Source organism: Pipra filicauda, unplaced genomic scaffold (genome assembly GCF_003945595.2).
Source record: "Pipra filicauda isolate LSUMZ 115617 unplaced genomic scaffold, ASM394559v2 scaffold609_size223957_pilon, whole genome shotgun sequence".
Taxonomy (NCBI): Eukaryota; Metazoa; Chordata; class Aves; order Passeriformes; family Pipridae; genus Pipra; species Pipra filicauda.
Genome location: NW_024104764.1, coordinates 79154 through 220109, shown reverse-complemented (window position 1 = coordinate 220109; position 140956 = coordinate 79154). Strand labels below are relative to the sequence as shown.

At 52.5% G+C, this 140956-nt stretch overlaps 4 protein-coding genes across 9 annotated transcripts; all 4 read right to left on the bottom strand.

Annotated features, from left to right (window-relative positions):
- Positions 1–32936: 32936 nt before the first annotated feature.
- On the bottom strand, positions 32937–40177 carry TOR4A (torsin family 4 member A). The gene is made up of 2 exons (XM_027739446.2): positions 40004–40177; positions 32937–35784 (listed from the first exon to the last, which is right to left on the bottom strand). Exons 1-2 carry the CDS (start codon positions 40175–40177, stop codon positions 34159–34161), a joined length of 1800 nt encoding a protein of 599 aa, XP_027595247.1. The 3' UTR covers positions 32937–34158.
- A 7277-nt stretch (positions 40178–47454) lies between these two features.
- Positions 47455–57978, bottom strand: ANAPC2 (anaphase promoting complex subunit 2). Its single transcript, XM_027739445.2, has 13 exons — positions 57565–57978; positions 56147–56769; positions 55442–55574; positions 53177–53351; positions 52908–53027; positions 52312–52429; positions 52041–52222; positions 51759–51900; positions 50924–50999; positions 50143–50346; positions 49815–49944; positions 49267–49502; positions 47455–47951 (listed from the first exon to the last, which is right to left on the bottom strand). Exons 1-13 carry the CDS (start codon positions 57961–57963, stop codon positions 47739–47741), a joined length of 2751 nt encoding a protein of 916 aa, XP_027595246.2. The 5' UTR covers positions 57964–57978; the 3' UTR covers positions 47455–47738.
- Positions 57979–60299: 2321 nt separating this feature from the next.
- Positions 60300–79645, bottom strand: TPRN (taperin). Its single transcript, XM_027739458.2, has 4 exons — positions 77433–79645; positions 64139–64319; positions 63806–63933; positions 60300–63028 (listed from the first exon to the last, which is right to left on the bottom strand). The coding sequence occupies exons 1-4, from the start codon at positions 79623–79625 to the stop codon at positions 62966–62968; spliced, it is 2565 nt and encodes an 854-aa protein (XP_027595259.1). The 5' UTR covers positions 79626–79645; the 3' UTR covers positions 60300–62965.
- A 3439-nt stretch (positions 79646–83084) lies between these two features.
- Positions 83085–134900, bottom strand: NSMF (NMDA receptor synaptonuclear signaling and neuronal migration factor). 6 transcript variants are annotated; one of them, XM_027739450.2, is made up of 16 exons: positions 134654–134900; positions 126109–126170; positions 114247–114723; positions 108888–108963; positions 107197–107202; positions 106601–106669; positions 102467–102519; positions 100329–100418; positions 98618–98739; positions 97091–97174; positions 96015–96048; positions 95412–95482; positions 94191–94270; positions 92556–92658; positions 92399–92474; positions 83085–90594 (listed from the first exon to the last, which is right to left on the bottom strand). In XM_027739450.2, the coding sequence occupies exons 1-16, from the start codon at positions 134764–134766 to the stop codon at positions 90497–90499; spliced, it is 1614 nt and encodes a 537-aa protein (XP_027595251.1). In that variant the 5' UTR covers positions 134767–134900; the 3' UTR covers positions 83085–90496. The 6 variants fall into 6 exon arrangements, with proteins under 6 accessions (XP_027595251.1, XP_027595254.1, XP_027595252.1 ...); XM_027739453.2 differs by lacking the exon at positions 100329–100418; XM_027739451.2 differs by lacking the exon at positions 106601–106669.
- Between the last annotated feature and the right edge of the window lie 6056 nt (positions 134901–140956).

Below are 140956 nucleotides of genomic sequence, written 5' to 3'. Positions count from 1 at the left end.
CTTCCTGCATAGTCACACTCCCATGTTTTGGGCTAAATGGGAGTCTGAGAAAGTTTGGTAGTGCCCAAAATTGCAGTAGGTGCTTCAGGAGGGGACAGGGTCTGCCTCTCCTCGGGAGAAGAGGGAACACAGGCAACGTGCAGCCACAAAACTCATCTGGGGCAAGAGCTGCTGGGGCTCAGGGGCAGGAGCTCATCTCCTCCAACTCCCCACTGTCCACAAGCAACTCGCTGCCAGCCCCAGTTCTTGCACATCTGTCTCAGCCTTAGCCCTGAAACATCGCAGGCACCTCAGAGATCAAACACCTGAAACATGTCAGGCACCTCTGAGAGATCAAACACTGTGCACTTTCCCAGGACAGCCCCAGAAACCACTTCTGGCCAGAACCCCACCAGCCCCCTTCACATTTCTGCCCACAGGAGACCCTGCAGGTCCCCGAGGTCCCCAGGCACACATCCCCGAGGGAAAACCCATGACTTGTGAGCCCTCCCACAGCTGCAGGAGGGAAAACAGGGAGCAAAGAGCCACTACCTCCCTGCCAACCCAGGGAGAAAAGCCTTCACCTCCCAGCACCGCCACCTCCACAACCCCCCCCACTTCCAACAAGTCTCCACAGGCGTTTGTGCTTTATCCCAGGACAGAAACTGAGGGAGGAGAGCTGATCACAAGCTGAGAGCCAGGTTAAGCTGGAAGGACCATACCTGCCTCTCCTGGGGCCTGCTGAGCACAGGGAACAGCTGCCATGTCTCTTTTGAGCTCCACAGGTTGAGCCAGGCTGTAGTTTCGACATTCCTTGCAACTTTCCACCAGCACACATGATATGTTCAAACTTGAGTAACTCCTCCCTCCTCCCTCCCTCCGCACACACAGACAGGCCCAGGAGATGGCCCTGCCTCTATCATCCCAGTTCCTATAGCAACTCCTGACCCAGCAGATGGAAACAGAGCTGTTTTCTAGGCAAATCTGCCTTCTTGGATTCCTCTGCTCTTCCCTGCTGTTGGCCCCTCCTTGCTCCAGTGCTCTCCCTGGGGGCTGCTCCGCTGGCACTTGGCCCAGACTTTGCCTGGAGGAAGGCCAAGCTTTGAATTCATTTAGTAAAACCACAACATAAAGCAGCTCTCCTGCTCAGGAAGCAGGGCCCGTGTAGTCCCAGGGGCAGGCCAGGCACCGCAGAGCCAGCCTGCACCTTCTTGCCCAACACGGCCCTGTGCTCCCAGGGAGGATCCCAGCAGGAACATCTCCATCCTCACCTTCACCCTCCACCAGCCTGGGCTGTCCACGGGGGGAAGGTGAAAAGCAAAGACAGAACTAGTCATTTATTAAGCAAGTCCAGCAGACAGAATTATTGTAACCCTGGGCACTTCTCAGATGTTTGGACTTCTGCCTCCAGAGCCTTTCCTGGAAGAGGGAGAGTCCAGCAGTGACACCAGGGCTCACTGCCTGCTCAGCACAACAGATCAGCCCTATTGCTGCCCTCAGGTCGGGGTCCCACAGGAGTGAAGGTCACCAAGGCAGCTGTCAGACAGCTGTGTGACACCACATTCCCTTCCCTTCCTCCTAAAAATACAGAAAGAGAGGGAAAGTACAGAACTCAATACCAGGCTGTGGCACTTTGGGGGGAACCTCAGGCGCAGGTGGCACTGCTGGGGCTCCATGGTGGCAGGACAAGCAGGACCACAGCAGATGGAGGCACTGAGCTGGGCAGGGGGGGCCAGCAAGCTGTGGCACCCTGGGAGACCCCCCACGCCTGCCACAGGGGCTACAAAACTGCTGCAAAGCCATTCCACCCCCAGCACCAGCTGCTGCCCCTGCCCACACGGGCTCCACTGCAGAGCCACTGCCCCTGGAGAGCCCCAGAGCACACACAAGGCTGGGGCCACGCTCACCTGGGCGACAAGGTCACTGGGATTTGAGAGGAACACCCTCTGAGGGCACTGGTTTGCACCCCCAGCTGGGGCACCAGCAGCAGGGACCACGGCAGCAGAGGGAGACTGAAGAGCAGATGGATTTTGCTGACTTGCCTATTGGGAAATGCAGGTGCCAGCCTGCCTCCTGCAAGGAAAGGGCAGTATGTCCCATTTGGACACCTGGCAGGGGTGAACACCCTCCTGGGGCCAGCAGTGCAGGGCTGTGACAGCAGTGCTCAGGTGGGAAGTGGATGCTGGTGTTGTGCAGGACTCACAAGGACTCCACAGCAGGAGGCTGAGGAGTGGGGACAGCAGCCATTCAGCCCTTCCCCACACTCCCACGTGCTACAGCAGCTTCAGGCAGGAATCACAGCAAAGCCTCAACACAAGCAGCAGGTATTCTGGGTAACCCAAAGCTAAAAAGGAAGCAGACATGCACCACACTGTGCCACACTAAGTCCCAACTGGAAAATACAGCTGTGAGCTGGAAGACATAGAATCACAGAATATGGCAAGTTAGAAGGGACCCACCAAGATCATCAAGTTCTAGCCCTTAGCCCTGCACAGGCCCATCCCCAAGGGTCACACCCTGTGCCCCAGAGGATCATCCAAACTCTCCTGGAGCTCTGGCAGCCTTGGGGCTGTGCCCACTGCCCTGGGGAGCCTGGTCAGTGCCCAACCACTCTCTGGGGGAAGAACCTTTTTCTAAGATCCACCCTAAACCTCTCCTGACACAACTTCAGGCCATTCCCTCAGGTCCTGTCACTGATCACCACAGAGAACCTTGCTCCCATCTTCCTCCCTGCCTCCACACCCCATCCCAGCCACACAATCCACCTCTGTAGAAGACTATTTCCTCCCCCCCCTTGGGGTAATTTTCCCATGTGTGAGTGAGTCAATCAGCTCAGAGGGATGGGATAATCCCTAAGGTTTGGGAAGGTATCAGGCCCCTTCCTGCCTGGCAAGCCCTGCACCAAGAGGGCATCACCAAGATGGATAAACACCCTTCCAAGGCCTCTCATCCCAAAACAAGGATGGTCAACGTGATGGTGCACACAAACCAAGCTGGATACAGGGGTGAGCTGGGACCAAAACAATTCCCTTTGGAGGACACAGGGTAGTTTGTAGCAGAAGGAAAGGCTGGACATCCAGGAACAGGGAGTCCAGGAGTGACATCAATACAAGCACCAAAGCAGCTGCAGATCACAGAAGCGCCATCGAGGGTCCAGAGAAAGCTCTCATTTCCCCGCAGCGCTGGGAAGAGCAATGGCCCAACTCACAAACAGAGCTGAGGAACTCCTTTCCCTGGGGAAGGACAATGCTGTGGAGGCACAGAACACTGCTGGAAAACTGCTGACCTTGCAGTCAGCCTCACTTGAGCAGTTCAGCACAGAAACAGGCTCCCTGCTGGGTGCCCTCTGAGATGTAATTTGATCCCACGGTACACATCCACTAATCAATTGAGGGATAAAGCAAAGCAGAAAACAGCCTTTTTTTTTCCCCCACTGGAATGAGCCCAAATATGCACAATAACAGATCCCACTCGGAGCTATTGCAAACTGCAGTACTTTGGAGAGTTTTGCATCTCTCATCGCAGAGGGAGCATACTTCTGCAATAGCATCACTGCTTCTCAAATTGTGTATTTGAGAGACTTCCTAATGACCTCATAGCAGCACATGTGACCACTAAGTCATCTTCTCAGAGGACCAGGAATAACATCAACAGACCCTGTTTTGGTTTTGCACAGAACAGCTTTCCTCAGCACAGGCAAAAGAGCAGAACCAGCTCAGGCCAGGGCTGGCACCGTGATGGTTTCTCCAGCAGGCTGTGTTTGGCCTTGGAAAAGATCCATCCAATTAACAGATGAAGACCCATTAGCACATACTAAATTCCACATACAAATTTAGACACAAAAGCTTTTTTATCCCGATGCAGGACTATTTGCTTTAAGGCATCTGTATGGCATCATGAATCTCAGAAGTGTTCCAAAAGTGTTCTAAGAAGAGAAGAGGTGGACTCACAAAATAGAAAATAATGCCTTGAAAGGGTTTCAGTGTTGGGCTTTTTTTCTCCCAGTGCTTAAAAATAACCTGCTATGCTGAGCAGCAAAGCAGGAATTTGAAATTTGTGGGTGATGAACTGGTGAGCTGATCACACTGGGATTGGGAAGTTGCCTTTTGCTGTCCCCAAGCCAGGTGGCACTGGGAGAAATAAATTAATGAACACCTACGATCATGTTGGCACTAAGGCAACTAGACAAACAGCTCCAGACAGACATGGAGCACCTGAGAGGTTCCCTCCTCTGTACCAAGCACAAGGCTCCTGCAGAGGAAAAGCTACATAATCCCACTGTAGCAGTGACAAGACCTGTGCCTCGTGGCCAGAGAACTACCCCAGTTACCACCAGTGAGATGGGAATAGGTGTCTGAGTGAGAATAAGGAACATGCTCATTAAACAGCACCTAAAGGCTCCTTCTGCCAGGCCTCTCCTGCAGCAGGAGCAGCACAACAGGCTGTTTCCATAACACCACCTGTCTCTCCACAGTGGCTCTGCTCCATGGTCCTTACACTCCCTGCATCCCACCCAGCCTGGCTATGGCAGGAATTCCACCTGCCCTCACCCAGGAAGGCCACAGCAGGAGCTGGTGATCCTGTGAGCACCAACATGTCATGTCCCACAGGACCAGGCCATCACCTGAGCAGCCTTGGGCCAAACAGGGACACAGGAGGTGAAGAGCACAGGACAGTCCCAGTGAGGAGGCTGGGCCTGCACAGTATTCAAGCTTTTTATTCTTTCAGTGAGAGGTGGTGAAAGCCAGCTTCCTTCACCTTTCCAGGAACTTTTGATGGAACGCAGAAGGCTGCTGTAAAAGTGCTCTGTTTACACCCTCCAGCCCTGTCCTGTCCTTACCACAGTGTGAGAGAGTGTTCACTCCCACCACCCAGCTGAACATCTGCTCAGCCCAGCTCTGACACTGCAGAGAAATCCACTTCCAGCCATCAACCTGGGAAAAGAGGGAAGCAGGGCAGGGCTTGGCGTAGTGGGGAGGGCAAGTCTGAGACATGTGTGACATCCTCCAGGATATTCTGACAAACCACCCTTACCAGGTGCTGACTAGAGCTGCTCTGCAGGGTAACAGGAGGAGGCTCAGAGATGACAGGACAGTGCATGTGGTGACATTACGGACACCTGATGTGGGACACACCCTTCCCAAGTGGTTTAAACCCGTAAAACGATGGATGCCAGGGGAGCACTCACCCTCCACATGCCTCCCACTCTATGCCAAAGCAGCTTTTCCTGCTCCAAAGGGAGATGATGAGAGCCCACAGAGCAGCATGGTGTCTCCTGTGCCCCTCAGTCCCTTCCCAAATCACCAAAACAAGGACAACCTCTGGTCCAGCCACGGGACAGATGCCCCCAACAGATGGAATTCTGCAGCTGAGCCAATTTGCTTATTTCTGGGCACTCAGGCAACTGCTCTGTCCTGCTGGGACACCGGAGCAGAGGCCTCAGCACTGCTCTGCCACCACAGCTCCCTCATCAGGGAATGGCTGAGGAGGTGGCAATGGAGGAACAAAAAAAATCCACACAACTGCAGCCCCAAAAATCCCACTCAGAGCTTTCACGTTACCAGGAAAGATCCAAACAGCAGCAGCCTCCTATTTGCCCTGTCTTTTAAACAACACTGTCCCAGCTGCTACATCATGGGCTGCCTCAAAGGTGGTGAGAGTGAAGGAAGGGGGTACTTGCAGCCCCAGGTCAGAACCAGGGGAGTGAGATCAGTTCAGCTTTAGCTGCTGTAATGACAAAGGCCCAGGGAACACGTCAACCAGACAAGGAATGAACTCCTGGCACTGAGGCCCAGCAAGGACATGCCAGTAAACACTCTCCCTGCCCATCTTTTCTGACGCAACTGTGAGAAAAAGGGCAGAGAAAACCATTATCTGCAAACAGACATCCCTCCCTCTCCCTGGACACCAGGACCAGCCCAAGCAGGACGTCTCCAGCCTCTCTCTTGTCTGCATGGTGAGCCAAGAACCCTCTGGTGTCCTGCTGCAGATGAGGATCACTGCCATGTCAAGGAAGGGCTCAACTCCCACAAGCTGGAAAACCTGTGCTCTGGGCTTTTGACACCTAATCCCTGGAAGCAGGTGATATATTCAGCAGGCACAAGGCCTCTTTCAAAGCTGACTTTTCTCCTTGAAGCACTAGATAGTATCTAACATCCTGAGCATTATCTTTCACATGCTCCTCCCCACCACTGCAGCAAGGCAGCTCTTTCTGCTCTCCATCCTTGTAATGACTTTGGAGTAAGGAGTTCTGACAAGCAGAGCTACACAGGTCCCGGGCCTGCTGGGGACCAAGTCCTGCTATCTCACCCCCAGTGATACTTCCCCGTGTCTGTTCCTCCCTCCCAGAAGTTTCCCAGGTGAATCTATGTTGGCATATTACATCTCAAAACTACAAGCTGTGGGGATCTGAAGACCAGTGTCTGAGTACTAACTCCAAATTCAGCTCAGAGAAAAGCTAATCAGCTTCTTTCACTGGAGATTTTATTCCAGAGACATGGAAAGTAACAGCAGGAAACCAAGCAAACCATAAGCACTGGCTTTAAGGTTCATTGAAGAGGAACAGCACGTGGGAAGGGAGAGATTCAGCACCAGCCATGTGCTTTTCCCAGCAAGGGATACCAATCCATCTGAACCATGGAACAGGCAGAGCTCAGCTCGTGGCAGCAATGCCATTACAGCTCCCCATAAAAACCAAAAATAAGTGGTGCAGGGAAGTACTGATGGTAACAAAAGAGCTGTCAGCCTCTAGCTGACACCCCTGTAGCCCCGTACAGCTGCTGCTCCAGGACCCTCTGGCCACACAACCCCAAACCTGACCCCTGCACTTGGGGCCGGAGGAGCACACACAGAGAGCAGCTGACAACACTAATCACCACATTTCTGTGATTCTTCAGCAAGGACCAGCACCTTCAAATAACCAGAGCACACAGAAGCCCATGCTCCCAGACCTTTTGGCTGCCCTTTCTGGCATGGAAACAAAAGGCAGGAGCAGTTCAGATGCACAGGATACCAAAGGGCCCCTCTCCAAGTGAGATTTCATGATCCGCCCAAGGACACTGCTGCTCACCCCACACACCAGACTCAGCTCACACCAGGGCTGGTTTGCACTCTAACAGGAACACAAAGTGAATCTCCAGAGCAGAAGGCAGTGCAGATAGATCAGGAATCACGAATCTCCAGGCAGAAGATGAGGACCAGCCACAGGAACTCTCCTTTTCAGTGCCCATGAAGCATACACACCATTTCTGAATGTCCCTGTTACATGAGGGGATGCAGAGTCCAGGGATGCAGCCAGATTGGAGTCTAGCAAAGAGGCCTTGGCTAGGGAAGCTTCCACCTCCTCAGCAGCTCCTTCCATCTCAGCCACTTCCCTTCCAAGCAAGGCCTCCTGGCTGACACAAGCACCAGGGTGTTGCAATCTGCAGTTCTGCCTGAAGAAATCCAGCCCAGGCACAGCAGCAGGCCTCTGGTCTGGCCTGACTACATGCCATCCCTGGGCACCCACCGTGTCCAGAGGCTTGTGGCATGTGGGAAGGAAGTTCACTCCTCAGATGTAGAGCTGTTGTGCTCCCATTAATGCTCAGGACCGTGATGGGCAACTTAGATGTGAGCTCCAGCACATCTCATGGCCTCTCATGGGGGAGTTTCTGAAATGACTGCAGCAGAATCTGGGGAAAACCCTCTCCTCCCACAGTGAGGGGCTGAGGGAGGTGGATAAAAAGGCAGCTGTGTGCTTTGAGCATGTGTGGCCTCAGCCTGAGCACACTCTGAGCAGCACCAATCCCACACGGGCAAAGGAAGCTCACGGTGCTCATCCTGCACCTCCTGACAAACACCAGGGATAACACCCAAGGGAAAACACCCATGAGCTCATTCCAGCAAATGTCCTACAAGCAACTGCTTCCCCTGCAATCCCCTGTGCAAACATGGGAAAACCACCTAACGGGATCCCTGCCTTCCCCTGCACAAACAGCACGAGGGTCTGCTCATATTTCCCGTACTAGCACGGAAAAGACAGAAGGACTGGGATACATTACACATTACATTATTAGCCCTACTGGGACATTACCCAACAGTTCACTTTTTAAACCTGCAGGATGAGGTAATTCCAACCTAAATGCATAACCCACACTATAGGGTGGTTCACTAGGTACAACTCTCAAGCAAAAGCAAACAAAAGCTGATCTGTCATGGTCCAGTGCTCCATCCCCGGACGTGTTCAGGGCTTGGCCAGACAAAGCCATGGCTGAGGAGATCACATGCTGGAGACAGTCCCACTTCAAGCAGGAGGTCAGGCCAGAGACCTCCAGATATCTGTGTTTCCATCATTCTGTGACAGCAAAGGAGAAGAGGCAGAGTAATTACTGCCAAGACGACAGACCTGCATCGAGTTTCTCTGAAGAGATCTTTCCAGATTATATTTAAAAGCTTGGTGAGCAAAGATGCCTGCACTGACACAATGAGGGCTAACTCTGTACTGGCAGGAATTCTGGAATACCAGGATCTGATCCCCAATGTGCTGCACGGGTCCCACGCAGGGTCAGGGCACCATATCACACTGTTCCTGCACAAATTAACACCCACCAGAAGAGATTTCTTCTTGGCATTTAACTCAGCTATGTGTTCAAACACAATAGCTTGCAATAATCCAAGAACACAGGTTAAAAGCAAGACAGCCAATAGTTCCCAAGACGTTAGAAGCGACCAGAAAATTCACTTCCCACTCGAAGTCTTTACTCTGGGGAGGCCTCAGCAGCACTGCTGCTCTCTGCTGTCCTTCCAGTGCTGGGAGGAGGCCAGAAAATGCCATAGCAGAGACTGAACCACACTCATCACTGGTGGGTTCAGGCCTTGGGAAGAAGGCAGCATGTCTCCATGAGGTGCTGTCTGGAGGGTGATGGGGAAGCAGCAGCAGGCACCAAGATAGAAGAGGGTTTTTTGTGACCAGGGAATCTGCCATTGATGCTGTTCCTCCCTGATGTCCACCCATAGTGCTGCCAGGACTGACCATGGTATCTGCATAGGACTCTGGCCAGCAAAGCTCATTTTCTCAAAGTAAAGCTCTGTCCAGTTTGCCCCAAAACATAAAAGAAAATATAAGATTGCTTCTAGCTAAATATGTAGGTGGAAGTCATCAAACTGATGGAAAATAGAAAGGACACTTTGGGAAGCTGAGTTATTAGAAAATCCATCACAATCCAGACTAATGCAAAGCACATGCACTCAAAACCAAAGTCCACAAGATGAATTCACAGCTTTGGGACCCTCATCCAAGGAAACAGTGCAGGAGCTTCACTGCAGGGCAGCTCTGCTGGTTTGCTCTCCTGAGCAGCTGAATCACAGTGCACATGGCCAGCACCTCATCCCAAAAACACCACCAAGTAACACCCCAGCACCCCCAGCTCAGCTCCACTATAAATGCAGAAATAAAAGATAAAGATTCCTGGAAGACCAAACTACCCAGCATGAAGATGTGACACCTTGTCAGGAGGAACAGAAAACAGCCTGAAAAGCACTGACATCTTCCTGTTGGAGAATACTGGTATTCCAGCTATTCCTGCTGCAGTATTTAATTTATTTTACCTTTTGACAGGCAGAAACAAACGAGCACAAGTGAAATAACATAACAGTAATAGAGATGGACAACAAAACCTGACACTTGGCTAGTTTAGCTCTCCATAAGAAGGCAATGCAAATGAACTGACACCACAACCAAATGATAAATGCAACAAAAACATGCCCGGACTCTCATCCTTCAAGGAGGCAGAAGAGCTGCAAACTCTGCAGGCTCCATCTCTGTATTGACTTGTTCTTGAGCAGCTCTTCGTTCCGATGGGTGGGACGTTTTAACACCTTAAATGCTATTCCCAGAGAAACTGAACTAACTTCTCATTTCCACAGCATAAATTCATCTGGTTGGAAGAAAATACCCCGCCCTGCTCCTCTGGCCTCCAAACTGCAGCTGGCAGCCTCAGGACACAGGACAGTCCCGGGGAAGAAACTCAACTGTTTACTCTGTTTGTCTGCCCCTCCTCCATCCCCCACAGCACCACCATCTCTGTGCCATCTCCTGACAGGAGCTGACTTGTTTCAGGTTCATCAGGCACTGGAGCTCTGCACTGCAGAGCTCTGCAGACAGATTTGGGCACAGCACCCTAAGCATCAAAAAAGAAAAGTCAGATCAGGTCAGGAGAGCATCATCCATGCTGGGAGCACTTCCAAGCAAACACCCAGAGCTGCTGCATTAGGAGCAGACAGGCCTCAAATCCAAATTTTGGAACAACTCCACCCAGTTTAATTCCTTGGTCATGCATTCTGCAAGCATTAGTTCTGAGTGGGCTGGTGTTCTAACAGCTCCACACTTGAAGCTTCATGGACAAAACAAGGTTTAAGCAGCACTTTTCAGAGCACAGACCATCACCTCCCATGTGCACCCAGGCAGGATGACCTTCAAACAGGCTCCAGGGGTACAGACAGCCCGTGAACAGACCCAGCAGGATCCCATCCAGGAGCCAAGTGAACAATGAAATGGTTGAGCTGCTACAAAAAATACACCCCCTCACTGCCATCCATCAGAGCAACAAGTGCTCTACCAGTGCTTTCCATGGGGAGGAGGCTCCTGGGATTACTGGTAAGGGCATGGAACCAAAGCAGCTTATGTTCACAACTATTTTACTTAGGGAATAAAGTAATACGACTTAGAAAGTAGATATTCAGTATATGTCATTACTTGCATGGTACTACACACTCACAAGGAAGCCAAATGAAGTTTGCTGAGCCTGCATACAGGAGATTCCCACTTTTGAGTGCTTGACTTTCCACCTCTGTAAAATACCTGTAGGAAGTTATAAATTGGAAAGAGCTTCTGCTAAACTCCCATAGAGCACAAATGCTTAAATGACAGGAAAACAAAATAACACCAAGCCTGTGCTCACCTCTAAGATTTACTTTCAAGGATTTGTTCCAAAAAGCCAGCCCACAGGAGTGACCCACAGAAGGAGACTTCCCTCCAGGCAGAAGAACGTGGCTGTGGAGTAGTAGGAGGTTTTAACACATCCTGCCTTACACATTCCTGTCTTCAAGTTGCATAAAATGTTGATAAATTTAAAGTTTGGGATTTGAAACTTTCCCCATCCAGTCAGACATCATTTTGCTTACTTTTTTGTTGTTGTTGTTTTTAAGAGATTGGGAAACAAGTGGCTCTTTGGCTCCTATTTTCATAACCAATGAAAACTCCTCCCTCCCCCAGTCCATTTTTGCATAATTAATGCCTTCTTGATTTGGAAGAAGTGATTTTAGGCACAAAGAGGCTCTGGCATCAGAAAGGTGCCTTCTTACCTTGCCTGTGAGAACAGGTTGTATTTTAAAGCTGTTGGCAAGAAAAGCTCCCTAGGTTGGGAACACCACCCAACACCACCTCAGAACAACTTTGCTTAATTTTCAACACTCCTAAATGATGGCTGTGATTATTTTGGAAGAGTAACCCAGTTGCCATCATGAGAAATGGAAACCAGCATCCCTTTTGAGAGGCACCAGAGACTGCTGGGATCCTCTGCAGCAGAACATTTACATGGAGTCCTCCCTGCTCAGAATGTTCTCATGCATTAACAGAAAAAAACCACCATCAATTCTACACAAATTCCTTTGCTGAAGCCAGCAGAAAAACGTCTGAGGAATTAAGGCAGATGCCCCTGGCTTGGGCTTATCCCAACACCACACACACTAAGGAGAGAAACAGAGCTAAGGAAAGATGAAATACTTCCTTGCCATCATCTCCTGTTGCTGTCCAAGCAACAAGCCCCAGCACTCGAGAGTATCCCTGGGTATTCTTTGCATTCAGGAAGCTGCTGTTGGAGCACAAAGCTGCCCTGAACTGGGCTGTTTCACAGCCTCTGGTGTTCTGTGTGTGCCATGAAGACACCGGGCATGTGACTTGCGTGTTAAAACATTCTGGCTCGCCCGTTGAAGTTCAGATTCTTTCCCTGCAAAACACACACTGCATGATCTCATCTGCAAGCAATCAGCCTGAGAAATCAGCTTGTTAAAGGAAGCTTCTAGGAAAGGAGAGATGTCTCTGGAGAATTTGGGGGCCTATATAATTTTAAGCAGTTTGTTAAACCCCAGCTGCTCTTCTCCCCATTGGGGTCACACAACCAAGAAACCATTTCTCCTCCCACACAACTCCAGACAGGACAGTTTGCCAACACCTAACTGGAGCATCCTATTTGCATTCTCCACAGCCTGAAATCACTCCCATTTCCAAGCAGAACTCATCTTAAGCAGGCACTGGAACAGTGCAAGGACAAACTCGGAGCTGCAAGTTGAGCAGCATCCAGCAAAGCAATCCATTACACATGGAACACCACACTGAATGTGTAAAACAGAATATCCTCTTAATTTCTGGAGGTGTATTTCAGCATTTCCCCACAATTATCACTTGGACCCTGGACACGAACCAGAAGACAGGAACAATCAGTACAGCAGGAGCTCTGCAGAGGAGGAAGGGAACAAGCAATAAGCTCCCAACTTTGCCCTGAGATTGCTTAAAGTGATGTAACAGAATTTTACCCGAGTTTCTGGGGATGCTGCAGCGCTCCGACATCCCCAGGAGGCAACACCTTTCACTTTCCAGTGAAAACCTTGGCACTGCAGAGTGTAGGACAAAGTGCAGCCTCTGATCCCAGAGCAGGCTCCCAGCTGGGCTGTGCAGGGCCAGCTGCACCTCATTCCTGCAGCAGGAGCACCGTGGAGAGCAGAACAGGCTCTTGTGCTCACACACTCGGGCACATTTGCATCCCCCGAGCTCCCAGAAGCAGGACCACCGCTCTTGCACTCAGCAGGGAGGCTGGGAAGATCAGAGCAGCATCCTGCCTTTCTTCACTTCCTTCCAGGCTGTCACACCCTGCCTGAGCTGCTCTCGGCAGCATCTCCCAGGCAACCCCTTCCCAGCTGCCCCTAGTTGGTCATTCAAGTGCTTTGAAAGACTTTTCTTAAAATTCTTGCATAGAAATCACTGTTTAATGTTCAACACAGAACAGGGGAGGGAGGGGGGGAAAAAGCTAGCCTGTCTCTAACAAAGGAGATCAGGAGGACTGAGCCCTTGGCTCTTCCCAGACATGGATTATATTCCAAGTGAAGTGATTATTCACCACTTCCAGCACCTATTTCAGTTTAACTTGAAAAAGTAACTGTTCTGAAACAAACAGAAGGAAGCAAAGATCAGGCAACACACATTTATTACTGTGAGAGCAGAGGATCAAGTTAACCACACTGGGTTCTCCTTCAATTTACATCTTTCCAAAGGCCACTTATTGCTTTTTATAAAGATCACCTACACTTCAATCCATAGTTGTTGAAGCCACTGTGTGAATCAGGGTGCTTTGCCCCTGGAAAATGCAGGATGACAGTCATGCTGCAACTCTTTTGGTCAATGGTGGCACCTTCTAGCTCCAAACGACACTCTGAACCTCAAAGCAATTTGAAATAACTGCAATAATTAAAAAGCTTTTTGCTTTCTGTGTCTTTAAGAAAAGGAAACACATAGCTCTGAATGCAAACCTTCAAAATGTTATGAGAAAAGTCTCCTTCAAGCTTTTTATTCCTTAGCCAAGTTCCTAATTTTACCAGATTAAGAGCAGACAACCCCCCCAACCATCTGTCCGCTACTAAAATCAAGGTACAGGACAACCACCTCCAAATCCCTGGAAAACCACAGCTCAGAAAACTCAAAGTATAAAAGGAGGGGGGCAATATTGAAGGGATCAGCTGCTGCCTCCCCTGGTGCAGCTTCCCAACCAAATCATGAAGGGAAGAAGAAAAAGGAGACTTTCCAGCTCAAGTTCCAACTCCTTTTTAAAAATCAGTTTATAACCACTAAAATAAACACAGTAAGAACAACTGTGCAGTAACTGGGAACCTGCAAAAACAGCTGCAGTTTAAGAGCAGCTCAGGCCAATATCTGGCAAACACCAGCAGATACAACGGCCCAAGGGGATGGCAGGACATTTGGGGAAGGAAACAGTGAATTCCACCCACAGGCTCATCCAGAAACTGCCTAAAGTACATCCAGCCAGGGCACGCCGGGCAGCAGCAGTTATTCTGTCTGTGCTGTTCACTGCTGAGGTGAGCATTTGCTCCCTATCTCCCAAATTCCAATCTCCTCCTGGATGCCCCTGCACTGCCTGAGCCCAGCCCAGAGCTTCCCAGTGCTCCTGACACCTGGGTGGGCAAACTGCTCTCTGCACTGCTCTCCTGTTCCCCCAAAACCTCCTCACAGGACACTGCTGGTCCCTCCAGGGCACTGCAGCCAAACCCGTCAGGAAACAGCCACTTCCAAGGGAAGGAAGGTCAAGAAACCTGGAACAAGCAGATTACTCCAAAACACCAGGACTTGAATATTTCAGCTGTTCTGAAACAGCAACCACAGCAGATGGTGCAGAACAGCAGCAGCATCTCTGAAGAAAAGCCACCCAAAGCCCTCCTGCCATCTCACCTTTGGGCTCCAGCCAACAAAACTTCAGGATTTGGACATTCTGACTTTCTTTAGAACTCCAAGATCCAATTCTCCGCTCAGTGTTATCCAAGGATCTACCCCAAGCCACATGCTTTGAACACCCTCCTTCGCTGCAAAGCTGACAGTTCTCAATTACACCCAGTTCCAGTTGTTCTTGGCTCTGTCCCTCACCACAGACCTGTGCTCTCCACGGCCGGGCTTGTCACTGTGCACAAAAACCAAACTCAGGGAAGAGGCGACAAATAAGAGCCTTCCTGGACAGTAAATGGAATGAGAAAGATGAAAGCTCCTGGGAAAGGCAAGGAGCCAGCTCCAGGGGAGGAGGAAGAGGTCACCTGGGCCATTCCCAGGGGAGGAAAAGGACAGGGAACCTGAAAGAAGCGTGGACCACTCTTGGAAGTTTTAAAGTTTTTAAGTTAAGTGGGACAAGCTTTTAAACTAAAAGATTAATTAATTAAACTTAGATTAGATATAAGGAAGCAGTTTCTTGAAATGAAGGTGCTGAGGCACAGGTTGCCCAGAGAAGCTGTGGCTGCCCCATCCCTGGAAGTGTCCAAGGCCAGGCTGGACAGGGCTCTGAACAACCTGCTCTAGTTGAAGATGTCCCTGCTTGCTGCAGGGGTGTTGGACTAGAAGAGCTTTAAAGGTCCCTTCCAACCCATGCTATTCAGTGATTCTAAGCTGCTGCACGTTTCAGACTGCAGGCTATGACCATCAGCAGGATAGAGATCATTTGCTCACAGAAATGCTCCCACCCCCAACACGTGCCCAGGGGACAAGCACACACCTGGGTAATAGATTTAAGGCTTCTTAAAGCACATTTACTTTCCTCAATTATACACCAGAGGCCACAACCCACAGGCTGAGCAAGCCACGAGCGGCACAGCAGCTAATTCAGAGAGAGCTCCTGATTTCCACAGCCCACATTACCCAGCCATCAGAGTGAACGGACATCGGAGCCTTTCTAATTTTATAGTCCACAGAGACGAGGCAGGAACGGCTGATGGAAGAGCAGCAAGGCCTCTCTGCCCACACACACCACTGCTGCTGGCTCCACAACTGCAGAAATGCTGCTACTTTTTTTTTTTTTTTATAATGGAGTCAGCTGAAGAGAAAATGAGGAGCTCGGCATTTTAAACCAAAGCGTTTCAAAACGCTGGTTTATCTTTCAGCTTCAAAAGAAGAGAAATAAAGTGAAACAAAATCTCAGTCACTCCCTCATAATAGTTTTCCCCTTCTGTCTCCAACAAAGCAAAGCGCCCTGAACTCCATTTGATCACTTTTTCTTTTCTTTCCTCTTTCGTTAACATGATGCCACTAGAGAAGCTGACACAAAATAGCCTCATGTTCTCGTATTTTATCTTTTCCCAATCCTACCTCTCCATTAAAGCACACTTGGAAGGCAGAGCAAGCCAAAGGAACAGCCAGCCAGCACATCCAGCACGGAGAGGACGGGAACCACACCACTGAACAAGTAATGGCATCAACCAGAAAAGCCTTCAGTAAAAGTTTAAAAGCAAAGTTTTCCCATAGAGGTCTGCTAAGTAAAAAAAACTCACAAGGGGAATTTCTTTCTTTCATAAAGGGGAAAAAAAAAAAAAAAAAAAAGACAAACAGGCAAACGAGCCAGCACGGGTGTCCGGCTCGGAGGAAGAACCGGGTCTGGGGACCCGAGCAGAACAAACCACAGCAGGGGTTCACTCCCGGCTCGCACAGCCCCGACAGCCGCTGCTGGGGCAGAGGGAAAGAAAAACACCCAAAACACCCAAAGCACAAGGGCGGGCGCGGGGCGGGGGGACCCGCCGGGCCGGGAGAGCCGAACCCCGGGCGGAGGGGCCGAACAAAGCCCCGGGCACCGCACGACGGGGCTGCCGGCTCGTCCCTGCCCCGCACAGCGCGGGGTCCCGCCGGGCACTGCGGAGCCCCGAACCGCCGGCACCCCCGAACCGCCGGCACCCCCCGAACCGCCGGCACCCCCCGAACCGCCGGCACCCCCCGAACCGCCGGCACCCCCCGAACCGCCGCGGCACCCCCCCGCGGCGAACCGCGGGCACCCCGAAACCCCCGAACCGCGGCACCCCCCGACCCGCCGGCACCCCCCGAACCGCCGGCACCCCCCGAACCGCCGGCACCCCCCGAACCGCGGGCACCCCCCGAACCGCGGGCACCCCCCAAACCGCGGGCACCCCCGAACCGCCGGCACCCCCCGAACCGCCGGCACCCCCCGCCCGGAGCCTCCCTCACCCCGCGGGGACGCAGCCCCGGAGCCCGCCGGGCGCGGGTTCCCGACACCCGCGGGGCTCCAGCGAGCGCCCCCCCGGCGGCCACACCGCCCCGGCCACACCGCCCCCGCCCCGTCCCGTCCCCGCGGGCCCGGGCAGCGCCCCCCGGGCGGGCGGGGCGGCCCCGCCGGTACCTGAGGAGGCCGGGCGAAGGCGAAGGCGGCGGCAGCGGCGGCGCGGGCTCGCGGCCCCTTCCGGCGGGCGGGCGGGCGGGGGCGGCCGCGGGCGCCGCGCTCTTAAAGCGGCCGCGCCGGGACGGGACGGGACGGAACGGAGCTGGGCTGGGCTGGGCTGGGCTGGGCTGGGCTGGGCTGGGCTGGGCTGGGCTGGGCTGGGCTGGGCTGGGCTGGGCTGGGCTGGGCTGCAGGGAGGCGTCGCGATGGCAACGCGGCGCCACGGGCGGGAGCGCGGCGGGGCCGGGGCTGCCCCGTGCCCTGTGCTGGGTGCCCTCAGGGGTGCTCGTCCCTGTGTGCCGCAGGGCCCCGCCGCGTCCCTGCATGAGCCGCGTCCCTATGTCCCCCTGGTGCCTCGGGACACTGCATCCATGTTCTCCTGTGCCTCTGGACCCCTCCGTGTCCCCGTGTGCCTCAGGGCTGAGCATCCATGTCCCCTCCATGCATCACGGCCCCTCCGTGTCCCCGTGTGCCTCAGGGCTGAGCCGTGCCCCCCGTGTGCCCTCAAGGCTCTGCATCCATGTCCCCTCCGTGCATCGCGGCCCCTCTGTGCCCCCCGTGTACTTCAGGGCTGTGCATTCACGTCCCCCTGTGCCTCAGGGCCCCGCTGCGACCCTCTGTGCTCAGGGCTGAGCCACGTTCCTGTATCCTCCTGGCGCTTCAGGGCTGAGCCATGTTCCTGTACCCCCCAGGTGCCTCAGGGCTGTGCACCCTTGTCCCCTCTGTGCATCACGACCTCTCCATGTCCCCACGTGCCCCAGGGCTGAAACATGTCCCCCATGTGCATGAGGGCTGTGTACCCATGGGCCTCATGTGCTTCATGGTCCCTCCATGCCCCCCATGTGTCTCAGGGCCCTGCTGTGTCCCCATGTGTCTCAGGGTCCCTCCATGTCCCCGTGTGTCCCAGGGCTGAGCCACGTCCCCCGTGTGCCCCACGGCCCCTCCATGTGAGCCGGGTGATGTGGTTTAGTGCCCTAGGGGTCATGGTGGTAGTGCTGGGTGGATGGTTGGACTGGATGATCTTTAAGGTCTCTTCCAGCCTTGATCATTTTATGTCCCAGTGTGCCTCAGAGCTGCTTAAGGAGCTGTGCCCCCCATGTGCCTCACAGCCCCTCCATGTTCCCAGTGATCCCACCTGCCTCAGGGCCATGCTGTGTCCCCCATGTCCCCTCCATGGCCCTGCCCCATTCCCCAGTTATCTCCTGTACTTTACGGCCCTGCCATGTCACCCTGTTCCCCATGTACCTCAGGTCGCCACCATGTTCCTGGGCCACCATGGTGTCCCCCTTGGTGCCCAGTCACTGCCACCCACCCCAGGACACAGCGTTCCCCTGAGGGTCCCACCACTGCCTCCCACCACCCCTGTACCTTCCCAAAGCCATGATGACACTCAGCATTGTTGGCCACCATCTGGTACGTGCCAGTGGTGGCCTCCAACGACGCACAGAGGTTCTGTTAAAACAGCCTCTCCCACACATGCTTCTTCTTAACAAATGACATCGTTTCAGGTACTTTTTATGACAGTGTCAACAAAGTTGGGCCCTTCCCTGGATCTGTCCAGACATGTGGCCACAAACAAGCCAAAGAGAGCGAAGGCAAGCAGGAGACTCTTCCAAGCAGGACAAAGGAAAGGAAGGAAAACACCAGTTACCGGGAAAAGGTGGCTCAGGGGAGGTGTTCAATACACCAGGTGAAAATGGAGCTACACACCCTCTGAGTGTAAAGTAGACGGGCTCTTTGTAGATACTGTTTAAGAGCAAATAACACTGAAGGACATTGCTTTGCTCCAGGAAGCAGAAATGCTGTTCAGGTAATCCCATGGTCCTTATAATCAAACTTTCTCTCTTCCATAAAGAATTTTAACTCCTTTTTTGCTGTGTAAGTGAACACAAACCAGTTTTCAATATCATGGCTTTTAGGTCTGTTGAGTGGCTCCCTGTTGCTGCGAGGCAAGGGGAGGTACAGACTCTGCTATGTCTTCACTAGATTGCTCACTGATTTATTGACTTCTTACTATTTCCTTGTCTTTTGTCTTCTTTCTAAGTCTTATTTACAGCAGCCTTTTCAAGCTCCCCTTTTTCAGACAACCAGTTGTGCAATGGAGTAGTGCAGCACGTAGGTGAGGCAACGAAACGAGAAAACATTTTAATATGTTCTCCATTATGCTCCCAAGACATCGTCAGTCCAACTGAGAGCGAGCCAGAGGGTGAATAACACGCCTCGTGGAAGCAGCTGTGTTTATAATTCCCATGGCACGCCTCCGCAGGGTGCAGCTCTGGTGCCCTTGTGTCGCAGCGAGGGGAAGCGGTGCCGGCTCCTACGTTTGGTGGAGAGTCAAAACGCTGCCACAGAGCTTTCTCTGCTAGTGAGGGTATGAACAGTCTTCTTACAGCTCCCTGGGAAAAAGTACAGAGCGGCTCCATAGGCGTTCTGGATGGGCACGGGGACAGCCAAGTGTTCATGTTGTAGGATCAGGGACATATGGTGAGAGGTACCCCTTTAGGAGCATCTTTGGAGTGCTGCGTAGAATCACAGAATCAGTAAGGTTAGAAAAGTCCTCTAAGACCATCGAGTCCAACTGTTAACTCAGCACCACCATGGCCACCACTAAACCATGTCCCCGGGTGCCACCCCTACAAAAGACTAATTTAAGTCCCTCCAGGGATGGTGATTCCACCACTGCCTTGGGCAGCTTGTGCCTGACCACCCTTTCAGAGAAGAAATTTTTCCTAATATCCAGTCTAAGCGGATATTTGGATCTCCCACTGTGCCACAGGACACATCTATAGTACTAAATTCAGCCACTCCCAGGGACACTGCTGGGTACAGGAATGTGATCATGTGTAATGACAAACTGCCAGAATGGTCCCTGGCCAGGGTTCGGGGTATTGCATCCCTCACGCTCCCCAGGGACAGTTCCAGGCAGAGAACATGGTGGGAATGTCCCAGGGCCTGCTCCCAGGACACAACTGGATGCTGTTTGCTTAGAGGCCAAGAGGTTTTACCAGCAGGGATGGGAGCTGGAGCAAAGGTCTCTGTGCCCAGTGGCAGGACTGGGGGACTCTGGGGCAGTAGGATGGGGGGGCTGAGATGGCCTGAGGAGACTTGGGTAAGGAAAGAGGTTGGAGGGAGGGGTGGTATGAGGAGAGAAGGGACTGGGGCTGTAGCATGGATCAGGAAGACTCTGGAATGCAGAAGAGGGAAGTGGGAGCTCTGGGAGAGGAAGGAGTGAGACAGGCTCTGGTCCAAGGACTGCAGGTGGGAGTGAAGGTCTCTGGGGCAGTAGAGCTGGGGTGCAAAGGGCTCCCCCCCACAGAGAAGGCACTTACCAGGAGGAGCCACAAACCCTGCACCAGGCTGGAAGTACAAGCCCAGGGCTGGGTCCTGGCATGTCCCCACTGCAGAACCTGTTTGGATACGCTGCTCTGCCGACTTTGAGGTGTAGCATTGTCCTTCCAGGGCATTCCAGGGCTCCCAAAGCCCTCCTCAGCCTCTGGGAGCCCAGCTGGAGCTGGTACACAAATCTCTGAATGGCCTTGGCAATGCACAGGCCTGGGAGTAGCTACGACAGGGCTGGGCCAGGGTGGGCTCACGCCAGCAGTGTCCTTCACCCCTGCCCTCACCTGAGCTGTCCTGCCTGTGCTGCATCGTGCCAAAAGCAAGAGTTGCAGTGAACAGGGACATGTCAGAGAGGAATGGGGGGGTGAACATGATGGGAACCACCAGACTTCATGCCACAAACTGACTGTAAAGGTCCGTTTTTTATCAAGCTCATCCAAAGTACGAGGTCTGAAATGGATTTTCGGAGGTTGCATTCAGCTGTCAGTTGGTGGTGGCAACCTCTGCATTCCCTCAGCTCGCCATCCTGCACTGCACGAACAATAAAACCTCTCTCCTATAAACCTCAGTGATGGGGGGTTATATTTAAGGGATCTGTATCTATTTTGCTGGGTTATGCCCCAGCGTGCCCGTTTATTTTGACAGAGCCTGTTTTCCCACCCTGTCAGCTCCTGCAAGGCACTGGCAGCATCCTCAGCAGTTTCTTGTACCTGTGCCATGGTGGTTTCCTATTTGGGTGTCTGGAACACTGCAGGCCCCTGTCTCTGCTGCCCTCTCGTGATGCCTTTGGGTGTGCTGGGCTTGGGGGAAGACCTTGCTTCCCCAATCAGCTCTGAAAGATGTCAACGCCAGCACCATCGTTAAAATATAATACTGATAATTCCTGAATTTTACAAAACTCCACATCGAGTTATTCCTTGGTTTTGTGTGTCCTCCCCCACTTACACAAGGGAGCCCCTCTGAAGGGCTCATCCTGCATCACCACTCAAAGTGGTGTCCCAGCTGCTCCTTACTCCAAACAGTTCCTTGGCTGCACATGGACAGATTGCTCCTTTTTTTTCTCCCTCAGTAGAAATTAAGTAGCTAAATTCTGTTAGTGATTCAGCTCCTTTTTTTTCTTTTTTTTTTTTTTTTTATGTAAACAGGTCTCTGTGTTCACTGTGGGCTGCAGCAGCTCCCTGTTCTCTGCCTTGGCTTGCAGTGCTGCACTTGTTTTTCCACACCTCTTCTGCAATCACTGCATGTGCCATCCAGCTTCCTTCCATCCCCTGGGTCACACGAGGCTGTTTGGGGTCATTACGAAACATCTGAGTTCTGCTCTTGTCAGGGCCTGAGGAAATAACTGCTGTTCCCATGAAAAGACCTGCTTTCTGGGACACTCAGTGAACAGCTATGTGAGGCTCCCCAGCTGTCTGGCCTCATGTGGCATGGAAAAGATCAGAATTAAATCCCAGGTAAGTGCCAGAGGTTGGCCAAGGAGGTGGGGAAATCTTCATGCTTGGAGATTTTGAAGGTTGGGCTGGACAAAGCCCTGAGCAACCCAGCAAAAGTTTAAAGTTGTTCTGCAGAATGGATGGTTGGACTGCAGACCTGGAGGGCAAAACTGGGGCTGCACAGGCATACTGTGGCTTTTTGGGACTGACTTTCGTGAGGAGGAGCCCTGACACATGAGATGAGTGAGTCCAGAGCATGGGCATGACTTGGAGAAGAGTTTTCAGGTGCCTTTCACCAGGCAGGCTCCCAGGGGACTGGGCTGGGAAAATCCCAGGAAGACCTACTCAGACTTTCCTCAGGATGCCTAAATTAGGGCAGCTGAATCCCAGCCTCAGGGGCTGGCTGATAAAACAGCCCAGGAAATTCAATAAGCTCAAAATGTCATCCACTGAAAATCCTGGACTCTGCATTTCCTGCAAGGAGCCATGAGTGGCTCTTTGCAATAAGCCCCAAGGAGCAGAAGCAGGTCCTGAGCCAGATTTCTTTATTCCTGACTCATGCAGCTCATGTCTGGGAGGCAGCTGCCCTGCTCTGAGCTGCCCCTTGCTGTGCAGCCCCCAGACAGCAAAAAACCTACACCCAAACTGCCCTGGAGCCGGGGCCAATCCCATGTTTCATGCCCAGAACCACAAAGCACTGCTGGACTTCCAGTAACCCCCCTGATCAACACAGAAATGGTGCCAGTGTTGGTGAGAAGGGACCACTGGTCATCTCTAGCTCAGCCACCCCTTGATCAACCCTCTTTCCCAGCATATCCTATGGTTTCTTGTAGGGGTCTCCCAGCATTTTCCCAGTGTCTTATCCCAGTGCTGGGTTCATACTGTGCCATGTCCCCAGCCAGAGCCATGGCATCTGTCCCAGGGCCACGAACCCTCTCCCAGTGCTCAGCACCAGCGTGCTCGGGTCATGCCATGTCTCTCACCCCACTATCCATGCTTGTTGGACAGTTTTATTTCCCCAGGATGGTCAGCAAACCTTAATTTTACAATCTAAGTTTGACAACACGCTGTGGAAGTCTGATGTCAGCAGTTTATTCTTACAGGGTTACTGAGGGAGAACAGCACACAGGAGCTCTGCACTCTCAGCGCTTCGAGAGCTGAGCCACTTTCCTCTAATTTCTGAGAACTGACACTAAATTACAACATGCAAATGCAGGCAATGAAAACAGTCATGTAACAGTGATGGATACGTTAGCACAGCACAGGGAGGGTGATTCTAATTCCTGCAGCCTTTTGTTACAGCTCTTGGAAACCACAGTCTCTCGTCAGTCACAAATGAATCAACGGTAAAAACTGCCCAGCTCTTGCTGCAGCCCTGGGCTTTCATCAGTGCCTCTTCTGGCCTCTGCTGGCCTCGTGCCACCATCCAGAGTCCTGGTGTCCCCTTGGAGGGGTGCAGGAGTTCACCCCTGCTGCCAGTGATGCTCCCACAGCTGATGTCCAAGCGCAGAGCAGGACAGATTCTCACTCCAGTTCAGTGCTCTGCACGGGAGAACCTGCTCCAGCACTGCCTGCAGAAGGTCTGTGGATGGCTCTGGGCTTGTTGTGGCACATCAGCTGTGCTGTGCCTGAGAGGCTGGTGCCCGTAGGCTGATGAGAACACGGTTGCAGAAGGAGCTCCGTGTTCTCTGGAGCGGTTCCCTGCAGCCCCGAGCCCTGCAGACACCGGGGATGCTGGAGCACAGAGCGGCTGCTCCCCGAGGCTCTTCCCCCCAGCCAGTCCCTCTTGCTCAGGATCCTCAGTCAAGACCTGCATGAGGATTATGCCAGCACAGAGGAGCAACCACCGCTTGACTGGGTCTTTCTCTTGGCGTGGCAAATATTTTCTCACGTGGGCTGGGTACAGCACCTTCCTGGCTCTCCTGCTTCGCTTGGTTGGAAGGCCTGGAGGTCTCCCGACAGTTCGGGCAGCAAACACCGGCCTGGGCAGACCTTCTGAACTGGTTTTCAGCAGATCTGTGCTGGAGAAAATGTTTTCTCTGGTGTAAGACAGCATGTCCTCAGCAGTCTGCAGCTCTGAAAGCTGGGAGAACTCTGTGGAAATACCACTTTGCTCAAAGATGACTGTAATTCAAAAAGCAGACCGGTGAAATAATATTAAGAAATATTAGTAATAACACCAGAGCTTTTATTCATTCTCATTAAAGCAAAAAATGCAGAGCCCCAGAGCTGAACTCTTGGAGTGATTTATGCGTCTTTCTGGGAAGCTCCTCTTTGATTTCTCTCCCTGCTCCTACCTGTGCTATAAATACTTATTTTGATGAGTGAAGTGATGATGGGAGGAGCTCAGCTGACTCAGAAATCACTCTGGAATGTCTCTACCCCAGCACCACATATCTGCCCAGTATCTGCTCACGGGCACTGGCTGCTAACAGGAGTGTAAGATCGTGCTCCAAGTTTTCTCCCCGCCCCCGTTCTGTTCTCCTTTATTACCACTGTCTACCACAAGACTTTGCCTCGAGACATTCCAGTGCTTTTGAGAATGTATCCCTAGTTAAAATTCACCTATTTGCTATAAAGAACAGAATCTGAGGATGGATATGCCCTCCCCCACCTTCCCATCCCATCCCAGTATCTCTGGCCTTGAGCTGGAGGGATGGAGGTGGAAGACCCCAGTTTCTGTTATGACCCTGTGCAATCTCAGCACTTTGCCCCAGAAATGTGAGCAGGCTCAGCACTTGCTCTGGCAAGCTCCCTCTCAGATATGCCCAGAAAAGGAAGAAAACAACACTTCGTGTTCGAATTCTTTATGCCTTATGATGACTAAACAGAGCCTGAAAGGGCTGAGTGCCCACAAACCTGCTGGAGAGGATCTGTGGGATCTTTGTCATGAACTTCAATGATTTAGCTGCAAACTTCACGTATCTTGGTCATTGTGGGCCACCTCACACCTGCCCCTGGAGGTGGGAATGAAAGATGGTTTTCTGTAAAAAGGCCTTGGGCAGCCAGCTATGGATGTCCAATGTAAAATCAAAAAAAATAGAATAATAGAATCATAGACTGGTTTGGGTTGGAAAGGACCTTAAAATCATCCGGTTCCAACCCTACTGCCATGGGTAGGGACATCTTCCACCCAATCAGGTAAATATAACTGGTTATAACTTAAGTCTTCTCAGGTAGTCTTTAACCACCACGAAGCAGCAAAGGGCAAATGCTCAAATTCTAAAACTATTCTTTGACATCTCCTCTTGCTCTTTGGACCCCCTAACATTGCTTGCTTTCTGCTTTTTGGAAGAACAAAGTGATGTTGGCTTTATGTCACAAGGCATCAAACCTCTGTGCTTCCAGTAAATCACCACTGTGTCACCTGCTGTCACGATGGGAAAACTCTCAGTTGGGCTTATTCCACTGGAAACCAAGTCTCAGGCAAGAATAAAATGCAGCCACAAACACAGTGACTACAGCACATGAAGTCCCACTTCTAGGTATGTACCACCCAAGGTGATCGGTCACTAATTTCACATGGCAGCACTGCTGGTGGCTTCTGCAACCATCCCTAATCCCCATTCCGAGTGCTGGAGCCCATGGATCACCTCAGGACACCTGCTGTTGAAAATCCCCTTCATCAGGGCACTGTCTTGTGCTTAAACCTGAGACACAGCCAGGGCTTAAAGGCAGAACTTCAGTGGTCTTCAGCAACCTTTTTCCACTGCTGCAAGTCCAGAGGGCTGGGAGACAAATTCCTGCTTCCAAAATCACCCACTCACTGGCAGCTCATGGCAAGGCAGCTCTGAAGATGTAAAGAATTGGCCCAAGCAGCCTCCTGAGTCACCATCTCCCGGGGAAGCTGCCTGGAGTGGGGGGAGATGGCTCATTCTGTAACTCTGATGTGCTCAGTGCCCGTGTCAGTGCTGGGCACTCACTGCCCACCACTGCCTGGGCTGGTGCAGTGCTGACAGGCAGCACCTGGATCACACAAGTGGGTTAAAAGAGGCCCACAACAGGGCAATAATTCATGTGGATTGCTGCTGCCTTGCCCTGTGGTGTCTGAGCCCCCGGACCCACCCCGCTGCCAACACCTGAGTGAGTCAGGCTGGGGATTTGTGACATCCTCCCACTCCCAGGCCAGGGATTTCAGCCCTTCTTAGCTCAGTTCAGAGAAGAAAGTGCCACAGGCAGCTGCCCCAACCAGACACCCCTTATTTCAATCAGGATCGTATCCAAGGAGACAGACAGATCAATTTTTTCGAGCTGTCCCATCGTATGAGCTGTGCCACCTTGGTGCAGGTAACAGGCACACAGCCTGTCCAGGATGTGACTCCAGCCCTGGCATCACCTGCTGTTAATCATGGAGAGGCTTCTCAGTGAAGTTCCACATCTCACACCTCTCACAGCCCTAATCCATCTCACCAGCATTGCCCAACACCCAGCTGTAGGGAGGAGAGTAATAACCCAGCCTCAGAAGGAGCCCCAAGAAGAGGGGGCTCTACCTGTAGGGACAAATCCTGTTCTCATTTCCAATCCCCATTAGCTTATTGTCATGTCAGGATTACACAAGGATGTATTTATAACTCCCAGGTGAGCTTGTCCAAGCAGGTCACTGGATCCTCCTCAAGTGAGAAGAACTGAGATGAATCAGCACTGCAAAAAGCAGATCTGCCCACCAGGTGCAAGGAGAAGAAAAAACATCTGTTGAGCTGGATCCAAGGAATTGATTTTCATCCACCCCCTCTAACCCAGAGACTTCAGTGATCACCAAAGGCAAAAACTGAGCTGTGGGTGCATCAGGAGCAGCATTCAGAGGTGGAGGTGCTGGATGTTTGGCATAAAGGGAGGTTGCATGGGTCATGGGAACAAAAGGAGCAGCATGGAGTGGCTTTTGCAGCTGAAGACGACAGAGGGCACAGCACTGATGGAGCTGAGGACACCAGGTCACGTCAGGCAAAGGTGCTCTGCAACACTGAGCATTGTGTTCTGACCTCGAGCCACCCAGGAATCCAGGGCTGTTGGTGCTGTTTGTGCTGAAGAGACCTGCAGGGAGGGGCAGGAACCTCATTACATCACCCGGAATGGCTGGAGCAAACCCAAGGCACACGAGCCCTTCTTCGCCTCGGAGGGAGAAGCAACAACCTTGAAGCCAAGGACCAGCTTATCCTCGAAGAAAAAGCTCAGAAGTGACTTTCCAAGGCCCCCACGGCACCCAGAGGGATGGCAGGACCTTGTCAAAGGCAAAGCAAGTCCAGGACTCAGAAACCTTGATCCCACAGGGAGAATGAGTGAAGTCATCTCAGGAGGAACTGGGCAGTTTGCTGTGATAGATCTGAAAAGGCACATGATAGAAATGCCAAGTTGTGCCAGCTAAGAGTTGTTACGTCCCCCTTTGGCCACGGGCTTGGGAAATGTGGAAGCTGGGGAGGGCTGGCTGGGAATGTGACATCCTATTTGCTGATTTCAGACAGTTATACCTGCAACTCCTGCTGCACACATCTTGTATTGGGTGGCTTGGAAGGTTAAAAAGGAAATCATAAGTACTGGGAATATCTTTCTCCAGGATTTTGAATTTATTTTATCTCAGTTCAGAAGAACAGGTGAGATACCACACAGGTCTGGTGTGAGTTGAGAGCATTTGGATAGTGCAGCACATTGTAGGAGCAAGAGGGGGCAAAGGTACAGGTGAAAACAGAGGGTTTGGCTGCAATTAATGCTCTGCTTTCTTTCACATATCACTTGCTGGCCACAAAAAGTGTGCAGTCACCTCAGGGGGGGTCAGGTGACAAAATCTGGTGGAGGATGGATCCCTTGTGCCCCTCTGGGAAGCTGTAGCTGGTGCCAAAAGTTAACAGGAGCTGTGGGGATCTGGTGAGGTGTCCCAGGCTGGAGCAGCAAGGCTGGGAGCTGGGGAGAACATGGTGCTCCCTCCAGGCTCATCCCCAGGGAAAAGGCCCAGCAGGGAGATGCAGTATCACCAATAAAAGCCAAGTGCAGGGCAAAAGGCACCCACAAAGGTGCCCCACAGTCAGCACAGCAATGGCTTCCACACTGCCACCCCAAACTAAGCTGGACTGTCCCACAGCTGCTGCCCAGCATGAGTGTGTCCTGCAGGAATTCCTGAGGAATCCCTCTGTCCTGGATGGAAGATGTTGGGTGAGGATGGCTGGGCAGTTGGGGTGGGATGCAGCAGGGGTAGATCCCCTCAGCACTGTGCTGGCACATCCAGGAGCACAGAACTGCAGGGGGCTGGGAGAACCTGAGGGCTGCACGGGCACCAGGGGTCCAACCCTGCCCAGGGAGCCCAGAGCACGAGCTGTGGCTCAGGGAAGGTTTTCCAGGCAGTGTTTTCCCAGGCCTGGGTTCCTGGGCAGGCTCTTTTCAGGAGGAAGGGTTGGGGAAATCCCAGGCAGAATTACTCAAGAGTTCCTCAAGATACCAAAATTAGGGCAGCTGAATCCCAGCCTGAGGGATCAGTTGATAAGACATCACAGGAAGCACAGTGTGAGCAAATTCAAATTAGCATCCACAGAGGATCCTGCACTGTGTGTATCCTGCACGGAGCAGTGAGTGGCTCTGTGCTGTGATCTCCACAGCTGGAGGAGCAGCAGGAGCTGATGCCAAGTCCCACAGTGCAGAGCTCTGCTCCTGCCCAGTGACACAGGGAGACACCGACCAGCTCCACATCTGTAACTGGTGAATACTGGCCCATACTGGGAAGGGCTGCCCTTTCTGCAGGTGCTTCTTGGAGGTGGCTACAAGTCCTTTGAGGTAGCTCTAAATACAGACCCTAAAATAATACCTAATATATACTAATAAACTGAATTGATGAGAGAAAAGCATCAAGAGGAAGTAAATGAGGTTCCAGATTAGTTTATTATCCGATTACCTCTTCTGCATCCTCTAGTTTCAAGGATGACTGAGTCCCTTGTCCTTCTAACCCGTCCCACCCTGGGAAATCAATCCACTTGGGCAGTGCCTTGCTGATCTCACCACACTTTTCCAGGCTGACAGTTTTCAGATGCAGGTGCCTGAAACTTTGCACCTAAATCCAGGTATCTTAGGAACTGAGGCAAATCCCTTACAGAGGAGTGATGTTAAATTGGTGTAACCTCTGAAGACCAAGGACTGCAAGTGAGAGCAGCTGAGTGCTGGGTGGGAGAAAGTTCCAGCTGAACCCTTGACAGGCACGAGGGGTGACAGGGGACAGGCAAAGTCCTGAGACCACCGAGGCAAAATCCTGTGTCTTTGGCTAAACCATCCTCCTCTACCCCCAGCCTCAGTGGCAGCAACTCTGCAGCCTCCCCAGTCGATCCGTTTTGGTGCTTCACTCCTGCAGCTACAGCAGTTTTCCAAAAGTTTTACATAAATCTCTTTCTCTGGAGCCAACTCCACACCCTGCCCGAGGAGGGCTGGGAGAACCAAGCACCGCTGTCTCCTTCCTGCCAGTGTTTTGCATATTTGAAACCTCTTATCATGTTCACCTGAGACGCTTCCCGGGGCTCCTCACTCCCCCTCTCGTCCTGCTCCCTCTTCCCAGCAGGATGCTGGTGCCGAGGTCTCCCTCCACCCCACGAGGTGCCCAAATATGGCCACGCTGCTCCAGCGTGGCCCCACATTACTTCATCTCTTGCATATGCAACACACCTATTTATACATTCTAATGGATGTTTGCCATTCTCGAAACCCGGGGTATTATCCCTCCTGCAGAGCTCAGGTGCCTCGATCCCCCCAGGCTTGGTTTGCTTTCATCCCTTCACCCTCCCTATCCAGGAACGTGCATTTGCTCACTCCCACCCTCCTCTGCAGCACCTTCCTTCAGACCTTTCCTCCAGTTTATGCTTTTCATCCCAAGCCTGTCTCCTGCAATGCTTGCATGCCTCTCATCTCCCCGTCCTCTCTAAATTCTAACTGTGTCTGTCCCCGTGTCTGACTCTGTCCTCTCCACCATTTATGGAATATTTCGTTTCCCCAGCTCTGGAAAACTCTTTCCAGTTCATCCTAGTAACTATTAAGAGCTATTCTTTGAATATCCTGTCAGAGGAGGAAATTAGATTCTGTGGTTACAACTTACCTTGAAAAATGTTGGATGTTTTTTCTCCCCCCTCTCCCAGATGCTCACAGGTATTTGCCTGTGCCTCCTCCTCATTCCCAAGGAGAGGGGGTGCTTTTCCTCTCTCCACCTTTCAAAGGATCACCCCATCACTGTGTGGTCTCAAAAGCCATTCCCTCTGCACCCTCAGAGGAATTGCCCCATTCACAGCCACTGGGAAAGCCCTGAGTTACCTGGGCTGTCCCAGCTCTTTCCTCCCCTGCTGCAGCCCCTGATCTTCCCCTGCTGTCACTGGGGTCAAAATCTGCTTTCCTGGTGTTACCTTGTCTTTTTAGTGATGACCACAGGAAAGAAAGCAGCAAAGCACAGACCCTTCCAGAGACTGGCAGCATCTTTTCCTTGCCCTGTGCATAAAGGGCACATCACTGGTGTACACAGAGATGGGCTCACCGTCCCCCTGCACCCCTTGCAAGTGGCACCTTCCTTTGCATCTCTCTGCAAACGCTGCTCAGAGCTGGGCCAACATCACAGATCCTCTGTGGTGCCCTGGGAGAGCCAGAGGCACCAGCAGTGAGGACAAGGCCCTGCTGGGTGGGCACAGTGCAGTGGGAGCAGCTCCAGGGAAACAGTGCTTGGAAAGCTCAGGGAGCCCAGCGAGGCTGGTGTGATGCTGTGGGGTAACAGAGAGCTCTGGGCCAGAGCTGTGTCATCCCTGCAGCACCTTCCCGTGGTGCAGGGAAACCCCAGGAGCACTCAGCCTCACAGCCAGGCTGGCCCCGCCAGCCACTTCTGGAGGCAGCTTTAGACAGGCTGCTTTGATTAACAGAGGCAGCTGGGATTAGGTCCTTTTTAGGAATATTTAAATACCAACCTCTCCTCCTGGAGGCAGCTGAAGTTATCCAGAGCTCATGCAGAACGTGTTCATGCACCCGCCTTCCTCTGGCTGGAGCTGGGCCATGTCCATGGAGAAACACAGGGCACATCCCATTGCTGCTCCCCCAGCCCTGCACTGCACAGAGGACACAGCCCCATCCCTGCAGGATCCACAGGAGTGTCCTGGGAACCCCGACCACAGAGTCCCTGCCTGGAGGGCTCCAAGTTTGGTGAAAGCAGTTCATTGTCACCATATCACAGAATCCCAGGATATGCTGAGTTGGAAGGGACCCACAAGGATCATGGAGTCCAACCCTCAGCCCTGCACAGGCCCATCCCCAAGAATCACACTCTCCAAGAGTCAGTCCCACATGCCTGAGAGCATCATCCCAAAGCTTCTTGCACATAAAATAAAAACCTCCCAGCCTCTGGAGCCAACTCCACACTCTGCCCTAGAAAGGCTGGGAGAACCAAGCACTGCTGTCTCCTTCCTGCCAGTGCTTTGCATATTTGAAACCTCATGTAGAATCAATTTGTGGGCCACCTGGTCTCCAGCTTCCAGCCCTTTCTCAGGAACCACTAAGGAAAGATGGGAGAGCCTGGCTGGGGGGTGGAACCAAGGACAAGCCACTTTGTCCTTTGGTCCCCAAACTCCAGCCTTGGAATTTGAAGGATTACCTGTTTAATTCCTAACCCAGGCTCATCATCTGGGCCCTCAGTGGGTGTGCCAGGGTGTAATCTGGAGGAGGTAGGTAAGTGTAAGTGTGGGAGTTGATGTCAGCTCCTGCAGAGGTTCTCGTGGCTGACACAGCAGGACAGTGCTCCTGTCATGAGCAAAGGTGGAGAACCTCAGCAGGCCTGGCACAGCCAGTGTGGGAGATGAGGAGGTTTCATTCTCCTCAATGCTCCCTTCCCTTGGACCAGCTCCCTCTGCCCAGCACTGAGGAAGGAGCCATCCTGGTGCCCAGCTCTGTGGATCACCCACGTGCCAGTTCCACTGCCTGGAAAGCCTTGGAGGGGCTGGTGGCTTTGCAGGGGATTTCAGGGAAGCTTGGGGCCAGGGACAGTATGGACAGAGCTGGGATCCTGGGGGAGGCTGGGCTTGGGGACAACATGAAGAGCCATTTGAGCTGGGATGAGTCATGGGACATGCTGGGACTGGGGACAACCTGGCCAGACATCCTTGTCTTCTGGCAGGGAAAGTCCTCTCCGTGCCCTGGAGGTTCCTGTGCTGAGAAAGGCCTCCAGAGGTACAGGAATGCCACTGAAGGTTCAACTTGATGATCTTGGAAGTCTTCTCACCCTTAAAGATTCCGTGATTCTGTGTGAACTGGGGGCATGGGGAGGGTTGAAAGGAAGCTGAGCCCCCCTTCCCCCCTTCTTAGCACTGAGAGGAGCTTTGTGGGAGGCAAAGACCTTGGCAGGTCTTCAAGGTGCACAGGGCACCCAAAGCCTTGTGCAAAGTCGTCAGGACAGCTTTGCTTTGAGAGGGTTTTGATGTGCAGAAGTGGGGTGAGATAGAGGGGGAGGCAAGAGAGTGCAGTATGTCCCTGGTCTGCCCAAGCAGAGCCATGAGGGGCCTTTTGCTGCTGCACCCAAGGGTGCTGAGCTGCTCATGGTGACCCAGCGTGCAGCTCCTGGTGGGTACAAAGCCATGGGCTGTGGTGCCTCAGCAAAACTCAGGCAGCTCACTCAGGGAAGGGCTGGGCCCCCTGGTTTAGGGCAGGTGAGTCTTAGAGGGTTGGAAACAAGCTCTGCAGATGCTCAGCTCCACTTGAAGTCACCCTCACCTTTCTCAGGGTGTGATGGTTGGTGCAGAGGCACCCAGGGACTTCTGGCAAAACTAAACACCCCATGGGTGGGTGTTTAGAAACAAGAGACCTTGGCTGAAAAAACAGAACTAACATCTCTCCCTCTCCCAGCTGGAAGAGGAGGAGAATCCTGGTTCCTGAGTTGTGCCTTATCCAGGATAAAAACATCTTAACTGTCCTGGTAGTAAAATCTCTCTAAGCTATGAAAACCAGCTCACACACATTGGTTTTTGAGGACACTTGAATTTAGGAGGTGGCTTAGATGGAGGAGCTGTGGAGTGCCCAGATTGTGGCACTGCTGCCCTGTGTGGGTTTGGGACTGGGCTCACCAGGAGCACCTCGAGGTGGCCTGCAAAAAACCTGCAGCAAAGCTGTAGTTCTTGCCCCCAGTCCAAGCCACCGGGAAGCACAGGCATGGCAGTGCCAGAGAAATTTGAGAGGAAAACCACATTTCAGTCCAATAAAGGAAATGCACTTTGAATTGTTTTATTCAGGATAGTTTGGGTTTATTCCTGACAACAGCTCTGGAAGCAGGGGTTTGTGATGGAGTCTTTGGAGACCAACAATTAGCAAGAGGTGAATCAAACACCCAGTGCAAACATCCACGGGGCTACCTATGTGGGAATTCACAGCAAATTGTAGAAACCTTGCACAAAACCAAAACCTGAAAAAAACGATGTCATAAATACCTGCTCAGTTTGCCTGCTCAAAACATGGACATGTGCTCTTCCCGAGGTGCTCCCAGGCTGAATTCTCACCTGGGTCTTGCTGGCAAAGAGCCTCCTCTTGGCCTCACAGGACTGGGAACAAGCCCAGCATTCCCACTGCACAGGCCCAGGCAGCCCAAACTGTCTTTTCCAGTGTGTGTTGCTTAATATACATCAGTTGCTATTCTGGGCTTTCCAGATAACGAGCACAGTGACGTGGGCCCGGAGCAAAAAGCAGAAGAGCTCTGGGGACGAGTTGTCACCACCAGACCTGAAACAATCTGGAGGTTACTCCTGCACCGGCTGGCACGGCCCAGCAGGCTCCAAGGCGAGCCCAAACAGACCTGCAGGGCAGAAAACTCACTGCAGGTGCCAAAGGTGAGCTCAGGTATGAGCTCAGAAGATCAACAGCCCAGGAGCAGATCCACAAAGCGCTCTCCCGAGGATGTGGTCACGTAGGAGGTGCGGACAGCAGAGCTCTGGCTGCCCGTGATTTGGGGGAGCAGGAGCCACAAATTCTCTCAGTTCCCCCAGGTGTCCAGCCCTGCCTCTGCTCTGCACACACCAGCCAGGACCAAGAACAGCAAAGAGCTGGTGACTGTGAGCCTGGGAGGGAGTGAGACACGTGAGGCGACGTGTTCTGCAGGGGCAGCGACCCAGGAATTGTTTCATCCTCCTCTTTGGGTCCTGCAGCTTTTGGTGCCACCTCACAACTCCCTAATGACAAGTATCCCAACGAGAACGTGAGGAACAAAGCACCTCACAGTTATTGGGAGGTGGTTTGGGCTTTCTTGCCCTTCCTTATTCACGGAACATCAGGAACAAGTGAAGCCTGAGGAGGAGAACAGGGTTGTCTGGGCTGCCATCCCTCCACCTTGACCGCGACAGAGTCGGTGCAGGGCTGAGAAAGGACACCTTGACCACAGCCTGATGTAACGTACCCCTCCATAAACCCACAGTGTGGCCAATCCTGAGAGCAGGGCTTGGTCTCTCTGCAGTAAATCCCTACTGGAGGTTGACTTTGGCCACAACCTGCTTGCAGCCTGTCCTGGAGTACTGCTTGTCCCCTGTCGAGTAGTAACTGAGCTGATTCGCTAAATGTTCAAGGTGCTTCTGGTCGGGGTACAGCCCTTCCCTCCTCATCTGCTCTAGGAAGCAGTTTATGACGTGAGTCTTCTCCAGCAGAACAAATGGGACGATGTCTGCAGACTTCCAGAGGGGGTGGACATCGCTCAGCACCGGCTGGATGATGCTCACCAGCTCTTCAGCTCCCCGGTGCTGACGCAGGAGCTCAGCGGAGTCGTTCTGGATAAGGAACTTGGTTATTTCACCACCTCCTATGTTGCTGATTAAAATGTAGATGGCATTGAGGAACTCGTTGGTTTGATTGGGTTCGAAGAATCGGCTGAGAGTATCCAGCAGGACCGGAGACATGAGTTCCACCTCGTCCAGAATAAACAGGGGCGTCTTCTCCTCTATTTCAGCTCTTGTAACGATGTCAGAAATCTTCTCTGACAGATCTATTTCACACGCCAGAGGATCCCCCCCGCTGGGGCAGTGGTGCATTACAAAGTACTGCAGCACAAAGTCACTGGCCATGACGGAACGAAAATGTTTGGCCAGCAGCCAGCCAACGTGACTCTTCCCCACTCCTGTTGGGCCGTTTAAAGAGATGACTAGAGGCTTGTTGTGGATGTGGGTAGCCAGATAGTCTTTCAGTAATTCCACAATGCTTTCCACAGCGACCTTCTGCCCAAATACTTCCCGGTGCATTGTTTTCTCCAAACCATCCAGGTCGTATTTTTGGAGGTTATCATCCAGGTTCTCTATTGCATTGAGAATCTGGAAGAACATGATGGCCATGAGCAAGAAGAGGCAGCGTTTTGCCTTGCTCTTCTCCTCTGTTGGAAGGTACCTTTTTGTTTTGTCTGGATAGAGGACCATCCTAGATTTCCTTCGGCTCTTCTTCCGCCGACACTTTTTCATCGCGTGCTGCTCCACCGACGTGTCGAAGGTGAAGTACTGGGAGCTTTCAAAGCCTGTCTGGTTAAAGAGGGACATGGAAGGGCCATACAGGCCAGTTCTGTTCAGGGAGAGCTGCCTTTGGAGCAGCCTCGTGTGGACAAACTCCGCAGGCTTTTCCCGAGGGAGCTCCAAGTGCAGGCGGCTTTTCTTCTGCAGGCGGTAGCGCTGCCGCAGGCGGATGATCGCCCGCAGGGGAGAGGAAAGAGAAGCTATTTTCCTTGAAGCAGCAGGGATTCCAGGTTCTGGTACTTCTTCCCCATCGCTCTCAGAGCAAGATGCCTCTTCCTTTGCATCACTTTCAGCACAGGGCATCTCCCCTTCCCCATCACTATCAGTGCCTGGATTCTCTCCTTCCCTGTCGCTGTCAGTGCCAGGAATCTCTCCTTCCACACTGCCCTCAGCACAAGCTTCTTCTTCTTTTGTGCTGGTCATCTCTCCTGCATCTCTCTGGGCACTGGACACTTCTCCTTCAGTATAACTCTCCACACAGGGCATCTCCCCTCCCAGATCTGCTGCTGTGGCAGAGGACACTGCTCCATCCACCTCAGCACAGGGCAGATCTCCATCCATCTCGTCAGGTTCTTGCAGCCCATTCACATCATCTCTCTAAAAAGAAGAAGAACAATATAAGATCAATCTTTGTCAGATCAGGAAGTGACCAATGACAGTGAAATTAGACAGATAACCCACTTTCTGATGGACAGAACAATTACCTGTAGCAATCAGCAGTGGCGAGGTGGCAGAGAGAGACTTTCAGACCTAAGCTAACTTTCTGGAAGGTAGTCTAGATGTGCAAAACCACAGATGAAATTCAGTATAAATAAATGCAAATGCATAATACAAAACCAACCCTGCCTTCAAGTGCAGAAGGAAAGGTCAGAGCTGGGGGAGGCCAAGGCCAGAGGCTCCACCATGAGGAAGAGGCAGGACAGCAAGACAGGCTGACCCATGCTCTGAACCAGAACCACCCAGTCCTCTTTCCCTACACCTGCTAAATTTAAGGCAGACACAAAGCCACACCCCTGTGCCAGCACACACCCCCACCCCTCTAGGGAACAGTCACTTGTGAACCCACAGAGACCTCTCAGGGTGTGGGAGTAAGCCTGTGGAAAGACTCTTGCCATGCTGGCTGTGGTGGCACAGCATCTCCCAGGGGGAGGATTTTCCCCAGCTGTTCCAATGGGTATGCCAAGCAGCACCAGCCCTGCCAGCAGGGAGAGCTGCCCCTGGATGGGAAGGGCTCAGAGAGGCTGCAGGGGACCAATATGGGTGTGACGAAGTCTGTCAGCAGCACATGGCTGCGGGGAGAGGAGCAGGGCTGCCCCACAGGGAGGGGGTGGAGTCCCCATCCCTGGAGGTGCTTAAGCAGAGCCTGGATGTGGCATCAGTGCCATGGGCTGGGTGACAAGGTGGGGTTGGGTCACAGGTTGGACTTGAGGATCTCAGAGATCTTTTCCGACCTTAATGATTCTGTGACCCTGATACCCCCCCAGCCCAACCCTGCCCCATGTGCCCACACACTCCCACCCCTGGACACACAGCAGCCTCTGTGTCCCTCCCACAGGAGACCCCAGAGCTGCACAGGAGAGTGCAGGGACACGATCACCCTGGGAACACCCCTCTGCGTGAAGAACACATGGACAAACCTCAGCTGGCAAAGAAGGAGGAACAGGAGAGGCTCCAGCAGCGGGGTGTGATGACAAGAAGCACAGCCCCACTGGGGAAGCCTCCAGGAGAACACAGCCCTCCAGCCCCAGCTGCAGCCACGCGGCACAGGACCCCACACACAACCACCTCCACGTGCTGCAGCACCAGGGAGGGCTCTGTGCCTGCCTGGCACGAAGCTGGTGGTGGCAGAAGCTGTGTCACAGTGGGAGGGTGCTTTTCCTCCACCTCTGGACCGCAGCAGCACTGACGCAAGGGATGGTTTGCTGCGGTGACGCCGCCGGCCCCGAGAGCAGGAAACCGGCGCGGGCAGGGCGGGAAAAGCTGCTTTCATCACCCAGAAAAATCGACCCTGCCAAAGCACCACGTCTCTGGGGAGGAGGAGGTCCCAGAGGGTTTCTTATTAACTCGTTTCAGCTCAGCAGGAAGTCACCAACCTGCACGAAGTCACGCTCCAGAGAAGGTGAGGCTGAGGCTGACGCCGGCACGCTCTGAGCCCGAGGGCACCCAGGAGCCACAGGCACCAGGAAACACTCCCAGAGCCTCCTGGCTTCACCCTGCACCTTTCCTGGCTCCTCTGAAATGCTGGGACGTGCGAGTGAAGCCTTCACCCCCACTCCAGGGACAGGTGGGTCTCAGGACCGTGTGCCAGTGGCTGGGTGAACCGAGCCAGGTGAGTCCAGCGCTCATCGCTGGACCTGCCACTGCTGTGTAGCAATTAACCCTGAGTGCTAATTGCTGACCTAATTCCTGACCCTGTGCAGGATCTGGTGTGCAAAGGCAAAACCAGCCAGACGGGATCCAGAGGAGGCCCTGAGGCAGCACCAGGAAGGAGAACAGGATGCAACCATCACCCAGGATACCACTGGGAGCCCTGGGCTGTCCTCGCACCACGCTGCCATCACACCCTTGCTCCTCTCCATCCTGCACACTTTGCCTTGCTCACGCAGGGCCTGAGGGTCCCCAAATGGATGGCTGTCCCCAGAGCAGCTGGGGAGCAGCCCCTGTGGCACAGACCAGCACTGGTCCCCAGGGAGCTGGGACACTGCAGAGCTCAGCCTGGGATTGAGACAACCCTCTGGGCCCTGCCACACATCCACACAAACACAGGGGGAAGCTTTCTCAGCCCCAAACACATGCAGGTGTAGAGGGAGCTGGTTAAATGCCAGGGGGAGGCTGTGGAAAAGTTTTAGGGAGCAGAAAGAACATAGAATCATGGAAAAGTTTGGGTTGGAAGGGACCTTAAAGCTCATCTCATTCCAATCCCCCTGCCATGGGCAGGGACACTTTCCACTAGCCCAGGTTGCTCCAAGCCCCGTCCAACCTGGCCTTGGACACTTCCAGGGGTGGGGCAGCCACAGCTTCTCTGGGCAACCTGTGCCAGGGCCTCACCACCCTCACTGTAAAAAACTTCCTTATATCTAATCTAAATCCACCTTCTTTTAGTTTAAAACCATCACCCCCTGTCCTATCACAACAGACCCTGCTGAAAATTTGGTCATAGGCTCCCTTTCAGTCCTGGAAGGCTTCTCCTGGCAGGGAAACATGGGACACCCCAAGCACTCCCCATGGATGGTGCTGGATGCAGCCCCAGCTGAAGCATGAAGTGATTTCACTCCTCACACCCAGAACAGATGCTCCCACTGCCATGTCCATGCAGAGAGCCTGAAATCCCTGCAAGGCTGATGGGAAGCAGTGAGGACTGAGAGCTGATTTAGCCAGAAGATGCTCAAGACCCTCTTACCCAAAAGCCAAGAGCCCAAACAGCACATCCATCCCACCACCAGCACAGGATGCCCAACCCTCCAGACGAGCCAAGCAAGGCAGGGTAGAAAGACAAAATCCCATCCTCAGTAAGGAATCTGTCCAGTCATGCATATAATAACCCTGTTAATGCCATGACTCAGTCCCCAATACCTGCTGATATTTGCATAGGACTGGAATTTTCTAAGAGCAGCCCCTGCACGCTCAGTGTCGGATCAGGGCCGGGGCAGGAGGCTGTGCCAGCCTTCAGCAGTGCACTCTGGGCAGTTTAATTTACTGTTTGGTGAAAAGCATAGGAAAGAGAACCTGGGAATTCAGTCTGCAGCATCCCAGTGCTCGTGTAAACACCATTAGTCACTGCTCTGTGCCAAGCCCGGACACTGCAGGAGAACTTGCACTTGGAAACGCTTCTGAAGAGCCTCCAGCTTTCCTCCTTTCGCTCTTCCCCCAGTGTTTGCATTCGTGTGTCACCCTGCTCCTCCAAAACAAGGTTTCCACAACAGAGGAGCCTGTGTGGGCAGCCGGAGGCAGAGGGAGGGGAGCGGGATGGGGCAGCCCCCGGCACCGCCGGTGGGAAGTGCTCTGTTGGCAGGAGATGCCAGCTGGGGAAACATATCCCTGGTTAAAGTGCTGCTGAATCCCGAGGATGGCACCGGAGAAGGGGGAGCTGCACCCCTGTCTAAGGCTCCTTGGGTTAGCAAAGTTGCTGGGAAAAGGGAACAGCTGGAAAAGCCTAACGATTGACACCCCCCTGCCCCCAGGTGGGATCCGAGCCCCTCCATCCAAAAATGAGCATTTCCAGGGGTAAGGCAGAACAAAAGAGCCCCTTGTAGAGGCAGCTGTGGATCACAGGGATCAGTGGCTGGGAGCAGAAATCCGGGATGCTGGCAAAGGCCAGCAGGGCCCCGGCACCCCGAGCTGCAGCTCCCCGGGGGCCCCCTCTGGGAGCAAGCTGAGCAACGTGGTTCGGTTCAGGGCTGGAGCTGGGGGTGTGCAGGCGTCCACCCTCCCCAAAAACAGCACAGGGAGACAACCAAGGCGACATAAAACCTCCTCCCTGTGCTCCCCCAAAAGCCCGTTCACCACCGAACCCCGCCGGCCCCGTGATAACAGGATGCACAGCCCTAATTTTTGCCGAGACCGACGGGAAGGGCAGCAAAGCCAAGACCGACGGGAAGGGCAGCAAGCGGAGGGAAAGCGCCCGAAGCATCCTAAAACAATCGGGAACAGGAGCATCCCCCCAAAACTGGGGCGGCTTTTGGTGGAAAGGAGTCACCGGGGACGCGCAGAAGGCAGCGCCGGGGAGATGGGGCTCGAAGGGGCCGGGGGGTGCCCCGGTGAGCCCCCGAGGGGTGGGGAGCAGGGCGGGGGAGCCGAACCCAGCGCAGTTACCCACAGGGGCTCCGTCGGGGCCGGTCACTGTCGCTCCCCTCCGTCCGCCCAGCGGAGCCTGCGGCCTCGCACGGGCCGGCGGCTGCTCTGGCCCTGCTCTCATCGGCAGAAAAGCGTCCCCAGAGAGGAAATGTGAGGAGGAGTGGCCCACAGCAGCACTTCCTTCTCCCCGTGCCATGGGATGGCCGCCGGCCGGTTCCTTCTCCCCGCCGTCGCTCAGACCCCGCCACACGGTGCGAACGAACGCGGGTCCGAACAGCGGGATGAGCTCATCGCCCTCACCGCCCCGAGAGCCCAGAGTGTGGGCAAAACATCCCCACCCTCCGGGGTGTCATTAGTCATGAGCCAGGAGCCCGTCACCGAAAAGGTCAGAGCGGTGACGCTGCCAAGGGAGGTCATCGGGGGGAGAGACCTCGGCAGCAGGAAAACGGGGAGAGCAGAACATAGAGGGAATATGGGGAAAAGGATTGTCTGTAAAAACAGCGAGTCTGGAAAAAAACAGCGGGTCCGGAGCGGTCGGTTGGTCTGTCCCTGGGCGGGTCCTGCTCCGCTGCCCCCCGGCCCTCCCGACCCCACGGAGGGTTTTGGCCCCTCGGCAGCCCTGGCCCTGCAGCACAGGGACGTGGGGACACGGGGACGTGGGGACCCGGGGACAGCCCGGGCCAGGCTGCACGGCTGCTGTGGGACCGAGTTCTGGTGTGGGCACAAAAACTCCCTGGGGAAAACCACTTCGTCCATCGGCTGCACTCAGAGAGAAGGAAGCAGCGGGGGTGTTTCTGTACCCAGCGGTGCAAAGGCTCCTCCTCACCTCCACCTGCACTCACCTTTCTTTTAGCCCTAACAAACACGCCCTGGAAACTCCCACCTCTCACCTGCGCTTGCACAACCCGGCCAAGGCTTTTTTCCCCCAAAACAAGCCCATTTATTTGGTCAAGCCAGAGCAGCCCAAAGCAGTCTCTTGCTGGCATTTCAAGCTCCTATTTTTGAATAACCCTTCAGCTGGCACCTGCTCCCTCCAGCTGCACAAGACCAAAAATAAGGGGGAAAAAAACGGATTTGGGATGTTTTGAAGCATCATGGCACAGATCCCAACCTGGCTGGGTAAGGGGATGCTCCAAGCAGGGGGTCCCCAGCCTGGACTCACAAAGTCTCTCCAGCCCCATGCCAGGCAGCTGGATGTGCCTCTGCTGGGGCCAGTGGGGATTTGCCTAACAAATCCTTGCAAATGTGGGGATTTCTGTGTCATGAAGGTGCAGGAGCTCAGCTGGAGCAAAGCCACTGGCACAAAGTGTCTGGGAGCTGCCCTGGGGGTCGGGGAACACGGCAGGGCTGACCCCGAGCAGAGGTCCCTTCAGGAGGAAGTTTTGGGAGCAGCCATGAAGAAAGATGCTTTTCTGGCTAGTTCAGGTTTTTGAGAAGGAAGAGCTTCCTCTGAGCAGCATGGTTGAAAACCATTTGAAAAAAAAAACCCAAAACACAATGCCCCCCAAAGAAACTCTAAAAGAAGCAAAATTAGAGGAGCAAGAAGCTGCCACCCTCTCTTGAGGGCTGTCAGTGAACCTCAACAGCCCAGAAAAAACTGTCTTGCTGTAACTGGGAAGGAGCTTGATCCCTTCCAGCACCCTGTTGAGGGGGCAGGAAGCCTCCAAAATGCAGCAGGAAACCCAGGGAGGGTGGAAGCAGGGCTGGAAGTGCCCGTGAGGGATGTGCACCCTGCCCAGGAAATGGGGGTGCTGAACCCCTCCTGAGCTGGGAACAGAGAGCACTGCTGGGGCCACGGCTGGAGCAGAGGGTGAGGAGCTCCTGGTGACAACAGGGACGTGGGACTGAGCACCCTGGGACCCCCACGGTGCTGGGGGAGCTCGATGGCACTTGGGGACAAGGATCTGGAGGGGCAGCACAGCCACTGCCAGGCTGTGCCTGACCCAGGGCCCAGCAGAACTGTGGGGTGATGGGGTGATGCAGGGCTGGGGACACCATCCTGGTGTCAATGCCCTCCAAAATCACCAGCTCAGTCTGGAGTGGCTGCCAAAACATCCAGGGAGCACCTGGGGAGGGCAGGGGCAGGGCTGGCACCAAGAGGTGTCCCATGGGGGGATGTCTCCCCAGCGTGCCCTGTCGGGGGGCAGGATGGTGGAAAACAGCCCCTGCCCACATTCCCAGCCAAAATATTGCCTTGTGCTGTGTCCCCCCCATGGGGCTCTGGGGACCTCCAGCACCCCACAGTGTGTGGGAAGCTGCTGTGCCATGGGGAGGGGACATGCTGGGGGGCACACACAGGCACAGGGGCAGTGAGCTGGGGGTGCTGTACGTGGGGGGCACTGCAGTGGGGTGGGGGCTGCTGGGGCAGTGTATGAGGGGCAGCACATTGGGGAGTCCCCCCCTACAACAGAGAGGGCTGTGTGCCTGGGGGGAGCTGTGCAAAAGGGAGGGGCACATGTGGGCATTGGGGGCAGTGGAGTTGGGGGGCAGTGCTTTGGGGGGCCATGTGTGAGCAGAGCGGGGGGGGCAGAGGGGTCTCTGCAGGGGTGCAGCGGGATCAGCCCTCTCTCCCCCCAGCCCCAGTCCCCCACTCACCGCGGGACCTGTTCCCCGTGTCCCCGATGGTGCCGAGGCTGGACCGACCCCCCCGTCGGGGCCCCACGAAGGGAGGAGACGGCGCCGGGCCGGGATGGGGACGAGCCGCGGGGCCACGGCCCTTCCTGCGGCCACGGATGCAAATCCTGTGCAAACACAGCCTCTGCCAGGGCTCTGCCCCGCCGGGGGCACCCGGGGGACACGGGGCAAGGAAGTCCTGGCGACAGAGAGATGGCAGCTCTGAGCTGAGATTTTGGTACCAGTCTCTGACTGGTACCCACTGGTTTGGGCACCCCCCAGGTGATGGACACCCCCTGGTTTGGTTCCCACCAGGAGGCATCACCAGAGTTTGGGCAGCCATATGGCCTCGTGCTGCTGGGCACAGACCTATAGGACACTTTTAGGGTTTTTCTCCATTTTTTGGCATGTGACTTGTTCAGCCTGAACACTTCAGGGCTGAGTAGCAGCAGCTGCATTCGGGGGCAAACACCCTTCTGCACCCCAGGAAGCCAGAATTATATGGATGAACGTCCCAGAGCCAGCAGGTCCCTTTGAGGGGACTGTGGGTGCCCAGAATGGGTCCAGGGTGAGTCCCAGCAGCTCCAGGACAAACAGTAGTTCCCACACCTGCAGCACTGGTCTTGTCAGGAAAAACCTCTGCAAAAAAGAGGAAATCTGTCAAAAAAGAAACTAAAACCAGCTGCAAAGCTGTCAGGAAAATGGATGTAGAGATCAGAAACACAGCCTATGGATGCAAAGCCTGGAGCGGGCAGGGAGTCCCAAAAGTGAAAGGGAGAGGCTGCAACTGGAGAAGGGGAAATGGGGCGAGGATACAGAAACCCCCGAGAGGCCCTGCAGCCCCCAGAAGGGAAGAACTAAAAGTATATGATAAAATAATCTGATCCGTGGTGAGCAGCAGATCCCCTGGGGTGGGACTGCCCATGCAGACGGGGTCAGCAGCCCCTGGCAGAGGTGCAGGATCCAGCCTTGCAGGGTCATTCCCAGAGCCAAAGGTCCTTTTCCCAAGCATGGAGCTGCCCTTCTGCAGTGTGACCCACCAGCTCCACAGACACATTAGCAATGGCTTGGGCTGGAGGGTGGGTTTTTCTCGTTTTACATCACCCACCTTGGGTTGATCTGCCCTGAACTGCTGCTGCTGCAGCCCCTCGCTCCCCCAGGGCCCCTCCACGCCGTCAGCCCTTTGGAATTGTGGAAATCCAGCATTTCCCTGGGCAAGATGCAGTCCCAGGGCTGTTGCTGGACCCCTCACTCTTCCCAATCTCACCCTTAGCAAAAATTTCCAGCCTCCACAAGCAGCCCCTGCTTTAACACATCTGAAATAACCCAAACAGTTTATCCGTGGGCCGGGGAATGTCCCCTGCAGGGACACCGCATCCTGCTTGGGTTATCGTGGCCCTTCTAAACAGTTTATAAATAGACCAAGGTAAATGAGGCCGAGTGCTCTTTGTGAGAGGATTTTTATCTTATTTCTTCTTTTCAAGCTGTTCAAGGGGCACTGAGTCAGATGATGGCTCCTAAAACCCAAGTTAAAGCTGCTGCTTCTTTCTCCTCCGGCTGAGCTCCATCCCCACCTCACTAAAACAACAAAAAAAGAGGTAAAAACTAAGAAAGATGGGATTGGCAGGTTCAGCCCCTCACGTGCCAGACACAGTGGGGCCAAAGGGAAGGTCATGGCCGTGCCATGAGGCACCATCCAGGCCCAGCACGAGGGTGGCAGTGAGAGAGGGCAGGGACCAGCAGTGGTCTGCTTTTCACTTTGGAAAAAGGAAGTGGCACATCAGGGAAAAAACTGGGAAATTTGGGAAATAATTTCAAAAATATTGGAGAGCAGCAAGTGCCTGCAGCAGTGGGACAATAACAGCAGTGGGACAATCTCCCAGTGCCATCTATGTGGACTCGTTTCATGAGTGATCATCAGAGAAAACCACAGTAACACCTTCCCATGTGAAACAGGATGCACAGAAGGGTTTGCATTGGTCACCAAGGGCATCTGTAAAACACCCCCGAGGAACTGCAGCCATCTCCAAGCAGCTGAGTAAAGAAGTGTTAAAGGGCAGCTTGGAGCAACCTGGGCTGGTGGAAGGTGTCCCTGCCCATGGCAGAGGGTGGCACTGGATGATCCTTAATGTCCCTTCCAACCCAAGCCATTCTGTGAGTCTGTGATTCTATGACTTTACGTGCATTTTTTAGCTATAAATGTTTTTTAGTTCTTTCTTCGAAAGGGGGAGACATTTGTGAAGGCAAGGGACGTGGGACAGGGCTTTGCCTCAACCAGCAGATGCAGCTCCAGCCTGGAGCAACACGACTGCACAGCAAACAGCAGAAAGAAGAGCCCAAAGCCCTTTTTTTTTCCCCCCAGCTTCCTCTATCAGGCTGAAAAAAAATCACATTTGCAGCTTGTTTCAATTAATTTTAAGACTTTGACATTCCATAAAAGCCAAAGCAGTCATTAAAGCAGAGTTTTTCCTGTTGTAACACTTTGAAACGACCACACTGCAGCTCAGCTGGTGGCTCTGGCTCCGCCGTGCCGGGACCTCCCGTGGGGAGAGGAGAGACTCCAGGTCCCTTCAGCTGTGGCAATGCTCATCCCCTGGCTCAGGATGGACCAACTCGTCACACCCCATGGATCCATCCCATCAGGGCAGCTGGGAAAAGCCAGGGCAGGAATGAGGCTCATCCCGTGCCCTTCCACAGCATGGCCAGGGCTGGAACGCTGCTGGGATGGGGCACAGCGAGGACACACCACTCCACACCCCTTGGGGGTGAGGAAGCACTGCAGGAGCAACAAATCCACCTGCACCCACACGTAAATCAGTCAGTGTTTTTGCATCCATAAGCAAAGCAGACACAGCCAAGGCCCTGAGTCACCCACGGCCACCTCCCTCACAGCCGGCCCCAGCTCTGGGGACAGCCCTGCTGCAGCAGCCCTGCTCCAAACTGGAGTTTCTTTGATCTCCAAAGATCAAAAAGAGCTGTTTCCCCACCCTGTCGCAGCCACAGCCTGTCCAGACACTCTCTGGGCAGTGACCAAGCAGGGAGTGAGACGTGGGCTGGCACACCCCGGGCTACCAGACACTGACCCCGCTGACCCGCGGTGCCGGCCCTGCCAGGTGCTGCCATGGGCTCAAACAGTGTTCTTTCATGACAGAGTGAAGTAAAACAACGTGTGAAATGCAGCCCTGGGGCTCTGCACCTGCAGCACATCAGAGAAGAGGTCAGGCCTGGGGCTCTCTGCCCGTTCTCCTTCCCTCCTGCCCTGCCAGGGCAGGTGAGTTCGGATGGAGCCCGGGCACTTGTGGCTGCTGGGGTTTATTCAGTGGTGGGTGAGAGTCTGAGCAAGAGCTGAGCGAGGGCATGAGGAGCCTGAGGGAATGTGAAGTCCCCATGAGGTGTTTTCTGCAAGGGAAAGCCCACCAGGACCTGCTGCAGGAGCTCCGAGCAGGCAGCAGGAGCTGCCTGGGGTTAAAGCAGCTGCGGTTCCACATGTGGTCCCCAAAATGTGTGTCCCAGGGATGGCCCAGCCCCATCCCAGGCTGGGCACAGCGATGATGGGGCCAGTGATGTGTCCTGGACACCCCACCCAACCTCAAATGACATCCAGTGTCCTACCAGGGGCCCGTGGGGCTCCTCGGGCAGGGATGTCCATCCCTTCCCCGCTCTTTATCTTTCTTGGAGTTACATCCCCCCTGTTCACAGACTGGGGTTCATTCAGTTATTACCAGATCTCCTTCAGCACAAGGAACATTTTAACCTTCACAACAGAACATGGCAGAGTTCCCAGTGCCATCCCCCCACCAGCCTGGGCCAAAGTGCCACCAGGGAACAAAAACAGCTGATCCCCACGTAGGAGAAAACAGCAACGTGCCCAAGGGGGAGAGAAGTGCTGTACCCCACTGCCTGTGGCTGCAGGAAGGGTGTCCACAGGGTGGGACCTGTGGGCCTTTAGGCACCGAAAAACAAGGTTGAAGGCTAAATACAGGCTAATTCTACATTCCACAAGTCCCTGGATGCAAGGCCAGGCTCCCAGGCTGCTCCCTTGTTTTCACTGTGGTATCTCAGTTCCAGCTGCTGCAGCGCCCACAGGCTGGGACAGAAGATTCAGCACGGGAGAGGACAGACCCCTTGGGCTGTGGAAACTCGTTGTTGGCTTCACAGAAAGCAAATTTTTAGTAAAAGCCAGATTTCTCCAGCACATTCCTCCTGATGAGCAAAACTCAGGACTGAGGAAGCCCCAACACTACGGAGTGGGGTTGGAATACAGTCCTGAAACCCACAGCTCCATACCCGGGTGGGGGGCAGGATGTTTAACCAGGAGCTCAGGGATTATCCCATCCAACTGCCTCGTGAGTCTCAGTGGTGCAACTCTGAAGCTCACCAGGAGGATGTGCCCCAGGGCAGCTCCATGGTGCTGGGAGACACACAGGTATCCGTGCCATGGCAGAGCAATCCTGCCAGTGCCTGGATAAGCCACTTACTTTTGTCCAGGACTAACCAGCTTGCCCTGAAGAACTGCTCCATCTCATCCCTCTGAAGCATTCTTCATCCCACAATAAAACTATTCCACACAATTTAGGAGTCCCAGACAAGGGGACCCTGGAGTTGTCCTCACTCCCTCAGCCAGAGGAGACAGCACCAACACTTGCTTTTGGGCAGGGTCTTGCTCATCATACCCGGCTGCAAGACACTGCTTTAGCCACACACAGAGCCCCAGACAGCAGCTGGAGCCAACAGCCCCCTCCCAAAACCTCCTGGGGCTGCAGATGGAGACCCAAGGAAAGGGAGCTGGTGCCCAGCAGACTGGGGAGTTTCCTGCCTGCCTTTGGCTGATGCCAAGAGGGAAGCAAAGAATTGGCACAGTTGGAAAAAGAAGACTGCTGTTCTTTATTAACCAGTGAAGTGGGCCCAGGCACTGACATTCAACAGGAAGGAATGTGGGGAGCAGGCCCACAGGTTGTGGGGTGCACAGCCCAGGCTGCTGCTGTGGAAAACGACACCCGTGTGGGGAAGGGGGCACAGCAAACCCCCAGAACACAGAAACCCCCCAGCAGCACAACAAGAGCTGATGACACTCTGGTGACACTCCAGAGTGGAGCACAGGCACAGGGCAGGGGTGGTGAGGGGGCAGCAGGGACACTGCCAGTCTAGTTGCAGTTCTTGGGCAGGCGATAGACCCCTCCTGAGAAGATGAGCTGCTGGTCCCGGACCTTCTTCTGGAGGAAACCCTGCAGCTCCTGGATATCGATCTCGGTCACCACGGGGCCTGTCATCACAAACATCTTCAGCATGCTGTGAATCCTCTCCAGGGACAGGCTCTCCAGATTGGTCAGCATGGCCTGGATGTACGTCCAGAACAGCTGCAGAGGGACACAAGCAACAGTGAGTCACACAGACACCTCCACCGTGAAGCAAATATCCCATATCCCAAAGGCAGGGCAGGGCTGTAGCTGGCAGGAAGTTCTGCCTTCAGCCATGAGCATGTGGTCTTTAAACAGGGAATATCCAAGAACAGCAACTCGGATATCCAAGGACACACAGCTAGAAAGCTGGACTAGATGATCCTGAAGGTTTCTTCCAACCTCGATGACTCTGTGATCCTGTAAAGCAGGATCTGACGTGCAGCACAAGCATGACCCTCCGTGGATGAACACCAGTATGACACCCCAGTCTTGCACAACACACTAAACATGACTCACAGGCAGGAAAGGCACTGGAAGTGTCCAGGAACCACAACACAGAGAAGGCAGAGATCCAGCTGTTAGTGCTGGGTAAGCCTTTTGGGCAGCCAGAAGTGCTGGGGTGCATCCAAACAAGTTATGACCATTTGCAAATATGAAATCATGTCTCAGATTTTTTCTTTTTTTAAACTGAAAAAAAAGAAACCTAGAGATGTCCAAGTAGTTCCCTGACTCAGCAGCCAGACACTTGTCTGGAGGGAAGGCTGCAATCCAGCACCAGTGAACCTTAACCAAGGATGCCCACTTCAAAACCCAAACCCTCATGGCTGGACTCAGCCACTTGCAGTGGAAAATGCAAATCCAAAGTGCAAATTGAATCCATCATCTTAAGTCAGACTCCCCAAACCCAAACCTACAGGATATTTCACAGAATCCCAGAATCAACCGGGTTGGAAAAGACCTCTGAGATCATGGAGTCCAACCTGTGACCCAACCCCACCTTGTCACCCAGACCATGGCACTGATGCCACATCCAGGCTCTGCTCAAACCCCTCCAGGGACGGGGACTCCCCCCCCTCCCTGGGCAGCCCATTCCAAGGGCTGATCCCTCTCTCTGCAAACAACTTCTGCCCAATGGCCAACCTAAACCTGCCCTGGGGCAGCTCAAGGCTCTGCCCTCTTGTCCTGCTGCTGGTTCCTGGCAGCAGAGCCCGACCCCCCCGGCTCCCCCCTCCTGGCAGGGAGTTGCAGAGAGTGAGAAGGTCTCCCCTGAGCCTCCCCCTGTCCAGGCTGAGCCCCCCCAGCTCCCTCAGCCTCTCCTCACAGCACTTGTGCTCCAACTTGGTGTCATCTGCAAGATCGAGTCTATGGGTAGACTCGATCCCCTCATCCAGATCATCAATAAAGATATTAAACAGGACTGAATAAAGATATCAAACAGGACTTTGCATCATCCCATCAGCTCCACAAGCAGCCGAGACACAGGGCCAGGTACCTGCAGCTCCTCCTCCTTCTGGTCGGCCTGTGAGGCCATGGCAGAGTCCCCCTCCTCGTCACTGTCGATCAGAACGACCTTCTCCACCTGGTCCTTCTGCTCCTCCTCAATCACAGTGAAGGTGCCCTCAGGCTCTTCCCTCAGGACACCCTGCTGCAGCCACAGCGTCATCTTGCGCTTCAGCGACGTCACGGGCACCTTGAGCACCTCACTCAGCTCTGTCAGCGTCCAGGTGCCTGCAGAGACCACAGAGATCAGAGAGGAGAAGAGAACAGGACACCTGCCCACGCCCCAGCATGCCAGGACTGGGTCAGAGGCTGGGGAGGCACTGGCAGGAACAAGCAGCTGTGTGCAGCCACTGCCCAAAGCAGAAGGGTGAGGAGCTGCAGCCCTGAGGGGTGACGGAGACCTGGCTGAGCCCTGGGCTAGATCCAAGCCCATGGACCAAGTCTGGGTCCTGCTGCCAGGGCTCTCAGAGCCTTCAGCCACCCGAGGAACGTGGCCTTCCCACCCAAGGAAGCACACAGACAGGGTGGCACAGCACTCACTCCTGGTCTGGAAGTGCAGAATGATGGCGGCGTGAACGGGAGAGACGGAGAGGGACAGGGTGCGGTCAGCCAGCTCCACATCCAGGCTCACCAGCCCCAGGTGGTACTTCCAGTTCAGGGTCCTCATGGCCTGGAAAAGGGGGAAGCAGCCATTCACAGTAGATCTCCCAGGAGGAACCACTAAGTGCTGGGTTACTGTGAATGTCACTGTAACAGCGTGGGCAAACTAACAGCTACAGTCCAGAGGATGACAAAGGGGACTTTGCAAAAACCACACTATGTAACAAAATCTGACCAGCTTTTTAAAGGAGGGTTAAGGTGGCCTCACCTTTAACTTCTCATACTTCTTGGAATAGGCTTCCATGGCTTCCTTGATCTGCTCTGGAAGTTCCAGCTTCTCCTCTTTCAGCGGTGGCCAGAACTCACTGGACAGGATAACGGCGACGAGGCTGAACGGGGGCCTCTCCTCCTCCGGGAGCTTCTCCTCCTCATCCCGAATGTTGGCATTGATGCGCCGCGAGTCAGCCATGTCCTGGAACAGCCAGAGGAACCTGAGGTGGCTCCTTCTCTTCCAAGTCATTGCTAATCCTTAGTGAAGAAGCTTAAACAAGGGGAATAGCGTTGTGCGCAAGTGACAGGGGGGAAACTGGAAAGGGCATGATCACGGGTGTCTACCAGAAAGACTACGAGGCTACACACTCAGAAACATTTGAGGGAGGGCTCACAACTCCTCACAAGCCTTCACTGGAGTCCCTCCTGACCTGTGTTCTTCCTACACTGCTCCAAGAGAATCAAATTCCAGAGTCCCAACCCCAGAGAAGCTGGAAGAGCCCAACTCTTCAATGCCAGGATACTCTACTGCAGGAAGGGCAGGAGAGACAACAGCACCAGAGCAACCATTGCCCAGAGTCGACAATCCAACCCACAGAGCTTAAAAACCAGACATGATTTCAAAGCACTTCTGCCTGTCACAAATGAGCCCCCTCACTGGCTTTCTGAGGCCCCCACTTTCCTAAAAGACCCTTTTTGTGACACTCCTCAAGTCCCTCCTCTTCCCCAATGGGCTCGAACACCCTGGACTTGAATTTAAAAATAAAAAAGGAAGTTACTTTTAACATGACTTCACAAAAGTGCATCTGAGCTTCACCAAACCGCAGCTTCAGCAGCTCCACGTTGCGGATTTCCCTGGCAAGAGACACAGCAGGTCAGACACAGGTCCCTGGGACGGACGAGCCTGGCTTGGCCTCCACCCCTTGCCACACAGCCAAAAAAAGGGGGTCCCTGGCACAAGGGTGCTTGTTCCTAGGAAGCCTTGCAAGGCACATTATCGGACCAGGATGGCTCCCAGGACCCAAGTGAGGAAAGGCACCTCTTCTAGGCCAGCAGCTTTTTGAAGACCGAATCCCAGAATGGTTCAGGATGGAAGGTCACCCAGTCTGACCTTGCTGCTCAAGCAGGGTCACCTGGAGCAGTCACTTAGGACTGTGTCCAGATGGATTTGGTATATCTGCAGGGATGGAGACCCCACACTCTCTCTGCAGCCTATTCCAGTGCTCAGTCACCTCACAGTAAAGAAGTTCTTGCTCATGTTCGGGTGGAACTCCCCGTGTTTCAGAAACACAGACCTTCCCATCCCTTCCATTTGGGAGGGCCACCACAACACGTGGGATGGAGCTAAGAGGGTGTGTGTGCCTCCAATTTCCTACACACTGCTGCATTAGCACAAGCCAAGGGCAGGACTGGGCAGGAAGCAGCCTGAGAAGAGGTGAGCACATGGAATTCTAGACACAGAGCTGCAAAAGAAATGGCCAAAGACATTCCTGGCTCCACAAAGAGCCATTGACAGGACTGAGGTCTGAAGGTGTTATCCTTCGGACAGCAGACAGAAGAAAACCCAGGTGACTTTCCCATGAGAAGCCCTGGGGGTGGGCAGTGAGGCCTCACCTCTCAGCACTGTAGTTGAACTGATGCAGCAGCCGGTCGGCCAGAAGCGTGCGGTACTCGTTGATGAACAGGTCCTTGCTGCCATAGATGCTCACCAGCAGGCTGATGATGTCTGAGGAACGACGCTTGGAGCTCGATTTTCCTATTGGAATCCAGCAGACAACAGTGGGAGATTAACAGAGACCTGCCCCAGCCCAGCTCAGCTGCAGAGGACCAGCAAATGAGCTGGCCCTCTGAATTCAGCCCCCCAGGCTGCCCGGACTCCTGGGCTTGGCATCACACCTGGATCTGCATCAACCGGGTCAGGAACCCAGTCCCCTGGCTCTGAGATGTCATCATCACTCTCCTGGCCGTTCTCCAGGGTCACTGGGTCAGCTTTGGAGAGCTCGTTTGCCAGGTCACCGGAGCCCTCAGCGTCCCCGGTGAGACCGGCCACGATCTGGCGCACCGTGTCATCCCGAGTCCTGCCAAGGGCAAGAGACACGGAGCAAGTGAAGGGAGGGAGGGAGGGGAGGGAACGGGGGTGTGTCAGACTGCCCAGCACGCCTCTTACCTCAGGTACTTCCTGATGGGCTCACAGGCAACCTCCAGGATAACCATGGAAGGATCCAGCTCCCGCAAGGCCTTGATGGCCGAGATATAGAGAGTGATGATGTCAGATGTGTTGACTCCTAGAGAGGAGAGCAGAGGGAGTCAGAGCCTTGAAGCACAGACTAAGGGCTTGGATGGTCCAAACCCTCTGTTTGACCTGTGGTGTCAGAGGAGAAAGCATTCCTGCCCTGCTGCCCCAGGCAACAGGAGAGATCCGAGAATGTCTGAGAAAACAGATCCAACCATGAATGGAGCTCAGAGCTGAGCCCTGACACGGTGTCAGGAACTCAGACCACACACAGCAAAGAAGCCTTTGCCCACCTGGACCAAAGTTAAACTTCTAGCTCAGCTCCTGACCATACTGTAAAACTTAGGCCAAAAGGGGCTGGGATACAATGAGCTGCTGCTGCCCATGCCCATTGGAACACGGAGAGCGTGCCATGGGCACAGCGACTGCCTCTCGCCACCAAACAGGAAACCAGACTGGCTCCCAGTGGATCCCTGCTCATGCCCAGGCTCCCCACAGGGTCAAGACACAGGCAGGGATGTCAAACCCACCAGGATGCAGAAGTCGCATTTCCAGAGCACTTTTCAGAGAGCTGAGCAGCTGCTGCCTCTGGTTAGTCCTTTCCAGGCAGAACTTGAGGTCCTCCACAGCCGGCTTCGACTCCGGGAAATCTGCAAAGCCAGCAGTGAGCAGGAGCAGGGCCACGCTCCGAGGGGAGGCACGAGGAGGAGGCAGTGTGGCCCCTCAGGGAGTGCAGACAGGTCTATCATCCACCCAGGCCCAGCCCAAGGGTGAATGAGCACTGGCTGGGCCACCCTACCTCGGATGATGCTGAAGAGCTCCTCGATGCGCATGCTGGCGTAGATGCGGTAGAAGAACCTCTGGACGTGGCACCTCCAGCGTTTCAGGGTGCTGCTGGCTTCTGGGGAGGAGCGTGCCAAGGGCCCGTCCTGCAGGAACACCCTGCTGAGCCAGCCAATCACCTTCTCAATCCACTGCACGAGGAGAGGGAGACACACGTGTGAACACATGTCCCACACTTAACCCACTCGAGGCAGCCAACACAGCCAGCAGGAACAAGGACAGCATCACCCTCAGATGCTCTCCAAATCTATCCCAGCCTGGGTTAGAGCTGGAGAAAGCCCAGCTGAAATAACTGGGACTTCAACTAAAAATCCAGGATATGGACTGTGCAGGTGTGTGTGAGAAGACAAGGGGTGACTGAGGACTGTGCACAGGCTCTGGGCTCCAAAAAGGACAGGGTATATTCCAAAACTTGCAGACTATTCCATTCTTGCAGAATTCCATCCCATTCTGTATTTGCAGAACTATCCCATTCATGAGAAGTTTAACAAGTTGCCCATCACAGCACCCTTGGCCCAAAATTTCGATGGTTCCTGAAATCAATGAAAAGCAAACAAGCCATCCCAAGGGCTCACAGACACCCAGCCAAACTCAGGCACTTGAAACCTCAAACACCAGCCTAGTCACTGAATAATAAAATAAAAACCTGAACAGAAAGCATCAGAAGGTTATCTTTTTATATTTGAGATTTAATTTTCTACAGAGAAATGTGTAATTGTCAAATTTCAAAGGTGTTCAACTACAATACCCAGAAATGTGGTTTTTTCCCATTATGGTGGCAAATATATGGTACTTCCTGGGATAGTATTTGAGTATTAACAGCTAATAGATATTAATATTTTTTTAATAAGCAGATTCCGACAGCCTGAAAGAAAAATGCTAAGTCAAGGTCTGTTTTGCTGGTGCTCATTTTTAATTATCTACTCAACTGAGGAAACACTGAAGGAATGCACAAGTTCTGCCAGTGACAAGGCAGGATGAACCTGAGAACTGCCAACACCTGGGCATCGACCTGGGCACAACTGTGGAGAAGCTGATAAAGAATTCTCCTAAAGGACAGAAGGATGGGACTATAACTGAAAAAAACAACTCGATGTTAAGGAATTACTATCAAACCAACCCATTCTTCCCGTGGTTTATCTTCTCCAAGTGCTCCTGTTACAGCCTGATTGCAAACTGACACTCCAGGCAGCTGCTGCTGTGTCTGCAAAGGGGTTTTGCCCTCAGCACCTGTACTTTCAGAGCAACCTGTTTCTCAGACTTCTCCTATTTTACCTTTACATTTCCAGGCTTGTGCTTTCATTTTTTCTTAAAATTGTCTCTTCCTAATTCTGACACGCTCCAATATTCTGTGGCCAAACACACTGGCCCTTCTGAAGAGGTGGGAGCAAGGGGACCTTCTGCAATATCTGATGAGCAGAGTGCTGCACTTTGTCTGATGCCCTTAAAATATCCTTAAACAATCTCCAGCTCATCCAAAAGCATTTCATACGAGGTGCAGTAAAGAAAGTGTTTGCAGGCAACAAAAACAGTGGGCCAGGCAAACAGTGAGGGAACCAGGGCAACCACCACGGTCTAGCCTGTATGGCAACCTGGCTGCACACCTTGTTCTCTGACACAGGCAAAGGCAAGGTCATGACTGAGGGACACAGAGCACAGGACTGTGTCCTGGAAGAGCCATAACCCAGAGAATTTTATTTTAAGGTCATAGTGGTAAACAGCCTCACGTAAATTTGGTTTAAGTGGCAGCAAAGCAAGTGGGCAGTTGCAAAGAAATATTTTAACTGTCCTTGTGGCCACTGGTGAGATCAATACCAGAGTATCCTCTCTCATCCTCGCTTCCTATTTTACAGGAGAACTGTGAAGGGGACAGAAAACAGCCACACAAATTCTAGTTGTGGGCTCACCTACACAGAGGGAGGGTCCTCTGCAGGCCAGGTGGTACTTGTGGATTTTGTAAACTGGAACCACAGAAATTCCCTCGTTACTGTGGACAAGGTAAAATACAACTGTCCACTCTGACCAGGTCAGAGCAAACCTTTCCCTCCAGCAGCAAATCAGAATGGAGAGTTTAAACCACCTTTCCTGCCCGGGATGGTGGAATTCACAGCCCTGGACCAGGTGTTTTCAGGTGGAATCTGCTTTAAGCCTGAGCTGCTGAACCAACAGCAGCTGCACATCTCCAAAGGAAGGGCCCTTGCTGCCCACAGCCCTGCCTTACCTCCTGGAACTCATTGAGGAAGGAGTGCTCGTACTCCCCCCGGCACCGCTGCTCCATCCTCTCCTCGATCATCCTGTGCAGGATGGTGGTGACAGCATCAGCACTCACCCTCTCCAGCAAATTCAGCTGGCGCCTACGGACACAGTGACCCATCAGGAGCGTGTGGGAGCAAAGGTACAAGCAAATGAAGAAAATCTAAAACCTGAGGGCACCTTCCCCCCTGTACACTCCACAGGTGAGGCCTCGGTTCACATGCTCTGATAGCCCACAGAGATGCACTAAATACGTAACACATGACACTACTGCTGTCCAATCTTCCTTACAAACATTTTTCTCTCACCATCAAAAGCTTTTTAGAAGAGTTTCATAGAGGTTGGGGTAGAAAGGGACCTTAAGATCATCTAGTACAACCCCCTGTCATAGGCAGGGACGCCTTCCACCAGTTTGTTTCTTTGTGGTCAGAGGGCCTCAGAGCAAGAGTAAAATATTCTCATAATCAGGGAGAGGAACTTTCTGTCTAAAGATCTGCTCCAGTTCAACCACCAGTTGGAAACCAGCTGTGTTAGGTTCTCTACCCAGTACCATGACACAGCCTGACCTCACACACAACTCCTCGGGTTCTCAGGGATCAGTAAACCTGCTGCTGCTCCCCATCCAGACCCTCCCTTGTTCCCAGTGACAGCCACCACCCCGTGACATACGTACAGGATGTCATTGAGCTGCTGAAACTGCTCCATGGCTTCGGGGCACCAGCACTGCTCCCTCTTGCTGCTGCAGCCTGGGCACAGCGAGCCCTCTCCCCCACCCTCCTCCGTGTCGCTCTCCTGCTCGGTCTCACTCATGCTGCTCTCACACTCGGTCGTTCCATCCTCTCCCTTCTTCCACTGCCGCATGTAGATCCTGAAAGTGCGGCTGTAGAACTGCTGGATCATTTCCTGGAAGGATTTGGTCGTGGTGAAGAACAGGATAGCCTTGAACATGGTGTAGACCTTCTCTCGCAGCGTCTGAGCGCCTGTGCCCAGGAGCAGGCCCGCCTTGGTCCACTCCTCCAGGAGCTCCAGGCTGTTCAGGTAGGGCTCCAGGCGGCTCTTGAGCCGACTGAAGGCGTCCAGGAGGAGCGCGGCACACTGGGGCTCCTCGGCCGCGTTCTCATACTGGATGACACACTTCCAGAACTCGGGGCCGATATTTGCCTGCAGGTCTGTCTGCAGCACCTCGATGAACCACTCCTCCACCACCGAGTGCAGGTCATAGCACTGCAGCACCTCCAGGGCCGCCCGGAGCTCCGCATCCTGCAGCGGCCCCGCAGCCTCGGGCCTCGGGGCTGCCTGGAAAGGAAAGGGCAGGGGGACACTGAGTTCAGCATCTGATGGAACACACACACGGACTCTGCTGCCAAACAGCAGAGACCCTGACAGACCCCTGACAGGGTCTCAGCCCACTGCTGGAAGCCCAGCGCCCACCTCCCAGGGCTCACACCCGCACACATCCATCCATCATCCATCCATCCATCCATCCATCCATCCATCCATCCATCCATCCATCCATCCATCCATCCATCCATCCATCGCTGTCCCTGCTGGTGGCTGCTGCAGGACACACATCCTGGAGGGAATGCTGCAAGCCACCCTTGGGTGCCTGAAAACGCCACACTGTGGGGCAAAACCCTTCTCTACGGCCAGGTACTGAGGTAAAACCTTTCCTCACGGCCAAGCTCTGGAGCAAAACCCTTCCTTGGCCAACGCCAGCTCCCTCGGGGAGCGAGCGGAGCAGATCAGCAGCTCGGCCCGGGGAAGCTGCGCCCCTTTGGGCACATCCCTCTCCTGGCTGGGGTGATGGGGAGAGGGGCCGGCTGGACCCGGGGACCCCGACAGCCCCCGGGAGACACCACCCGCACACCCCAGGCGCCCCTTCCCCTCTCCCCCCGCACAACCCCGGCGGCTCGGGCCGTTCCTCCCTCAGCCCCGGCGGCTCGGGCCGTTCCTCCCTCAGCCCCGGCGGCTCCGCCCGCCCCGCGGGCCCGGGGGCGGAGGGGCCCGGCCGGGGAGGGGCCGAGGCCGGAGCCCCCCGGGTGGGTGCCGAGGGAGCTCAGGGCCCCCTGAGGGCCCTCCGGTCCCCCTCACCAGCCCCAGGGCGGCGGGCGGCACCAGCGCGGTGCTGAGCGTGTGCCAGGCGGCCGAGAGCTCCATGCGGGCCGGGCCGGGCCGCAGGAAGGGGCGGAGCGGCGATGAGCGGGGCCGGGGCCGCGCTGCGGGGGCAGCGCCGGGCGCTGCGGCAGGGTGAGCGGGGCCGGGCGGGGCAGGGCCGGGGGCCGGGCCGGGCCCTTGTGACGGTCGGTGCCGCCCCGCAGGGCTGTCGGAGCTCCGCGCCCGGCGGGACGAGCTGAGCGGGCGGATCCGGGCGGAGGAGGCGGAGCGGGCCCGGCTGCAGGCGCGGATGGCGGCGCTGGCCCGGCGCTTGGCCGACACCAGCGAGAGCCTGGCGGGGCTCCGGGCAGCCCGCGCCAACATCGACCGCACCATCGCCGAGACCGAGGCGGCCTCCGGGCAGGTACGGAGGGGCAGCACGGGGGGTGTGCCGGGCCGGGCAGAGACCCCGCTGCGGGGTAACATCCTCGTGAGAAGCGGAGGGACGGCACCGATCTCTGCTCTCCGCAACCCGAGGGGATCGTGGAATCCAGAATCACAGAATATGCCCAGCTGGAAGGGACCCACAGGGATCATCCAGTCCAGCTCCTGGCCCAGCGCAGACACCCCAACAATCCCACCCTGTGCCCCAGAGGATCATCCAAACCCTCCTGGAACTCTGGCAGCCTTGGGGCTGTGCCCACTGCCCTGGGGAGCCTGGTCAGTGCCCAACCACCCTCTGGGGGAAGAACCTTCTCCTAATATCCAACTTAATGTTGTGTCAGGGGAGGTTTAGGCCCCAAGGCTGCCAGAGCACAATGAGCATTGGGACAGCGCTCTTGAGGGACAGGGTGGGATTGTTGGGGTGTCTGTGCAGGGCCAGGACTCGATGGTCCCTGTGAGTCCCTTCCAGCTCAGGGTGTTCTGTGATCCTGTGAACTCAGGAGCTGGTTTTGTCTGAAGGTCTGTCTGCAGCACCTCGATGAATCAACTGCCCCGGCTGCTGCCTGGGACGTGCACACACACCCTGGTCACAAGGGGGTTGAGTTGGATTGGGATTAGTTTTGGTGTTGTTTGTGGGCAAATCTTATTGTCGTAACACATCAAAGTGGTCCTTGAAACAGACCCCTAAAAGCAACCCTTTCACACCCGTCGTTTGGGGAAAAGGAGGAAACCAGAGACAGGACACTGACCCAGAAGCCTATGAATTCATGCAGGTAACAACAGTGCTGATGGAGCTGTTGCCCTGACACTCTTTCTGTCATTAAGAGTCAAAATTTTGGGGCAGTAGAGGGTGGGAAGGAGCAAACAGTGTGGACTGGTGCTGTCATTTCAGCTCCTGGGACAGCTCTACCCTTTCACTGTTTGTGGACTTGTAAACTGCCAGGCAGGGATTGCCTGATCCCACATAAAGGATCACAGCTGAAGTCACTTCTGCATTACACACCCACCAGCTTTTTATTTTTAGAAAAGGATCTTTCCAGACTACTTGCAGATAAGTAGCAATTTTCCTTCTGTTGGTGACAGGGCAGTTTGGGCCAGAAGGAAACCCCTATTAGCTGCTGTCTCCTCCTTCTCCCATTTGCTTTTTGAACGTTATCAACTACTCTGTGTCAGCTCCTCTTCCTCTCCCAAAGTCAGTACTTTTCCATGACAGTTATTTTTCAGGTGAGGCTGGAGCTGTTTCCTCAGCCTGCTTAAGACCTGATGGTTTGAAGTGAAGGGGGAAACTCACATAAAAAATTAACAGCTTAAAAATTGCATTGTAAAGGTACACAAACAGCCCCTTTGAAAAGAAACCTTACCTGAGATCCCAGTCACACCCCCAGCCTACAAATGAATTCCTGTTTATTGACAAGAACTCACGGGAGGTATAAAAGGTGGTGAGGAGGAGATGCAAGTGTCCTACAAACAGAAACCAGTAACAGAGTTCTGTCCTGGGGATGTACAGCACTGGTTTGTGATCACTCCTTGCTTTTCTCAGTCCCCACAGGACTCCACCTTCCTCCAGGATGGCAAGACCCCATGAGCACCTCGTCCTGCTGGGCACTTCCCTTTGGCTCCTCTCTGACCACTTAGTGATTTCCACAAGCTCACAGAACATAAAATGATCTTTGGGACTCCCAGCTATCACATTTTGTTACAATTGTCCACCATGTTAAAATTTTACACTGGTGAGATGGACAGGCAGCCAGGTCTCCTAAACCTCTTGTGGCCTAGAGCACAGTAAGCAGGGATGTTAGATTATGTGCACTGTAAGCTAAAAATAGGAGAAAATTAATAAAAGATTTAGTCTAACTTAAGGTCACTGTGGAGTTGAGTTCTGGCTTGAAGCCAGAAGCCCAAAATGTGCAGTTTTAACAGCAGAATAGAGCTGAAACTGGGTCACCTGAACACAATACTGATCTAAAAAGCCCAGGGATCAACATCTCCCTTAACAAGACCCAACCAACCAACCAAAAAAAAAAACGCAAACCAACCAAAAAAACCCCAGAAGTTCAACCCAGTCTGCTTTGGGAAGTTCTATGCCTTGTGCTCCAAGACAGATAAATTGCTTAAGGTGTTTTGTATTCAGAATATGGGCACAAACCAGAGAAATTCCCCCACAGACATTCCTGCAGGAACATTACAGGATGATACATCACCAGGAATTAGGGACTGTAGGGGCTGGAGAACTCCTCTTGCTGCAAGGCAGGTCAGCTGAACTTGAAGGGAACTCATAAGAGAAACAGTTTATGTAAAAATAAGCTATTTTTATTTCTTTCCCAGGTACTGGACAATTCTCAGACATTGCTAGATATCCTGAAGGAAGAAAGTGGGAATGGTGTAAAGCCAGTGAGCCACAAAGCAGTTCATTAGGACAACAAGCACATCAACAAAAGCGTTCCTAAACTCGATTTTCAGCCTGGGAAGTCCTGCTGGTCTGGGACAGCTGCTGTTCTGGTACAAGGACACCACATTTAATAAAAGCCTTTGTTTTGCAGAAGTAAATTTTCCTTTCAGATGTGCTTTGGTATTAGAGATCCACTAAAGCTGATCCTCAAGTGTTAGAGATGAGGGTAGGCATGTACAAAAAAAATACCCTTTATTTTGAGCACAGTGATCCTGAAGCTGCTTCTGCCCTCAGAACAGCACTCACCTTGCCCTGCCAGGAGTGAGCTCAGGGTACCTGGCACAGACAGGGATCAGAGCAGAGCTGGGGAGCACAAAGGCAGCGCTGGGTGAGGTGTGACTCAGGGGCAGGGTAGAGCAGGAGAACTGGAGGAAGGAGCAGAGGAGCCAGCAGCACACAGGGCAGCACGTGCTGCATCCCCCACCTCCTGAGCCTGTCCTGCCCACGGGGCTGCAGGCACTGAGGTAACTCAGAGGACAGCACACCGAGTGCCAGAGCAGTGTTTCAGCTGGCTGAGGTCAGGGGAACAAGCTGCAGGATATTGTTGGCTTTAGCATTCCTCATTGATCCATAGCAGAACGAAGTCAGGACTAGTTCAGACACCTTGTCCCTAACTTGAGCTGAAAGCAGCTTTTGCCTTACCACCTGCAGTTTTGCTAAGCTGTGACTCTACAGAGCTGCCTTAAACTGACCTGGGCTTTTCCACAGGGAAGGATGCTCACTGGGACCTTCCTGCTAAAAAAGCTGCAAAAAACCTTTTCTTCAAACACAGTCCCTGGTCTTTGGCTATGGGCAGTGTTTAACTCCACACAGCTGAGAACTTACCCCTTAAATTTTCCTTGCATTTTCCCTCATTCTACCCCAGTGTCAGCACCTTGTCCTGAAGTATTCCATATAACACATGGAATTCCACAGGACCCACAGTACCTGTGTCATGTCCCAGGCAGGTGCACTGCAGACACGTCCTGCTCCTGGGAGGTCAAGCAGGGAGCAGGTCTTGAGTTGGCCTGGACAGAACAAGGAGGTGCCAAGTGTTCCTCTGTGGCCCCTCCAGCCAACATCTAACAAACTACTGAGTATCTCATCTTTTTCTGTGTGTGTGTTCTCTTTCCAGAAGTATTTAGGCACAGAAGGGAACAGCTACAAGTAGGTATGTACTAACATTTAATCCTGACTGTGTTTTTCAGCAGAACAACCTTCCCCTGCTGCTACAATACACACCAAACCCAGTGCAAGGTATGCAGAGCATTTTCAGTTCACAGACCTCGAGTAGATATCCATCATCTCTGTATAACAGACAAACCAATAAACATATCAAATCTAATCAAAGATTCCAGCCTGTTCCTTTGGACAGAGCCCCATGCTGGGGTACCACTCATTCCATAAAGCCCAAAGAGGCCAGATCTTTTCCAACTGCATCTCTTTTAATCCCAAAGTACAAATCACATTAGCAGCAGTGTTCTATCTGTTCCAGAGTGCAATTTTGACCCTGAGTTTACAGTAGTAGAAAATGTAAATGGAAGATTCTAGCAGATTCCTTTGCATATTGGCTGCATTAAACAATTACAATAGAACTATAAAAATCCTAGAAAAAAAAAACAAAACAAAAAAACCCACATTCCTTGTTCAAGTTCTGCAGAAGAAAGGAGTGAAAGTGCCCTCCTGTGCTTTGATTAGAGGAGCAGAGCGAGCGTGGTTCAAAGGAATCCTCCCCACAAACCAAGACAGATCAGTCAGATCTGGAACAGAGCAACAAGAGGAACTGGCAAACTGGAGCACAACCAGCAATTCCTAGAGACTGGATGCCAAAATTGGGTATGGACAGAGCAAAGCTATGGCCAATGTTTGGGAATTTTCAAGAGGCTCGAGCCAGTCTGGTCACTTGGTTACAGATTGGTGCAAAAATGACACCTAAAGCTAAAGGCATTCATTCCTCTCCCCTCCCTCACAGGGTGTTCACGTAACTGGCACATTAATTCCATGATGGTTCAGTGAAACCAGTCCCAGAAACATGCCAAGAACAAACCATGACCCTTCAATGGTTTTCCAAACTGACACCTTATCTGTCAAATCACAGCCACGCTGTGAATCCAGCTCAGATGCTCCCAGTGCTCCAAAGCCATTCTCCACTGAGACCTCTGATGGGAAAAGTGTTACAAAAGCTGTCCAGACCCCACAGAGTGCCTGGACTCAGATAAGCACCGAGAGAACTGACATCCATCCCGGGATTACAGCTCTGCCCTTCGCGCACTTGCCTAATCAGCAGCTGATCTTGAACAAGGAATGTGCAAGGCCACAGGCAGAATAAATCATACGCCTCAAAAGTAGCAATTAGGTCCCAAAATCCAGTGCAAATATTCTCCGAAGATGCCCGAGAGCATCTGGTCCCCCCTTGGCATCAGGATCCAGCGCACGGCGGGGCGGGAGGGCGCCGGCCGGGGCCGGGGCAGGTGCACTGACACGTCCTGCCCAGCAGCTGCTGCTGCAGGACCGGGGATGAATCCGTCAGAAATAGAGCGCGGGCTCGCTGCTGAAATCCGAGAGCCCGCCCTTCTCTGCCGGGGTGAGCTGTGGAGAGAGAGGAGGGCTCATCAAATCAGAGCAAACCAGCACCCACACTTCTGCACTGGCACCTTGCCCAGGGCATCAATTCCCCCCTCCAAATGTGCCCTGGATTATCACGGAATCCCACAATAGTTTGGATTGGAAGGACCCTTAAAGCCATGGGCAGGGTCACCTTTCACTAGCCCAGGTTGCTCCAAGCCCAGTCCAACCTGGCCTTGGACACTTCCAGGGATGGGGCAGCCACAGCTTCTCTGGGCAACCTGTGCCAGGGCCTCCCCACTCTCACAGGGAAGAATTTCTTCCTAAAATCTAATCTAAATCTCTTCTCTTTTAGTTTAAAACCCTTTCCCCCTTGTTCTATCACCCACCCATGTAAAAAGTCCATCTCCCTGTTTTTTACAAGCCCCTTTAGGCACTGGAAGGGGCTCTCAGGTCTCCCTGGAGCCTTCTGATTTCCAGGTGAACACCCCCAGCTCTCCCTGCCTGGCTCCAGAGCAGAGGGACTCCAGCCCTTGGAGCATCTCTGTGGCCTCCTCTGGACTTATTCCAACAAGTCCATGTTTTTCCTGTGCTGAGCACAGAGTGTGCAGCTGCCTTAAGTCTCGTTCACACAGAGAGACAGGTCTGTCAGTGGCAGTGGGACCGTGTGTTGGTCCCTTTGGGAGCAGTGACACACCTCCCTGGACAGTGAACACAAAGGCACATCCGTCCCATCCACTGCCCAGAACAACCCCAGCACCACAGAACAGCACAGCAAGACTTCCTTATTTAAAGCCTCACCATGTCTTGGTTCCCATGGGAATCAGCTTCCTTTGGGAGGGGTCCCTCTGCAGCAGGACCCTCATACTTCTGCTCCTGCCACTCGCTGAACTTCACGGAGTGCTTTGGGGTGTAGCTGGATAAATCTGCTGGAAGGAGAAAGCTGGTGTAAATATTCCTCACCACCCCAAAAGGAAGTGGGGCCAGGATCCCGGAAGGGACAGCATGGAAGCTGCCCAGCTGCAGTTCCCTGGTCACCTCCATTAGCATTTCCACCCACATGGAGCCCCATAAGGGTCTGTAGGAAACATGGACACTGTCAGACACCACCTGCCAACACAGGGCCTCACTCACCTGAGTTGGGTGTACTGGGATGCAAAGTGCCATTGGGGCGTGGAACGTAAAAAGGGCAAGATTTTTCCTCCTCTGTTTCCGAAGCGTGGCCTTCCTCCTCCTCCTCCTCTTCTGCCAGGGAGCTCTCTGAGGGGTACTCAAACATAGTCTGCAAACTTGTCTCATTGAAGGAGATCTTCATCTAGACAACAGCAAAGGAGGATTGTCAGAGAGCAGCACGAGAACCCACTGATCCCAGCGCTGGCTCTGGCACAGGCCACTGCACCCCAGGGCTGCACCCTGGTTTATAGGAATGACTGAATATCTCCCCCATCCCTTCCCATGTGCCTTGGTGGATCTCTTGCCATGCTGACAGAGAGCCAAATGGATGGGATGGAGGCAGGAGGCTGAGGGGTCCAGACCACCTCTGGCTTTTTGCCCTTCACCATTATCTCACTGATGCCCAGCACCCAGGAGGAGCTGCCAGCGTGTCTCTCTCGAGATCAATGTTGCCAAGCAGGAAAGGAAAACATCCACATGTTGGAAAGGTGACATTGCTAATGCCTGACAACTCGTTTGTGTGCCCAGACTACAGAAATATGGGTGATAGGACTCCAGTCTTAGGAGGACATCCCGCCAAAGAGTTATTTAAGCTACATAAAACGGGGCTTAATACCAGAAGTGAGAAGGTGGAAACAGCTAAAGGAGAGATGGTAACAGGTGGTAGCAGAGAAAGGAAAATACTGGACAAGGTTCTGGTTTGAAAACAGTTTTATTCATTATTCTCACTAATGACCTTTGCAGAGTAACTGGGAGAATGAAGGTGAATGAATGAAGGAGGAATTGAGGAATGAAGGTGACTCAAACATCAAAGGAAAACCAGAATTTTATGGGTCATGAAGAAAACTAGAGAGCAAGAACACTAGAAATGGAATGGTGTTTAAGACCAACCCTTGCTCTAAGACAAGTTCATCACCTGTGAATAACAGGAAGAAAATTTTGGATTGGCTACAGGATTGTAATCACCATTAGGATACTGCTTAAAGCAGGAATGAAACAAAGCATTTCTGCTGGAAATAGGGACTGCCTGGCTCCATCCTGCCTGTAACACCCAGCAGGTGGTGAAAATAACTCCAGATATGCTCTTCCAAGTTGAAAAGAAAAGCTGAGGGAAGGGTTTGCTCCCCTGCAGCCTGTCCTGTCCTAATCATTATCTACCGTTGTGCTCAGAGGATCTGGTTACAGGTCACCTCAACAGGTGCAGGGGAGATTCACTGGCAAAAACTTCCCACCAGCACAAGTGCAGGTTGAGAAAAAGCATCACAGTTCTTTAAGAACACCAGAAAATAACCCCCAAGGAGCAGAGAGCTGCTGATGCCAGCACACAGCAGACAAACAAGGAGGAATTGCCAGGAATAGATTTACGCCAGAAGTAGGGAAGTATCCAGCCAACAGGGATCAAGGTTCAGGAGCAGCTGTCTAAGAGGGTGTTGTGATCCCTCTACTTCTAAATACAATTAAAACCCAGACAATAAGGTTATAAACAGAATTAAAAGGACGTGGGAGCTTGTGACAGGCGGCAGGAGCTGCATGGATCTCTCTAGATGCTGTGTAACGACTGGCAAGGAGCAAGTGCAGCACATTTTTTACCTCCTGTGCCATATTTGCAGTTACTCTCACACCCAAACTCCCCTACGGGCTGGGAAGTGGCACCTGGCCCCAGGCAGCTCTCAAGCACCACATGTGCTGCCCAGGTGCACCTATTCCCTGGAATAGCTGTCTCTGCGTGTCCAGGGGCCGGAGCATTGGTGGGGGCTGCTGAAGTCCTCGGGGGCCAGAGCTGCCAGTGGGCCACAGTGCCCCTGTGCTGCCTATGGAACCTGGCAAATATGGGGGACCAGGGTCTGCAGGGCCAGACAGGGAGCATTTCACTGCTGCTTTTCAGCAAAACAGCAAGAGGAGTTTAACTCGGATCTGGGTAACAGAGTGAGCACCTGCACCTCCTCCACACTGCAGAAGCACACCTGGGGTGCCACTCCACCCCAGCACGGGATGTACCTTGGACACACTCCCAGGATGGAAACAGCACAGAGGGCAACCAGCTGCTCTTCCCCATTCCCTGCCCCAGAGCCACTCTGACCTTCTTCAGATGACACATGGGGAGAACACTGATTATACTTCAGACAAGAGGGGTTGGAATAAAATGGTCCTGAAGATTAGAGCATCCCAGTTGCTGTTCCCTGAATTTCCCATCCCTGCTGCTGACCTAGATGCTCCCTGATCCGAGCCAGGCTGGGACTGCTCACAATGTGGTGTCTGTGCTGGGGACGAGCCACACTGCCAGGCACGAAGGCCAGAGAGTGGAGGTGCCCAGAGCTCCTGGAAGCTCAGGAGCTATCCCAGAACCAGACACTGCACACAGGCTGCTTACCAGTGCTGGCAACTGCACTGAAGGGCAAGAGCTACTTGGCTAAACATGGAAAACAAAGGAGACGGGAGAGATATGCCTTAGATTTAGAATTTAAGCTTGGGAGATGGAACTAAGTGTTCCTAGTTTTCTGTTATCTGGAGGAAATCTCTGAGAAAAATTACTTTGAGTCCAGTTTGGACCAAAGGTGCGTGTAGTGCTGGAGGAGGAAACAGCCTCACCAGGGAGCAAAACCAAAGAGCAGAACGCAGCAGAAGTGACCCAGAAATACAACCTTGCCCACACAGTGCCCAGAGGCAACACCCCAACAGCCCTAAACTCACACAGCTCCCACTTCCCACAGCCAGCTCACTCCCGGAGCAGGGCTGGGTGTCCTGCTGGAGTCTCCAGGCACCTGTGCAGGAGGCAGTGCTGGAGCCATTCACACAGAGCAATCATTAACCACAGCAGTGCAGCCCCCCACGCCCAGGGACAGCTGGGGACAGCTCAGGACAAGACAACCTGCTGCCCCAGCAGCACACGCCGAAGTTCACACCAGCCAGTCGTGCGTGGCACGGCTGCACCACGGCACAACCCCCAGAAACCACACCGGGGGGTGTCCCACCCTCTGCACCCACAGCCTGCTCCCGAGCACCAGCAGAGCCCCACAGAGCTGCAATAAAGCTCTGGACACACCCAGACAGAGCAAACACAAGGAACAACCCGGAGCTGGCCCAGGGAAGGACTGCAGGGAGCTCAGTCAGCCCTGCCCCTGCAGGGAGAGAGCACTAAAAGCAGAGCAGTGAACTGCCGAGCTGCCCTTCCCAAGCAGGACGTGCTTCCGGGGAAGCACAGCCCAGGCTTGACCCAAACGAGGACGGAGGGTGACGTGCTCAGGCAAAACCAGGGGACACAGAGGCAGAGCTGCCTGAAGAAACAGAGCAGCTACAGAGCAGAACTGAGCACTGTGTGGGGAACACAGGCAGCTTCAGTCCCAGGAACCATCTAAATAGGAAAATCAAGAGCCCAGCAATGGCATAGACACCAGGTTTGCACAGCCAGCAGCCCCTTGCCAGACCACTGAGGCTTTTATGGGAACACAAAAGGCAAGAGGGGACGTTTCTTTAGAAGAAAAGCATCTCCCAGCAGAGCCAAGCACGCTGGAGCCTGGCCAGAGGGCTCTGCTCAACGTGTCTCAGCACTGGTTTCCCCATTTCTGCCCCAGCAGCAGCTGCCAGTTGTGGCAAGGAAGAATTTTGCACCCTTCAGCTGTGGATGTTTGCAGGGATTTGTCACTCTTCACTCAGCTGAAGGCTTCACCCACAACTGTGTCACAAACCAACCCATATATCTATATATTAATACTCTGCCCAGCAGTCAGAGACATGCTGGGAAGAGCAAAGCAGGCTTTTCAGGGGATATTGTGCTGCTCAGCCAACAGATTCTTGTTGCCATAGCAAGAATCATTTATTTATTTGCTAGGATTTGAACAGTAATGAGTAATAAAAGAGAGGCAGGAAAAAGAAGGCAGGGTAAACATTGCCCAACGTGCGTAAATCTGAGTAGTCATACAAGGCTCATTTAGAAAAGAAAACAAAAGTCAACCTTCTTTCAGGGCAGGCTGCTTCCAGACCAACCACCAGAGAGGCCTCATGGACAGAGACTTATCAGAAATAAAAATAACCAATTTACAGAACCCAACCTATGACATAAGCAATGACAGCCAGCAGATACCTCACCCCCAAAAGGGAGGTGGGAAAGTCTGCAAGGCAGTTTTAATGACAGAACAAACACCCCATGGCTTCTCACACCAGGGATCTCTCTGGAAGTCTCCTGGGGTTAATCTGCATCCTCAGCTCTGGAAGCAATCTCTTTAGTGTGGCTTTTCTCTTCTACACCCATTATCACATTTGCTTCTTGGCTGATGAGGCAAAGCCCAAATGATTATGTAGGGTGTTTGCACCTTTTAAATAGGAACTTCTTTGCAATCCAAATCCTCACCTTGTAAGAGTCAGAAAAAAAAAATGTTCTAGGCATTAAAAGAGATCAACAAAATCACCCTGTAACTCTATTCCAGCAGGGAGAGTCAGAGTCAGCATACTGCTGACATCCCACAGCACCCAACCCACCAAGTGCTTCACCAGATCCAAACAGCTGAGCAGCACCAGGGATCAAGATTCTTCTTTTCAGGTACTAATTTTCCTCTGATCATCCTCTCTCCTCCAGCAACATAATTCCCAAGTGACAAACCCCGGGACTGCTCTGACCCCCCAGGACATGTGTGGGCTGCCAAGTGCTGCTGGGTGTGATTTAAAGCAGCTTTTCACACCTGGTCAATCCAATGCCTCCTCCTCTCTCAGCATCTGCACAGAGGGAGGGAGGACCATTCAGCATGAGTGAATCTCAGAGATCAAGCATGAACAAAGTGAGTGTTTGGGAGAATCTTGTGTTCCTGTGCAGTCTTACACTGAGCTCATTTGCTGCTGCACTGGTTGTCTAAAGATTGGGTGGACAGCATGAAAGCACAAGGACATCTCACCTGACACCTGGAACTGCAGCAGCCAGCTGGGGGAAGCCTGTACACGCAGAGCATCCCTGGGAGGTTTGCAAACAGCCCCCTGGGCTGGGCAGGAAAACTGCTCAAAGAGCAAACCCGTTGGGTTGGTTGATAGAGGCTCTGCCCCCAGGACTGCAGGGAGCTTCTAAACCCAGAACTCAGGACCCTTCTAAACACAGAACAACCTCCCAGCTGCCATGGGGTGAGAGGGAAGGTCTCTGCACAGACAAATAACTGCTCGTGACACTGGAAACAGAGGGCAGTATTTTATGGTGGAAAAGACCTCCAAAGGGTTTACCCTGGTCCTCCCACCTGACCATTCTCACAGAGCACCAGATTTACTAAAAGGAGGCAGAAGAGCAGGAACCTTCTTTTTTTTTTTCATAGCAACCTGCAGTCAATGATCTAGACAATTCCCCTGGAAAGAAAGTTTTAGATAAAGGATTTTTGAGAAAATGAGCCACTTCCTTAGAGTTGGCAATGAGCTTGTCTATGTGCCTGTACTTGTCCTGAAAACACGGTCATGTGTCAGCCCAAACTGTTGAAACTATGTGCAGCAGCCTGGAATAGTACCCTGGGGACTGCAGTAGCATCAGCACATGACCAGGGCATTTGCTATCATTCAGAGAAGATAAGGAGCTTTTGCACCTCTCAAGCCTTTCCTTGACACAGGAATAAAGGGCTTTTCCCTGACAAGTATCCCTAGGAACTCAGGGGACTTGAGGCTTGGCTCCTATATCAGATTAACCCTGTACTGCTATGGCTGAAGCAGCCTAAATATGCCCAGGAAACTGCACATGGCACTTCAGAAATGTGCTTTTCTGTCATTCTGCACAAAAAGAATAATTTTGGGGAACTGGAGTTGGCTGCATCACCACAGGCTCACTCGATCACGTGTGATTATCTTTTCCAAGACGTGTTTGCTAAGAGCAAAACTGACTTCTGCTCAACTATTAACTGCACCACAGTTACTGAGCAGAGCTAAGGGCACTAAAGATTTACAGCAGGAGCGTGTCAGGGAAGCCCTGTGTGGCTGGCAAAGGAGAGGTTTCCTCCAGGATCACTTCCCAGCTCCCAAGCCACAAGGCAAAACAAGAAAGTCTCCATTTACAAGGCAACCCACACAGCCAGCCCTGTGTAATCAATATGCTGGAGCACATGGCAGACAGGAGCAATGCATGGAGATTCGAAATATTAAACTCCTCGTGCAAGACAGGGGCAAGTTTCAAGTTCCTGATGAGAAGTGACAAGGTGGGGACAGCCCCGGGAGCACCACAGGCCAGGCAGCTTGGTTAACTCTTCCCTCGACTGCGTTGGACAAGGAGAGATTCCAGAGCCCAAACAACCACAGCTGGAGCCCCAAGTGTGCCAGGGCACAGAGCAGCCATTCACCAGAGAATCCTTTATTCCTCCTCACATCTGCAGGCAGAGGAGCCAGAGCCTCCCACAGCTTAACAAGCAATTCAGATATTACTTCCTTGGCCCTTCAGAATTGGACAAATCTCCCTACATCTATGGAACAAGCCTCCTCTGAATACACAAAGAGAGCAGGATAAACAAGGTACAATTAGTGTCAAGACTTGGTGTCTTCATAAACAACAGCCAGAACTCCCCACCAGCAGAGGACTCTGCTTTGCAGGCAGCTCTGAGCACACCACTTGTGGCTACAATGTGGGGCACACTGGGGGTTGCCACCCTCAAGCATTTCTGTGCAACCCAGACTGCCCAGAGCAGTCTCAACAAACGCCTTGGGCTGGTGCTGGAATGGGACCCACTGGAGCATCATTCCATGGGAAATACAGGGAGGTTGGGAACAGAATTACTTCCCACCCCGCCAAGGAGCTCATTCCAGACTTCAGGACCAAAAGGTTTCAGTGATATACACAGTATCCCCTGCATGACAGAGGTCATGTCTCTCTTGCCCTTTTTCTCCACTCCTAACATGCAAAAGGTGCTTCCCCAATGGGAAGTGCAGCAGGTTCCCCAGGAGCCCCAGGGATCTGCCTGACTCAGCCCTGCATTTTCACCAGCTGCAAGAGATATCATTTCCCTGAGCACACAAGTGTTTTGCTGTCATTGTGTCTGAGATATTTCCTCCAGCTTGCTTACATTCCTTCCAGTGCCCAAAGCCCAGCAGCTCCATCCTGCCAAGTTCCCAAGATCATCCAAAGGGCACTTCTCGGAAAACACCAGCACCGAGTTCCTCCAGTGCAGATTTTCCCAGGATGTTTGTGAAGCTGCTCTGTGTGATACAGATGCTTCACATGACTCTTCCTACACAAACTGTCCCCATCCTCCCAGCCTCATGCCATACCCACATCCCACTGCAGTCACGAGGAGGAGTCTGGGTTCTAAACAGGTTTTAAACTCAGGTTTCACTTGGGAGGGGGTGAGCACAACCCCTGAGGTGAAGGAGATGTTGCTGCAGCAGCTCTTACAGGGAGTTCCTTTGCTGCCACTGAACCAAGAAACTAAACATTTTCACTTTTCCTACTATTCCCCACATGTAAAACAGACCAGCAGGACCCCTGCCCCAACAGGCTGAGCATGTCCTTCCTCTGCTCCTCTCAGGAACACCGTGACCATGTACTGGAAAAAAACAGAGTGGGCAGGAAAACCCAAACCCAAGACAAGCTGAATCCTTGAGAGAGAGGGGAAATTATAAACTGTCTCCAATCTGGTCCACAGATTAAGGAAACTGATTAAGATAAGGTTAACTGTAATCCTTGTGATTAGACTTCAGAGCACAAAGTACTTCAAATCTCCTCTCGAGCTCTGGGGCAGGCTGAGCCCTGGGCACATCCTAACCAGCCTCAAAGCCAGGCTTGCCTCTAATTTGCCTAAGAGTTTCTATTTTAGCTCTTCTGTCCCGTTCCCCTCACTGCTGACAGCAACAGGGGATGGGAGGAAGAAAACCAGGGGAATCTGGAGCAACTCAGGCTGTTGCTACAGCACGAGGCGAAGCATGGGAGTGGTGAGGCCATGGAGAACCTCAGTCACAGAAAGTTTCCCACTACAGAGATGAGATAAATCTGACTCATCTGCTCTGCCAGGGTTTCATACAACAAAGCACCAGCACTTCAAGCAGCTGGCAGGCAGGGGTGAAATAAAAAAAAACCCTACTGCCCCACCACCAGCCTTGGGTGCAGCTTGTGAAGTGGTTTAAAAGATATAACCACAGCAAATTCTGATTTCTAGAGTCTTCAGCCATCAACATCACAGGGTAAAACCCAGCAGAATTAGAAAAGGGCAGGGAAATGGCCCTGTCTGGGTGAAAGAGCCTGCTGATATCTGACAGCTAACAGAGATCACCCCTGCAGGGGAGGGACTGTGCCTCCTCATCCAAGACCTTATTTCCTGAGCATGATTTATCACTGCTGACCTCATCTACCAAAAATGCAATACATTCATGTCAGATACTGCCACAGCCCCTCCTTAAAAGTGGCAGATGGATCTGCCCCAGCAGAGCACAGCCAGAGACAGAAAACAACAAGAATGCAGCTCTCTGAGACCTAAAGAACACAAATCTCTGCCCTGATCCCTCCAAAACAGACATGACATAATTAATCTAAGGAATTTTTGCAGAGAGATTTTTGCTTCCACCACCACATTAATTTACTTGGGTTATGGTTAATTTAATTGTGTTATATATTGAAAAAAAATACTTCAGGCAGCCACTGATGTTTAGACTCCCCACTGTGCAGACTTGCTCCAAACAGGCCTGGGCAATAGCTGGAAGTGTTCATCCCTGCCAGCATCCTGAGCCTACACCTGGTTCTCACAGGAGACCATCTCCAACAGAGCTGAGATGATGGAGAACTGCAGAGCAAGAAGTTCAGCTGGTTAGACCAACAAGGTGCTGCCCAATCCTGCCCATGATGAAAACTGAGGGATATTAAGAATGATTTTTTAACAGACATTTAAGTGGGAATTTGGAAGCCACATTCAGGCATTACGCAGCTCAGAACATTAGGAAATGGACCTTGCTGAAGTCCACATAAGCTGGAACGTTTTGAAGTTCAGCTGAACATCTTTGAAGACAATTTAGCATTAGACTCCCAACTGTTTGGATCCCACCAGCCTTGTTCCCGTAATCCCTGCTCACACAGGGCCTGCCAGCACATGGCAAACCACCAGCTGTGACAGGAAAAACACATTAAAATCACCAACAACCTGCTGAGTGTTGGCTCTCAGGTCCTGTTACTCACAGGACTTTGGGTGGCCTGGCCAGAAGTGACTTTCTCTGGAGAGGACAAACATGCTGTGACTCGGGATGAACCGCAGGAGTGACAAGACACGTGGAAGGAGCACAGTCAGGGCAAGTGCTGCAGACACAGGACCTCCCCAGCAGAGTCCAGCCTCCAAGGAGACGAGAGCACGAAGCCTAAAGGCAGTGGCAGCTCCTCAGGAGCCCGGCTGGCTCCGCAGTTTGCCGTCCTTCCCAAGCTCTCGCTCCAACATGCCAGTCACGTGCTCTGCAGAAACCCAGATTTCTATCTCACTGACAGTGTTATTGTACGTTGTTCTGGCAGGTGACCAAACCACCATTGACTCTTTTCAGCTCAGCCGAGGTAGATTTTATCCTCTGAGATCCCAGAGATCCACATCCCGCAGCAAAGCCTTCCCTCCCTTCAGGGCTATGGAGCCGAAACGCTTTTAGTTCTCTGCCACAACAAAGAGGAGCCCTGAGCAGAGGTCACAGCAGTGCTCTGCATCCTCTGCCCCACTCCTGGTTTAGAATAAAGGTCAGTAGGTCTCCTTCCACCCCTGTGCTCGTATCCTGTCCTCCCCACCGGAGCTGACAGCTCAGCCAGGCTCCTCCAGCAGCTGCCCAGCACATCCGTTCGGAGCTGGAAACGGTCACTGAGTCCTCAAACTGAGTCACACTCTCACTGCTTTATCTGAACTAATGTTGGCACACCTTGGAGAGGCCTCAAAACAGCCACGAGAGCAGATGAAGAGTCCTCAAGGGCACCTGAACCCCACAGGAGGACAAAAAGCTCCCTGCCCACCCAGGCAGCCTGATGCCCAGGATGGGCACAGCCATCCAGCTGCAGATCCTGCTGTGTCCCATCACACACAGCCCCACACTGACCTTCAGAGCCCTGGGTGGGCGCTGCCTGTCCCACCACAGCAGCTCCAGTTGCACAAGAGAGCTGGGAAATGGTTATCCTGACACAGGAACAGCATCTCTCTCCCCCTCACCAAGACCCAGCTCCAACTCCAAAACTAACAGCTGCTTCACATATTTGAAGGTCTGGACGGAGCAATAAAGCTGTTTTTCCTGAAATTTCTTGCACACCAGCAGAATCCCTCAGGCCACAGCAAAGTCACAAGTCTTGCAGACTGCCAGCAGCCCAGGGCAGGGGCTGGAGCTCCCTCTGTGCAGCCCAGAGCAGTGCTGGAACCTGCTCCCAGCCTGTCCCAGCCACCCTCCCACTCCAGAAAGCCAGGCAGGATGTGGGGGATGTGGGCCAGAGGACATGGACCTCATCAGCTCCATTTTGCTGGGATCTTTACTACAGTCAGGCTTTCAGTGGCCAGACATGGGGATGAAAAGAGAGGCCGAATTCCCACATTTCAAGCAAAACACCACTTGCATCTCACAGAACAGAGGGTCCAACTGCCAGAGCTGCCTCCCTCCCTCCCCCGGTATGTACGGCCCTGGCTGTACATACAGACACCCACTGATCCACAGCATGTGGATCAGCATGTGCTAGACCTGGTTTCTATCTCTCCCAGATCCCTGCTGGGCACCAGCAAACCGCTGACATTTTCCAAGTCATCAAAGGTTCCCTAAACACTGCTTCCCTGAGCAAATCCAAGGCAAGGTTTGGAAAGGTGGGCTCATTCACCCCAAGAGATACAGGTAGGTGCTCACTAAAACCAGCGTCAGGTTTGATTTTGATACCCCAAAAGAGAAAGGGACTTTGGTATGAGCTCTCAGCTCACAGGATCCCTCTGCTTCTGCCCAATTCAGGCCAAAATCTAGTTTCTGAAAACCCCTACACAGCTACAAAATAGAACCCTTGTTTTTGGCCTGTTGCCTTGGCGACACACAGTGATCTCTTGGGAAGAAACCAAGGAATGCATCCTAATACGAGCTCCTTCCTTTTCAGGCATCAACTCTCAGCCTTATTACCCAGAGTAAAAGCCACAAACATCCTCTAGGTCAAGAGTAAACAGAAATCTTTCCATTTGCTCCAGCATCAGCATCTTCTAAACGCTGTCTGCAGAGTCAAACCCTGTACTTGCCACTCCAAGCAAGAAGGGAACTGAAAGAAAAACGGGTGTTTCTCCCACTACATCACCACATTTAATTTCACCCAGAAACTTCTGTCTCTACTACTTCTCCTTAAGCTGGATCTTAGTTTCCAAAGGGTCCCCATTTGTTTCAGTCTCCTGAGCTCTGCAATATTAAAAGGCAGAGTAGGAACTGCCTGTCACATCTCTCCTCTCCAAACCTAGATGTTTACACAAGTTCTCATGCAGGACATCCCCTCAAAGGCTGTTTAGAGCTGTGTGTGCACCTTGCAGTATTTAGCACCTCATGTGCACAGTGGGACAGTTTAATGCCATTAAGCTGATAAGAACATGAGCAGAGAAGCTCCATGACGTGCCCAATGTCACACAAATCCAACACTGACAGACGGAACAGCTCTTAACCAATATCATGGTATTTTTGGTTAGGAAAGGTCCTCTGGAGGTCTCTCGTCCCAACTCCTGCCTTAACCAGGTCTGACCTGCCAGTTGCTCAAGGCTTTCCCCAGGCAAGTTTCAGACAGCTCCAAGGTTGGAGATGCCACGACTTCTCTGGGGTTCTTGTTCTGGTGTTTGACCAACTTAAAAACAACTCAGTCAGTGCACCGGTCTTGTCCTCATCTCCCTCCCTTCACTTTTGTAATGTTAAGGACAGCTTCCATTGTGCACCACTGAATTGGTTTGGTTCTGTTCTTTGTGCCCCTACAGCACTCCCTGCTCAGAGGAATCAGCTCCCCAGCTGCATCAGGAGCAGGGCTTACCCAAGTGTGGCTGTCCCACGAGGTTCCCTCTGTACCTTCTGCTCCATCCTAAGAGCACCCATAACTGTAACATGTTGTGTTGATATTTTCACCATTTATAGCACACACCTGATTTGGTGTAAATCTGTTTAACGCCCCAAACTGAACTGAGCAGAGCCAAGAAAACAGCTGGAATGGGTTCAAGCCAGCAGGTGTTTAAACAGAACAACTCCAGTCGGACCGAGCATTCCCCTGTAGGAGAACAAGATAAAACTTCAGGAGCAATGAGCAACAATCATCACTCCTCATTTGCTTATTCTGGATCTCACAGTGCTCGTGGTCCAGACCTGCTCCCTGCATTAGTCACCATCAAATTAACACAGGCTGCGTATGCTCAGGAAGGAATTTAACAGCGTTAAGCCAGGGAAGCAGCACTCCCTGTCTCCCTTCAAATGAGATGCATCCTGCTCAAAGGATTTCCTCAACTTATAATGCTCAGCGCCTCAGGCACCCGTGTGGATTCAGTCCATCAGCCATCTAGCTGGATTTAGGTAACGGGAATGTCAAACAGCTCTTCCTGCTATGGGAAAACATGTCATGTTGCAGCTTAGAAGTCAGGATCTGTCACCTCAGTGTGCTGCTTTCAGAGCCCAACAACACGCCCACTCCTCCTCTATGTTTCACCAAGCCCTACAAAGATTAATTCTCAATGTAGGGCTCACAAGGATCCAAGTTAGATCCCAAGCAGTGAGAAAATCTGGCATTCAGTCTGAAGGCACTTGGAGCAATCGACATCTCGCGGATCTTCAGAGCTGTAGCTGCACATCCAGACCACGCAGGTGGTATAATCCTATCAAGGGGAGTTAAGTTCTTGCTGATCTCTTTCTGCCTAATCAAGACCTAATTCTTGAGCCTCTATCAATAGATCACTAATACGGGGAGGACACCAATGCCATGCTGCCCAAGTGACCACGGGGAGCTCAACATGTCCAGCACCCGTAGACACAGCGAGCAGAGCTGGAGGGAAAGCCCACAGCTGTTCAAACCTTGCAACTCACCCTGATTTCCTAAATATCTGAAATATTTCACTTTCTGTTATCGTATCTCCAAGAGGGGACGGGGTGGGAGAGGCCCTGCAGTTATCACAGGGAACATCCCACCCTCAGCTGCTTCGTGGAACAGCACCCAGTGCCCCCTCCCCGAGAGCAGCCTCTGGCTCCCAAAAGGATCAAGATTATCTTCCCAAACACACTTCTCATCTTCCCACCCGGTGCCTCACAGACAGACAGGCCAAAAGTAGCCACGTCCAGCCTGGCTGCTCAGCACAGAGGTGTCCCAGGCAATTATTACCTTCTTGCGACGGGAGCCCGTCTTGCTCATGCAGGACCTCTCCAGGGACAGGTACCCCCCGATCACTTCGATCTCGTTCACTGAGGGGTAGCGCTTTTTATGGGGTATCCCCACCTGGGGCCCATCAGCATTCTCCATGGCTTTGCCTCTTCCTTTGCTCTCCTCCTCCTCATCCTCTTCCTCCCGCTGCGGCCTTCCGCTGGCATCAGTGAGAGTCTGCAGCCCCGAGGCAACGGGCTTCCTTTTGGGCACGACAGTGAAGGTGCTGCCTCCCCTCTGGTGGGGGGCAGAGTGGGGTCTGTAGAGGGGCACGGAGGAGAACTCCATCTCCAGGTCAGGGCCAGCTCCTCCGGGCTGATCCAAGCTCCCCGTCCTCGCAGTCGAGCCGGCCCTGGGAGAAACCTCCCCACTGTCCGGCTCCACAATGTCATCGATGTAAGTCACAGGTACCAGCGGGTCCAGAGGAGCCGACGGGGAAGCGGCGGGCTCCTCCTGCTCCGGGGCGGGAGCCCTCGGGGGCTCCTTCGCTGCCTTCTCCTCCGAGGGCGGTGGCGGTGGCCGGGCGATGTGGGCCGGGGGCCGAGCCGGGCCGCCCTCCCGGCGGGGCACGAACAGGAAGGAATTGCGTGAATTCAGGCGCAGCTTGGCCAGAGCCTGAGCCTGCAGGTCGTGGGCTGGGATGGCCGCCAAGTCGGGCTTGGGGGCCGGGTGGATCTCGAAGGAGCCCCCGGCCCGGGGGGCTGAGGCGGAGAGCGGCTGAGTGGCGCCGGTGGCACTGGGGGCCAGACTGGCACTGGGCAGGGGCGACACGGCCGCCTCGGCCTCCTCTGGCTTTGGCCTCCTGGCGTTGGCTCTGGCATGGGAAGGGCTGGCGGATGGCACTGGCGGCCCCTTGGGCGGCGCGGGGCGGCCCGCGGGGACAGCTCCGGGCTCGGGGACGCGGGCGCCGGGGGGCTGCCCCCGGGGGGTGACGGTGAACGAGTTGGAGCTGATCTTGTGGAGGAAGCAGTTGGCCTGGGGGGCCGCAGCCTTGGGGGCGGCGGGAACCGCCTGGGGGGCTGCGGCCCGGGGGGCAGCCGGGGCGGGCTGGGGGGCCGCGGGCTCGGGGGTGACAGCCCGGGGGGAAACCGCGGGCTGCGGGGCGACAGCCCGGGCGGGGGTCGTGGGCTGGGGGGTGACAGCCCGGGGGGGAGCCAGGGCTGCCTGCGGGGGCACGGGCTGGGGGGTGACAGCCCGGGGAGGTGCCGCGGGCTCGGGGGTGACAGCCCGCGGGGGAGCCGGCAGCGGCTGGGGGGTGACAGCCCGGGACGGGGCCGTGGGCTGGGGGGTGGCAGCCCGGGGGGACACCGGCTGCAGGACAGCGGGCTGGGGGGCGGCCGGCACCGCCGGGGGGGTGGCAGCCCGGGGTGGCGCCGGCAGCGGCTGCGGGGCGGCGGGGACCGCGGGCGGGGATGGCGGTGCCGCCTTTGGCGCCGGGGCCCGGGGGGAGCCGGGGCCCTTGTGGAGGGGCGCGGGGGCGCGGGGGGAGCCGGGCCCCGCGGCCCGGGCAGCGCCCGGTCCCACCTGCGGAGGAGCCGCGGCGCCGCCGGCGCCGGTCCCGCTCAGCGCGTCCCCCCCGCGGCGGCGGCGGCCCCGCGGGCGCTGCCCGAACTTCTCCAGGAGGCGGCTGACGGTGCCCGGCTCGGCCGCCTCGGGCGGCTCCGGCGGCTCGGCCGTCTCGTAGATGACGACCTGGTCTGCGCGGATCTCGGCGAGCGCGGCCCCGCGCCGGGCCAGCAGCTCCCGCAGCGGGTCGGGGCCGGCCGGGTCCCGGCGGCGGGCGGGCGGCGCGTCCCCCGCGGCGAAGCAGGCGGCGGGGTCGGTGCGGGACTCGATGATGAGGATGTTGTCGGCGCGGATGGTGCGGATCCCGGGCACGGCGCTGTACAGCTCCAGCAGCTGCTGCAGCGGCCGCGCCGCCGCGCCGGGCCCGGGCCGCCCCTGCCGCAGCCGGCGGCGCTCGCTCTCCAGCCGCATGAAGGGGTTCTCGCGGAGCGGGCCCAGGCTCTCGGCCACCACCAGCCGCTCCCCGGCGGGCGGCTCGGGCTCGCCGCCCGCCCCCGCCAGCTTGGCCCGCTTGCGCTCCAGGATCTCCCGCTGCCAGGCGGGCTGAGCCCGCGGCCCGGCGCCGAGCGGCGGCTCCGCGCTGCTCATGGCGGCGGCGCTGGGGCTCTGAGGGCCGGGCCCCGCCGCGCCGGGCCGGCCCCGCGGCACCGCCCCCGGGCCGGGCGGGGCGGGTCTGCCCCGTCCCCGCCGCTCTGAGCGCCCCGCCCGGCCCCGGCTCGGGGTGGGACTCACCCGGGGAGCATCCCCGGGGCTGGGGACCGGCCGGGCCCGCTGCCCGCACCGCCCTCCCCTCGCACACGGGAGCCCCCGGCCCGCGGGGTCTCGGCCTCACGCGGGCCACGGTGACCGGCACAAGGAACCCTGAACACCCACATCTGCCCTTTCCCCAAATCCCGGACTGGCCCGCGGGGCACCAGCCCAGGACAAGAGAGAAAATCGCCCTTGGGGGTCACTCGTAGGATCTTGGCCATAGTCCGGGCAGGTGCCTGGGCAGGAGCGGCCGTGCTGGGCAGGGAACGAGCCCCGAGTGCCAGAGCAGTGTCCGTGCCAGCCATCCCGTCGGAGGAGTGCTTTAGGGAGAGCTCTGATGGAGACAAGTGGCACTTCCCACGGCACGTGGCAGTAAAGCAGGGAAAGCATTTTTCCCACCAGCTTCGCTCTTCAGGCTGCCCAGGGAGGTCGTGGAGTCTCCTTCTCTTGGAGACATTCCAAACCCACCTGGACGTGTTCCTGTGTCACTTGCTCTGGGTGACCCTGCCTTGGCAGGGAGTTGGACTGGATGATCTCCAGAGGTCCCTTCCAACCCCGGCTATTCTGTGACTCATCAACAGCCACTTGTTGAGTACAAAAGTGCCGCCGCGGCGTTATTTCCAGTCAGTCCTGTTATCAGCCACCTGCAGCTGTCTTTGGGAATTCTGAGCGATCAGGAAACGATCACTGGTCAGTGCAGGACTTCCCACACCTCCCACAGCGGCAGGGGATGAAATCCTCACCCCGGGAGGCACGGGGGATGTGGCACACGGTGACATAAATAATCTTTGGCCAGGATTTGGGGAGGTTCTGGCCTGGCTGGGAGCTGTGGAGCCGCACCCCGGCATGCCCGGTGGGGGTGATGCACCCACTGCAGCCGGGCTGCCCAAAACACAGGTGTGTTTACGGGAAGCAGCTCCGCGTACTCCTGATAAGGCTCCTACCTTTGCACTCCCAAGCCACAACAGAGCAATTGCACCTTCTTCAAACGCTACGTGGGAATTATACTACGAAAAATAGATATTTTTTTTTATTGCCAAAGCTGCCCACGTGCCGCGGTGCCCAGCTGTGCTGTGTGCCCCGAGGAGCTGCTCTGCTGCGAAGCAAAGCCCAGGGGAAGGAGGCAGCTCTTCGCTTTTCACCTTAAATAACACCCGGGTGATGTGAGGTTCACACATGACCTGCTGTGCTCCCCGAAGCGACAGGTCCCTGATGCACCACCCGCCCCGAGCCCTTGCTGCCCGGGGCTGAGGATAAAGACCAGGCAAGCGGGCAGAGACATTTCCCCGCCTCTGGTGACTCATGGCTCAGGCACGGCCAGAGCCAACAATGTGCCTTTGTGCTCGGAGATCTCAATGGATTTCTCTTTCGTGGTCTTGTCTGGTTGGCTTTTGAGCCCGTGTAAAGCCCATAAATCCTGAAATAATGAATCCCACACAGTTTTGCTGCACCTGGCGCAAAGAAAACGCCTCCCTTTGTGGGCATTGAACCTGACATCTGCTGGTTTCGCTGCGTGCCCGTCTGCCTTTAGAACAAAACAATAAATCCAGCCATTATTCATCTCCTCCCCTGCCAGTCAGGATTTGAGAGCCTTCTATCATTTCTGTCAACTGCTCTGTTCCTCGGCTGAGAAACAGTGTCAAGGGCTGGGCAGTGAGACTTGGCTGGCGGGAGGGTGCTTTGGAGCTAATCCCCTGCTCCGCTGTGTTCGCACCCCCGGGGAACCCCCGGGCACTGCCCGCCTGTGTTACTAAGAGGCTCCCGGGAATCCCGCGCAGCGCTCATGTTTTGGCACAGGAAGGAGCGCTCGATTACAAACCCCAGGTGTGACGGCGGCAGGGCCCAGGGCTGGGAGGGTGTGATGGCAGAGTGCCATCGCGGGGCACTGGCACGAGTTCCCGGAGCCCGGCGGGGCTGGAGTGGCTGCGGAGCCGCAACGGGACGTGGCAGGCACGGCACATCCGAACCAGCCGTGGCACTGGGGGCTGGCAACATCGGGGTCTGCTGGGACAGCCCCAGGGACAGCCAGGTGATGAGGAAACAGGGACAGAGCAGGGCCCAGCAGGACTGGGGGAGGTGTGATTTCACCTCATACCCCAGGGCAGAGCAAGACTCCACCTGCACAGCTCCTGCTCTGGCTCTGTCCATCACACACCCTGTGGAAGGGAGAGGGAGGAAGGCAATAGGTAAAAGTAATCCATCCTAGCTGGGCTTCTCCAGGGAGTTGGGCTTTGTACCCTATGAGACTGATTTACAGCCAGGACAGTGCCCACATGGTTCCAGGGTAAGGAATGCAGACTATCTTTCTGGCCACCGGGTACTCCGGGCACCAGCGATGCCAAAAGGCAGAGCAGTGGCCAGGCCAGTGGCTGTGCAGTGGGTGATAGGCACTAAAAGTGATTTCTGTCATCTGTCACACTGCTGAGATGTCACACACATGGCGTGTCCCACCCTGCTGTGGTGGTGGCACTGGGAGAACGTCCCCACATGGGGAGCGAGGATTGAGGAGAGGAGGCTGAGAGATCCCAGGGCTGAAGGAAAATGCCTCAAATGACAGAGCTGTCCAGCCTGTTTCTCTCTGCCTCTGCTCCGAGGGGCTGCAGTTACCACATTTACCAGAACATGAACATGCAGGTGACTGCCAGCATTAGAGATAAGGGGAAAATGTCAGCTGGGAGTTCAAGCCAGAGCTGTTCCCTCTGGCAATTCAGTCAAACAGACCCGTGAGAGAGGAAGTGGCTTGTCAGAATCCATTGCCTTCTGCTCTCCTGGGATGTGCTGTGTTTTGGAGCCACTCTGTTTTCCTCAGAGGGATTACCAGGCCTTTACCCTCCCGTGAATTTCCCCAGGGCTCTGTTTCTGTGTCCAGGGGGGTGCTCAGGGATTAGCCTTCCTCCCAGGAAGAGGCACAATCCCTAATGCACTCTAAGTTCCTTAGCACCCCAGTCCATGCTCACTAAGCCTTAGATACTCTCAGAACCTGAATCTCTCTGTGCTATCCCTGTACTATCCCCGTCACTGGATTTGTGGTCCTCAGATGACATCAGGATTTTTTACTTTCCTCCTCTTCTAGCTGCATCTGGGCCTCTTGCCCCTTCTGGAGCTTTGTTCATCATTTCCCTGGCTGCTGCCATTCAGAGGTGCCTGGTGCCTGTATGTCCCTCACTTGCATCACAGGTTCATCACACACCATTTCCCTCACACAGCATCTGCCAAGTGCCATTTCCTGGGTTTATAAACTCAGCCAGAGAACAACAGCAACAACAACAACAAAATGAACAAGAGAAAAAAACTTGCTTTTCCAGAAACATCTGTTTTTATTCAATCACATCTTTAACCCCAGAAACATTCCTGTGCTCGAGGCCTGGTTGTCACACATGAAGTAGCAGAGCCTCAGAGGGACCTGATAACAGAGGCAGAGGAGGTGGCAGAGACTCCTCCCTGGGCAGCAGCAGCCAGAAACCACCTTGAAAGCTGGGGAGAGTGCTGGGGTAACATCCTTCTCACTTTTCCAAGGAGCTGCTCCAGCACCCACCGAGACCTCAGAGCTTACAGTCTTTGCTTTCAAAACTCTCATGTTTTGGCCCCAAACTGGTCTGTCTCAGGTTGAGCTCTCTAACCCTGGGGCTCTCTTGGGGCCAACATTTCCAGCTCCTTATGCACCTGCTGTGCCTTCAGCTTCCCACTGAGGTGGGATGGGCAAAGAGGGGCCCGAGTGCTCGGACACACGTGGGCAGTGCAGACTCAGCCTGGCTGGAGCAGCACAGACGGACTCAGCCACACTGCCCTGCCCTTGAGTTTGATCTCTGAAAGGAGTGGGATGCTGTCAGCTCCCTCTGAACACAGCTGAGAGCAGAGGCACAGTCGGCAGAGTGTTTTATCTTCACAAGGTTTGTCAGCTGATCGATCACACTTCAGTGATTTGGGATTCCCCCTCATTATTTTGATAATGTTGCTTCCTTTTTTTCCTCTCGTTAACATCTCAGAATTTAGGGGCATTGCTGGACATAACCTGTCCTTCTCCACATTACCAGGCCCATGTCCAAAGCCTGCTACTCAGGCTTCTGTTTTCTTTTCAGAAAGCTGCTGATGCCCCTCACTCACAGCTCTGCAGAAGCAAAGGGAGGGGTTGCAGCTGAGTAAAGGAGCTGGAAATGAAAACATGCCTGAACTCTGCTGGGAAACAGTAAAGATCCCAAAGGGCACTGACTCCCAGCCCTGTGACAGCTCAGGTTGTTGTTACTTGGTATCACAGCCCAGTTCCAGGAATAGTGTTATTAAAGAACAACAGGAAATACACAGCAGAAAAAGCACAGCCCCTTCAGCTCATTTGGGTACGACTCCAGCCTGGTTCCCTGGGGTGGGGAACACCAAACTCGCTCGGTTCCTTCAGCCATCCCCACCTGAGGACCCAGCACAGCCAGGTCTCAGCACAGGGGCACAGGGAGCAGGATCTGTGCTCAGGGGTCTTGCTTGGCTGTGCTTATCTGTCAGCTTTTTAGGGCATTTCAAATGTCAGGGCAAAGATCCCTGTCCTTGAATTCCCAGCTCTGCACCAGCTCCACCTTAAGAGCACCTTGTAGCTGTGACTATATCGCTGCAACAGAGATTTAGCACTAAAATATAAATTAGAAAAAAATTCTCTCATAACTCCACACTTTCTATTGAAGCTTTTTGAACCCCTTGATGTGCATCTGAGCTGATCCCGAGCCAGAGCCCAGGGGGATGGTGGCAGTGCCCAGTCCCTGGCTGTCACAGCTCCCACAGCTCAGTGTCCCCAGGTGAGGAACGTTCCCCAGGCACAACTCAACACATCCCTGAGTGACCAGGGAGGAAAACTCCACCTGGCCACACACACTCCCCAGGACAGGGGGAGCAGGGCAGGGGCTGTGCCCGAGGGTGTGGCTGTATGGACTGGGTGAAGCACAGCAGGGGCCACTCCAGGACACAGGGCCAACGCTTGGGGACACAGGGCCAACATTTGGGGACACAGGACCAACACTCGGCTCCATCAGGTGCTTGGGGGTCTCTCTCTCTCTCTGCTCAGCAGTGCAGGTGGAGAGGCCCCTCCTGTAAAGGTTTATAGGCCATTGCTGCTGTGACTAATCACCAGTTCACTGGGATGCTGAGATAAAGAAGGAAGATTGGAATGCCCAGTTAACTGAGTTACTGTCCCCACTCTGGGAATATAGGGCAACTTGTGATGGGTCTTATCTGTCCTTACCTATGCCACTTCTAAGGATACTCCAAAAGCAATACAATACTGTGAAGAATGTTTAGGTTGTATTAGTTCTTTAATATTTACCAAACATCTATGGAAAGCAGCAATGTGGTTTCTCTTCAGATGGATTCTTTACATTTAATGTCCATAATGTTTATTCCTTCCAGTCTTTACATTTCTCACACTGACTGGCAGTGGGTTGGGCTGAAGTTATTTCTGAACCAAAGCTGCTGCTGGTTCCTGCTCTTTCACAGATCATGCACTGCCTCAGTAAGAGGTTATCTTACTGTTAACTCTGCCAATTACACAGCAGGATCACCTGGGAGTAACGATGACCCCAGTCAGGTTCATGGCCATTAAAGCACCCATTTGCTCACTCAGCTCCCATATATGATACCATTAGCAGGCTGACTCGCCCACAGAAGTTTCCAGTTGCCTTTGGCTTGTGTTTCCACAATGAGAATTAAAAAACACTTCCATGGAAGATGCAGAAAGCCACAGATCCGCTGTGGCCAGTGGGACAAAACACAGGATCACAAACAGCTCTTTACAGATGACGTGGAAGATGATATTGCCACTCCACATCCCTCAGGAGGGTACTGGCATCCTTGGGAAGGACTGTCTGTATCACCAGCTCCAGGGACTGGCACAGCAAACCAGGGGCACAGAGAGGCTCAGCTTTACCTGCAGCTGCAGATCCCTGTCCTGGTGTTGGCAGTGGGGCCTGATCCCCCAGAGGATGACACAGCCCAGCTCATCCCCTGATGGAGGGTTCTGACAGCAGGTGCCAACTGCCAAGACCCCCAGAAGGATCTTTTTTCCTCATACAGTAACATATCTTATCCTGAACTAACACACAAATAATACACAGGAGTGACTCAAACTGGGTTGTGATGGGCTGGATGTTTACACTTACACCAAGCCTGCCATTCCACCTCCAGGGGGATTAAGGGCACACTCCCATCTCCAGATCCTACCAGGCTGGCTGTTTAGAATCAGCCCTTTCCATCCTTTCAGCTGACCCCACTGGTGCTGTGTGAAGGTGCCAAGGCAGCCCTGCAGTCCCTGCCAGCAGAGCCTGGGAACAGGAACTCCCAGGGCCGGGTCACCAGCGCAGCCACGTCCCGGAACAGCAGCAGCTCTGTGTGGGTGGGTGTGTGCCAGGCTCTGCAGTGGTGCCAGGGCAGCAGGGACACGTCACTGCCTCTCCCTGCACAAGGCAATGGAGGGGAGCAGCTCCCCTGACCAGGGACAGGGCCTGTGTGTGAGGAGGGAACACACACACACTCCAGAAGCCCCTGGAGCAGGAACCCTGTGCTGAGCTCCAGGCAAAAAGTGCAGGCTGAGAAATGAAGAACAAATTCCTTCTGGAGGTCCCCCGTGCAAAGGATCAGCAGAGCCCCTCCTCAGGCTGTGGGACATGGCTCAGGTGGCTCCAGAGGCACTCAGAGGCAGGACAGGGTGGGATCCCAGGGATGCACAGAGCAGAGTCCTCACACAGGCACGATGAGCTGCCTGGGGGCCTTTTGCAGTCAGATGTTTTGCTGGAGCTACAAGGACTTTTCCGTTTGGTTTTTTTTCAACACAGGAAGGGATTATTTGGGAGTTCATCTGTTTCCCACCCCAGGCCTGGAGGTCAGCTGCAAAGGGAAGCTGGTGGCTGCAGCACAAGGAAAGGTAAAAAAAGCTTTATCTCAGTTTTCTACCTGTTCCTATATCCCTCAGGTAACTTGAATTTTCTTCTTCCCTTTCCTTCCCAGCCAAACAAGAGGAAAACCCCTGTACAGGACAAGTGCCACATCCAAGAAGACAATGATCCCCCCAGGCCTTTACAGCTCAGTGAACATTTCCCTGCAGGCACCAGAGGACATGGTGGGGCCACTCCCAGCAGGTGAGCCAGGCTGAGCCCCTCCTGCCACCCTTCTCCCCTCCTGGAGGTGACACTGCCAGCCCAGGCCATAACACATTTATCCACACAAGGGGCTGGAGGTCACATCCAATTCTGCCTCACAGCAAGGGCAGCACAAACCTCCACTGTTGGCTGGTGAACAGCCAGGGCTGGAACCCAATTCAGCCATCCCGGGTCCATCTGCCTCCCTCCAGGGGTAACCAGGGCTCTCCTGCCCCTGGGAAATGCAATTCCAGAGCACACAGGAGCTGCAGCAGCAGTTCCTTGGGGAGGGATTGAGTGTAACAGTGGGACAGGGCAGTGGATGCCCTGACAGAGCACAGGGGCAGGACCAAGCCACAGCTCACAGCATTTACTGCCAGCACAACTGGTTTCAGACACACCCCGAGAGCAGGCTGAGCTGTTGAGGGCTGGGAGGAGCTGGTGGAAGTGGAATGATGACAAATTGTCCTGTGTGCCCAGCAGCCACAGCTGCCCCAGGCAGGCACTGCAGGGAGCTGTGCCCTGGCCTTGGCATCCCAGGGGAGATAACGCAGGGATGCACAGGGAGCTGTGCCTGTGGGCACTGCCCTGGCCCTGGCATCCCCAGGGAGATGCTGCAGGAGCACACAAGGAAGCAGTGCTGGGCCTCAGAGATGGCCTGGCTGGGGCTGTGCCGGGCGCTGGCAGCGAGCACACACCCACAGCTCATCATTCTTTACAGGCTGGTCCCACTGAGGAAGTTCCAGGCTCTATTTTTACCTCTAAAGTTTAAATAATGACAATTTTTATTTTCCTCTGCTGACCCCTTCCTTTCCCAGCAGCAACCTGAAAAGCTCAATCGGTGAAAAAGGGCAAGAAATGTGTTTTCCTCTGTCACCACTGGTTAATTCCAACGATGCTGCTCCACACAGGATGTCAAACACCACAACTCTGTTCCAGTCACAGCTCTGAGAATATTTCCTCCCTTTAGGCAAATGAAGGCTACAAAGGAAATAATATGCTCATGTCATAAACATCACAAACTATATGAGGAATATAGATCTTTGGAGGGAAATGCATTCATCAGTTCTCATTATCCTATAAACTGCACCAGGAAAACAGTCCACAGTGTCCATTCCAACACACATCTTCCCACAGGAGTCACTGTACAATCTACCTTCTACTTTGCACCCCAAGTTCTACAAGTGGTCAGTGAGGATATACAACAGTTCTACAGAGAAATCACTCCAGTGGATACAGAAACGGGCCCTTTTGGGGTTAAATAAGATTTTCAATAGTTCCACAATGCTACATTCATGCTACCAAGTTCACTGAATTGGGATTTCACTTCAGGAAAGAGAAAGGAAGAACAGTTTGTCTGTCTCCAGTTAGGAGGTGAAAGGGTCAGAAAAGGAGAGAGTTCTGCGTCAGCATTTTAATCCTCCCACAACCATTTCCTTCTCCAGATAACGTGACTTTGTGCTTCCATTGCACCTCTGGCTCCCACCTCTCACCTCAGAGCTGGTGGGAGCCACAACATTAAATAGTAATTGGCATAAATTTTGGTGGTTTTTTTTTTGTTTTTTTTTTTTTTTACATCTGGCATTTCCTTCCAAAAGCTACAGACTGGTGCCTGTTCTTCCCTTCACTCCAAGTCTGGCAAACCTGAGTCCAGGGATGAGATGTGGCTCCCAAAGCTCCCGAGGTCAGGGCAGCTCCCAAGAGCTCCCAACCAGGGGGAGGCAACAGCCCACACCTCTTTGGTTCAGTATGTGGCTTTCAACAACTTTAAACCATCCCTCTCCACTTATTCCTCTCCTTACGTGTATGTACATTGTTTCTTCAAAATAGTTTTGCTATAGAACTGCCATAAATGTAAAGGGTTCAGCAGTTCTAGCCAGGGACCTGCTCCCCAAAATCACAACCACAGGGGGAGGAGGACTCTACAGATCAGAACAAGTAGTTCTTTTTGTAAGTAGTTAAAAGAAGATTTATACATATAGTTTCCTTCACTTCACAATCAACTAATTTTAGATAACAGGAAATCAGGAAAACAAGGTAATCCTTCCCTGTTACTTCTTTTGCTTGTAAAAGAAGTAATTTGTGTCACCTCCCAGAATTGCCAGTGACCTACAGACTCTAAGTACTATTTATCCTCTGAAAGGACAGTAAAATGTGAAAAAAAAGCCCTTCCCAAAACAAAAAGCACCCCTTGACCTGACCAAACAAAAAGTAAACAGATTCCAAAATGTATCATCAAATATCAAGACCTGGGTTCTCAGGTCTGACAGAGCTTGGGGTTTTCTCTGTCCTGCTCAGGAAGGGAAGGGAACAGCTCAGACCAAGAAACAGGTCTTTCAGCAAGGAAAAAGAGGTGTTTTATGCACAAACAACTGGCAATCAAGTGAACACAGGGAAGATTCAAACTCATGCTCCAAACCTGTTCCTCCAGAAGCATTTCTCCCAAATGCCTCAGTGCACAGTCCCCTCAGAGGGGTCCCAACAGCTGCTCCTCGTGGCAGGTCGGGAAGGGAGCTCATCTCCCAACACACAGCAAAGCACTGGCAGGAACAGGTAATTACCATGGCTATTAATTTCTAATTCATTTTTATACCACAGAGGGCCTGACAGAGGTTTCCCCAGCCAGGCCCCATATTCCTAACCTAAAGTATTTCAGCAAAACTAAAGTCCCATAGTTTTGCAAGCAGCAAAATAGAAAGTAATAAAGTTGTGGCTAATTGGAGGAGAACTATACATTCGTGAGAGCAGGTACAGTTAGTGCAACACAGCTACTCTGAAAGGAAGGGACCAAACCAATGCAGCAGACATGCAGGGTCTGCCAAGTTATGTTAAAACCATGTTTGCTGGTGATTAAATATGTCTACAGAAGATATATTACCAATCTGAATATATTTTCAAGCAGACCAGAAATACCTCATCTATTGGTTATGGTGTGTTATTTTTTAACTAATTAAATATTGAGAGGGATTTTTACCCCCACCCTTTGCTATAAAAATTGCACTTATTTTCTATTAAACAAAACAAAACAAAAAAAAGAAGATTTCAATTCTATATCCCAGTATATATTCACATGGAAACTGGGTTGTCTTGCTCTAAGCTTGCAGGAGTAGGTGTAGCAGTCCTTGCTCTCCGAGATCCTCAGCACAGAAGGTCCCAGCAGTACAACCCCCTCCTCCCTCTGTGCTCTGGTGACTTCTCCATCGTAGTGCATGGGTAACTGGGTTTATATTTTTTTTTGTAAGAAAACCTGAGCTTCAAAAGTCTTTAAAAGGACCTGGAATCAAATCTGGCCCATTCTGACCCAAAACAGCTCAGTTCTGCCAGGAACTCCATCCTGTCCTCGTTGCACACAGCTCCTCCTGAGACCCCAGGGCTCGGACTGGGGCCAGCCAGGGTCACCCCCTTTCCCTCCAGTCTCTCTTGACCCAGGAGACTTTCCTTGGACACGCTTCCGAGGGCTCCTCCTCCCCTGCCTTTAGCACTGCTGCTCCCGTGGGGCTCTGAAGGGCTCCCTGTGCCAATAAAAAAGTCTCTCTGCAATAAGCATGACTTCTTGGACACTGGTGATGAGCTTCCTCTTGCAAAGTCTTCTCCAGCTCATAAAATGTCATCGTAATCCAATAGTTTCGAGTGCTGGCGGGTCTTCCAGAGGCGGTAAAGGCGGAAGTCAAAGTAAGTCTCGATCATTTGCTTACCTAGAAGTGAAATGGAGCAGAGGGGTCACACCCTGCAGCACGAGGGACACAGGGGAGAGGCCACAGCACCACAAAAACCCCAGGTTTTTTTTGTGGGCAGGGCACAGGAACCCATGCAGACACTTCCCTGGGGGAACACTGGCCCTGGGCACCTGCCCCGGGGCACGTGGAGGTGCCCGTGAGAACCAAACATCTTTGTAGATCTCCTCAACCATGAATGGCTCCTTGTAATCCCCTGGCAGGGTTTGTCCATGGGGGAAGGAACTGAGCACAAAGTCTGTCTCCAGACTTTGACCTCTCTGCTCTGAGTGCTGAGCTGGGGCCAGGGGCTGGGGAGGATCAGCCACAGGGACTTCAGAAACTACAAACCAAGAGTTAACTCATTGTAAAGACTTGTGGGAAACACTAAAAATAATTAACATTGAAAATTCGAACAAAAATATGCCTTTTTTTTTTAAATTACCAGGCCATCTCTGTGCTGCAGGGCTGTCTCTGCTCCCAGCAATGAGCTCACAGGACACACCAGTGCCAGCTCTGAGCCCCTCTGATCAAAGGGGGGTCTCACAGGCACTCACAGAGCAAGGGCAGTGCCCAGGAGGCAGTGGGTGCATTGGAAAATGCAAGGGCAAACAACCCTGCACTCAGACAGGGCTTAAGGAGGGGATTTTCGCTTGTGAGGCCTGATTAGGATTAGTTTTAGATGACTTTGCAAAGGATTAGGAGGGTGCAGTATTACTGTGTCCCAGACTGACCAAGGGGATAAATTCAGCCGTGTTCTTCAGCCCTCCTGGAAGATCAACTGCTCAGTGCCTGCACACAGAGCCCACTGCCTGCCTGCTGAGCTGCCCACAAACCTGGGAATCTCCCTGCAAGCTGCTCTTGGACACATGTCCAAGCATGTTCCCCGTGGGATCTCTGCAGGCAGCGGGTACAGCTGCTCCAGACCTTGGCAGGACACACACACAGAACTGAGAATCTGGTTTAGTACAAAGTGTCCCTGCCCATGGAACTGGATGAGCTTTAAGGTCCCTTCCAACACAAACCAGTCTGGGACTCTGTGATTCCATGAACTCTGTGCAGCACCAAAGTGCTCAACTCCTGCACATTCCTGAGGGAGAGGGGAGTTAAGAATAACCCAGCAGTGCTGAGACCAGCTGGGAGCAGCTGAGGAAGCACCCACAGCCTGATGCTGTGTGGTTTTATTTGCCAAGAGAACAAAGTGCCAAGGAATACAGCAAACACAAAAAACAAGGGCAAATTCAGAATCTGCTGCTTGTAAAACCTCACCAATTACCGACACTGAGCAGAGAACAGGAAAAATCCTGTAGCCCCTTGAAACATCTTGAGCTACAGGCAGAAAGGGGAAAAAAAGCCAAGAGACTGAGCTGTAGAAAGGCTCTGATGGGTCATATCCCAGTTGGTTGTTGATGACACAACTCTTTCAGTGCCAGTGGTTTGAGCCCTGGAGAACCTGGCTACAGAAAAGGTTCTGCTCCATGTGCATTTCTCCCACATATTCCTCATGTCCTAGTATTAATAGATCTCCTACACTCAGCTTGGAAAGCTGCCCACTTTGCACTGCCAGTGGCCTGGGACAGGGCTCTGCAGCCTCAGGCACAGGACAGATGAAGTGTGAACATGGAGGAACTGCGAGGGGAAACCCAGGAAAACACGGTGGTTACAGGCAAAACCAAGACCATGGCAGGACTTAAGGGAGCTCAAAACTGCTTTTTCAGGAAGATGCCCCCCTGAAGGAGGCAGGCTGGTTAGGAGGGTGTGTGTCTTTGTAAAGAAAATAAATTACCTTGAGCTGATAGTTCAAGTGGAGACTCAAAGGCAACCCTATAAGGATTCATTAAGTTTTTCAGATTCTGAAATAGCTGAAAGGAAAATATATCAAAGTTAGCAGCTGAAAACAGGGATGACTCCTGGGGCCCCAGAATTGATCCAGAAGCTCCTACCTTCTCCCCATTGGGGTTTCCAAGAACATAGCAGCCCATGATGTGGATGATATTTGGTTCAGGATTGATTTTACTCATCAGCCGGCTCAACCTCTTCCAGAAGCTGGAAAAAACAGGAAAAAACAGAATACATAATTAAAATATAAAGTATCTCTCCTCATAGGCATGATTTATCCCAAGGATGTGTGCACACACCACTCAGAAGGGTGTTCAGGAAAAGCCATTGGATCTTAGACAGAGCAAGGGCCTGAGGAGCAGGTCCAAGTCATGTGCCTGAGAAGGAGGAGCAGCCCACTGAGCCAAGGAAGCTCCAAGGTGAAGAGAAGGGAGCAAAGTCCACCAGGAGTGCTCTTAGAGTGACAGTTTTACTAAGCATCCCCTCCAGTTTCCTCTCTCCCATTTCTATCAACAACTGCCCTTTCTACTCACCAGTGTTCTCAGTGCACTGGTTCATTTCCAGGGCAGGAAATCAGCAGGGAGCAGCTGGAGAAGTTGTTGTTCTCCACAGCTACAGAGGCAACACAAGACCAGGCTGCTCCATGTCAGCCTGTGCTTGGTGCTGGTCACAGTCAGACCCAGTTTAGGTGTTGTGACTGTGACCAGGAGCCTGGTGGGATGTGAAACACAACCCTGGGCAGAGGGTTGGAGCTGGGGGGGGCTCTAAAGCCCAGCAGTTCCTCCATGGGTTTCCCAACCAGCCTGCAGCCTCAGGTTTCCTCAGGACAGCCTCCCAAGGAACACAAACTGCATGGAGACATTCACTACCAAGCTTCCAAATTTTCAGCTGTGTGTTCACAGCTTTCTGAAGATCCCTGATTTATCAGCTTGGGAGCAGTTATGATGCCTGGAATGTGTTCAGAATCGTGTATGTGCACAAGTGCTCAAAGATTTTACAGCCAGTGTTTGTGCCAGAGCACGGGACTGCTGAGCAGATGTTGATTTTAATACTCAGTTCTCTCGCCAACAAAAAGTTGTGTAGGAACAGGTTGGTGTAACATCCTCTCCCCCACAGCCAAGCACCATTAGCCAAGGAAGTCTGAGCCAGCAAAAGTGAGTAGGCAGCAAAGCAGGCAAAGCTTAACTCTACAAGGAGAAGCAAAATTGCCTCAGCAATCCCAGCTGACAGGCTGGCATGTTAGTGAAAAGCCTCCTCAGTAACAGGCTGGACTTTGAGCAGGCTTTGCAGAGACAAATTCCACTTCCCCCTGACCAGAGACAGCTGTGGGGGAAACATTCTGGATTTCTGCTACTGGTGTCTGCTCAGCAATGCTACTGCAGCCACTGCTGAGCACCAGAGGCTCAAGGGGCATGTTCTAGTTTCTGGTCAGCACAGCCTTTGTTAGGAGAGGAAATACCTTTCTTTTTAATCTTTTGATAGTCTCTAGTCCAGAGAGACACCAAATAGCAGATAGAAGCACAAATCTCCTGGTGACCAGGGCTGCAGCTCTGTCACCTTTGCATCTCCCCCTGAACGAGCTTCAACCTGCTGACAGCCCCTCCTCAGCCTCCTCATCCCCTGAATAACCCACCCCAGCTCCCTTCACCTCTTCTGCTTGGTCATGTGCTGCAAACATTGAGCAAACCCAGCAGGAAAACTCCATGCAAGTCCATGCAGAACACAAGAGAGCCACTCACAGGATCAGATCTTCCTCCTTCTCCACTTTGGCAAAAGTGGCGACTTTGTTCTTTAACAGGTATAAGTGCCCGGGACCTCCCTGCAAGAGAGACACAGACACGTGGAAACCCCTTTGCACAGGCCCCGGGGATAAAAATCCTGGATGCATTTCCTGCCCTGCCCAGCCATTCCCGGAACTGCCACAAGGGAGCAGGGCAGCCCCGCTGGGAACCCTCGGCAGCAGGCACCGGCTCAGGACACATCCACATATGGGGAGTGGGGGGGGTTGGATTCTCCAGTTTTTACTGTTCTGTGCCCACCTTGCTCTAGAAAGGCACAGTAATAGACAAAAATCGTCGGTGTGAGTCACTGGAGAGTAATAGGGAAGACAAGAAAGTCTGTGTCATTTGGGGACAAGGGACATCCCCTGTCACTGGGGGACCTGCCGTGGTGGGCAGAGGAGAGGCTGAGCACAGCAGGGATAAACAGGAAAGGGATGATGGCACTGCAGAGGAACTGGCCTTGGGCAGCAAAAGGCATAAACAGACTGAGCACAACACCAGGAACATTAAAAGCCACAATCTCTAGGTCAGCGTGCAGCAAAGCTGCCATGCTGCAGCACAGGGGACACGGGAGGGAGTTCAAGTCAGGTTCTCTTCATTTCTCATGTCAAGGTTCCCTGCACAGCTGCTGGGGAAGTCCAAAGCTGACCACCCCGAGGAACAGGAGACTTGGGAAGGAAATCCCCAGCAAGCCACAGATCCAGCAGGGCTTGAACCTGTCCAAGCCACAGCTCCAGCCTGTACCCTGACCCCTCTCCTGCCTCCACTGGCCTCCAGCTCCCAGCTGAGCCATCTGCCAGTCTGATCCACAGCTTGCACCACTGTCACTGTCACACTGGAACTGGATGGAAACCATAACCATGACACTGCAAATTCTTGTTCCTGTCTCTGGAATCCCCTTTTGAGGTCTGTGCTGATGCTGGTTTGCCTGGGGTTCCTCGAGAGCAGCTGAGAACCAGCCCAGCTCTTGACCTGGCCACACTAAATCAGGTTTGAGTTCCTGCTGTCACAGCAACTCCAGCCTGCTCAGTGTCTGGGAAATGGGAAGTGAAAGCTGGGCACTGGCAGTTACTTCAATGGAACCTGACTTTGGAATATTGCTTTCTTCATGTCATTCTTCCCTGTAGAAAAAGACAAATTTGTAAGAAATCACCCAAGCACTTAACAACTTTCACATACCTGGCAAAATATCAGCATCTTCCAGATTTTGCAGCCTTTGCGATAAATGTTAAGTTTCTTCTCTATTTCCTCTGCAAAAAAACCCCAAACATGTTGGAAAATATGAACCATGGAGGAGGTTAAAAATCAATTTTATTTCTTTCCACTTCAGTCCTGCAGGCAGGAGGCTGAGCTGGGAGAGCTGCTCAGCACCTACATGCCGGGGATGCTGTGGGAAGCAGGAATCCCAGTGTGTCACAGGGCAGAGGAGGGATGGTGCAGCACCAGGCACTGCTCTGACCATGGCACTGGAGCAGAGCCAGCCCTCCTGACCCTGTTCATGCTCCCACCCACCACACAGGTGCAACGAACAGGTACCTGCTGCCCTGTGCCTCAGTTTCCCTTCCACAAACCAGGAGTTTGGCATCGAAAACGAGCCACAGAAGTGAGGGTTTATTACAGCAGCACATCCAAGAGCAGCTGACTGTCTGTCATGTGTCACTGGGGTGGCAAAAACACCTTTATGAGTGGCAGCTGAGGCACAGGGCAGCTGAGTGACTGACACATTGATGGGCTACATTCACAATGGGCAGGAAGCAAGAAAAGGAAATAACACTTACGTACCTAAGATGTCATCAAAGGTGGCATGTTCATGGTCCTGGAAACCAAGACAGAGGACACACAAAGGTTCACTGTCACTACATCAGCTCCCATGACAGCATTATGGTCTCTAATATTGCACACAATCCCATTCCCAGGCCAACAGATGCTCTAAGAGCAGTTACACCAACTGAAGGCTGGTAGTGACAGCACAGCAATCACCACCCTAAATCACATTTCAGCACAGAAGCTGAAGGCTCAACTGCCCATGAAGACCAAATCCACCCAAAGGCTTGGAGATGAAGGCTGCAGACACATCCAAAGCACAAACTGTCCATCAGGTGCAGTCAGCACCAGCAATACCTATTTGCCTCTTGGCCCACATTTTGCAGCCAGTTTTCCCCACGTCCAAGCTGGCTGACAAACAGCCCAACACAGTGCCTCTGGCACAGCAGGATCATCAGGACAACTGCACAACTCCCCAAGGAAGGGAGGCAGCAAGGCTGAGCCCCCAGCAGCACTGCCTGCTGCACACAGGGCTCTCTGGGCTGTCAGTCCCACCTTCCCTTTCAAATTAAGTGAATAAGTCATTAGGAAAAAGAGACCCATGACTCCTTCCTGCTGTTTCAGACACCTGCTCAGGCCAGATTCCCAGAGAAAAATCAGAGTTAAATTAGTGACTGGCAGGGATGCACCACAGCTCGTGGGGTGATGGGGTTTGTGTTCACTGCTGAGCTCTGAGGTCCTGCTCATCCCAAGGATGAGCATAAGGAGGAGCCCTAAGGCTGACAATGCAGAGCTCTGCCTGTGATCCAACCTGCCCTGCCTTCTCTTGATAATCTCTCCATGCAGCTTGGCTGGGCCTGAAGAGCCCAACAACTCCCATGTGCCATTTTCACTCCACCTTCCTGTTCTGCCCAGACCTGAGCCCCCACAAAGCCACCCCAGACCCCAAAGCTGGGTTCAGCACAGCCCCAGCCCCTCCCTGGCAGCTCTTCCAAATCACACCAGTGCTTTGGAGAGACCATAACAGGAACTATAAAATAAAAAATTCCCAGTATGAAGCCTGTTCCCAGCCACAGCAGAAGGGATTTACTTACATAGAGGATGGGGATGATGGAGGGGTCGTCCCTGCGGATAATGGTTGGGACATACTCTGCTTTGGGCACCTTGGAAGAAATGAGCTGGAAGAGATAAAAAAAAGGTGCAATAGCATGAGGAGAAGGTAGTACAGTGTGGACAGAAGCACATAATCCATGCTAACAGTGCCCTGGCAGCTAATCCAGCCTCTCTGCATCCCTGTGGAAGGTATTCCAGCCTTTGTTCCACCACAGAGCATCCCAGGCCTGCCAAGTACCCCCTGTGTCACCATCTCCTGGACCCCAACATGGGAGCACACAGCCCTGCCTCACAGGCAGCAGAGAGAACAGTTTGGGAAGGGGAGGCTGGTGTGCACAGAGGATGTGTCACCAGGAATGGCTGTATCCCCAGGAATGGCTGTATCCCAGTAAGGATCCCTCCTGTACAGCCTCCCTTCTGGCTGTAGAGAGTGCAGGGAGTGTTCAAAAGGCAGGAGTGGCTGGCTGCTGGTGGGACACTGCATCAGGCTCAGGGTCACAGGCATCAGGAAGGTGTCTGGCAACTCTGGCTGAAGGTTCAGGTGGCTCCAGCAGCACCAGAGCCCCAACTGAGCTGTGATTCCAGGCACCTCCATTCATCCCCGGGAGAGCAGAGCAGGCAGTGCTGCTGGTGGACTGGGAAGTGCAGCCTGGCTTCCAGCTGGGGCTGGTGCCAAAGCCCCCCATCCCAGTAGGCAGCACATCTGTGCTCCAGCCACATGGAGTTAATGGGACACTTCTGAAGCAGCACAGGTTATATATATACATATTATATATATACACACTCCATATATATATATATCCAGGGATGGACAACCACCACACACACAGCCCAGGGTGACAGTGTGTCAAGGGTGGGCCAAGTCTGCAGACAGCCTGGGAACACACACAGTCTCCATGTCCTTCACTCTTCCCAGATCTTAGCAGGACCCATTCAAACCCAGCACTGCTGTGCTGGACTGGCAGTGCTGCCCTGAAAACAGGCTGGAAGCCTCAGACCCCAATTTTGCCTCGTGCATGTGGCCAAGGAAGGAATGTGTGAGAACCTGGCCCTGTCTGCCAAACCCCACAGAGCAGAGCAGAGGAGCACAGGGGGAAGGCTGGAAGCAAGGAATAGCAAGAGAGAGAAACCATCCCAAGGAATGACATGCAGCTTCAAAGTAAATCAGGCAAGTAACAACAGGAGAGAGGGACTGCTGGGACTGGGGACTCAGGTCTCCATTTTCAGGGTTAAACAGACTTAGGCTGACTTGACTCTGTGTTGGTGTCAGTCCTGCTCTGATTTGGATTACAGGTCCTTCCTTCTAGTTTTCTGTCAACACATTAACCCCAGCAATAACAGCTCTGAACACCGTGTCATGTCTTGGCTGATCTCTGGGTGACCCTCACACACACCTGAGGCATTGCCTACATAACAGACTTGCCTCTTCCCATGGAGACCCTAAACTTAGCTCTGAAAGGACAGACAGAGCCTGAGTAGATACAGGCAGCTGAGCTGGAAACCCTCACCATTATTTTTGGTGGAATAAAGTCTTCTCCGTCACATGCCATGGCTTCAAGTTCCTTTTCTGCTTCCCAGTTCAAGTCGAAGTCACCCTCCAGAGTGCCGCAGGAATCCTGAAGGTCATGGCCTGCCAGGACACAGGGAGCATTACCAGGGCAGAACAGCCTTCCCCATCCATCCTGGCAGCTTCCTCGCAGGAGGCTCCACAAGCCACCAGAGTTGTGCCCTCCTGCCTTCCCCAGAGTGACAGACACCACACTTTGGGGCTGGTGTCTCCAAACAGACAGACACGGAACGGATGGAGAGTGCACGAAGAGCTCCACACCACATATCACAGAGCTTCATCACCCTCACAGTCACCAGGCTCAGCTTTCACAACAGTCACCCCGTCATTCCAGAAATGGAGAAGGAGACAGAACACAGACAGGCTCTCTACACTTCAGCATTGCCAAGCTGATAAGCAAAAGTTCAAAGACTTCAAAGCTGGTCTCCTTGTAGTAATTACTGCTCTGACTACATCTTTTGAGGGATTGTAAAGCAAATCTGCCTTGTTGGTCAGACTGATCCTGGCAGAGAATTCTTAGAGCGTGCGTGAGGACAGCTGCAGCAAACACAGTCATAGTGCAACAGTGGACTTGAATTTGCTCTCCAAATTGACCTTACCTGTTGGCCTTCAATGCCTCCTGGGGAAAAAAACATCTGGAAGGAATATAATTGACCATTAAAGGTTAAAAATAGAGATGGTTCCTGGACTGAGGAAAGAGAACTGAGATGCCTTTCTTTGTGCCTGTCGGGATGTCCGAGTGTCGCTGGGCAGTGCCTGGAGCCTGTCTGAACCATGGCTTTTCCATGTGTCTCTGGTTAGCTGAGGGAGCAGGGAGGGATCAGACTGCCAAGCAGCAAGCAGGTCACGTTTTGAACTTGGCCTGCCTTTCACACACCTCCCCCTACAGCTAGCAGGGCCAGATCTCATGCTTACCTGGTAGGTCAGGTCATTTCATTAGTGAAATCCATTTCAATGTGGGCAAACTCATAACCACCGAGTTCCTGCCTACAGGCTTTCAATAAAATCTTTGTAAAACAGCCATTCCCTCTATAAGAATACAGTGGGAAGATGCTGGCATTTCCTCCTGTAAATTAGCACAACAGCATCTCAGTCCCCACAAGCAGAACGTGGCAGCACTACTGGGGATTCCCAGAGGAATTCCTGGCAGCCCAAATGAAGATCATCACCTATCAAGCCTGACCTGTGCAGGCAGCACGGCCAGGAAATCAAAGCTCCATCTCACAGAGCACTTCAGTTGTGTTCTGGAGCTATTCCAGACTAGAGAAGAGCTCAGAAGGGGCTCCTGCATGGGAAGCCAAGTCAGCCCCACTCTGGTGAAGGTAGGCGTGGACTGGAGAGCTTCCAGGTGGGTTGTTTGGGTCCCAAGGAAATAAGGGATGATGGGAACAGAGGGCTGTAAGAGAGCTGTACCACTACTATCCTTTGGCAACTGCTTAATACCCTGAGGTTAGCTGGGTTGTGCTCTACAAACGAATAGAGGGACACACAGATGAACAGGTACATACACCTGGAGCGTTACGTGCTCCGATCTCAGGAAACTAAAAGGATCACAGACAGGACAGAAGGGCACAGAGGAGTTACTCCAGTGGGACTCCAGTCAACACCTCCACTGGAGGGTTTGCCCACAGGAGGAAGGACTCAGAACTCACTTTCTCGAGAGTCATGGAAGGAATCAGCTTTGATGGGAGTCGGGTCACTCCAGGACCTGCTGAAGCTCCTCTCACGCCGTTCGGCAAAGGCTAGGATAAAACCAGAGCAGGACATTAACAGATCCCAAAGCCACCTCTGCTGCTGCCACCAAACAAAACAGCCAGTAGATTTCCACCAAAGCCACACATCACAGACTCCCCTGGGCTTGTCCTTCCACTTGCCAAACGTGAGTCCTTTCCACACAGCAAACACGGGTCTCTCTTCTACACAACCCAGACAAAGTGCCCTGCAGAGGACAGGGTGGGTAACACAGAAAGTGGATGACACTTGATGGTCTCTCCTTAAATAGCACACAGCTCAAACCTCAATTTAACAAAGCTATTCCGGTGTCCCAGTGTAAATGCTTGGACTCAAAGGCCTCCCAGGAAGATGCACTGCACAGCTAATGACCTCTGTGACCAGAAGAAGGCAGTAGTTCTCCAGGCAGTTCTCCCTTCATGTTCTTCATCCCTTCATCCCAATCCGAGCTGGACCAAACAGCAGGACAGGAATGTCTCTGGAAATCTCATGCTTTCTAACTTCCATTGCAAAAGAGGAAATCCTTCAGCCTTTGCTTGCCTGCACTCTTGTGAGCACTACCTCTGGTTTGTTTTCTTTTCCCAAGGAGTATTGTATTGTTTGTGCTGGCATTTCCCAATCGGAATCCAGGGAGCTTGGCCCAGCTGGCTGCACCACAGGCAAATTCCTGGGAAGTGCCAACCACCATGTCTGACTTGGCAAGCCCATGTGAGAGCCATTATGCCGAGATTAACAGGCACTTACAGCCACTAATATCTATTTCTGGTGGCAGACAGGGAGTTTGCAGCAGGGTATGAAGTAACAGCAGCACAGGAATCCACTGCAGGTCTGTATCACAAGAGCTGAGAAGCAACCTGTCCCCTCCTGCAGTGTGTCCAGGGTGGGTGTGACCTGTCCCCTCCTGCAGTGTGTCCATGGTGGGTGTGACCTGTCCCCTCCTGCAGTGTGTCCAGGGTGGGTGTCCAGGGAGAGAAATCACATCTTCAGTTCTTCAGGTGATCTCCATCCTCAGTTTGCATTTAAACCAGGCACTGAGGTATTGTGCACACAAAGAAAGCTTTGAAAACACGACCCCAGAGTTCCAGAGGCAGAGACATGCCCGAGCTTCCCCACAGTTGTGGGGGAGGTGAGCCCTGGCCACGTCAGGCAGTGCTAACTCAGATGCCAACAAAGACTCTGGAAAGGGCAAAGCTCTTTGCTGATCACTTCCCACAGCATATGAGAGAGGAAAGAATGCAAACTGAACGCAGCAGTGCTTTGCTGTGGGCAGTCTGTACACGATGCCTGGCCAGGGGGTGGGAAGAACAAGCTGTTTTCCATTCTGGAGCAATCCTCAGCTCTCAGGAGCAGGTTACACCACTCTCAGCCCACTTCACAGCGACAAGGGTGCTGCCCCAACCAAGTTATGAAGGAGTGTTGCCTTCTGCAGAGAAAGGGAACTGCCATTTCCCAGGCCTAAGAGGGGATTTCTTCCCCTGTGAGGCATAACACTCCCTTATTTCCCCCTTGCTCCAGTCTCTTCCCTGTTTTTCTTCTTCCTCCCTTCCATCATCCTCTTAGCTCCCAGCAGGCAACTTTCCCCAGGTCCTGCTGTGGAGATGGCAGTGGGAGAAGGAGACAGCCAGCAGCCTGCATGGCACAGGGAGCACTGAGCACCCCAGGAGGCACAGCTGGTCCCAGCTGCAGGGGAGGCCGGGCAGGGCTTCCAGCTCTGCTCAACTCCCAGCTCGGGTTCTCCTCACAAGCCTCCACCAAAACCCACACACAGGGCAAGGATGATGCAGCTTTCCTTCCATTCCTTGCACCAAAGATCATCAACAGCCAAGGCAGAGGGTCCTTGGAAGTAACTTTCAGGCTGCTTGGAGACATCCACGTGTCCCAGAGACTTGCAGCAACCTGGCCTTCATTTTTGCAGGATAAATGGCACCAGCAGGTCAAATCCTCTCTCCAGCCCAGTGCCAGGTCCTTTCCACCCAGAGCTGCACGTGACAGAGCTCCCCATGTCCCTCCAGCACAAACCCCAGCTCCTCACAGCCACAGCCCACAGGTGCTCACTTACTTTGTGCTTTAACCCTTCGGCTCCCCACCATGCGGAGGTGCTTCCGAAAATTCCTGAAAGAAAGGCCAAACACAACCTTTGAGGAAGGTGACACAAAGCAACACCTGGGCCCAGCAGGACTGAAAAAACGGGAGGAACAAAACCAAAATGGGGATGATGGCGTACTTCCTTCTGGGCTTTCAGAACCTGGAGATCAGGTCCCCAGCCTGCACCAACCCAGTGCTGGGGACTATTCTGAGCTCCCTGGCACGGGGCAAGGGGGGTCCTACGTGGCACCCCCTGCACTCAGCCCACTCTCCCTTTCCTGTGACTGAGGCACAGCTGTGCTGTACCTTGCTGAGCGCACCCAATGCCCATGCTGGGAATGTTCCCTCTTTTCCTAGTAAAGAGCAGTGCCTGCTCCCCTCTATCCTGCTTCAGCAGGAGTGTGAGGTGCCCAGGTTCTGCACACACCATGCTTGTGGCTGTGCTCCTCCCCAAACACTGCAGCTGCTAAGATCTCACCCCTGCTGTTGGGAACCATGCTGGGAAGGCTGGAGCAGGCTGTCCCTCCTTAAACAGCAGCACTGAGCAATGCTGGCTGTCCCCAGGGACCTGCTCTCTGCTGCAGCTGCCACCCCCACTGCCCTGCCCAGGACTCACAGGCAGGGCCAGAGGGGCTGCAGAGCACACAGCTCCAGGGAAAACCCATAGAGGGTAATCCCTGGGGAGCAGCTACACCCCACAGTCAGGTCTGTGTAAAACAGTGTCCTGGCCACGCCTGAGAGGCCGTGGCAAAGGGATTCTTTGTCCAGCCCCTCCGAGAACAAGGGACCTGTTTCCTTTAGTTTCTCATCACTCACCAAGGCAGGAACAGGACAGGAATCAAACAGGACAGCAGAAGAGACAGAGGGAGGAGCAGCATGTGGACTATCAAGAGAAGTGTCACTCCTCCATGAACCCTACTTAGTCAGGGTGACTTCACCCCACAGTGCAGCCCCAGGATGTCAGGGAACCTACATGGAGTGAGGGAGCCTTCCTGGATTCCCTTCTGCCCCCCAACACACACCACAGACACCAAGCAACAGAGACTACAGCTGGTGAAAGGGGTCAATGCCAAGTTGTCTGGCTCACACGCAGGTTAGTGGGGTGAGTAGGGACATGTTACAACCATGCAGATGCTTTAGCACTGGACCAGGAGACACTTCCAGCACCAATGTGAAGTTGTTCAGAGAAATTTGGATACCTCTGCTCCTGTACAGGGAGATCCACACAAACACAGTCCTTGTGGGAGAGCACTTAACCCACATCACCCTCTGCACTTCCCCACTTAGGCCCCGGATCCCTTGTTGTCATCAGGATCCAAATTCAGCAGCTCAAGAAGGAAAACTAGCAGCTGGAAGCAACATGATTTCATGCCAAATTTCCATCTGCTCTTGGGCTATTAATGTTTTCCAAAGATTTATTATATCTGTAATTGAGTACATGAAGAGTCACTGCTGTGGATCAGAAAACTACCCCTTTAGACACATCTACTGACACATCTGAGCTGGCTCAACACACAAAGCCTTCTGGGGTGCACCATGACTGATAGTGGGGTCTGTCCTACTGTGCATTAGATTCAAATCCAAATAAATACAACATTTTAAAGGAAGCAGGGCTGTGCTTTACACAAAGAAAAAGTCTTAGATATATGTTATAACTCATCAGAATGAAAATCTTTGTGGTCCACTGTGAGCCCAAGACCAAACCAGACACTGAGCACCAATGTTAACTGCCAAGGCCACTGTTACATCCTTTAGGCTTTTGGTATTTTGGAGTAAAATCCCCTTTTTTGTTAAACGCTCAGTTGTCCTCTCCACAGAGGAGATTCTTCAGACCCTGAGGGCAGAGGGGTAAAGCAGTGTTTGCCACAGAAGAACGCTGCTCCCAGCTGCCTAGACAGCTTGGGCTCTCCCATGAGAGACCTAAATACTGCTCAGAGCAGCTCCAGGGAGAGTCCAGCTGCTCAGGGTTAACCACCACACTAAACACTCAGAGAATGGGATGAAGAACTTTTGCTCCTTCTCATCTCTTCTAGAAAAAACAGCACTTTGGAAAGGAGGTGCAAGCCTGGGACTTACTCCTAATGTGGGCATCCTGTGGGCATCCAGATCCTTCTGAGGGCTTTTTGCAGCTGTCTGGGTCCTCAGACCCCTCTGTACGTGCATGTCAGCATGGCAGGACTGGCTCTGGGGAAGGTGCAACCTGCTCTGTGAGCAGTGGGGCTCCATAAACCTGCCCAGCCTTCCTGCCTGGCTCCTGCAACTGCACCAAAACCCCCTGTGTCACTTGATCACTTGCAAGATCTCTTCACCCATCACAACACAACCAGCAATCCTCAAGTTTCAGTGACAAAATCTCCTTGTTACTCCCTTTTCTGACCAGTGCTCCTCCTGACAGGCTCCAGTTTGCCTGACGGGCACGACCCCATGGCACCTCCAGGGTCTCCATCCCAGGTATCCCTCCAGGGTCTCCATCCCAGCCAGAGGGCCTCCAAAACACCACAGCCTCACTCCACACCCTGCAGCTCTGCCCACAGTGGGTCACCACACTGTGCAGAGAAGCCTTTTCTCTACCCACCCTCCTGGCAGCAGCTCTCCCGTTCCCCTCCCTGGCTGCTCCTGCAGCAGGCACACGGTTCACTCTGGGCATCCCTGAGTCCCAAGGCAGCATCCCTGGGTGCCATGCCATGCACTCCAGCCTCCCTGGGCACCAGAGCCTTCCCTGTGTGCTAGGTCACACAAAACAGCCTCCCAGGGTCAAGGACTGAAGGGGCTGGGCAACAACAACTGAACCCCAAAACCCCCGAGGCCATGACAGGCTGCACAACAAGCACCCAGAAGGGAGGTGGGGCTGGGGTCTGCCTCACTCCCTGGAGAAGGGAGCTGAACACTGCCAGCAGTCCTTGTAACTGGGCAGGGTCTGCTTCCACATGGCCCAGCCAACATCCCATCACTGCTGTCCTCCCTCCTCTTTGGGACATGATAAACACAGATGTGCTCCTGCTGTGCAGCCCTGCCTGGACCTTCAGTCCAGGAGGTGAAGGGACATCCTGGCCACCCAACACAAGGATGAGGTGACTCCATCCTCTCCCCTCACCACACAGCACCACCAAGGCACACAGCTCCTGCTCCTGTACTCACAGCCCACATGAACAAGCCACTTCCTCACCAAGACTTGCCTCTGTCTTCCAGATTCTGAGAAATCTCCCTCTTTTTAAAGATCCACTGTCTATTTGTTGAGAGCATCTTTAGTACTGATTTTTATTTCTCTTCATTCTTCTTTTAAAAAAAACACACCACCCTTCAGCTGCTAAAAAAAAAGTCTGCCTGGCAATTTCCCAGATAAAAAAACCTGATGTTTTTCTCCCACTTGGTTTTGAGCAGTGAAGTCATCGTGGCAGTTTTTAAGCAATGACACAAACACTGTGTTACCCTTTTTAGTAGGCTGCCAAAATACACGAGCCTTGGCACATTTAAAAAAACAAACCAGTTCTGATTCCCACTGTGGGTAAGTGATGTGCCATAGGAGGCCTGCAGAGGGAAATCAGGCCTTTGTGTAATACATGGAAAAGGAATCAGTCCCCATCCCCCTTTTTTCCCTATTATTGGAAAAAAAAAAGACTAAAAAACAGGCTTCTTGTCACTAGAGATGTTAATTTTGCCTAAGTCTCAGATTTTTGAGGTGCATTTGTAGATGCAGCAGCAGCACATAAAAGTATTCAGCTAACCTCAACCAAATCCTGCCCATGGCAGAGGAGTTGGAAGTAGATGATGTTTAAGGTCCCTTCCAACCCAAACCATTGTATAATGACATAAAATTCCAAGTATTTGGGAGAAGGCTGGGAAATGCACCTTTAATTTTTTAAATTTTTCTGCCTGAGACACGAATCACATATATTATATTTGGAATGTTATAAGAAACTTGACAGTGTTCTTTAAGAAGATGAGATCAGCTCTTCACCTCCACAGTTCCTACACGGCCACTGCCAGTGTCCCTATGGACAGCACACAGACAGGGACACAGCCAATGCCATCAGGGTTCACTGCTGACACCCAAAGGGCCCATGCAACACCAGGCAGGGTCACAGCTCCGGGAGGGAAGGGGCCCTACCTCTGGATAAGAGCTGCGGAATCATTCTCCCGTTTCCGTCTCTTCCTCTCTGCGTAGCCCCTGAACGCCCTGGGAAACCATTTCAAGCCATTAACCAACTCCACAGCTTTGAACTGCAGAGGACACGGAACACAGACAGGAAAGCTCTCAGCAGACAACAGAGACTGTGCTGCCCAGGGATGGACAGCCCTGAGTGCGGGGCAGGGCCAGGCAGAACTCACCAAACCACAGCTCCTCACTCCCCAGGGCAGGGGCTGGACAAGCAAAGATCAGAGCATGGCCCAAAGACCAGGGCTGAGCAGCCCCATCCCTGCTACAGAGAATGGACCTGGGAGCTGCAGACACAGCCCCTCTGCACACCAGGACTGAGAAGAATAAAAGTGTGCCAACAACTGGGGTCTGCACCTCGAAGATGGGGACGGTTGCGGTGTGATCCATGTAGGCCTACAGGTGTAGCCACCTAACCTCCTGCCAGCTGAGACAGCCCCTGGCACAGGGAAAGCATGAGTGGATATGATGGACAGGAGAGGAGAGGAAAGGAGAGTTTATCCAGGACACCAACAGACAAGGAAATAAAAACTGAAGATTATACTTACGAGATGCTACAGATTCCAGGAGACGCGGGGAAAAAGAAAGAGAAGAGGAATTCGTTAGTGCTCAGCCCCAGCCAGTGTTCTGAGGGAATTCTCACTCCAGAAGGAATACTTCTTGTTAGGTGGAAGGAAATTGCTTTTGAAATTAAACATTTCTCAGTGGTGAGAACTCCAACTTGACAGAGCTTTATCCTCCCTGGGGCAGCGCTGACATGTGGCCTGGATGCCAAGTGAGCTCCACGCAGACCCAGGGAAAATGCAGATGTACAAGAGCTGGATGTGGCCCATCAGGGTGCACCTCCACAGGCTTCTGGAGCAGGGACAGCACTGGAGCAGAGCCCAGGGATACCTGGGGAGCCACCCCAACACCTCAGGGAGATGCCCTGAACTTCTGGAGATGTTTCTGTGCAGTTTCTGGAGGCAGCACAGAACCTCCAGAAATGGTAACCAAGGGGGTTGTGCTCCTCAAGGGTTTCCTTAGGACACCGTTCCCCAAATCTTTGGCCTTCAAGCCCTGTAAGCCCTGCCATGGGCCATCATCCTGCAACAAATCTTCTGCCCAGCAAATTTGCATTCAGAGAGCAAAGGATGTGCCCAAAGGTAATGTGCTGGTTTTGTGCATGGTTTGTGGGTCAGATCAGAACAGTAAAACACCATTAACTGTTCCCAGCCAACATTTTTAAAGAGTTTTTTTCTGGGAAATGGAGCTACTCTGCCCCTCAGTGTTGGATCCATCCCTCCCTGCAGCAATCCTTACAGGTCTGATCCAGTCTGAGTTATCCCAAGATCAAAAATCAGCCCCTTTTCAGGATTTGAGAAGGGAAAAGTATGAGGGAAAGAAGAAATATGGGAGAAACAGATTACAAAAAGGACACCAGATTAGACAAAAAGAAAACAGGGAGAGCAGGAGAGCTGAGGGAGTCCCAGACATTGGAAGAAGCACACAGGGGAAAAAGTGACAAGGCTGGAGAAGGGCCTTGGAAGGCAGGACATTGTCTCATTTTCCTCACTGCTTGCCTTGGCTTTCCAGTCAGGTAGGAAATAACTGAAGCCAGGAAGACAAAACGTCCTGAAAAGTTGGGTACAACCTGGAAATGAGGCTTTCCTTGCTCCCTTCAGCCTTTTGAGAACTGTCTCCTCCCAATGCAAAACAACCAGGGGCGCCAAATCCTGCATGGAGTGTGGAGGGACAGGCTCTTCCAACTCACATCCCATCATACTTTGCAGGGATTTTAGTGATAACTTCTTCATATGACCAGACCAGTGCAGAACTGCAGGGCTACATCTTATCCCATAGAAAGGGGATGTCTCTGGAATGAGCGATGCAGGGAAAACCTGGAATAACCTTCCCTCGGGAAGTGGGCGCAGCAGAAGGAAGTGGTGGAGGGTCTCAGCTGGTGCTCCCAGAGGACCCTCCCTCTGCATGGCAGCCAGGGCCAGGGCAGTGTCACAGACAAAACAAGGGAAGCACAGAGAACTGAGTAGCCCAAGGAGTTAAAGAAGGTAAAACCAAATAAATGAGAACAATAGGAAAAAACTAATCAGTGGAACAAAAATTAATAAGAGACAAGTTTCTCTCTCTCTCACCCCTGGACTGTGATGCCAAACACACAACTCGAGGCTCTCAGGCACAGCTCTGAGCAGGCTGTGGGCTCTGAGATCCACACAAAAGCCACGGCAGGGGTTTCACTTACGCTTGCATAGTTGTAGTGGCGGTGTGAAAACTGAAGAGGTTCTCCTTTGGGAACCAGGTTCGTATGGGGACATCATCTGGAAGAGACAGAGAGCAAAGCCTGAGCATCCAGAGGGCACAGACGTCCTTCAGACTGTCAGACCTCCCAAGCTCTTTCTCTTACGACTTTTTTTTCAGCATCCTGCCCTGTACTGAGCAGGAGTCTCATCCTCCTCATATATATGCACACTGCCACCCAGTGCTCTGTAAATTGGTGCTAAGCCTGTCTATCAGGCTACTAAATGAAGAATAAAAGCTCTATCCTAAGCACAGAAGATTAGAGTAATCCAGGAATTACAGAAGTGACATTTGAACTGGGAAAAAAAAAACCAACAGTGGAAAGAAACATTTTTCATTAAAAGCATTTTCCAGTCTCTGCTTTTTCCTTTATACCGTTAATTTGAAATGTCCCATTCCTCCAGTTCTTTCTGATATAGCCTCTGGTAGAAGCCTCTCCTGAGAACTGTGAGCCTGAGATGTCTTTTGGTGCCACTGAAGTTTCAATAAACCCTTCACACACCTGCTCCTGGTGACCTTGCCCTCAGGAGTTCATCTGGTTTGGAAGTCAAGCTGCCCATCAGCTATAAATCCGCAGGTAACTGGGCTGACTTGGTCACCTCTGTTTGTAAACTGCCCTGCCAAAACCAACTGTGGATTATTTCCTAATTCCAGGGCACCAGGACACTGCACCATCTTCACAGAATGATCACTAAGACCAAAAGCAGGCAGTAAAATAAGTCACTAATTACATGTGTGGGATGCTGGTGCCCAGGAGGAGGAACCTGTCCCTGAGAACTCTCAGCCTGGAGTCAGACAGGAGGAAAGTCAGAGGGGGATTGAAATGCACTGACACAAGACTTGAGAGATCTCAGTGGACTGGATTCCTGGGATTTGGGGCTACCTGATTTTTCATCTTGCTTCACTCCCAGTTTTGTGGCTTCCTTGCCCAATGCCTTGCCACATGTTGGTGTTGCTTCAGGCATTCAAGTTTTCAGATCATTTGCAACTGTGGCATCTTAGCCATTAATATTCTGGCATTGTCAAGGTGTTTTTTAGCTCACTTTCATCAGCTCAGACCCAGTCAAACCTCACATGTCCACTGCAGACATAATTCCTACAGACCAGCTATCTTACCAAATGTCTTGTACAGATCATCATATATTACAGACTGACCCTGCTACTCCCTGAAAGTACAAAAAGTGGCTGCAGTCACAGATGCAAAAACTGCTAACTGCAACTGGGGAGAGTTCCTTTGAAGTGAAGCTTCCCAGAAATCTATAGAAAGCCGTACCAAACACTCCTTCTCAGCTAAGAGTTTACATCAAGTCCTGTTTAAAGGCACCCTAAGGAAATATATATATTAAATGAAAGCTGCATTCCAGTATGGTAAAGACTTGTGATGCAGTCCCTAAGTCTGCTCTCCTCCAAAACACAGAGAAGCAATGCAGAACAACTCAGACTGTAAAGGAATTACTTGTTTGAAGTCTCAAACCCACAGAAGTGGTGAAGGAGAAGTTGTACAAATTCCTTTTTAGCCAACAATTCTGTACAGACTTCTCAGGGGCTACACATCTCAAAGAACTGACATCTCTTGATGTATTTTACAGCTTTTAAGCCACTAGCTTTGGTTCAAAGCAAAGCTTATGAACAACAGCTAATTTCCTTAGGAGCCTTTGCCTGGACCATCCCTGGGAGACTTCCCCTCCTTTTCTCCCAGACAGGAGTCAATATAGGAAGGATATCCCTGTCCTACACACAGCACTCAATGGAGAATTAAGGATTTGGGACCCTTCAGAGGTGTCTCTTTACCAGCCAGAGGTAGAACAGCAGCAGAGGAGCACACAGGTGGGGACTAGGCAGCACAGCTCAGCTCCAGAGCTCACCCACTGAATTAAAATTCAGACTATGGGTATGGCTGTTGCTGCCAGGAGTTTGCAGGCAGCAAACTCCTTTTTGGCCAGGCAGAGCAGCTTGTTCTCCTTTCATGTTGCATCAACTGTGATTACACAGTTGAGGGGCCATGGGCTTGGTGAGACTGGAGGAACACCAGCACCACAATCAGCATCTCCAGCCACTGCACCCAAATCCTAGCACCACTGTCCACGGTGGATGTGGATCCATGAGTGGATGTGTCTGTGAGAGATGCTGGGAGCAGCCCAGAAGATGACAGCTTGTGCTTCCCTGGAATGGTGTAAACTCAGCATCAAAATCCACACTAAATGATGCCAGTCAGGCCTGGCTGCCATGAGTGTTGGTTGGCAGCAGCATGTCACGTAAATCCAAACAGAGCAGCAGCACTGCAGGGTGAACCTCTGGGGAAATCAGCCTCTCCCCCATCTCCCCTCTTCTCTGCTCCCTTTTCCTGCTAGCCAGGCATGAAGGACATGCCAGGGAATTCTTCTTGCAGCCTGTGCCACTCGTGCTGCTCAGTTCTCTGGTTCTCTCTGAGGGACAACACTTGGGTACAGAGCGCAAATGAGACCAAGCTGAGGAAAATTTCCTTCCACGATGCCAGAGCTGTGATGGGATTTGGAGACACAGCCCTGCCTGTGCAGCCACACGTGCCACAACTCAGGGGCTTGAGAGAATCACCAAGGGGAGCTGCTGCCTGTTTGTATGAAACACAAACTACTCATGGAGGCATCCACTGGCCCACTTTGTTCCCATTTAAGTAACTGCTCTTGATATGTATTCAGAAAGACAGATCTCCATTTCACGTTGGTAACTGGCCCCAGCAAAAACTGCTGCCTAGTTAAAAACAGATACTAAACTCCAAGGCCCAGAAACAGAACGTGGCATCTCCCTGCAGGATTTGCCAGGACACATTTTCCAGCAAACTCAGCAGTTTAGGTCCAGCTATGAGGAGTTAAACCCCTCCATTAGTGATGTGGAGCTTTCCTTTGGTTCTGCATCAAGTAACCTGCTTCAGTCCCACAGTGCACAGTGCAATTTTGATTTGTTCAGATGTGCTAGTTTGGGATGGGATGAAGTTAATTTTCCTCACAGTAGGTGGTATGGGGCTGTGCTTTGGATTTGTACTGAAATTTGTACTGAAATCCAGCCAGGCTGGACGGGGCTTGGAGCAACCTGGGCTGGTGGAAGGTGTCCCTGCCCACGGCAGGGTTGGAATGAGATGAGCTTTAAGGTCCCTTCCAACCCAAACCATTCCCTGATTCTCTGAAAACAGTGCTGATAATACTGGGATGTTTTGTTATCACTGAGCATCCCTGCCCATGGGGAATGGGGAATTAATTCCTTATTTTGCTTCATTTGCTTTACCTAAACTGTCTTTATCTCAGCCCACAAGTTTTCTCACCTTCACCCTTCCCCACCCCACCGGGGCAGTGACTGAGCAGCTGCTGAGGCCAGAGTTAAACCACGACATCAGGAGAGCTTTCAACACAAACCCACCAGCACTAGGCCAGGAAATCTTCCTTTTCTTACTTCAGTACACATCATGAGGCTGCAACCAAGCCAACTCAGCACCCTGACCTCCAGGAGACCAAGTCCCTGGGGTTGGGATCTACTTTCCTGAAAATACTTTCTTTTCCTGACCTCAGACAAGCTTTCTGGCTCTGTCACCACATGCAGAGCCATCTTTTTAACAAGGAAAACACATATGATCATAAAACCCTAAAAGGTTTCCACACAGAAAAACTCTTATCATTCCTTTTCTTGCACTTTAGCAATAAAAATAATAAAGTCTAAACTTGCACATGCAGTGTCTGATGTGAAGCCCAAAATATCCCAGGGAACAGAGGGAATAATGCTTAAAAACCATGTACAGGATTCCATGGGACTGTAGTTGTTCTGCACATTTGATAATCACCTATTTTTTCACTACTATTCTTCAGTTTTAGGCCATATATTAATTTAGTTACATAATTTCAAGGATCTAAGCATGAAAGTATGGTCCAGAACCCAAACTTTGGTGATCACTATGTTATTTACTAGGAAACTATGAACACAGGAAAGCTGGACAGTTTGATCTCCACAGTCCTTATACTCGATTTCTTCTCCAGGAGAAAACCTGGACCTTTCCTGGCTTGACCCTCTGCTCTAAAAGCCTGGATGTGTGTTTACAGAAAAAATCAGACAAATTAGGTCAGACTCTTTGCCAGCCACATACAGGCAAAGATGGACTGTGCACTAGTTTATAATTCAAAGCACACAGACTGTGACATATATTTGATTAAAGGCTCAGTTTTTAAAGACAGCCAGGGATTTCTTTAATGTAATTGAATAATTACAAGCCCTATTCCCTGAGAACACTGAGCAAATGGATAGTGAGCAGGGAAGAAAGTTCAATACTGTGCTATTTGCTGAATTTATGGGAAGCCCATGAGGTGGCAGTACACGGGTTACCCTGTTAAAATGCTTCCAGCCACACAGATGAGCATTCTGGGGGACCCACCAAAGTGCAGAACACTGTAACCTGAGCTGAGGGTCCTACAGAGCACTGTGGCACATTCACAAAGATTTCCCCTGCCCCACATGAGGCAGAGAGAGTCCTGCTCTGGGGATGAGCAGGGATGAAGGTACTCAGACACAGCCCCTCCTCTCTTGCTCTTCCTTCCACAGAAGGAGAGCCCACAGAGCTCACCCTCACTGAGCTGCACAAAGGTGTCATGAAAACCACCCAGGTCAGCTGCTGCTCACCAGCTGGAAGGAGAGACAACAGAGCTTGGACAGCTGGCCCCTAGCTGAGCTCAGCTTATTTCAGACTCCTTCTTTGAAAATCCCTTTCCAGGAATGCTGGTGCAGGGCCTTGATTTGAAGCCGTGTGAGGACACTGAGGGCACTTGGGGTGTTCAGGTGGAGAAGAGGAGACTGAGGGCAGAGCTCAGGGCAGTTCCAGCTTCCTGGGGAGGGGCAGAGGAGGGGCAGGCACTGAGCTCTGCTCTGGGGGGACCAGGGACAGCACCCAGGGAATGGCTGGAGCTGTGCCAGAGCAGGGTCAGGTTGGATCTCAGCAAAAGGTTCTTCCCCCAGAGGGTGGTTGGGCACTGACCAGGCTCCCCAGGGCAGTGGGCACAGCCCCAAGGCTGCCAGAGCTCCAGGAGAGTTTGGATGATCCTCTGGGGCACAGGGTGTGACCCTTGGGGATGGGCCTGTGCAGGGCTGAGGGTTGGACTCGATGATCCTTGTGGGTCCCCTCCAACTCAGAATATTCTGTGATTCTGTGACGGTACCAGCAAGGTGCCAAAAGTGAAATGCTACAGGGCCCAACTCCAGGCATGTGGCAACAAACCCTCCGTGCTGGGATCAGATGGTGTCACCCTTTGTGTCCCTCCGGCACCCAACACTCACCCCTCACTTACCAGACACTCTGTCGACACTGTACATCCTCTCCAGCCTCTTCCTGTGCCACCCAGTCTCGCTGGGCGGATGCTGCTCCAGGTCAAAGGATTGCTGGGAAGGGGCAGCCAGGCGGGTGCAGTTTGGGCACTCCTTGGAGCCCTGGCGGCTGCCTGGCCAGGCCTTGCAGTGCCTGCTGACGCCGTGGGAGCCGCCGGCGCCGTGCCCGTGGTGGCCGTGGTGACACTCGTCCTGGGCAGCCCCCTTCATCACCACCAGCTCCATGCTGCCGTTCTCGTGCTCCGACAGCATCGGCCTCTCGCCGGAGATCGTGTACACCCGGGGCTTGGCTGCCTCGCTCGGGATCTTCTCCGCCTGCTCCTCAAAGCTCCTCTCAAACTTGCCGTCCGAGATGACCGAGAGCCTGCGCTTGTTCTGCGCCGCCTGCTGCAGCTCGGGGGAGTCCTCCTGCCCGATGTAGGAGTCTGCTAACAGGTGATCTGAAACAAGAGGCACGTGCTCCTTAAAACCAAAGCACCCCAGATTCAAATTCACGAGGCTCTTTGCTACTGCTGCAGAAAGGGGAGCAAGGAGAGAAATACAGCAGGTTCCCCCAGGAACCGTTTCAGATGAATGTGTGCCCACTGCTGCCTTCTAAACCTCCAGAGCTGGCACTGAAATGAGAGACATTTCTCACAAACAGGCCCAATATTTTAAGCATGTGTGGCCACCAATGCAGGTCTTATTGCACAGCCTGAAAATGCTCCCATGCAAGACAGCCCTGGTTCAGCTGCAACCCTTTGTGCTCCAGCGGGTTCTGAGCTGGTCACAGTCTGCAGGACAAGGGTCAGCACAAACCTCTCCAAGTGCCAAACTCTGTTTTACGCATCAGGTTCTTTTAGAACACTGGGAAAGGGTTTGGGTTTTTTCCTCCTGATTTCTGCCAACAGGGCAGGTACTGATCCTGGCTGTGTGTACAGACTAGGGAACCAAAGGCTGGAGAGAAGTGCTGCAGAAAGGCACCTGGGGGTCCTGGTGGTGGCCACTTGGCCCTGAGTCAGCAGTGCCCTGGCAGCCAGGAGGGCCAAGCCTGTCCTGGGGGGCACCAGGCCCAGCATGGCCGGCCGGGCCAGGGAGGGGCTTGTCCCGCTCTGCTCTGCCCTGGGGCGGCCTCCCCTGCAATATTGGGGCAGTCTGGGGGGACACAATGGAAGGAAGAGCTGAAGCCATTAGAGAGTGTCCAAAGGAGGCAATGAGGATGGGGAAGGGCCTTGATTTGAAGCCGGGGGAGGACACTGAGGGCATTTGGGGTGTTCAGCTGGAGGAGACTAAGGGGAGACCTCACTGGGGTCTTCAACATCCTCCTGAGGGGCAGCAGAGGGGCAGCTCCAGTCTCTGCTCCCTGTAAGCAGTGACAGGACCCAAGGGAATGGCCTGGAGCTGCATCAGGACAGGGTCAGGTTGGATCTCAGGTAAAGGTTCTTCCCCCAGAGGGTGGTTGGGCACTGACCAGGCTCCCCAGGGCAGTGGGCACAGCATCAACCCTATCTGAGTTCAAGAAGCATTTGGACAACACTCTCAGGGACAGGGTGGGATTGTTGGGGTGTCCTGTGCAGGGCCAGGGAGTTGGACTCAATGACCCTTGTGGGTGCCTTCCAACTCAGATATTCAATGATTCTATGAGATGAAAGAAATGCAGAAAGACTTCAGCTGAGAGGTGCAGCACAGCACCCGCTCCCCACAGCACCCCTGGCCAGCACCCACTGTGTGTGCAGACAGTGACAGCACAGCCCGTGGAAGTGGAAGTTGTCCTGGAGGAAAACACAGCCACTCCCTTTGTAGGGTAGGAAGATCGAAAGGAGAGAGACCCATGAGTGTAACTATCTTTGGAGCCCACACACTGGATGAAGTGCCAGGAAATCTCAGCATTTCCATGGCAATTCCATGCATGAACCCAACAGTAGCTCCCACCCACCTGCTAATCCTTTTTCAAGTGGCTGTTAATTACCTCTTACACTTCCCTTCAGATGGGAAGCAGCTATAGGGGACTGGCAAAAAGGCTCAGCAGGGAATGCATTATTCATGTGACTACTACCCCCAAAAAATGAAATCATTAGTGTCCAGCACAGACAGCAGCACTTAAAACAGAGACAGAAGGAAAACCCGAGCCTTCACTTCAGTAGATATTTAAGGAGCTACTGAGTCATGACCTGGAAGAACTCAGCCACAGTTTGAGGCTTGGCTGTCTTGATACTGGCCATGAAGAGATGAAGGAGGAAGAAATCTTATCTCAGGACAAGACTGGTGGTGTTTGAGTGTGGCAGGGCCTTTCACTGCTGCCACATTCTGCTGCCTTTGAAGGGCTCCTGTGACCCTCTCAGAAGAGCCTTCCCAAGCTGCAGACTGTCACATTTTGAATCTGAAATCCATCCTGGACTGGGCTCAGGTTGCCCAGGGCCTCTCCCCCTGCTGTGTTTGCAACCGAGACTGACCAGAACTGAGCTGGTCCAGGGTGTCACCCTTATCTCATTTTTCTGCTTGAGATACAACTTCCTCCAGCACCACCAGGAGATAAATATGTCTCTGGCCACTCTGCTCAAGGAGTGATTGTCAGGACTGCTCAAGCTGACACAACTCAGGTTTCATTTCATTTGTCTCCTAGTGACACCTCACAGCCTCTGGATACTGGAGCTGACCAGGAGGAGACACTGCAGGAGTCCTAAAGAAAGAGCTGTGCCTGCTGAACTTGTGGCTGATGCTGTCTTTCCAGGCTTCACATGAAGTCAAAAATGCATGTCTAGACATAGTGAGGAGTCATGCACCTCACTGATACTGTCCAGGTAAAATAGGAAAGGCAGGCAGTGGTCTGCCTTTACCAAATAAAGGTAAAATAGGAAAGGCAGGTGTGGACATCAGCACCTGCTCCAGGAGGAAAGCCTGATGGACAACAAGGGCCATTCCAGGGGAAAAACCAGCAGCTTGTCCACCCAGTCCTACCAGCTGCAGGATACAGTGTCACAGACCAACCAGTGCAGAAGGTGTCCACAGGCTCCAAAGCCTCTCCAACCACATTTCACACCTCAAAGGGCAGCAGGCATGGGGATCTGCTCTCCAGCACCTGAGATCCTCTCCAGTTCCAAGACTAACTGTGCTCTAGAGTGGGTGTGTCTTGGGAAAACACCACCAAAGGACTCTCCGAGATCTGCCAAGATCTGTGCTGGCTAATTGTGCCAAGCACACCATTTTTAAAATTAAAAACAAAGGCCAGTTCTCAGTACTCATCTCAACTTGTCAAACTTACTAATCTGTGTGGGCACAGTGACGCTACAGATTTCTCAACCACCACAGAATCGTGGCTGACAGCTGCCCCTGCTCCTCCTGAAATTAATACTAGGATGGAAGATGTACAGCCTCCTCAGAGCAAACACACAGGAGTGTCACCTTCCCTCACACACTGACAGCAGCACAATTCAGAGATCCAGGAACTCCTGAGCTCTGGGATCTGTGGCTAAATGGAAAAATGAAGCCCCCAAAGCACAGTATGTCTGGAAACAGTGATGATCACAAGTGCAAAGAGACCAATTCCAGTCTCTGTTTTATAAGCACTGAGGTCTGTTCAGCCCCGTAAAATTTACAGACATGCAAGTGGGACACGACTGGTTTCATGTAAAAGTCAGATTTTTTACTGAAATCCTGGCAGCATTACAATTCTTGACCAGATATATTTGACATCAACTACCTGTCTGATCTAGCATGCAAAATGCGAGGACAATTCTTTCTTCCTACCTTACTTGTCCCTTCCTCAAGGTGTTTTCACTTGTACTTGTGTAGGAGTTTTCATGATTTACACTACAAAAGGCTGCCAGCACACCAATGTGTTTTCTTTTTGTGAAACAATTGAATAATTCTACATTTTCATTCAATTGAGCACCTTCAGTAACTACACACTGAAGAAAGAACTCCATATGCAAAGGGAATGTGAAGCTTTGTTCCAGACTTGTTGTTAATAAGGAATTTCTCTACAGAAAAAAGCCAGTATGGAAGGAAAAGAGATTCAAATAACCATCATAATGACTTATTGGCTGCTAAAACTGAACCTGCACCATTTCAGGAGCAAGTCTGTGTACTCATATACGTGAAATCACACAAACAGGCAGCCCCAAGATGTGACCAGTGACCTTTTCTGTGCTTGCAGCAAATTGGATGCAGGTGCCACCTGCCTCCACTGTGGCATTTTAGGTTAATAGTTTGCTTCTGATAAGAAAGAAGCCAGGCTGGTCCAGGAATCGATGCTGAATTAGATCTGAGCCACAGGGATGTTGAGTGGCGAGACAGAGGGACACCAAGGGGAGTTCAGCAGTGACTGGGAGTCAGCTGCAGCAGGCTGCTGTTAACACCCTGTGCCTGGTGACTGCTGCTCCCCTCATCTCATTGTCACATTGCTCTTGTCACTTCTCCCACTCCCAGCTGCTCCATCCAACTGCCACAGCAGCCCAGGCCAGCGTGACTTGGGACTCCTGGCACAGCTCCCTCCTCTCCAGCCGCTCCAGTGAACCTGACCTGGGAATGCCCCTGCTCTCCCACTTGCCTTCAGCAGCAACACCTTTGTCTCACACAGCTGCAAAGCTACTTGGGACCAGACAAATCAGGTTCCTTTTCATCTAGATTTCTGCTCTACGTGGATTTGTTGTGCCTGAGATACTTAACAGCAAGATGAAGGGAAGGAGACCAACGTGCTTGATCTGTAGATCATGAGCCCAAACATCCAAATGGTATTTTCATCACTTCCCTGCCACCTGGGCCGAGTCCAACAGCCTGTCCAGAGCCCAGGGGCTTGACAGTCCAGTCCTGAGGGCCAACCCACTTCTCACCCCCCTTGTCATTTACTTGAACACACGTCTTTTTGGCCTCACTTGCTCCTGTCTGACATTTCTTTCTTCACCTTCCACACAGCACTGCCCACCACACTCCACAGGGCACGTGTATCACCAAAGACACTGACAGCAGTGACAATCTGTGCTGGGTAACTGGCAGTGTCTTGGAAAAGAGAGAATCCATATTTTCAGTCCATGTAGCTCCCGATAATTAGACCCTTATTAGATACAATACATCCTTTCTCAGTCAGTAACTCTAACCTGAGCACTCGCTCTGACCCAGGGAACTGTGAAAGGACTTGGGCTGTTTTTCTTTCGCTGTCACCACGTTTCTGCAGAGCAGGGAACAGGCTGGGATCAGCCCCAGCTGACTGATGGCCATCCACAACTCACAGAGCCAAACTCGCCTCTGCTGCAGACTGCCTTGTAACCCCGTGGGATGAGAAGTTTATAAATCAAGGCAGAACATAGCCAAAAGGCACAGACAGAAGCACCAAATTTATTCCTGCATTTAGCAGCTAAACTGATGATTAAAGCACCTTAGATTTAAAGCTTCCGCTCCAGCATCAGAAGCAAAGTGGCAAAGGGGAATCCAGATAAACCCTATTAAAAGAACCTCTGTCATCTCAGCAAAATAAATTTCAGAGAGAGAGTTCTCTCTTCCCTGTTCCACCTCAGCTGGATCTCTCTGGACCTGATGTTTACGGTACCAATTTTAAAAGAAAGAACTGACTTGGCCACTGAGGATGAATGGAGAGATTTTGGGTGTGCAGTTCATGGCCTTGCAGCATTGCTCACAGGAGTAGGAATGAAGTTAATGCTGGTTTTATCTTACACCAGGAGGAGCCCAGGTGATCAGTGAGGAGAGCAGAGAGGTGCTCTGGCACTGCAAAACCATAAAAACTATTCGAACTGCACAGCTGAGCAGTTTCTCTTGCAGTCTCAGTTCTGAGACCTCCCCCACGCTGGTCCCTGCCCCCTGGGTGTGCTCCTCCCCTCCCTCATCAGAGCCCTAATGCAGAGCTTCCCACCAAGTCCTTCCCAAAGCTGCTGTACCCCAGCAGGACCCCCCAGCAGCCCACCTTGCTGGGCTCAGGGCTGAGATGTAGCCAAGAAACAGGCATGGGAAAAAATGGGAAATTTGTTCAAAATATTGAAGCACGAGGCAGGAATCTAAAAATGGAGACACGACAATTAAGAAAAAAAGGTCACAGTGGCATTTCAGCCGTGCAGGAGCTTCAGAGTCAAGTGAGTAAACAGATTCACTGAATAGCTGGGGTTGGAAAGGATCTCTGGAGATCATCCAGTCCAACCCCCTGCCAAGGCAGAGTCACCTGGAGCAGGTGACACAGGAACACATCCAGGTGGGTTTGGGATGTCTCCAGAGAGGGAGACTCCCTGCCCTCCCTGGGCAGCTGTTCCAGTGCTCTGCCACCCTCCATGGAAAGAAGTTCTTCCTCATAATGAGGTGTTTTAGTTGTGTTTTAGTTTATGGCCATTGCTCTTGTCCTGTCGCTGGGCACCACTGAACAGCGTCTGGCACCATCCTCTTGGCACCTGCCTTAGAGATATTTGTATGGATTGATGAGATCCCATTTGAGTCTTCTCTTCTCTAGACTAGCCAGGCCCAGCTCCTGCAGTCTCTCCTCGTATGAGAGATGCTCCAAACCCCTCATATCTTTGTGGCCTCTGCTGGACCCTCTCCAGTAGCTCCTTGTCTTTCTTGAGCTGTGCACAACGATGTGCACAATGTTCACTGTGGGTTACCCAAATCCTGACCACAGCCCTGCTGTGACTTTACTGGGCATCACAACCCCACTGCTCCCAAGGAAGGAATGTCACACACTTCCCTGCAAAGCCACAGGGAAGAGGCAAGGGCTGCTTCTGTAAGGGAGCTGCTCTGAGAAACCACAAGGTCACTTAGCTATGACAAAATGGTTCCAATTAGTCTTCTGTGCTCAAATGGGCCTAGAAAACAAACAAACTCCAGATAGTATTGACATAGTGTCTCATAGGTGAGTAACCTTTTAGTCTGGCCTCTAACATTAATGTGAACAGATGAAATTGTTCCTGTGAGACACGACCCAAAGGAGCAAGTGGCAGCTCCATCACTGGCCTCAGCATCTCCATGGCAACACTGTGACCTATGCTTTCACTCCCTTTATAAGCCAACAACATATTCCATGGCAAATTTCAGGATACACCCACACCATAATTGCTCCGGCTTATGCTGGAAGTGGCCTGAAAGCCACAGAGATGAGATTTCACATTCCTGCTCTGTCCTGAGCTCAGGCCACCTACAGCCCCCTCTGTTTCTAGAAAGGCCACCTCCACTGCTCAAGGCCCCCTCCACCTCATCAGCACAGGGACACACTGGGAGCAGGGCCAGGTGCATTGCTGGTCCACCCTGGGGACAGGGCAAACACCCTCTAGAGAAAAAGGCCTCCTTGGTGCTCACCCTGCACCAGGCTCCACTGGCAGCTCCACAGTCTGAACACTGCCAAACTGCAGGTCCCTCAGAGCACTGCACAGCTCCAGCTTGACTTCACAGAGGCACAAAAAGCACAGCTTGCAGGTTGCTTTACCCTGAAGAACCTGCAAGGCCTCACCCCGAGGTTTCTCCAGCCCCAGGCCAGTTCTGGCAGCACCAGGAAGCTCCTCTGTGTGTGGCTGCTCCTCCACACACACTCCCAGCCTCTTCAGAGGCAGCCAAAGCCCAGGCTGCAAACACAGTGGGTTGATCCAGTGCAGGTTCTGCACCTGGGACAGGGGTAAACATGTTTTGTTCCTGCCACCCCTCCCCACTGCCATTTGGCTCACAAGTGCCCTCTTCTCCTTACACATTGCACTGATGACTGAAACACGATGCAAAACCAAAGGAAAGACGTGAAGATGATCTTTTTTGAGCTTAAAAAGAAGTGTCTTCCAGTTTCAGGTAAACACTCCTTTGGTTTGCACTGATGCAAACCAGTAGTCAAGCTGTTGTTGCAAGAATCACATCAAATTTGGGTCAAAACCTGCAAGGTAGCAGTGGCAGCACAAACCACACCACCTTTTATCTGCTGGGATCTCTCCCTTTCTCTTGCTTCCAGAGCCTTTCCCGCTCATCCTGCCCAGAGCAGTCAATCCCAGGGCAGCCCAGAGCTGCATCCCACAGCCCTGCACTCCAGCAGCAGCAGCTCCCTCCCAACAACCCCACTGAGCAAAACAGAAACTGCCTGATAAAAAAGTAACAGGAAAACAACCCACACAGCTCCCTCTCTTTCCTCAAAGGATCACTGTGTCTGACTCCCAGCTCACTGGCATGCACCACTGCTTCCCCAGGCAGGAGGCAGCTTCTCAAAGGCTCTGCTTGCTGTCCTTTTTAATGTCACTGCCCTGGCTACCTTTTCCTCTCACAGTGTCAGTACACGGAGATAACAAAATCTAAAACATTATCTCAGCGTGGGGCCTCTGACATCTAAGCTGGGAGAAAGGAACTGTCCAAAATTCCATGAGCTCTGGTGACACTTTGAGAGGTTATTTCTTCTGTGCTTTGTTCTCTGCAGCCTTTTTACACTTGCACAATATTTCAGTCCTTTTCTCCTACACTAAAACCATGCCTCAGACAAGATGGAAAGTCTTTGGAAGGTACCAGAAAGATACAAAAGTCAGCAAGGACTCTGGCAACAGCCCTGCAGTCAGAGTGAACACTGAACACGGGAGAGTGCTCCTCGTGGGAACCCTCCCAGACCTCCAGCCTGCATGAATAAGCCAGCAATGAATAGAGGCAGGAAGAGAGAAGGAGATCCATCACCTCCTCAGCACCAGCTCCCTCAACAGATCCATGTCCTGTCACCTGCAGCAGAGTCCAACACTCCCTTTTTTTTCTAATTCCTCAAAATAGCTTCAGGATCAGGGGGGAAAGTCTCAGTGAGCCCAAAGGGAGAATTTTTTCATCCTCTGTCAGTACTTGTAACCCATCACCAGGCAACTGCCCTGTTCCAAAAGGGAAACAAAGGGAAGAAAACCGTGTTGCCATCATCCTTTCCATAACCTCCAAGCAAGAGGAGAGGTAAATGTACCTCCCCAGTCACCTGGAAAAACCTACTCCAGAGTGAGACACTGAAGAGTTGCACAGGGATAGTCACACAACATTTGTGAGCCATGAAGTTCCCGGGCCTCCCATCAGGAAGAATCAGAAGTTACAACCAACAACAAACGTTCTCTCTCACCTTTTCCCACTCCATGTCACCCCACAGTACCTCTCTACCTCCTGCTGCTGTTCATCCCACACCCACTGCCCCAGCAAGCACAGAGAGCACACACTGACTGCAACTGTATTGAAAAGAGAAGGTAAAAAAGCCTTGCACGTGACTCAGCCCTGGTTAAAATGCCTGGCTGTGGCAGCTGGCCCGTCCTGCTGACACACAGTCCCTCTGCAGTTCTCATTACCACTCCCCGATTTCTCAGAGACATTCTGCCACACAAGCTCTCCAGAGGAGCCACCACAAACAGACTCTGGGGTATAAAAGTTACCCCTGAAGAACAAGCTCCTTGATCAGTTGTAGAACATGATCTTATGAGGGATACAAAAGCCACTAGCCCATTTCCTTTCCTTGGAGTCGAGGGCCTCTGAAGATGAAAAAAGTTAGACCAAAATGGACAATCCTCAGAGAACAAAATGTAGCAGAACTAGAGCAAGTTGGGGCAGTATCTGCACACCTGCCATCTCCCCCCAGGTGGGTCTCCTGGGGCTGAATTAACAGGTAAAGCAGCAAAAGAACTGACAGCCCAAAGAGACACACGCACTCCATTTTCTCCATGAGGACTGCCCTCTGCAGGGAGAGAGGAGGGTTCAAGCTCCCAGATGCACAGAAGAGGAGGATCCTGCCCTTCCCTTCTCCATTTAAGCCTTCACTGTCCCACTGATGGCTCTGCCACCTTCCTGCTCCTCAAAAAGCACAACAGACAGCTGATCCTACAGCTCCACCACTCTGCCCAGCCAAAGGTGAAGCCTTCAGAAACTTGTGCTGTGATCCTGTGACAGAATTTCTGCAGGAAGCAAAGACATGACTTCCCTGGGATTGGACTAGTGGGATGAATAAAAGGGAGCCAAATTTCCTACTCTCAACATATTTTATAGGATAACAACCTTCCTACCATGGTTATTTATACTGAAGTGTTACAGACTCTGTTAAATTATACACTGCAGAATTTCAGAAGATGACTTAAAAATGACGATTCTCCCTCCTCCCCTTCTTTAGAATTTATAGAGTAATTTCTAGGGAATTTTTTTATTTCCAAGTGAGTACTTGAGGATCCCATAAGTATTGTGGTATTTCCATGTGTACCTCTCACAGCTTGATTCTTGCCTGTGGCAACTAAATTCACTTGGATTCAAGACAATCTCAGGCTTGACACACCAAGGGCAGTGGGTGAAAAGGCTTCCCTGGAGAGCTTAGGGATGTGTAACAAGCACAGAGAGGGCTGAAGTGCTGCTCTGGGGAGCCCAACACATTATCCAGAAGTCACATCAGCTCCATTTCCATGTTCTCCTTACCCACAGTCCATGAGGAACAAGCAACCAGGAGCACCCCTAAGGCTGAGTAAACAACAGCTCTGTAAGTGCAGAGAGGCTCCTGCTCCTTGGATCTGAGCAGAGCTCCCCAGCCCTCAGGCACCTGAATAGATCTGCAATTCCCCCTTGTCTCCATCAGATTCCCTGCCTGGCCTTAATGTGACCCCACAGGTGCTGTGAGGGCATTAGAGAGGGAGCAGGAGCCAACACTTCTCTCTGGGAGGCAGGCTGGGCTGGGGGGCTGCAAAAAAGGACCAGCAAAGACTCCAGCTGACAGGAACAGCTGCAAAAATGGCCACGATGGAAGGATGGTTTTGCCACCTTGGGAAGCTCCTGCCAGCCTGTCTCTGAACAGTCTGCCCAACCCTCCCTTCCTCCTCTGCCTCACAGACACTTCATCTCAGCTGCACCAAACCCCAGCCTTTCCCCACCCTTCCCTTCCTACCACCACGGGCTGTTCTTAGACCAAATATTGTAAGTAAAGTGTCACTGGAGCTCCTCATGCCTGAAAAACATCCAAGAAAATTGCAGTACGTTGTTTTAGAGCCCTTCCATTCACAGTGTTAGCACAACTCAGCCAAGGACAACTTGAAGGTCATTAGAAGAGATCCAGGAAAAAAGGCAGGGACTCATTCAGCTGGCTGCCAAAGACTAGTGTGACTGGGCTTGCTCTTTTAGCAAGAGGTTTAAACACACACAGAAATTACCTAAAATAATAACACCACGTTCTATTTAATAACTTTATCCCCTGCAAAACAGTTCAACATTACAGAACAATCTGCTACTTATTCACATAGGATTTTCTGTGGATTCCACAAGATTTTCTATAGATTTTTTAGTGAATGTATTGTCTGCAGAATATTTTCTTTCCTCACAGAGAAGACAGAGCCCTGCTAGAAGTGGAGTGAGTTTCTCTTGTGCTCTCTTGCCCATCAAGCAGAACTCATCATAAGCTGATGGGGACAATACCTTGCATCTAAAATACTGACACGTTAACTGGCACATGCTGATGCCCTCAACTAGGCAAATCTCAGTTTAACCCCTTGTGGAAGCAAACCCTGGGAATAAATCCAGCTGTTACCTTTGCCATCAAGGACAGATTGCTGCACATACACTAAGCACACCAGTGAACACACTAAAACTCACCTTATTTTAGTCCCCAGCGAAAGCGAGACCCAGGAGTGACAAAGCAGTGCAGAAGCCTCATGCAGTGCTGTCACTTCCCAGCTGAAGCTTCTCCCAGGGACATCAGCTCCAGGGGTGCATTTACCACACTGAAAGTGAACTTGTCCCTACAGCCCACCCAGCACTGAGTCACCAAACTGCCTTTTCTCCTACCGAGATCTCCCACTAACCCTTCATGACAAATAAATGCACTTTCAATTTAGGGCTATCAAGCAATAGGTGCATGCACACACGTGGACACAAACAAGGCACATCAGTTCTCTTACCTGAGCCGTTTCTGCCTTCGGGATGGTTTTGTGAAAGATATTCTCCGAAAGCCCTCGCCGCTCTGTGTGTCACAGCAAAGGAGAGAACAGAGAGGGGCAGTGGTTAAAGGCCAAGGAAAGAAGGCACAGTTCAATAGCAATAGACTGCTGTGTTCCTGCAGCTGTCATCCCTCAGCCCCAGGTGACACCAGTGCAAACATGCTGCCATAGCAGTGAGGGCTTCCTGGTTACACAGTGTTCCCCTGGCCAAAGAGGGGAAACAGAGCTGGACTGGAAGTCCAGACTACATTAGTCTTTACCTTCTCTGTTAAAACTGAAAACTAAAACTGAAATGCATCTGCAATAAATTTGGCCTCGTTTCTCTGATGCACACAGGAACTGGTTCACTGTCTTCAACCCCCTCCTGGCAGCTCAGAGGAGGAGGTATCTCCACCCCAGTGCCAACCACCTCTCCAACCTCCTACTCAGGTCCTGAGTGCTCCCACCCGTGAGCTGTAACAGCTTAGACATGAATGCTAATGCTCCTTTTAACCACCTTCACCCCAAGTTCTCGAGCACCAACTATGTCAGTGATTGGATTACTGGAGAAGCTTATTTGAGAGACACCCACAACTACCCCAAAAAGCAGTTCCTGGTTCTCTGATGGATTGAGGTCCCGTGGATGACCGAGATTTTACTGGAATATATTGAGAACCAACGAAGCAGGGGGAGCTCAACCTTTATAACACATCAAGGCCTACGTAAGAGAGCAAACCTATGAATATTCCAACCAGGGAAAAGCTCTCTGCTTGCAACCTACACGGGAAAGGAATCCTTGGTCAAGGCACGCATTCCCTGGAATACAGTAATCTCCAGATTTCAATTGCCAGGGCTTTTATACAGTCCTGCTGCAGTGCTTGTTCTCCTGTACCCAACAGACCTGTGACTCAAGAGAGCCAATACTAATGCCAGCTTTCCCCCAGCCATCCATTTTCCCTAGGTTTGCAGAACAATCTCTCCAAGGGCTGCAGCCTCACAATCAGGCTGAGTTGCCCATGGGCCTCACAAAGAGGGAGGTGAAACAGCCACCCACCTCCTGGGCCAGCCAAGCCAAGCCAAGCCAGCAGACCCAGAGCCCACCAGCACACTAGCATCTCTTGGGAAGGAGTCAAGACTTGCTGCAACAGGGAAGATTGTCCATATTAAGGTATCACATCCACTGTCCTCCTCCTTCAGACGTGCTCAACCTCAACATCCCTCTCCAATTCGAGCTGCTGCAAAAATCTCCTAAGGGACACTAAATATCTAAGCGGAAAATGGCCTTGACCTCCAAAACAACCTTCTGCTTTGCTACCCGATGCAGCAGCAAACCCCATCTTGTGTAGCCACTGCTGTTATGCACCTCCTCCCAAAGGAGAAAAATTAACAAAGCTACAACGCACCTCCCAGCACAACTCGGGCTGGAAGGAGTGGGAAGTCCATTTGTCATCCTCAGCCGGCAACACGGGATCGATATGAACGATGAAGAAAGAGTAATTTAATCTCCCTGGGACTAAATTTCAGCACAGCCAAATGCAAAATGCTTTGGAGCAGCACAGCTGGAGATGTGCAAGAAGCAAGGTTTAAGCTTCTGCATCTTTACAGACTAACATCCAGTGCTGAGCTTCTCCTTGTTTCCGGACCCTCACCTCTCTAGTCCCAGGCTGTACCTTTAGACACTCATTTGGGGTGGCAGTTGCCCAAACTGTCTCCATCAGTGCCTAAGCACACCTAGAGATGGTCACACAAGGGCTCTGTCACATGAGGAGCTGTACAGTCAGCCCACAATCCCCACTGCAAACAACAAAGGGACGACCATCATGGTTCACCCATCCAGGAGGAAAAGCACCGCATGGATGTTCCTTGCACCAACCTTTCTGTCTGAGCAAAAAGCAGGACTTGGGCCCAGGACAACACACAAATGCAGAGTTGGGAGCTGGAATGTGGCTACTTTGGGGCAGTGGTTGAGCCACCATCCCTGGAGGGATTTAAAAGACATGCAGATGTGGCACTTGGGGACATGGTTTAGTGGTGGATGTGGCAGCGTTTGGTTCGCGGTTGGACTCGTCGATCTTAGAGGTCATTTCCAACCCAAATGATTCTGTGATTCTAACATCAGGATATGCAGCTGCTGGAGCATTCCTGAGCTACTCCTGCACTCCATGTCAGAGGTGGTTAAAGCTCAGCCAAAGCATTGGCAACAGCCCAGCTGTGAACAGATGCCTGGGCTCGAGACTCCCAAGATCCCTTACACCGAGACTTCTGGGACTCCAAGGCTTCCCAAGGAAATGTCTGCCCTTGCAAGGCATCACCAACACCATTCACAAATGGAGCACTTACACCCTGGGGAAAGACTCTGAAGCTTCTCCTTTGCATCAGCAGTTATTCCATGTAGATAAAACAACAATGAGCAAGTTCTCAGGTAATAATTTATCAGTGAGAGAACACAGTGATTCACACAAAAAATGGTGAAATATGATGATAAAATGTAGTCTGTAACTAGTTCAAAAGCTCCAAGAGCTCCAAGATCATCTATCATTCTCTCCATTCATCTCTCTGCCAATGCCTGAAGCTGATTTGTCACTCTGAAAACCTGAACCAACGCAGGCTCAAAAAACTAGTACCAAACGCTTCCTAAGACCCAGACTGAAACCTGGCTAACACAGAGCCAGAGAGAAGTGATGCCACCCTCCATGGTGAAATGCTTTCCATGCTTGCCACGGTGAAAATAACATCACTCAGAGCAGGAGCCCAAGCAGAGAGGTGCTGCAGTGTCTCTAACCTCACTGTCCTGTTTCCCCAAGCACACAAGGTAGGAGGGTACAATCCCAAGTGCCAGAGCTCCCAGGGAACAGGCAATACCCAGACCTCTCGTGCAGGACAGAAGCACAGTGGAGGAGCACAGGGCTGCTCCAAAGCCCTGCTGCCCTGCCCAGGCTGAACCTGCAGTTCTGTCCCTGCCTTTCCACCCCCACAGCTCTCAGACCCCACAGGCCAAGCCAAGAGCAAACAAACTTGGTCACACGGTCACAGCTCTCTCGTGACAGCAAACACAGCAGTGACGCCTGCACGGCACAATGTGCAACGGGGGGTTTCCAGCCAATTACACTGCAAACTTCAGGCTAATTATTTTGCCTATTATCTCAGTGGTTCCCTTCTACATCCCTGCTTTCCAAGTGCCATCGGCTCCTCCTTGGCTGTGCCTCAGCTGATCTCCCACTGATGTCTGCACGTGCCCTTTGCCAAGGGGACTCTGATGGCCATGCTGATGGCTCCTTATGCCTGTTTTCCCCTTGCCAAGCCTTTTGTGTTCCTTCTCTGCCCTCCCTGTGCTCACAGCCACCCCAGTTTACCAGCACCTGCCCATATTGTTACCGTGCCGTTTTCCCCTCTCCTTGGCTACCCACTGGCTTCATCGAAATAAAGCCAGAGCAAAATTCAAACAGATGGTAGCTGCTCTAGTCATCCCATTCTTTTCTATCCCTTTAATCTACACTCTCTATTGCCACAAGTTACACAATCAGACTTTTCTCTCAGCTCAGCTTTGCCTCCACTATCACCAGCCATGGAGTTCAAGCCTCATGACACCATCACACAAAACTCTTCAACTGGGCTCTCAGCAGAGACACTTTGGGATAATTTAACTGGCAAGGGATGAAAAAGAAAACTTTTTTCACATAAATGAGATGAGGTACAAGGTGCCTTAGAGCTGCACGGGCTGGTGAGCTATAACCCTGAGTATGTGACACTGCCAAAGCTGCATACAAATGAGCAGGTAGTACTGAGAGGTGATCAGCTGATGACATGACAAGTTTAGCCCTGACTCATCTGGAGAGAGGTTATCATTTTAGTGGCAGATCAGCCCTGCATGTTACACAGTCAGCACAGCTTGATTTAACAGAAGGACATCGACCAGGGACCTCAGCTCTAGCACGCTGTGCTGCCCAGTGTAAGCAGCACAGACCAGCCTGCCACGGCTCCAGAAATCAGGAGCCTCTCCTCCAGCATTCCAGCAGAACGGCTTCAGCAGTGAGGAGGGCGGGATGGGGCAGCACAACACAGGCAGCAAAGGCAGCTGCCCTTTGGGGGGCATTTTTCAGTACTCACTGTGCATCAGAGCTGGACTCAGGTCTGGATCAGAACTGCAGAGAAGTGCAGACAGTCTAGACAGAGATGTGCTAGAAGGAGCAAAGCCACCAAATAACAAAGATCTCAATTACAATGTGATAAGCATAGAATAGCCTTCATGTCTCTGAAATAATCACATCAGCAGGATAAAAGGGGCCTTGATGCACACTAGCAGCTATGAGAAACTGGTGCACGTAAATTTATGCAATCCACCAAACTGACACTGAACTGAGCGAAGAAATGTGGATTGAAACACTCAGAGAGACAGGAAAGACCTCAGATAACTCCACTGAGAGCACAGCAGCAAGCTAAGCAAAACCTGGACTGTTCAGAAGTATTACATGGAGAAAATAAAGAACACCCACCACCTTCTTGTGCTCCTTCAGAAATAATGCCCAGAGCAGTTGCAGCAGGAATCTGTTGTGACAGCACCTGACAGTGCTGCATCTCAGGCAAACAGGAGACAAGAGACCTCCTGCATCATCAGGACCTACGTCCTCCTACAGCAGCAATCCTGCTCTTGTCACCAGGCAGAGAAGGGAACACCTCCAGCATATCCACAGTTAACAGCTCAGTCATTAAAGACTGTTGACACCTACGTTATTTAAGCCTAATAGTAACAATACCCTGACGAAAATTAGTTTTCTGAAATATCTTTGTAAAGAGATGGGAGCTGGAAAAATTTAATTTTAAAATTCTCACTCTCAAGAAAGGGAAATTGGACATCAGCAATGGATCGAAAAGTCAAAGACCCCACAGTCTTGGAGTAATTTAGTCACGAAGTTTGGACAGGAGGAGAGAGGAAAAGCAGGAAGAAGTTGAAAGAAAAAGGCAATCAAAGCATGAGAGAGTTCATACCACTCACCAGAACATTCACAGGCAGAAAAAAGAATCTAGACTCCAAGAAGAACCCCCCAATCTAAACCAAAAATCTCTCACACAGCAAGAAACCTGGGATAAGGAACATGTTCAAGTACCTCTGCATTTTGTCAGTGCAAAACTTACCCTTTTACAGCAACGAATGCCGTGTTCAAAGCCGTTCTCCAGCTCTCTCCAATCGGTAGAGAGGGAGACCAAATCCTTATCTCTTTTTGGGGTATCTTGGACTAGATGGCAAAGTCCTGAAATTGGGCAAAGATGAACCACACTCTCAACTCAAATATTTCCTGTGCTAACTACAGCAAGGAGAGATGGTTCTGGAACACCCAGCAAGAGCCTCACGTCTGTTTGCTCGCGCTGTCACGCTCTCCCAAAGAACAGCACAATACAAAGCAGAGCTGTAGGGAAAGACTTCCTTTGCTGCCCCATTTGGGGTGCCAGTGTTTTTCTGCAGGTGCCAGGGCAGCAAGGGCAAAGAGAGCCCATTTCTAAGGGTTCATGTGCACCCTTGGAAGTGTGCTGGGGAAGCCAAGGAGCGTGGGTCAGACACCCCCTGGCCCTGAGGGGAACGTGCAGGAGCCCAAGGTTCAGCAGCCCCGGCACCGTCAGCGGAGGGGCAGCACCAAGGTCACGGCTCAAGGACAACTGCGTCATCCCTGCCTTCAGCACTCGGGCCCCAGGAGCTGCACACAGGGCAATAAATGCACTCACAGGGAGGAAACAGTCTGACAGGGAGATCTCACAGCCCAGCACTTCAGATGAGATCAGAGCAGCAGCTCCAAGCACAGCCACTGCCTGGGTGTGTGCACGGAATCAGCACAGGTCACTGCGACTCCCTCGGGAGAGCACGACTACAGAGAGCCAAGCCAGCAGCACTGGGGACGTTCCCCACAACGCTGGCAGAGCAACACTGTCGTTAGTTTGTAAGAAGCTGTTTAAAAGACCTAGTACACAACAAGCCGTGTGGAGCTTAATTAATTCTCCTGGGACAGGAGACTTCCCTGAGTTGCTCTGCAGAGGTTTTAAGTTAAGAATCTAGGGAGCCTGCACCTTCTGCTCAGATCCCATTATTCATGCCAGCAAACAACCCATGCTCAGTGATAGTCAAGTGTGCACACAGATTCCATCCATTCATAATAAATGTACATCAGTGGCCCTTGGACTTGCAGCGAAATTCAGGAGATGATTTTTCTCTCCAAAGAAAAAGTTGTGAGAAATATGAACGGGGCAGAGCTCAGGAGATACAGAGAAACAATCCCAGGGCATCTCTTTCTGCAGCACAGGAGCAGGATTCTACAGCTGCCTATACCCACAGGGCACCTAATCATTGCAGCAGTGCTACCATACAGGTGACCCAAGTCCCCAGCCCTCGTGGGATGGACAGAACAGTCTCTGTAGCCTTATCCAGTGTCCTGCAGAGTCTTTGCTGTAGATAAGGACACATGGGATACATGGAGGAGGATCCAGGGCAGAGCAGAGGGGCTGTGTGTGATGTGCTCTGGGAAGCCTAGAGGAAACCTTTCAGCAGGTGGGTCATCACCACGGTGAACCTTCTAAGGGTGGCAGAGCCCACAGGAGGCAGGGGCTGAGCTGTGCATGGAGGGGCAGGATGGAGGCACATGGACAGCACCTTCTCCATGCAAAGAGGCACTGCAGGGAGCCCCTCAGCAAGTTCTCTGCCCTCCTCTAAGACTTTTTGGATTAGGCATTTCTAGCACAGGGCACCAACAGGGAGACACATAAAAACATCTGTCCTGTGTCATGGTCTACGTGACCAGACACTCCTCAAGGACTTTATGTTTCCCAGCCCAAGTCCAGCTAACTTTCTTAGTCAAGCCACCTCAATTCACACCAGTAAGAGACTCCTCAGAACTCCCACATAACTGTACCTGCAGCTTGTCAGTAGTTATAGCAGGTATGTAGCAAACCAGAACCCCAGAGGCACCTCCCAGTCTCCACACGATTGATACTACCCGAGTAGCATCTGCCCACCTTGGTGTAGGCTAACAAGTCATTATGTTCAAAACACATTAGTCGCTCCCAAACACCCACACAACCACTTGAAATCTTACCAATTACCGAATATGTTGTTTGTGTGACTGTCTAAATCCCAATCCCAGAACCCCATCACAGCAGTTATGGTGCTTCACATGTCATTTCTGCACATCCACCTGGCTGACATCACCAAAAAGAATCCCACTTCCAAATCTCTGGATGCCACTGAAAGCACCCACGTTTCCATTACTGGTTTATGGGCAGAGTGCACCAAGACACGGGGAAAAGTTGCAGGCTCTGCCCGGGGAGCTTTCTCTAAGAGACACTCCAGACTTTGAAGGATGGATTTCTTTACAACTCAAACAGATGGCAATATACAGACAGCTCTGAATCTTCTTCCCTTCAAGCCATAAGACTTCTCTTTCCTCCCGGCACAGCAGAGATGCCATAATGCTGAGTTACACGGAGAGGTGACTGAGATCTCTCAGCAACACGGATCGCGTCCTACACGTGACTCCAGGTTATTCTAATGCAATTTCTGTCTGACACAAAGAAGGTGTTACATAATGCAGCCGAAAAGTTTATTTCTCCCCATTTTTTTCCCAGCAGCAAGGAGCTGGTCTAGATGTAGCAGCGACAGACCTACCCCTTGGCACAGCTGTGCTGTAGGAGCAGCTAAAAAGCTGCGCCAATGCCCCCAAATAGTTGCCGGATGATTTCCGTGACACTGGCACTGCAGCGTGGGAGAAGGTCCTCTCCACCTACCTGGGCACTGTAGCAAACCTCATCTCTGACAGCTTTTTAAACCCCAATAAATTCAAGCAGCAAATATATTTTCTAGGATGTTTGATACTGAAAAGCAGTGGGACTAGTCGGCGAGCGAAACGCTACACTGTAGGACAAGCAATATAAAAGCAGAACAGGCACAATACAGAACCCAAATCCTTTAACTGGTCCATGCAGTGGCTTGGGACGCTGCCGGAGAGGGCAGACGAGGTGGGTGCAGATTTTCACACGACAGTTTTCCCATTCAAAGTGAAAAGGCAGCTGCTGACTTTGCCCTCGGACACGCAGACGGCATTTCAGCCGAGGAGAACCCACCGAGCGAAGTGACCACGCTCCCAATTCCCGGAGATCAGAAAGACACATCCCTAACAAATCCACGCTCCTCGCCAACCCAGCAAATAAAACCTGCGGGCGCTGTCGCCGGGCCGGTGGCGGGGGCACCTCCGAGAGAAGTCACCTCTCCGAGGCTGAGGGAGCGCCGGGTGCAGCGGGAGCGGAGTCACCGCCGGAGCGCGGCGGGTTCTGGGGGGCTCGGGGCAGCCAGCGAGGGGGACCCACCGGCAGGGCTGCCATTCCCCAACCCCGCGATGGCCCTGGGGGACAAAACCCCGATCGTGCCCGCAGCCGGTGCCTTGGCTCGCCCTGAGGCTCTCGAGTCCCCCCGGCCCCGCAGAGCCCCCGGGGCGGCCGGGGGCGCGCGGGGTCCCGGCACCGCGGGGACCCCCCCGAGGGCACCCACCTCACTTTGGCCGCCACGGACGACATGGCCTCGTTCCTCAGCGTCTTCCTTTTGGACACGGCTGTGCCCATATTCGCGCGGGGGGGAGCGGGAGCGGCCGGGGGAGCGCTCATCGCCGGGCCCCGCGGCTGCCCATGCCGGGGCGCGCCCCTCGCCGCCGCCGCGCCGCCTCAGCGCCCCGCCATGCCGCCCCCCGCCCCGCCGGCCCCGCCGGCCCTGCGCTCCGCCGCGGCCGCTGCCGCCCCATTGACTGCGGCAGGAGGCAGGGGAGGAGGCACGGAGGGAGGGAAGGAGGAGGGAAGGGACGAGCCCGCCCCACCGCCCAGGAAGCGCCGCTATATTTGGCCGGCGGCGCCTCCTCCGTGCCCTGACATCATGGGGAGGGGGCGTCGGCCCCGCCTGAGGGAGAGACCCCCGGCCCGGAGGCCCCCGCGGTGCGCGGCTGTGCCCGCGCTCCTCGGTGCGAGCCCGCAGATGGGGGACGGACGCTGAGGGGGAACATCAGGGGGCTGCGCCTTCCTCATGAGGGGCAGCTCCGATCTCTGCACCCAGTGAGCAGGGACAGGACCCAGGGAATGGCTGGAACTGTGTCAGGGCAGGGTCAGGTTGGATCTCAGCAAAAGGTTCTTCCCCCAGAGGGTGGTTGGCACTGACCAGGCTCCCCAGGGCAGTGGGCACAGCCCCAAGGCTGCCAGAGCTCCAGGAGGGTTTGGACAAGGCTCTGAGGGACAGGGTGGGATTGTTGGGGTGTCCTGTGAGTTGGACTGGATGATCCTGGTGGGTCCCTTCCAGCTCAGGATACTCTGTGATTCCACGATTCTACCTGAGGTGAACATCCAGCCATCAGCCAGCAGACACAGCTGCGAGGGGAGGCCCAGGAGATGCTCCCTCCAAGCTCCTGTCAGGAAACAGATGTGCAACCTGCAAAAAAAAAATCAGTCGTTTTGACATAAAACTGCAGCCTGCCTTTGACAGATTGGGTGGAAGGTTTTACACATGGTTTACTTTCCACAGCTAGGCGCTGTGTTGGTGGCAGGGCAGGGGTGGGTGCAGGGGAGTCGCATTGCTCACGAAGGTTGGGCCGTTGGGTTTTGGGCATGACAGCTCTGAAGGACTGACACAAACACCCATTCTCCACCACTGGCTTTGTCCCCTGAGCATGTCACCACTCATCACCACCATCCCAGAGTGGGCTCCCCGACAGCACAGCAGTTCCCAGAGGTGACTGGAGGCAGCAGAGCCTTGAGGCAGAGCTGGGCATCAAGATACCTCCTTGTCCCCAGTGTCATCTGACAGAAGAAACACCTGCCTTGAGGTCACGGAATGTTTGAAAACAAACCCAACACAAGGAGCTGATCAACCACTCAGTCAGTCAAGCCTCAGAGGGTTTTCAATTCAGACCATCACAGAACTGCCTGGGTTGGAAGGAACTTTCAAAGATCACTTAGTCCACGTTCCACCAAACCAGGTTCCTCCAAGCCCCATCCAACCTGGCCTTGAGCAATTCCAGGGATGGGGCAACCACAACTTCTCTGGGCAACCTGTGCCAGGGTCTCACCACCTTCATCTTACAAAAAAAGTTCTTACTGCACAATCTAAATCTCTTTCTTTTCCCCTTGTCCTGTCACTGGTTAAAAGTCTCCCACCATCTTTCTTGTAAGCCCCTTCATATATTGAAAGGCTGCAGGAAGGTCTCCCCAGAGCCATCTCTTCTCTGCCTGAACAATCCCAACGCCTTCAGCCTTTCTTTACAGCAGAGGGGTTCCAGCCCTCAGATCAATTCCATGGGTGTAGGTTTTGATCCCTAGGAAGGTTCGGAAAAGTATTTTTCCTTGGGAAAGTATTTTATAAATCTGCTTTCAGGGCACCTGAGTGAGTAGGGGCAGCAAATTCTTAAATATTATTCATACAATATGTTCAGCAAAAGCACTTGGACAGTCCTCCTGACTCTGCAAGGTGCATGAATCCCAGGAATTCAGAGCCAGCTCATTCAAGAGTATTTGACAGAGCAGTAGAAGTTTTATAGATAATTAAAGTTCCTACAGGCTTTGTGAAAAGAGGCAGCTGAAGGAGGGAGTGACGGACACACCTCGTCTTATCGCTACCTGAGGAAAGGTTGTATCATAAGCTCATGTTTCACTGTCCTGGAGAGACCAAAAGGCTGGGAAAAGCTTCAATCCTCTTTCTCCATAGACTCCAAAGTCAAATTTGTAAGAAAACATAAGAAGATTTGAACAAATTAAGTCTAAGTATTTAGTCTATTAATCTACACATTGAAAAATAAAGTAAATTGTATAGAGAGCAGAAAAAGAATGGATCAGGTACCCAACTCCCCGTGTGCGTGTGGACACAAGGAGCAGGTTCTAAACACATCATCAGGCGGAACTTTATCACACACCGGGGAACTCACTCTGAAAAACAAAATTCTGGATCTGTGTCTTAGCTGAGACCCAAGCTGGGAGCAGAAAAAGTGCCCTATGTGCAAAATAAAGACATCTCCCTGTTTTTTAGCTTAGAGCAGCTGCCCAAAGGAGAGGATGAACACAGCTCTGCTGTTACCCAGCACTGAACTGAGTGGTGGGACTTCTTTAAACATTACCATCTCCATCCCATCGTGGTGAACAGACTTTTGGGCAGGTGCACCTCGTTTCTGTGTGTTGGAGTCAAGGGCGGTAGAGCTGATGCACGTTCATCGGATCTGATGCCCAGCCTTGCTTCATGTCATAGAAACACAGAGACAGAGGTCTGGGGGTGAACACACGGTCAAAAGATGGGGGAAAAGATATGTAACTAGAAGGTGGGAAATGTTCTTTATTTCTATGTTTAAATAATTTACCAGTTGAGGCAAATGCTATTCCTTAAAAATACATACACCCCCTCCAAACTAACAGAGAGATCTGCTCTATCCCTGACACGATCCCCACCAGATCTACCTGGAAACACCCCAAAGTTGCTCACAGTGACATTTTACAGGTACAAAACAAAACCCAGCATTGGATCCCTTCCCACAGAGAATGACTCCCATTAAACTTCTCCTCATGACTATCCCCCGCCCTAGTTTTTGTCGCACAGTCATGTCAACAAAGAGTTCCTACAACAGAAAACGAGAGAAAATCCATCTGTTTTGAGGGAACAACTTAAAGAAAAGCTGTGGAGAACTTGAGCCGTGCAAGCAGTTACAGTCTCCACGAAGCTGTGCCCAGCACTGCCAGTTCCCAAAATTGAAAAGCAGGGATGCCTCCATCTTCATCCTGTTTTCAAACCGCTCTCTGCCACACTTGTGCCTCTCGGAGCCTCTCTCCAACCTTCCCTTGCCCATTCCCCACCAAAGTCTCCCTCTTTGAGGCTGGGGAGGGTCCAGCCCAGTGCAGGGCTCATTTCGAAGGCACATTGGCCGCTCAGGGCTCAACCTGATGGGTTTTGAAGACCTCCAAGGATGGAGATGCCACCAGTGCTCTGGTCTATGTCCCAAGGCTGCCCCACTCTCACAGGGAAAGATTCCCATACATCTGATGGGAATTTCCTATTTTGGTCTGTGTGCCCCCTGCTCCATCACTCCACAAGCATTGGCCCATCTCCCTGCAGCTTCCACTCTTGCTCTCTGCTCCTTCCCTACCTTCATTTAGAGTTTCCTCCCTGCCTTTTGTGGTGTTTGGGGGTCTTGTTTACCCCAGTGTGGCACAGAAGAGAGGCAGCAGGCCCCCAGCTCATTACAGCTGGAGAGATGCCTTTGCTTCGTGCTAGGAAAAAAGTCAGGCGAGCCAGGCAGACAGTTCCCATCACTTCTCCATGGCAACAGGCCTTCCAGACATATGCACATAGGCAGGGAACATCACAGTCCCTCCACTTGTGGGGCTCTGCCTGCTGAGCTCATGTCATCCCAGGGGGGCTCACCCCAAAACAGCTCCCAGAATAATCACAGCTGCTCCGAGGAATGTTCCCTCCTTCCGCTGCTGAAGGTGCAATGCCCTGAGGGCCAAGCCAGGCAAAATCCATCCCAGCCAGTGCTTGGTGTTGTCCATATGAATGTAACACACTTGAAAATCTGGTGTCAAACCAAATAGCACATCTCTGTCTAGTGGGAAACCCAGAGCTTTAGACCTGATTAAGACTGGGTCTTAGATCAGGTTCTGATTCTCAGACTTTAAGGAACCAGTCTTTTTATGTTTAGAAGAGCCATTTTTGTCTAAACCGGCAAAAAATGCGTATCCTGACAATTTAAATGCAAAAAAAGGAGAAATAAGGCAAGCCAAAACCAGTCACAGCAGCAACCTGCAAAAGGGAGAGGCAAACAATAATAAATACTTCTTTGAACACGTCAAGCTGGAGAGGCTGGAGAGTCAGAAGCTGGCCACGGTGCAGGAGAAGCATTCGTAGGAGATAAGGTCAGAACAGAAAAACAATGAATATTTTGTATCTGTAGTCAGTGAGGAAAAGCTTGGAGACGTTCCTGTGCCAAAAGTTATCTTTATATGGATGTGGCATTGGACCTGGCACATGGTCAAGTGTCAGCAGAAGAAGTTGAGGAATAAATAGCCAAACTAGAGAGTGCAAATTCACCAGGCTGAGATGCTTCACCCAAGTGCTCAGTGAGAACTCAGAGGTGAAACAGTTTAATTACTTAATTGTAGCATGTAATCACTGTGTGTAACAGCCTCGGTGTCTGAGAGCTTCAAGGTGACAAATGGAAAGGGTTTGAGGTTAAGACAGGCCCTGAAATCTGAAGTCCCTCCTGGGCAAACTGAAATTGTAATGAAGAATCCCATCAGTGCAGAGTTGGATACATCTGAAATACTGGGAAGAAAAAAAAGGTTGGTTTTCCTGGAATAAAGGAATGCTTCATAAATCCATTACAGCCCTGAGAGGGGTTGATAAGCATGTGGTATTGTCTGCCCGGATTTCAAAAGGGTCTGTCACGCGAGTTTCTTGCAGGAATGCAGCTAAACCAGGGGATCAACAGAAAAGGCTGGAAATAGATAAATACCCGGTGAAAGGATTCTCAAAGAGCAGCTCTCAACAGGCAGCTCCTGAGTGCAGGGAGGACTGGAATGGAACCCACAGGGACCTGAGGGGGGTCTGCTCACTTCAGCATATTCAGAAATAATCTTGAAAAAGAATTGAAAACGGGCTGACGAAGCTTGCTGCTGATGTTAAGGCATTCAGGGTCACAAATGCATGAGGTACCGTGAAGAGTTATACAAGGACCTCGTGAGAGTGAATTACTAAGTAATAAAATGGCTCAGGACATCCAGAGGAAATAATTGCAAAGATAGACACACAGGAGAAAAACAATCCCAACTCCATAAGCACTGGGCTCTGCACTGATCCTTATCCTCAGAAATGGCCTCTTTTTCTTCCAGGTTCAGCTGAATATCATCCCCCCATCCCAGCTGCAGTCGTGCCTCATGCTGGTCCCTGGCTTTGGTGGGAATACAAACCTGGGAGAAGGGAAGGGACTCAGTGTGGTGAGCATAGAACCAGGATAAAGCAGGGTGTTTAATGGGCCAGGTGAGATGGCTGCAGTTCCTGTGGTCCACATTGAGACTGGGATTGCTTGTGGTCCCTGCAGAGAACACAGTGAGTTACTCAGTTCCTGGGAAGGGCAGAATACCAGTGGTAGCAGTGCCGAGGGAGGGGTGAGACCCCTTCATCAGGGACATTTCCCAGGGCTGAGCATCACCACAGCTCAAGCCAAGGTGCCTCCCCAGGCACATGATGTGCTGAGACAGCAGAAGTGGTAGAGAAGGGCCTGGCTCAGACAGGGATGTTTTTAGCCCCCTGCCCTCTGCTCCCGTTTCTCTGCACAAAACAAGTGGCCCAAGTGTTTAGAAGCACCAGACTGCAAAGAGAAGACAAACTGATGTGCCCATGGTCCGTAAAGATGCTGTCCTAGTTGAGCTCATCTGACAAGCCCCAGCAGCCCCGAGAGATGGTGATAAAACCATGGCACTGGGAGATCTGGAGCAGCTGTTGTTTGTCTGCACAACACTGTTTGGAAAGAGTTTGAGGACAATGGTTATGGCCAACTGCACTGAGGAGCTCAAGCTCTCCTGAGTACCAGAAGGTCACTCAAGTATCACCTTCCTGCTTGGCCAGTTTGGTCACTTCAAGATGTTGCTGTTCAATTTATCGATTAGAAACTTCACCCTAATGAAGCACTGTAAGAAAATAACTTTCTCAACACTGGCATAATTAAAATTAGGCTATACATCACTGAAGCAATATCAATAGCTAACAAGTTGGACTTTGCCAAGAATTATGGTTTTGCTTTGAGCAAATTCATTTGAACAGAGCTGTTCTTAC

Excerpts from the sequence above, each read along its gene's own strand:
- ANAPC2 (XM_027739445.2), bottom strand. The coding sequence starts at position 57,963 with ATGGTGCGGTCGATGTTGGCGCGGGCTGCCCGGAGCCCCGCCAGGCTC. Across the intron at positions 51,901-52,040 it reads CCCGGTTGATGCAGATCCAG|GAAAATCGAGCTCCAAGCGT; the intron begins GTGTGATGCCAA and ends GGATTCCAATAG. Across the intron at positions 49,503-49,814 it reads TCTGCACTTCCAGACCAGGA|GCACCTGGACGCTGACAGAG; the intron begins GTGAGTGCTGTG and ends TGGTCTCTGCAG.
- NSMF (XM_027739450.2), bottom strand. The coding sequence starts at position 134,766 with ATGAGCGCTCCCCCGGCCGCTCCCGCTCCCCCCCGCGCGAATATGGGC. Across the intron at positions 92,659-94,190 it reads AAGGAGGAAGATCTGATCCT|CTTCTGGAAGAGGTTGAGCC; the intron begins GTGAGTGGCTCT and ends TGTTTTTTCCAG. Across the intron at positions 90,595-92,398 it reads ACTTGAACTATCAGCTCAAG|GTAAGCAAATGATCGAGACT; the intron begins GTAATTTATTTT and ends TTTCACTTCTAG.
- TPRN (XM_027739458.2), bottom strand. The coding sequence starts at position 79,625 with ATGAGCAGCGCGGAGCCGCCGCTCGGCGCCGGGCCGCGGGCTCAGCCC. Across the intron at positions 64,320-77,432 it reads CGGGCTCCCGTCGCAAGAAG|ATGAAGATCTCCTTCAATGA; the intron begins GTAATAATTGCC and ends GCTGTTGTCTAG. Across the intron at positions 63,029-63,805 it reads CCCATGGGAACCAAGACATG|CTCACCCCGGCAGAGAAGGG; the intron begins GTGAGGCTTTAA and ends CTCTCTCCACAG.
- TOR4A (XM_027739446.2), bottom strand. The coding sequence starts at position 40,177 with ATGGCACGGGGAGAAGGAAGTGCTGCTGTGGGCCACTCCTCCTCACAT. Across the intron at positions 35,785-40,003 it reads CCGGCCCCGACGGAGCCCCT|AGAGATGATGTGAATGGGCT; the intron begins GTGGGTAACTGC and ends TCTTCTTTTTAG.